General features: G+C 43.4%; 3 protein-coding genes across 4 annotated transcripts; all 3 read left to right on the top strand.

The window, feature by feature from the left end:
• The first annotated feature begins 695 nt into the window (after positions 1–695).
• On the top strand, positions 696–18,360 carry VPS4B (vacuolar protein sorting 4 homolog B). The gene is made up of 11 exons (XM_068670910.1): positions 696–861; positions 2,043–2,154; positions 3,562–3,712; positions 4,994–5,061; positions 7,875–7,994; positions 8,250–8,406; positions 9,717–9,865; positions 10,031–10,112; positions 11,613–11,832; positions 14,355–14,492; positions 16,177–18,360. The coding sequence occupies exons 1-11, from the start codon at positions 835–837 to the stop codon at positions 16,276–16,278; spliced, it is 1,326 nt and encodes a 441-aa protein (XP_068527011.1). The 5' UTR covers positions 696–834; the 3' UTR covers positions 16,279–18,360.
• Positions 18,361–27,312: 8,952 nt separating this feature from the next.
• On the top strand, positions 27,313–49,874 carry KDSR (3-ketodihydrosphingosine reductase). The gene is made up of 10 exons (XM_068670905.1): positions 27,313–27,569; positions 33,078–33,167; positions 34,319–34,375; positions 38,226–38,291; positions 38,435–38,530; positions 39,640–39,831; positions 41,274–41,357; positions 44,110–44,193; positions 46,034–46,135; positions 46,475–49,874. The coding sequence occupies exons 1-10, from the start codon at positions 27,462–27,464 to the stop codon at positions 46,592–46,594; spliced, it is 999 nt and encodes a 332-aa protein (XP_068527006.1). The 5' UTR covers positions 27,313–27,461; the 3' UTR covers positions 46,595–49,874.
• A 5,229-nt stretch (positions 49,875–55,103) lies between these two features.
• Positions 55,104–141,351, top strand: BCL2 (BCL2 apoptosis regulator). 2 transcript variants are annotated; one of them, XM_068670911.1, is made up of 3 exons: positions 55,113–56,097; positions 56,420–57,242; positions 140,075–141,351. In XM_068670911.1, exons 2-3 carry the CDS (start codon positions 56,658–56,660, stop codon positions 140,207–140,209), a joined length of 720 nt encoding a protein of 239 aa, XP_068527012.1. In that variant the 5' UTR covers positions 55,113–56,097; positions 56,420–56,657; the 3' UTR covers positions 140,210–141,351. The 2 variants fall into 2 exon arrangements, with proteins under 2 accessions (XP_068527013.1, XP_068527012.1); XM_068670912.1 differs by lacking the exon at positions 140,075–141,351 and adding an exon at positions 63,397–67,143 and having other exon boundaries at positions 55,104–57,242.
• The last annotated feature ends 1,566 nt before the right edge of the window (positions 141,352–142,917 follow it).

The raw sequence follows: 142,917 nt of genomic DNA, 5'->3' as shown, positions 1-142,917 counted from the left end.
GAAGCATGGCACTGACTTAGCAGAAATTCATCAATCTGAGGTCCATACAGCAAGAGAACTCTACAAAACTGGTTTATAACTTGCTGTGCATTGAGTCACTTCCTCCTTCATTCACCGCAGGCGTTGCACGTTACCCGGGTTTTATTGCTAAACCTCAGGTGACCAACACCGGTGACACCTGCCTGTGACGGGCTGGGCTCTGCGAATAAAAGCACTCGGCACTGATATGACAGGAAAGGGGGCACATGACTGATACGGGGGCAAGCGAGCCACGGGGAAGAGCAGGGCAAAGGTGTGGAGATTGTATTTCGGTCTGCAGTGTGAGGCACAGGGAAAAAACCTTTATCAAAATAAAATAATATATATATATATACAAACACCCATTTAATGTTTTACAGAAACGATGTGAGGATGAAGCCAGAAGCTGAAACTTTTATTTAGCGGTGACGCTTTGAGCAACACGGAGGAGTTTTTATGACACAAAACCCCTCAGAGCTGCCCAGCTGCGGGCGCTGCCCTCAGGGTGCCGCGGCCGCCATTTTGTTCCCCCCGCCCCCTCCCGCCAAAACGGGGGGGGGGGGGGGGGAGGGGGGGGCGGCCGCCATTACCCGCAGCCACCCCCTCTGAGGCGGCGGGGCGTGTGACGTCACGGGAGGGGGCGCTGACGTCACGGGGACGCGCTGACGTCACGCGAGGCGCTGCCGGAAGCGGAAGCGGTGCTGTAGTGCGGAAGCAGCCGGCGGAGGGGCCGCGGTTTCGGTTGGTGCTCGGGGCGGCTGCGGCCGGCGGCACCCCCCACACGTCCCCCCCCCACGCTCCCCTCAGCGCCCCGCCATGGCGGGCAACATCGGCAACCTGCAGGTAGGGCCCCGGAGTAAAGGCCCGGCCCGGGCACGGTGGCGGCCTGGGGAGGCCTGGGCCGCTCGGGCGGTGCCGGGCTGGGCCGCGGGGGGGAGGCGGTTTCGGTGTGACTGGGGGCTGGTGAGTGTACGGGCACGGAAATGGCTGTGGAAGGGGCTTCTGGATATCTCCGCCGTGCTGCCTGAGGTTAGCTGGCATGCTCACAGGGGTTGTGTTATGCTTGGGATAAGAAATTGACTGTACGTGGAAAAATGCGTACGGGGCTAGAGGAGATTTAGGTGGTGTTAGCGACCTCCGGCTTTTTTTAACTGGGCCTTTTTAGGCTTCCGTGAGCTAGGCGTTCAGACTCATTTATAGCTGCCCTGAAGTGGGATAGGCCACGGCCAAGGAGCCAGGCGTGATAGAAAGTAATAAACACTCAAGAGCACAGGAATAAAAGTGGTGTCAATAAATCCACAGGTCAGTGTTTGCAGTATGGTGGCTTGGATTACAGCCAGTTCTGTTTGAAACTAGTTCAGCAAACAAGTTAAAAATTCAGCCCTAAATTCGCCTTAATAGAACTCTTCCAGTGCTCATAACTTAGCTGATTTCTTCCTAGTGGGCTCCTTTCCCCCTGCTCCCTCCCAGAGCAGTGATTAGAATTTCTTAATTGGATATCAAGAACCTAAATCCTTCAAGAGCAGCTAACCAAATAATCAGTCTTTTGAGCTTTGGGTTAGAGCAGTGATAGTGCTAGTTTCAGATCTCTGTAATCATGTACTTCCTATACGGACTCTGCTGTCAGTAGGTTTTCTGATGTCATGACTCATGGATGAAATCGTCTGCAACGAAAAGCATGAAATGTATTTCTAAACTTTTCCATAATAAATGCAAGAGATTGGTGATTAAAACTGCATAGACAAATCAGTAATAGTTGCTACACAGAAAATTAATCTTGTCACTTACTGCTTGTTTGTGTGCTGGTAAGTTGTGCTTATCAGTGTTCATGAAGGGATGGGGGTGTCCTGTACATAATGTGCCATCAAAGGCTTGCAATCAATTGCCTTCAGCCTTTTGGGGTAAACATTAAAGAGCAGAAAAGCTACACATCAAAAATAAGTCAGAGCAACAGTTTAAAATCTCTCTGATTATGCAAAATGCTGCCAGACAGCACTTACTTTAATTATTTGTTTCTGTTACAGAAAGCAATAGACCTTGCTAGCAAGGCAGCACAGGAAGACAAAGCAGGCAACTACGAGGAAGCCTTCCGCTTGTACCAGCATGCTGTCCAGTATTTTCTTCACGTTATTAAATGTAAGTGCAATGTGTTAGGTCATGAAGTAGAGTTTTATAGCCAAATTGCTCAGAGTAATCTCTTACGGTGACATCAGTATTGAAAATCTGACTTTCATTACCAGTTGATACTTATTATCTGTAGTTTGACTGACGTCATGCATTATTCAGCTTTTGCTTTCGCTACATTCTGCTCCTTTCTTGTAAGAAAGCAGATTTTTTTTTCCTTGAGTGTTTATTAGTTTGTTGTTGTTTTTTTTTTTTTTTTTTTAAGAGAGGGACAGAGGGTTTTACTGTCTGCCCTCAGGGTTTCTGTTGTAGTGTCTCAGGCTGGCCACTGCAAATGAGGAAACGTGACAGAAGTACGGGGATTCCTGTACTTCTCTTGTGCAGATAACCATATCATACGCAAGAACTGTTTGTGGTATCTACGGAGCACTTCTTCCTTATTTACTCATGCCACTTGCTTTCCTACATTTCTGCTGGCATCTTTGCTCCTTGCTGTCTATTTTACTCATCGCCTTGACCAACAAAATTTATGCGATGGATTTTTACATTCTCATTTTCCTTCGGTTTCCATACCCTCATAATTATTTTATGCTTTCTCTTTCACAGTTCTTTGTACCTCTGCCTTGTGTCCAGTGTTTGTATGCAAAGAGTGGATTCTCTTAATGTACAGTCATAAACTGAGCAGGTTAGGGTTGCTAGCCAGAGATAAGTGCACTCACATATCTCTGTAATTTGGGGGAAGAAACAACTGAGCCAAGCGAAAAAGTCACTAAGGAATTGATAAAAACAGAGATTGACTTAACTTAAATCTTACGGACTTTGACAGAGTATGACTTTGTGCTTTTCCAAAATTACATTGGCATTGTTAAACCTAGCATCTAAACCTAATATTTAAATTTTGATTGCTGATTTAAACTACGATAATAATGCCTATGAGAACAGTGTGGCTGTTGAAACGCACCTATCTTTTTCTTTATGCCATTTTTCTTTGATGCGAATGACTTCTAAAATTAGCAGGCTATGGAAAAGCAAAGCATTTCCAGACTAAAAAAAAATCGCTCAGCACAAGCATCTTCTTGATGAGCTAATTTAGAAAATGAATTATTAAAATAATGGACAATAGCTTGATAGGCTGACAGAAAAAACTTCCAGTGCCATTGTCCTTAATCCTGTTCAGTTGGGTTTTAAGCCAAAGCAATACTCAGGTGTGTGTTTGATCTTTGGTAGACAATTACTCCTTCCTGTCACTCCTTCTTTCCATGGTATAGGGGGAAAAATAAGTAGTTGAAGAACTTGGTTATGTGGTGAGCACTGAGAGAGGTGTATGTATAAGGCATAAAGATGACAGATCTAGTCTTGTTTTCTGATTGATGCACGTGTTTGCTGTTAACAAAACTTTGTTTCTCTTCAAACTCTTAGATGAAGCGCAGGGCGATAAAGCAAAACAGAGCATTAGATTGAGATGTGCGGAATACTTGGACAGAGCAGAAAAACTGAAAGAATATCTGAAAAAGAAAGAAAATTCTTCACCAAAACCAGTTAAAGAGTCTGGTCCTGCTGATGGAAAAGGGTATGTTTTGGGAGAAGGTAAAGCAAAATACTTCCTGAATTCAACTTACTCTAAAATTCAGCTTTTCACAGATCATTTTCACTGTTGTTTTGAAATGCTTCAGGTGACTTCTAATGTTGAAGTACAGTGGGCTAATAAAAGAAAAATAGCGTGAATTAGTGTCACAGGCTTTTCTGTGCTTGCTTACTAAGATGATTGAATATTTGCATGGGAAATTCACTGAAGAATGAAAGCTGGTTCAGACTAACACATTCTAATCAGATTTAAAACATCAGTGAGCCCAATGACGCAATTCTTCTGCATGTGAATGCTTGCCAAGTAGAAAATAAATTCAAATTGATGATTACTGTGGCCTAAGTTTTATCTGTCTCACATGGTGAGAAGTGCAAAAGGCCTTGTTGTAGGGTGATGTTGCATAAGATGGCCTGAATCACTCCAGTGCCTTGCTGCTGCCTAACCTCTCCACTGCTTTCCTTTTATTAGATCTGTGTTTCATTTTACATATCAGAGAGCTGAATCAGACCACCTGAACAAGCTGAGCCTCTTGTTTCAGCATTTGCTGATGGCTTTATGGGGACAGGGGAGAGGAAGGGTTCAGGAAGGTATCTCCAGGTGAGATTGCCCTTTTTTGCAGCGCTGAACAGCAAGCATTGCTCACTTGTCTCTTGAAACTTCACCTGCCTTTCAGTCTCCTTCATTGTCTACTCATCTCATTAGTTTTATTTTTTGCAGCTGCGCTGCGTTCTGCTGGTTTATAACAGAAGGGATCGTTAGTGTCACAGAGGCTACATGGCTCCGTGACCTCCCCTCCCGTTGTTCTCTACCTAGTCTACTTTTTTCCTTCTGTAACTTCCTGTTCCCTTTATTCTGACAAGACGTGGGTGTAGAGTTTTTATAGTACCAGACGGAATTGACCAAGCCCAACTGCAGTTCCAGGTAGGGGATAAGTGCCAACATCCACAGCTGAACCATTTTCGTGCTTCCATGTTGCTCAATGCAAGGGGTTTTGTTTCCTAGAGGATGGCTCAAAGCATGTAAAGTGTGTTAAGTGGAGGAGGGATCAGACCTGTATGAGGAAGTTGAAATGGTTAGGAGAGGGGATTAGAAAGAGTGTGGTGTGGAAAAACAGAACTACAATGATCTAAGCTTGTAGAGATCTGAAAGAGCCTAAAATCTTAAGGTTTTTTTTTCTCCTCAGAGTGCTGTCTTTCTGCTTTTTGCCTTTTAATCTAAGACAGCAGTGTCTCAATGTATTTCAATATTTTATTTCTTGTTTCCAAGGAACGAAAGTGATGGGGAAGGAGAGTCAGAGAATCCGGAGAAAAAGAAGCTACAGAATCAACTTCAAGGTAATTTTGAAGCCTCCCTTTCTTTAAATAGAGATGACTTCAGTCAAGTGAATTTCTAGATTACTGGCACATACATGTTATGGATTAGTTTGTTGTCTTTAAGTGGCTCAATTAGCGTATACTGTTCATATACAAAAGTGTAGTCTTTGTGGAGCTATGTGTTTGTGTGCCGTGAATATGTTGAAGTTCATCTCCTGTCCTTTGTGTTTCCTGCTTGAATTCTTTCATTTTTCAAGAAAGCTTTTTCCAAAGGCAACAGTTGAAAGACTTCAGATAGTTTCTTGCTAAACTGTATCACTATTTTACTCTTGCACATTGGGGTATTATTGCGTTAGGTAACAGACATCATACAAATACAAAAAGCTTGCACTGGAGTTTAGAAGTCAAGAAGATGGATTCTTGTTCTTGTAGCATTTCCTCACATTGCAGTGAGGAGTGATACTCAGCTGAGTAACAGAATTGGGTTTTTGAACTCAAATGCTTGGTGTGTTCAGTGATGCAACATATGGCAGCTAGCGCGAGTTTTTTATACAGTAAAAAAGTGGCTTTGCTCGGTGCTAACTACTTCTTAATTGTAAAGAGTTGTTCAGAGCTTTCCTGACAGCTGCTGTTTACAAATCTGAAGAAACTTCATTGTAAAAAAGATCAAATGCATTTAACAGATTTCTCAGCTTGTATAATTTCAGGAGCTATTGTATGATGTTTGGAAACTGCAATGCTTTTTCTACTTCTTCACACCTTTATTTAACTCCGTGTGTAGTTCTAAGGGACAATTTCCTGTATTTAACAACAACAGAAAAATGACGAGCGTTGGACTTTCACCCCTATCTCTCACTATAAACACGTATTCTTCCCACATGAATCTGACCTTCAGTCTTCAAGAAACAGTGTCTTGCACCTAGCACTTCTTTAAGACTTTTCTATAAAATTGCAAGGTTCTTGCTGATTTGTTTTCATGCTTTGGAAGTCTGAGATGTGAGATCCTTGGTGTCTTTAACCTTAACATAAGAGTCTCTTACTCCAATAGTGTATAAACTCTGGGCAGTCTTCACATTACTCATCTTAATTTGCTTCCCACAACAGCCACAGATATTTCCTGTATTTAATTTTACTGCCTTTTTATCCTTAGCTGTCTTTGCCTTATGGAACTTTCCCAAATCTGTGTCTGTTTTCAAGGTTTTAATTATAGCAGCAACTTGACTTACTGTGGGAGAAGTGGCCACTGCCATTCGGACTGGATAGTAATTGTGGGTTTATTGTCGTGTACTCATGTTTAGAATTTTAAAGGCCTTTTGCACTCTATTGCTTAATCTTCCAGCTATTCATTTACACCTACAAAATTAGGAAGCCTACAATGTCCAGTTCCATTTGTGTCCTGGTGTGGGTATCTCTTATAGTGTGGTAATTTCAGTTACCATGGTATGTCTGGGGCAGATAACTGATACTTCAGCTCGGAAATAATTTGCTCTTCCTATCATTTCTACTAATTATTTTAGTTATGGAGCCCTTAGTCCTGTGTACTTTAAGAAAAACTGAGATATAATGAACCTCGCAGAAGGATTTATTGTATTGAAAATGAGTGGTTGAATTTCAGTAAGTTGATTGTAAACTTGTACTCTAGTGCTTTTAACGCACTGAACAACATGATGATGTGTTTTGGACTCCAGATTTCATATTTGTTAACTACTGGAATTATTAACAAAAATGTTCCTTTCAATCTCATGAAAAAGACGTGGGAAAAGAAAAATCTTAACAGAAATGCTGAAAAACTGAGCAAGTGTTATTTGCTTTATCTGTTAGCGATGAGTAGCAGTAAATTTTCAATCCTCTAAAAGAAAAAAAAAAAAAGCCTTAACAAAATCAATTTACAGAGTTCTGAAGGCATAAGGTTAAGGTGTCAAGAAAACAACTGGTGAAAGCTAATTGTGAATTTACAGAAAATTCCTGGTATAGAAATGGGGCAGCTGAAACTTCAGTGTGTTTGAAAGTATTGGGCTGGTTAGCATTCGTTCAACTGGGAAGATTTTTCTTACCCTTTGGATTTGCCTTGACTAGGATTTCAAAATCTATTATTACTAGTTCACATTCAAGCTGTTCCATCTAGCAGTAGTGGAGACAAAACATTTTTGAGATCAGACTAATTAATTCGAAGCCTGAAGAGGAGGCTAAATCACATGTCAGTTGGCTAAAATCAAATTACAACTTGTTGATTGAGATAAGACTTGTTGATAAAACTTAGAGAACGTGGCTAGACGTGGAAGGAACGTGGAGCCTGCTAAGCTGTAGAAAAAGTAAACTTTCTGATGCTTTCAGCCCCTAGCTTTTAAAAGGCTTATGCAGTGGATGTTCAGACTATGTATTGCACATCTAAGTAACCAACAAGTTACTTTATCTGCCAGAGGATCTTACAAGTGCTGGGCTCATGCAACTACATGATTTCTCTCCTTGTTTACAATGAAACTTCAAATTTTTTGGAAAGTACAATGCTGGGCTTCAGTGAGAGATGCTGTCTCAGTCCCCTTAGTGAAGATACTGCTCTGTGAATACTAAATGCCTTTTTTCTGGTCAGTCACAGACTAGCTTTGGGCATTGCAGAACTTCTCACTCTCAAGTATTCTAGTTATCGATGGTTTATTGGGGTAAAACAATGTGACAAACCTCTGTGGAATAGCGTCCATTTGACTAACACTATTTACTCTCTAAATCTACTTAGAAATGGTTTGATTTTGTTCGTTACGAACAAAATGGGCATTTTTTTCAAATGGAAGCGGTGAACAATGTGCATTGCTAATTTATATAATCTTTTCTGACAGGTGCTATTGTCATGGAGCGACCAAATGTAAAATGGAGTGACGTTGCAGGCCTTGAAGGTGCCAAAGAAGCTCTTAAAGAAGCAGTGATCTTGCCCATTAAATTTCCACACTTGTTTACAGGTCAGGATTACAGCATTTATTTCTTATTCTAATGCTACTGTTGAAGTTGGGAGTGGCAGCAGTGTGAGAAGAACGTTATGTTGATGTATCAATAACTCCAGCTGAGCTCTTAGTGGTGTGACTGACAGGAGTTTCTTAGGTAGATACAGAAAACCTAACAAATTAGGGAGGGTTCGTCAGAAAAATAGGTTTGTTTTTGATACAAACCTATTTTTTGTTTTTTGTTTTTGATAAATTATGGTTTCTTTCTTGCAGGAAAGAGAACACCCTGGAGAGGGATTCTTCTGTTTGGACCACCAGGAACAGGGAAGTCTTATTTAGCAAAGGCTGTTGCAACAGAAGCCAACAACTCAACTTTCTTCTCGGTATCTTCCTCTGACTTGGTCTCAAAGTGGTTAGGAGAGAGCGAAAAGTAAGTTGCCAGAGGTCCAGAGAAATACTGGCAAGAAGAAATTAGTATTACAGAGCTAGATAAGACACTCTAAAGAAATTAAATTCAAGGGAAGGGTCATGTGTCTTGTTAAAACAAACTTCTGGTGTTTCTATGCTTCCTGCTGCAGTGTCAGTTAAATATATCATCATGTGCTGCGTTCTGTGCCGCTGCAGCTGGACTGCTCCTCAGTGCTCAAGAGGGTTTTTAAAACTATTTCAGAAAGATGTCAGGAGCACTATGGAGATCTCAACCTCTCCTGAACTCAGCTGTGATAGTGCACTGCATCAGTCTGAAATTTTGGGGTACTTTTGTCACCTCCCCACTCATCTGTCTCAACGGCTTTGTGGCTAACACATGGTATTGCTTTGTCTGTATGGAGGTGATTTTCCTTCATTCTGATTTTAAACAAAACGTGGAAGACAAATTAATTTAGCATGAAGGAAGAAAACTTCACGGCTGCTCCTCACCTCCAAACCATTTTTGCAAGTGAGGAGCAGCCATCATATTTTCTTTCCTCATGCTGACTTCGTTTGTTACTATGTGGCCTGAAGTGATAATCTGTTGCAATGTAGAAGTGCAGGAATTTGTCCATCTAGGGTTCTCATGAGGCTTCCATGAATTGAGATAGGGTTAAAAAAAAAAATGGAGTCCAACTTGACATTTTTTCTGTTTGATGTTGAAGTCAAAGTCAAAAGAAAGACTTCTGGTTTCTCTTCAGGCTGGGACTGTTTACCAAACTTATTAGTGTCAGTGATATGAAGAATTGTCCAGCATGTTGCTATTTATTTTCCTTTTTAACTTAGTATAATATGTTGGTAAGATTCATCTCGGATTTTTTAGGCAAACTGACTTCTTCTGTAATATTATTTTAAAAAAAAAAAACTATAAGACTGTACATATTTCTTCAAAAATCTCTAGAGGAAATCAGATTCGGTTGCAAATCTTAAATAAGACAAAGCCATCTTGCTTTGATTCTTTCTAAATTGGTGGTTTTACATAGTTAAATCTGTCTTGTAGAAGGGTAAAACTTAGCAGGGTTTGCCTGCAAAATCACGCATGGAGTACCCTAAGATGCTTCATTTCCCTATGTATTGTGGTATTTTCCTCCACATAATGCAGAGTTCTTGGAGCTGGAAGAATGTTGTGTCTTTGAGTAGCTTTATCAATGCATTTCGGGGGTCTACTTTTTTTTTTTAGCTTTTTCTAAACAAAGTAACTGTCATAATGCTAAGTTGTGTGGCTTTGATGGTGTTTACATTAAGATAACTGCGGCTGTTTCCTTTTTTAAGATTAGTGAAAAACTTGTTCCAGCTTGCCAGAGAAAACAAACCTTCCATTATCTTCATTGATGAGATAGATTCATTATGTGGGTCAAGAAGTGAAAATGAAAGCGAGGCTGCCAGACGGATTAAAACAGAGTTTCTAGTCCAGATGCAAGGTAAGGTTGCTGGTTTTCAGAATCAAAGGAGTGTGTGTGTTTTAAGTACAGCTGGCATGAGAATGCTAAAGAAATCTGCACTTGCACCCCATTAAATCTTGACAATGTTTTAAAACAGTCTTTGTTTATCTTCTAAATGGTGAAATGGTTTCTGCCCTCATATAGGGGTTGGTGTCGACAATGAAGGAATATTGGTCTTAGGAGCAACAAACATACCCTGGGTTTTGGATTCTGCTATCAGGAGAAGGTACGATGGCGCTCTGTTATGGTGTGAAATTTGCAACTGTTGTGAAGGTTCAGCGCAAGGCTATTTGAGGCAGTAATCTTGTTAATGCTTGCAGGCATGGCTAATGTTCTCAGACACGACTGGACTGAGTCAATAGCCCCTTGCCATTTAAGAGGTGGATTGTTCACCCTTGTATTTACCCTGTAGGTTATTTCATGTCTCGGTCAGCTAATTCTGCTTGGGCAAGCAGAAGGCTATTCTATTTCACTGCTGTTTGATTTCGTGGTTGGCAAGGGGGACAAGATACAAAACATGCTGCTCAGAAGGGATACAGGGGGCAAAACTGCCCGTTTCAGTTGTAGTAAGCTATTGAATAGCTTGAGTAATTTCAGAGAAATGTAATTTTATGTTATGCAGAACTACCAAGCTTTAGTACTGGTCACACACAATTTGTGTGATCTTTCAGAGTGTGTTTTCACTGCTTTTCTTGAGTTAAGAAGCTTTTGTACATGTATCTGATGCGCTGGATCTTTCAGCTGCAGAGCAGCAGAGGACAAATGCAATTACAAGTATGGTTATGTTGTGATGAGGACACAACTTGGATAATGGTCATTTTTGTAGGCTAAAGAAACATTGCTTTTTGTGACAGTGCCATTGACTCTTACCTATATACTGAATTCAAGCTGACTGTGCTTTGGGAATTTAGACCAGGTGGCCTCCAGAGGTCGCTTCCATCCTATATGGCTATAGTTGTATAGACAGATACAGAAATGGATGTGTTACCTGAAATTTCAGGTTGTACTTTGCAGTGTGAAGGAGTATCTAAGTTTTGTCTGTAAAACTCAAAGGAACTTGTACAACGTGGCAGTAACAACTAATTTGTCATGGTCTTGGCCCAGTTTGTCATGCGTAGCAAGTTAATTCTGTTCTCCAGAATTGAGATTCTCATTTTGTTGGTGGGAGGTAATCTCTACTGTGAGAACAGATGCTGCTACAAAGGAAGAACTGCAGATACCAACAGTTTCTACTGATGGCCCTGTTGAGAGCAGGACTTCAAATTTGTTTCCAACTACAAAGTTCTCTTCAAAGAAGTTAGAAAAGATAGAAAGTGGTTTTGTCAACGTGTTATGAGGCAGTTCTTTCTGCAATGGTGAAAACTGCTCAAATGCACTTCACAGAAGGAAAAAAAAAAGTCTTCAGTGTTGTTTTTTCTTTTAAAACACAAAATTGGCTGAAGAGAACCTGGAGAAAATACAATCTGAAGTGGTGATCTTTGTCCTGAAAATGAAATACTTGTTATATTTTAGATGTTGGCTTATGATGGCTACAGTATTATTTATGAGACTAGCTTGTTGAATATTTGCCTTTGATTGTTTTTTTTAATGGTGTATAATACAATATTAGAAAGAAGCAGTTTCACTTAGGAACAAACTACATGCTGATTTGCATAAGCTTCTTTCCATTGTGCACCTGCATGAGCCAGCGTCTGTGGAGTGTTCTGTTTTTTCTTTTTGAAACCAGGTTTGAGAAGCGTATTTATATTCCTTTACCTGAACAGCATGCCAGGGCTTCAATGTTCAAACTTCACCTTGGGTCAACTCCAAATCGCCTAACAGAAGCAGATTATCGAGAGCTTGGAAAAAGAACGGAGGGCTATTCTGGTGCAGATATAAGCATCATTGTACGCGATGCACTGATGCAGCCTGTTCGAATAGTGCAATCAGCTACTCACTTTAAAAAAGTAAGTAAGAATCAACAAACTTTCATGCTATTTTGACTTAAAATTATCTTGATCTGAAAATTTCTTGCACGCAAACCGAGTTTGGTTTGGGTAATACTGAATGCTTATGAATGTTTATACACTGTCCTTTTATTTTTTTAAGAGTGTGCATGGATATCACCTCCTTTCATTTTTACACAAGTTCTGCTGTAAGTCTGATGCAGCTGGTTTCTAGGTGCTTGTTCTGTGCAATCCAAGCTCTGACTCTTCACATCTCTAGCTAGTGTTAAAAGGTTAAAAGCGTTCAGTTTGAAGTTAACTTCAAATGGAGCGTTACAGAGGTGCTTTTTCTTTTGTATCAAATTACATGGTTCTTCATGTTTTTGTAGTGTTTGTGTTGATAAATGTATTCCTTGTCAATATGGAAACATGAATTATAGTTACGCACATTCTGCTTGCTTGGAATGTCCTTCAGACTGAAAAACTAAGGTGACTGTTTTTACTGGAGTCTTAACCTATTGTTACTTGGGACAGTAGTAAAGATGCAGGACAGCTGAGCAAGGTTATGTGCTGCCCAAACAATGGAACACCTTCGGGATGCTGGTGTAATGTGAAAGTTAGCTTACGCTTATTTAGCTGCTCTCTAACAAGGATGTTGAAACCATACATATGTTTGGCTTATCTTGCAGTGATGTCTACATATTACATGCTAACGTAAACATTTCTTCTAAATGTTTGGATCCCAGAAATTTCATCTGACTAAGAACCCTCTAGAGTTCTTAAGACAAATTTAAATCCATTGAATCTGTGCAATGTTTTCTTCTCCCCGGAGAATTTGCATGAGTGTTGCTTAAATTGTTTCTAAACTATTATGCTTTCAATGGAGGCAAAAAAAATGTGTTAAGGTTATCAATGGTTATAAACAGAATTCCAAAAACAAAAATGTATTAAATGTTTTTTTTGAGCTTCTTGGTTTTTAAGAGACCCAAACTAAAAGTATTTTTGTTTATACTTTTACTGCAAAGTTTAATTTAACAGAAATTTGTGTATTGCAGGTGAAGGTGGGTTAAGGTATTCTGCAGAGGTTTTTGATTCAATAAAGGGAAGTCATCATTTTGTTGCCCCTTAAAATGCCCCCCAGAATGTACCCTTTAAGGTACAACTTTAAGGTTGAGAGTCTTTTCCTAGTTTTAAATACAAAGAACATTTTGAAACATTATTTTGAAGCAGTAGCGCTGCCATAAATGGTATTTGTTTAAAAATAAAGGCAAATATTTTGATGTATCAGGGATTTTCTGGCTGATTCCTTCCTTTCAGTAGAGATGCCTGAAGTATTTATCCATTATTTATTGACTTTAAATGACAATGACATTTCTGACCAATGGGTTGTTACCTTTTTAGCCTTTTCAAAGCGAAATTTGCAAGTATCCGAGGCATATCTCAGACTACTGCAGCACAATGAAATAACCTCAATTGTCACAGTTTCAGAGCAACCAAAGGCAATCCTTACCTCTTACCTCTTTTGCTAGAAAAAGAACTGCAGTACTTTGAGTGTTCTGACAAAAGTCAAGTTTATTCCACTTGTTTTGTTAGTACTTCAGTTGGGTACAGTTTCTTGTAAGAAAAAAATCTTGGCTTTATTAACTAGTTGCATAGTACAGAGAACTTGTCCCAGCTAAACAGCACTTTGCTCAGTTTTCAGTCATTCATTGTAAACCATTGCTTGCTCCAAGTGATGATAACTCAAAGGTTTGTCAGTGTTTTGGGTGTTACAACCTGTGTTTAAAGCACTGTGCTTTAAAAGCAGGTTGGAATGGCAAATCCAGTTCTTTGCGGTTAAAACCAGCTGGTTAGTGTGTTGTCTTTCACTCTTTGCATGTGTTCTGAGTTCCTGTGGATGTGTGATGCTTCAGATAATGATGAAAGGAAATAGAACTGTGGGTCCTAGATACGCTCTGCAGAAAGGAAAAAGAAACCTGGTGCAGCTTCTGGGAGTCCGGAAAAGAGGCTGGTTTCACTTCTCCCACTAGATGGCCCTATTTTCTATCGAGTGCTGTCAGAAAAGGTGCACAGAGCTTTGTAGTGCGCCACGTAAAAGTTTAAAAAGGCATCTCTGGCTGCCTGACCTGAGGGGCACTGGGGGACAGCTTCTGGAGAAATATTTAGAAAGCTGTTAACCAGTGATGAGTGGACTCCCAAAGTGGCCAGGGACTGAGAAGAGTCGTCTTTTCCAAATGGGATTGCTTGCGTGTTAGCTTTCTACAGACATTCCTGCCTTAAGAGAAGGAGGTTCATAGGATTTGACATGATGGGAATTTAAGTATCTGGCTGCAGCTGCGTGTTTTCAAAGTGAATGATGCCAGTACTTTTATGCAATTCCTATTCTGCTGGACATGATATCCCCATGGGTAGGGCATCTACATAAAATCAGAGAATGCTTTTGCTCTAAATATGAAGTTCAGCTTCAATCTCTTGACTTAAAAAAACAAACTCCTATAAAGCTGAGTGGTAAAGGGTTTTTATATTTTGTTTTTCTTTTTTAGGTAAAAGGACCATCAGTGTCTAATCCAAATATCATGGTAGATTTGTTCACCCCTTGCTCTCCAGGTGATCCTGACGCTGAAGAAATGACATGGATGGATGTTCCAGGTGATAAATTACTGGAGCCACAGGTTTCCATGGTAGGTATTTGTTGTGGCATTTCTTTCTTGATTTGCAAAACTCAAAAAAGACTTTAAAGTGAAGGCACTTTCAAAGAGGTATGCAAGGCAATTGGATGAGCTGTTTGTTTTCAGACATGCTGGACATACCAGATAATACTTGAATCCTGATGTACAGCATTGCTATGAACAAGCCAGTTCTTCATCCCAGATAAGCATTTTTTTTCTTACTGTTCTTGTTTGGTGCCACGCAGCTGCAGTCCCTTCATCCACAGGCAGCATCTGAATCTTCCACTATTCTTTCATTTCTCTTATTCATTTAAAACCTTCAAAATCCCTGCCCTGTGATATGTTACCTTCCCGTTGTCCTATAGCATTAAGGAGAGAGAGAGGAGTGGGAAATTTTATTCAGTGTAAATTGGGAATGATGTGCTGTAAGTAAATGTTGTCCACAACATATAGGCACATATATCCAATAAAATGTAAAAAGCTGATGGATGTAACAGTAGTTCTGGTTAAAATTCGTCAGAGGTGATGCAGCTAGCTTTCAGTACCTTTCAACTGTTTTTCTGTATATGTTAAAATACTTGGTTTAGTCTAAGGAATAAAATAGCTTATTCAAGACAAATTGGAATTTTAGTTCACTGTGAATAAATACGTGAATAAAATTCCTGGGCACTTGTTCTATATTTCATCCCGAAGATTCAGAATTTAAGAGCACTGAGGAAAGGACTTGATATCAAATTTGTGCTGATATCTAATGTACAACAGTTCTTGTAATTAATGAAGGAAAAGTGTGTTGCATGAGCATCACAAACCTCTAAAACAGTGTGTACTGCTTTGTAAATATAAATAATATATGAGTTATCTGTGTATATTTACATACTAAGGAAGCACAAAAAGATGTGTGCAAGTGCAGGCCTGCCGTAAAACTTCTGCCTGTGTAGTCTAAGTGGATTTTTCATCTGTCTTTCCTGGAATTAAATACATTAATTCCTTGAGTGCTACTAATGGAACTTAAGCTCTAATGTGCTACAGTTGCATAGGAGCTTGTCTCAGTGTCCAAATGCAGTTATTGCCCTTAAAAATAAATAAATCAGGCGTTAATCTTTTCTGAGCAGGGTATCTGTAGTATGATGAGACAAACTTCAAGTCTGGAAAGTCATGACATTGACTTTCATCTTTACCCACAATTTTATAGTAATATGAGCATCTAGTCTTTTCAGTTGCCTTTGGCCAGGACTTGATTAGTTTTCTTGTACCTTTCATTCATGGTTTTTTAACCATGATGGACTATAAAGAATACATGGGAACATTTGATTATTTTCACCTTTAAACTGTTGTACTTTAAATGTAGATTTAAAAAAAAAATAAAATAAAAGAAAAAAAAGAAGTTCAGTTTGTTCCAGTAAGCAGTGATGAATAACACTTCAGTGGATGCTGAATGGATGAGAGGATAAACCTAACCTGGGATTGTGGTTTTATTCTTGAAAAACTCACTGCTAATTGTCTGTCTTCATAGAATAAAAATTTGGCCTGTGTGCAGAAATGTTTGGGGTTACTTGAAGGTTTGCTTAAATAAGAGTTCCTATGGTCATCTTGTTTTAAAAGGTTTTCTAAAGCATATTTTTTTGGCAACAATACTGTTAGCAGTGGTACTATGCTTGTTTCTGAATACACTTGTTTTCTTTTTTTTTTCTGACAGAACGATATGCTTAGGTCGCTAGCTAGCACAAAACCAACAGTTAATGAACAGGACCTGGAGAAGTTAAAGAAGTTTACAGAAGATTTTGGTCAGGAAGGCTAAACCAAAGATGTATGTGGAACATTAGAACTATTTTTGCTTTCTTAAGTATTCTTGTCTTTATTGATGGCACTACAAATAAATGCCAATAAAATCACTCCTTTCTTACTTCGCAGAAGGAATAGAAGATCTCTTTGCAAAGACCCTTAAGCTTTTGTATTGTTTTGTCTTCCTCAGATGTCTATTAAATGTATTCTATTGAAAAATAATACTGGAAAGACAACTTTAGGGTGAGACAGCAAAGTGATGTGGTAACTCGTATTAGAAAATTTTAAATGATTAGTTCAGTTTTAGGTATTATTCGCCCTGGGTACAAGTGAGTTTTAAACTCCCAGGAGGCTCAAAAAGCCCTTTTTTGAGGGGTAGAAAATCTATTTGTCATGTGTTTTCAGTATCAGTCAATCAGCCTACATGTTAATTGCTCTCATTTCATTTAGAAAAATGCAACAATTTGCTAATCAAGCATACTGCAAGTGTGGGTTTGCTATTAATGTAAGAAAGAAAACATTGTGAAGATAAATCTCTATGGGCCAGTACTCTGTTTAAATACTGATGGACCTGGTATTTGGCTTTTTCTGCAATGCTGTGTTAAAATTTTGCCTTAAATAGCTTGTGCTTTTAACCCTTTACTAGCTGATACACACCTCACTATGCAATTTAGCAAAGATTTGTTAAATGCAAGTATCTTGACAGGTTTTGAGTTTTTTGCTGGCTCTTTTTTAAAACTAGTTTTTCTTTCTGCAAGAGTGTGACTGAAGTTACAGAAAAAAGTGTGAGTAAGATTCCATATGCCAAGGCTGGCAAGGTGTAAGTCATCTCTGAAGAATGTAAAGGAGGTATTTTGGGCAATAGCATACATTCACATGATTTAGCCACGGACTTTGCAGTGATAAATTACTCAGAACCCTATTGATCATTATTGCATGTAGGTTACATCAATCTAGTTCTTAAACTTTGAGAAAAGGCTGGCACTTTAGTATAGAAGTAGCACTTCCATTGTAGTTCTTCAAAAAAAATCAAAAATCAAGATGAGATGTGCCTGAATGTAACTTCCAGCACTACAGTGTCAGCATTGAGTTTGTGCCTTGTAAGTTTGCACTGGCTGTAGATACGAAATGCCATTAGGATATCTAGAATATTCTGTCCCACTAACGTTGTACAACTCTATCCTGCATAAGCTTTGTTGAACTTGCATTAAAAGAAATTTGCACATTTTGGGTGCGTATGTTGTATCTACATACACACATGTGATTGTCTTTGGGTTTTGGTTTCCTTTATGTCCATATTTTGTGTACTTTATAAATCATAGGACTGGTGAAATTTGCTGTAATTCATTTAAGTAAAATGTACAACATCAACTGTGTTCTGTGAGTATTTCTTCAATGTTATTTCCAAGAATTTACAGCTTTTTTTTTTTTTTTAGACTTTGATTTCTGTTTAATGGCTAACCAAAATATTTAGTTACAAATTCTTTCAGCTTTGAGGTGCTGAGCTTTTGTTTACTAACATGATGAAACATCCTTTCCAAAATCATTCAGTTACACACAGCTTTACCGTTGTCTTACATTGGAATGTGTAAATGTCTATCAGTGGACTGTGAATCTTCTTGTGGACCTTTGAGTAAGATGGGGGGTAAATTCCAATGTAGATGCAAGCAACTGTGGTTAGTAAACATAATCCTGGTTGCAATAGGATTGCTTTTTTTCTTGGTTGCCTCTCGTGTACACTTTAGAAGTGAACCACAGGCTGGCAGGGCTCTTACCTAGAGGTTTGAAGCTACTATCCGGGGTACTTGTCTCTTGACCTTTTTAAAATGAGAGTCTTTACTGAAATCTTAAAATTCTCAGGAACTGTGTTTTGTTGTTGTAGGCTGATTTGTCCTATGGGTTTCTGTAAACCTAACTGTGTAATCCTTTATCTTCAATGTAGAAAAGTATACTGTATGTTTTAAACTCACATCTTGCTGCTTGCTCAGTTGTGGGACGACATCTGTAACAGAAGCATTAATGTTTGATGTTTAAAGTTGTTTTTAAAAAATATATTCTAAATAAACACTGCTGCTTAGAACTGCAGCTCCAAGGACAACTTTGCTTTTGCTGTTTTTGTGAAATGGGAATAAGTTAATCTAGCTAGGAATCTGTGATAATATATTATCCCAGAATACGTGATAGGAAGGTGGAAAGGAAGAACATCACTTTCAGTTTTCAGTGTTAATCTAAAACGCACTAAACAGTGTTCCTCAGTTTGTAGTTGATGAAAGGCTACGTTTGCTTTATGTAACCAAAACCTCTGTAAGTTCTGGATAAATCACTCATAAATTTTTCATAACATCTGCTGTGACTCATCTTTGACAAAGCTTACGTTTTTTTCCTAACTTTTGGTGCTACTGCTAACTCCAACCAATATGAAAAATTATTTTCCTGCGGGTAAAATAATTTTTTAAATCAGTTGTTTTGTTCTTCACAGATGTTTCTTCACATTGACATTAAACTCTGGATTTTCTGTCACTCCTGCTATACATATCATTACATGTGCTAGTGTGGCCTGACTGACCTCCAACTCCAGAGTCCTGTTTCTTTTAACCATTGGCTTTGTCTTAAAAAAAAATAAATAAATGATAATAAAAATACATATATATAAGGTTTCATTTCAAATTTTTGGTTTTGTTTGTTTTCTATTTTATCTGCTGGTCTTCTGACTTGCTTTGGTTGCCTTTGTTTTAATTAGTGGAGCAGAACGTGTAGTCCAGGCAGATACTCAAATCAGCTGTTGTTCGTACTCCTATCAGGTGAGTCTGATCATAGTTTGCACTTGTCAACTGAAGCAAAGAAGCTGTTAGAATATTGACTGCTCAGCCACTTTTGATCTATTTTTTCTGTTTTAGGCTTCTAATGATGATAGATTGGTGTTTTCATGTTTTTTGTAATGTTATTTCTGAGGATTATCTTAACAGGAAGCTTTCTAATGGTTCTGAATTATTAAAATATGCAGGAACGCCTTTATTTTGCTGCATACTCTCCTTCCTCCAGAATGACAAGCTTGTTTCATGTTTGGCTTCCATACATGTTTTTTGTCTTAACCAGATTCACCCTAGTAATCATGGTTGACTTAAAGCCATTCCCACAACTTACATAAACTGTTGCAAGAGCTGGATGCACTCTTTGCTTCCTAGTGCACTGCTTTTCCATCGGATACTTGATTATCAAAATGTTACTCCTTTTATTCTTGAGCAGGGAGCCTGTTGGAGCTCTCGTGGCCTAGTTCCTGTGCTTTCACCTTCTATATATTTTTTTTCAAAATATCATTTTAACAATATTTCAATCTAGTGATTTTATTACACAAATCCTCTGTCGTCATAATTAGCTGTGTAAAAACCTTTAATTGTTCCTGTTCATCCCCTGGCACTTACATACTGACAGCCCAGGTATTAGATTAGCTTGTCCTGTTATTTGTCTTTTGGGCCCTGCGACCTAATTACAATTCTGTATCCCAACCTACACACTGCTCACATGCACTCTTCTGATAGTAACTTTTTTTTTGGTTCGTTCCCATTTTTTCATTCTTTATCCTACCTAACAGGCTCTAGCTTGATGAATGGATGCTGAAGGACGCTTCTTCCCTTCCCCACAGGAACCCCACCACCTCTACTCAACATCTGAGGGAGCCAACATCCATCTGTTGGCACCAGCTGCGCACGGTACCTGCCACGTACACAACCTGCTACGTTCTTTTGCAGAAACGCTTGACGTTTCAAGGCTGATTTTTTGGATGTCTCAGGCACTGAGAAAACAAACTACGCCATCCTACCTGCATTAAAGCAGGAGCTCAGTTCTCTCGTAGGAGTCCAAATAAGTTTGGGTTGTGTTTTGAGCCGCCTGCAGGAAATAAGTCACCGGCACTTGAGCATTAGCCTGATGTTGATAATGAAGCCAGGGTTTTCTTTCCTGTTTGGTGACCTATTACCAGGCACCGTGCCATGAATTGGCGAGACTCGCTTTTGCTTGGCCCTCCCTCCTCCTCTGCTGCCTCAGCTAATTTAAATCTAAGCTATTCAAGGCAGGGACTTTGCTTTCAAACATGCTCGGTGTCACATGTGGTCTGTAAACTATAAACAGTAATTTCCTCTGACTCATACTGTTGTAGGCAGATGAGTGTCTACAGGTAATTTGCTACAAAAATCTGGGCTGGAGCAGTTGCCTTTTACTACTATTCTACCAAGGTGTCTGCAAGAACCGTAGCAATAACGAGTCAACTAGATCAACTAGACGAGGGACTGAGAAAGCTGCTATAAATATCACCATCTCGCAGAGGAACTAAGTGAACGTGGTTATAGCTGTGACTTAGGCTCTGGAAGAGTCAAGTGAATTGTTTGCCCGCTAGAAAAAAGTGACAAATCAAACTACAAATGATCATTTCCCTTCTCCCCAACACCCCCCCCTCTCCCCCCCCATTTAAAGGCTGGAGCATAGACTGTAGCCAGGAAATTCCTACCTGTCAAGGCCTTTTTTTTTTTTTTTTTTTGAGGTCAGAGGTTAGAGAAGCTGGAAAACAACCTGGCTGTGTTTTCCAAATGGGCCACTTATGATGCCAGATGCAGTGGCCTGGCTGAGCCTGCGCTCGCTTGGAATTCTGATGTTTTCATGAATTAATCACAGCCACGAATTGCTCTGTGTGCAGCCAAACTGCAAAGTGATGACTCTCTTCCCTTTCTACACCTGCTCTTGTTTTGGTATGGATTTTTTTTTGTTCAGATCCAGCCTTGCTCTGCCTCTGTAATTAAGAAATGTTTTGTTTCACCTGCCTGAAAGCCTCCTGCCAATGGTGCACGTGTCCATTGCCACAGTGGCCTGATGGCAAAACTTGTGTAGCTGCAGAACAGCTTCTGTGTGAGCCACAGGGCTCACACCACGTGTCCTGCAGATGAGGGGTAGGTGCTGCAAAGTTTTCTTCATCCTACACTGCTAGCACTGAGAGGTGCACGGTTGTTTAAGGTTTAGATGGGCTCAGTCCAGCCAGGAGCCACCTTCTTGGAGCTTTCACGCTGGTTTTGGATGTACTGACATGGTTCTTCCTGGACAGTCTTTAAGGGGGAAATGTGCCTGAGGAGAAGTGCACAGGGCGAGAGATGCTGGGCTGTGCTGCAGCTCTCCTATAGCCACAACAGAGGAGGGAAAATGACCAGCAAATGACCACCGTAGTGCTGATGTTCTGCACTACAATGGGGTTTCTGGTTCTTTTTGCCTGGGGTGTCAGCTGTGAAAAATGTTCTGCCAGCTTTACTGGTATCAGGCTCCTTCTCTTGGGTCTGCATCTAAAGCGTGCTCATTTCTTTGCAGCAGATACTAGAAATGGGTGATGCCTCCTAGAAGAAGAAAAACAGTTTTGAGCAGGATTTTCCTTTGATCTGAAATTAATTGGCAATCTGTGCCTGCCTCTTTCCTGTTGTTTTTGATTTTTCTCCACCCCTCCCTTCTTATTTGCCCAAGCAGTTCTCTCAGCTCCTTTTTTTTTGTCCAACTTATTCAGTCCTTCACACATTTTTCTCTCAAATGCAAGATAAAGAGCAGTTTCCTTTTAAAAATCCTATTTCAAAGCGTGTTCCTATAATTTCTTCAACTTTTCTACCAAAGCAAGCTTGTATGTAGCAGAACAAAAGCTGGTGTTCTCCCTGATTCTTCCCTTTTTCCCTTCAAAGCTACGGGGTATATCTGTACACGCTGGCCTTTTCCAGGCTGTCATCAGGATGGCAACGATCTGTGTCATTAGGGGAAAGAAACAGACTTGGAGAAGTGCAAGCAGCTCTGAAGTGCTTGATAGCAATGGTCAGAAGAGCTTGTAGGTGCTTTCCTTGCATTCGGTGAGCTGTTTTATACTTGTTTCTTGGGTTAGAGGAGAAGGGAGCAAAGCACAAGAGATCTTCTGAATTTCCATTGCATAACAGCAGCTTCTCTGCAGCAGATGCCAAAGATAATGGATCAGGGACTGATAACAAGGGCACGTGTTGTGTAATTTTATCCAAGAAACAAACACCAGTCTCGTGCCAGTGCTGTGTATGTCAAGTGCATTACCTGGAACTGGAAACAGACTTAATTCGTGTCAAAAGATTGAGCAAACCAAGTTCTCTGAATTGCTTTGAAGAGAACCTGGCATGAACCTGAAGGAAGTAACTTCAGTTCTTCCAGTATTTTCTTTTAAGAGTGCGGCTACACCGCAAAGGCAATGGGAGAGTACAAAGTTTTACCACAGGGTGCTATGGGGGCAGCCAAGCACCTCTAGAAATGGACAACGTCGTCAACCAGAGGTAGAAAGATCTCCAGAGCAGCGCAGGAGCTTTACAAGCATGGAAACTACCTGAGAACATCGCTTACAAAAGGTAAGTTTAAAAGAAACCAGAGGCTTGCCAGGACTGCAAATCATTAACTTGTTCTTTTGCAATAAGATTCGGTCATACGGCTGGAAACGCTGGACTGAACGGCTTGGAGTAGCATAACTGGTAGCTTAAGCCAGAACTAGATCAAACTTTTGGAGTTTGGGACCTGTCAGTCTTCAAAGATTACCTCTGAGGTACCTTTAGGAGAGATTTGGGTGGGAGTAACTTCAAAACCAAATTGCTGAGCAGGAATCAGGTAGGAAGAAAGTACCTGGCCATAAGCTGCTGGATGTATAGTTACAAAAAGGCTCCATCTGGCTAAAATGTGAGAGTATTCATGAGAATGTACATCCAGCCAGGTAATAATGATGCTAATGGGTGAAAGGCTGCTTCTGAAGAAAAGCAAAATATGATGCAGATAGCGCTGAAGCAACGTGATTAGCTTCAGTGGTAATTCCTGAATGACCTAACTGAAAGCAGGCAGGAAAGGCCTTCTCCTTCGGCTGTGTATCCAAGAGTAACAATCTGAAAACCTAAAAGCATAGTGACCAAGGATCTCGTTTCTCCAGATACTAAATTCTGTGTTAAAGCTCTGCCATGATACTACAAGAAGAGCTTACAGCTGGTATCTGCTGGTCACAGCAGTGGTGAACTTCCTGGAGAGGCAGGCAGGGAGTAAGGAGAGGAAACCCTGGTAATATTTTAATATTTACATTGCTGTTCTCATGGAAAAAAAAAATCTAAATTATTACCCATAGGCACCACAGTATTATAAAACAAGGGGATAAGGGGTTCCTGAGATCTGTAAGACTCTCTCCCTTTCCTCTTGTTACTCAGCTTCCCAGCTAACCTGATGCCAGACAGAAGGGAGGTAGGAGCCACCCCCCAGTAAGCTCAGCACTGGCAGCATCTCCTCTTCCCCCCTCCTGAAGCCCAGGGCTCCCTGTTAAAGCACTTCTCTGCTCCCTCGGGACAGCCTTGTGCACTCAGCAGCTCTTCTCTTCCCTGGTGCACCCATTTTAGGATGAAGACCTGCAAAACACAGAGTAAGCTTTCTGGAATTATTTTTTTTCCCAAAGAACTCAGGGAAGACAAAAATCAGATTTAAACAGCATTTTCAGCAATCTCCTAGTTTCCTGTGTGTTCATCCCACAATTATTGCAGAAGCTTTGGGAATCTCGTCTGGTAGCCGGCTCTGTAGACACACACCGCCTGCTTTTGCACCACGGAATCAGCTACCGCTGCCGCCTCTGCTCCAGCAAGCAGCCGTGGCTCAACCTGAGCCCAGGCTGCTACAAGCAGCACCTGCCTGTGCGCTGGCAACCTCAAGCCCCTGGGCCATCAGCCCTGCCTGAGTTCATCGCGATAAGGGCAGGCGGGATAGCTGGAGGCTGCAGAGAGCCCTGGAACCTGTCCCTGCTGCAAGCAAGCGCTTCCTGGATGATAGGCTGAGCACGAGAGCACAGGAAAGCTCCTTCTAGGAATGCCCACACCATCACCCCGCCGGCTCTCCGGCAGAAGGGGTAGGCAGGGTAAGTTGGCCTGGATAGTGCTGTGGGAGCTGCCTTACCCTGTGATGCGCAGACAACCCCAGCAGCTCGTGATCTCTGCCCGGCACAATGACCAGCACAGAAGCTGTTGTCCAGTGACAGGGGTCTTGCTTGTTTGCCTGGGGAAGCACAGCAAGGCAGGCAACGAGGTGTGATACATAATTCAGTCACCTACTTAAGTCACCACCACGTGCAGGTCATTATTTCTTTCCCGAGTCTTCTCTACTGACGATGTACATTATACAGATCCTCTTCCGATCAAGCATGGCAATTCCTACGTTCCTTTTAGCTCCTCTTCCTCAGGATACAAGGGGACAAGAAAGCTCGTTGACCTCTCACCTAGGTTGCGTGCTAAAACCTTCTTTGCAGGAATCCCAGAATTACCAGCATGAGCATTAACGCAACAGAGCTCTTAAGAAATGAGCATACCACACCTATGCACGTTACAGAAAAGGTAGAAGGCTGGAAAATAAAGTTGATTTGGAAAGAGAGAAGAAAAAAAAAAAGTTGTTTTCCTTGGCCGTGGAAGTTTTTCTTTTGCCGCTACTTTCTCTGAATGCAGGAGAACTGACTGGCTGGAAATCACATCAAGAAGTCACCAGCTGTATCGCTGTGCAGCCTACACATGCTGGTCTTTTTTCCCTGCTCTTCCTAATCTGAAGATGGCACAACCAGAAAATCCAGCAGATGAGTAGTCGGGCACAATACAAGCAACTCTGTGGGCTGCAACCTTGATACCTGATCTTCTAAAGCTTTATGTCTTATCTTAAAGCTATCTTAAAACAGGCTCTATTTCTTCTACACGTACCTTGTATGTTTTGGGAGCGTTTTTCTTTTAAGAAGATCAAAAGGATGCTTCTGATATCAGCCATTTGTGTTGTAATATTTACAAGTTCACATTTTTTTTTCCCCATGTTTAAAGGGCTATTTTAATTCTTTAGTTGCCGCACGTGTTCATACTGAATGACCTCAACCCAAAATATTGTTACTGCCAAAGTCCATTGAAAGATTTAAATCAACAAAATTGAGGAAGCACGGCAGCAACAGCTCCTATAGGTTGGGTGCTTTCATCTACCTGTATTTGCTTTCCCTCTCTAAACACATCGCTGCTGTATTGAAGTTTCTTCTAAAGATTAATTAGCAAAGCAATTAGCATGTTTTATCCATTCTTTTTTCCACCCCATCCCCAGGGTACATGCATACGTTGGTCAGCTTATGCTTCAAAATTACACTTTTTGATGCTACTTATGAAGGTCAGATTAATTAAATATTGCTTTATGCGCAACTGAAGTTTGGACTGGAGAGCACTGACGTTTATGTTAGTGTTCAGTTTGCAGTCCTACAGTCATTGAGAAAACAGTTTTATAGTAAACAATTCCCTTGTGGCAGGAATGCATTTCCTTGGCAAATGAGGTCATACAAGATGAACACAAACCAAATAACTCAGGAAGGGGAAAATTCAGTATCTGTTGTCATTCTTTGAAATCCCAAACCTCCTGCTATGCATATCCATTGTTGGATTATACGCAGTTCATAAGGTCTTCGCCTTTGTATACATTTCCCAGACATAAAATCATGGCACTCTTACTCTCCTCACAACAAAATGAGAGCAGACACTACCTGGATTGTCAACCACAAGGTTGTAAAAGGGGCCCCTTGAACAAAAGGATAAAACTGTACAGACTTCTTCATAAAATCTACTGAGGGCATTCCATGTTAAACTAGAAGGGCTTTTCAAGTGTGTTTAGTAATATGTGATCATAACCGTGACTGATCAGGACCATATCATGTGTTTGAGGCTTTTAAAGGCCTTGAACGAATATGTTTAATCTCCATTTTACTAGAAATTTACTGCAGAGGATTGCTTTCATCCATGCCCTCGTCTCACATTGATGCAGAGAGTGATATTGTGCTGTATTGTGAAAGATGGATTTATCTCCACCTGCTTTGCTTTATCTCCATACTGCTGACATTTGGGCTTTTAAAGTCTCGCCGTGTTCGGCAGTGGATGTCTATAAATAGCGTCTAGTTATTACCTTATCGATCTCTTGTTTTGTGTTTAATCAACATTATAGTACAGAAGACAGCACGCATAGGTTGTCCTGTACGTAAAGAAGGAAACGAACGTATTTGCTGCATTTTTTGGCCTGCATCCTACTTTGACTTCTGCTAACAATGTGATTAATGCCCTGTCTTTTCTTAGACGGACCACTAATCGATTCTCCCCCTTCCGTTGTTGTCATTGTGGTGGCTCTCATCTTATTAGGCACGGTTTCTTCCTCTCATTTCCTCATGCCCCTGCAGCACCCTGACGAAGACGTGCCGCAGGTCAGCCCCATTTCAGGACCAGCTCTGAGTTTCTCCCCCTTTTGCTGCACCACATCCAGCGCCTTCGTCCTCCCCTTGCGAGCCGCCTGCTCCCTGCCCACAGCCCTGTTCCCATGGCCGCCTACTCGCTGCTTCTAATTTCATCCCCGCTGTTATTTTCACACCCTCCTGCACACCTAGTGTTGCCTTGTCCGATCGGTATCTCTCTCTGTGTACCCTGCAAGCTGCTTTTTGAGAGCCAGAACCTGCACATTTAGGGAAACATTACTTGAGGGGGGTCTTTCCAGTCACCTCAGAAGCTGAAAGGTGAAGGAATTCGAGGGGGGCTGTTCTTTTCAGTTAGAAACGGCGAGAGAATGTCGAATGCGGGTGATTATACTAGATGAATATCTAAGACGTGTGTGTGGCGTTATTTTATTTGGAATAGTGAGGAGGGCAGGGCTTGAGCGCTTCAGCACAGCGGGGGACTTCCCTCAGCGCTCCCCCCCCCCCGAGCGTTGGCCGTTAACGGTCGCCAGGCGCCGCGCGCGGGCCTCCCCTCCCGCGGCCCCGCGCGCCCAGCCCCGCCCCCTCCTTTCGGCGGGAAGCCCACGTGACCCCGGAGGGGGCGTGGCCAGAGGCCCGTTTACGGAGGGGAGGGGGCGCCCTCCGCCCTTTGCCTCCCCGCCGTGACCCTGCCAACGGCCCGCGGCCAATCAGCGGGCTCCGCTCGGTGGCCGCTGACCAATCGCAGCGCGAGGGCCGGAGCCAGCCAATCAGCGGCGGCAGAGGGCTCTTTTCTCCCCCCCTCCCGTCCTCCATCCTCCAGCTCCGGCCCCGCGGCGCCGCGGCGCAGGCGGGCACCGGGCACCCGCCGCCCTCCCTGGGCCTCAGGGGCTGCGCTGCCTCCACAGCCTCCTCCTCCTCCTCCTCCTCCTCCTCCGCGGCCAGCCCCAGCCATGCTGCTCCTGGCGGCCGCCTTCGTCGTGGGCTTCGTCCTGCTCCTCTACATGGTGTCGCCGCTCATCAGCCCCAAGCCCCTCAAGCTGCCCGGCGCCCACGTCGTGGTGAGTGAGGCGTCGTTAACCGCCGCCGCTGGCCGTTTCGACCGTTGGGACGCGGTTTTTAAATATTTTTATTTTCCGACTGAGCTCTTTCCCTTGGGTCGCGTTCAAAATGATTAAAAAATAAACAAATATTCCCGTGAATAAAATATCCCTTCCGCCTTAGCGATTTCGGCTGGGTTTGGTGCAAGTGGGAGTCCCGAAAGCAGTGTTCCTGCGAGTCTTGTTAAAGTTAAAAGTCCAAATGGAGAGCTTGTTGTATTAAAATGCTGCTAAAGGTAAAGGCTGTCGGTATGCTTCGCCCTCGTGATATGAAGCTGCAGGTAATCAGCTTCATCGGCACTGCTGCTGGTGGAGCTGTTGTTTGGCTTGGATTTGAGCTATACTCTTAAAGTATCCTTCCAAACCAGTGAAACGTGGAGTGTCTGTTTCAGTCTTCATCACCAGTGGAGGACTGGTGAGTGTCAGGTCAGAGGTTGGACTAGGTGATCTTGGAGGTCTCCACCAACCTAGATGATCCTGTGATACCCAGACTTACAGATGCTTTTAATAACCCTGGACACTTGCACGTTTTGGATTTCAAGTTTTCTAGCTAACTTTATAAAGAAAAATACCATATGATAGTACTGTAAATCAGAAACTTTGTTCAGGGAGGCTCCCCACATTGTCTGTGTGTGTAAAGGGAATTCCCACATCATCTGATGGGAGTGAGTTTTCTGCTCCTGAAGTTATTAAAGCGTGAAAATATTTACGACCATCACGCTCTTTAAAGACTTCTTTGATGGCTTCTGACAGAAGAATGTCAAAATCTGTTTGCACTCTGCGTATATAATTTCTTGTAAACATATGGCTTAATTCAGATAACACCAAAGCTTAATGATTGGTGATCTCTGTCAGGCTTCAGTTAAACCCAGTCTTCAAGCTTACTACTTGGGAAAATACTTTGCTGTTTCAACACACCTTTAGTTCAGTTGGCTAAATAATGTAGTGAGGTTCAGGCAGGTTTGATTTTACATATTTAACAAAAGGAAGGATGTAAGTTGTTTATTTAGCTGGATAAGTCCTCCTAGCGGGGCAAATGATTTCCACTTGGCAGTAAATACAGCTTTTCAAGATATACTCAATAAACTCCTTTCTCTGAAGCATAAAAAGGAAGGCCTATCTATAGCCTCTTCTTTCTGGGAGCTTGTTGAAACTGTTATGAAAATCTGTTGTATTTCTTAACAAAGGTCCTCATATGACTTCAGACACTGTTCCGGACAGCATTTCATACCAATTACTTGTTGGGTTTTCAATTTAAATCAGCGTTTTTCCCCTCTCTACTTAGTTGTTCATAAAACTTATTTCTTTCTGCTCCAAACTGTTATGGTTAATATTGTTAGATGTTTGAGTAGTGGCTAAGTAACTAAATGGGCAGAGATTTGAAGCAGAAAACATATGACTCTTCTTCCTCTGTCCTCTAGCAGCGTCACTTGCATGATGGAAATGCTCCCTGTGTCACCCAAGGCATGCTTTCTGGAGTGATCACGATTATAGGAGTCTCCTTTACTTAGAAAAGGCTAGGACTGCTGGTCACAGTGAAAGTCCACAGAGCTCCAGATTAGTGATGGTGTAATCTTGTGGGGTGTTTTCCTGTTCTCTGTGTATTTTGGTGACCCCAGAGTGCACCATTAAATAAAAACGACTTCTCTGCTCTCACATTAGCTCAAGCATCAGGCATAGCTTAGTCAGTAAAAAGAAATGCTGTTTATACATTTAATACTTCCTTTGCTTTGTTTCCACCGTGATTAGGAAGGTATTCTAGAATCAAGGGTCTAAAAGTTATTTCTCTGCTGTAGAGCTGCTGCTTTTCATGCTGAATTTCTCCTCTCTTTGAAGTCTAGAAGAGCATTTTATACCTTGTTTGTTTGTTTTTGCCTTTGGCTTCAACTTTCTCCTTGGGTCTCAAGCTACAGACTAGCAAACATCACCTGTTCTGTGAGGGTAAGCTATTGTTTTGGTAGCTGGCTATAACAGTAGACAGGAAAATGAGGATATGATAGGGCAGTTGTCACTGTGCTGCGTACCTCATGCTCACGTGCATCACATTTAACTGCCCTTTGCCAGGGATGTTACATCCCTGCCCTGCACACGCGCTCTCTTCCACCTGCCAAAGCCACAGGTATGAGTCTAGAAATAACACTTCTGTGCAGGGCCCACCAGATAACTGTGGTGGACTTTGGCTGTCCTTAAAGCTGACCCATCTTGGTGTCTCAGCGTTGCGGCCCATGTGTGGGGAGTGATGTGACCTGTGGTTTGGAGGCATCGGAGTGGTTCAGCCAGAGGTCATTTTGAGGCTGGTCAGGAGCAGCAGCCACCCAGAGCTGGTTACAGGGATGTTCAGTGGAAAGCAGTGCAAATGCCTCCTGCTAGCATGCTATCTCAAAGCATGAAGCCAGCTTGCAGCCAGTGCTGTTAAGTGAGAGTTGATCAGTCCTGTTGGAAATACCGTATCAATAAGGTTGTGACTTTGATATTTTCTGATGTTAATGTTCTGTTAATTTGGGACTGGACTTTCTCATCGATTGAGGCAAGTTTCCTGCATCTCTAATCTGAAAGTCACACACAGCAGTTCTCTTTACTTTACCCCAACTTGTCTGTTTTTCAAAGGGAAATAAACCCTGACATCCTTAGAAGCTGAACTCTGTAACCAAGGATCATAGCTCGAGATGTTGGAGCCAAAGCCTTCTTTTGAATGCCTAAATTGGTACTAGTTCTTCTCAAACAGAGAAACAGCTTAATAACATTGTTTGAGGACTTCTAGTACTGTGCTCTGAACATCTGAATTAATACTGGTATTTAATTGTCCCGTCTTGCCAAGAAATTAGTCTGTGTTTGGTGTCACCATCGCAAGATTTTTTGATTTTTGCTAGCCCCTCTGAGGCTGGCTTACAGGGGAATTTAAGGATTGGCTCGGTGGTACTTCAGACACCCAGAACTACTGAAATGCAATATCAATAGAGCAATAAAAAGAATTACTGGGTGTAAGGGTGGTTGTAATAATGTTTTATTTAATGGCGTGGATGCATTCCTTCAGAGCGTCTGTGTTAGAAACCTAACCTAGCAGATTTCACAGATTTGCTTAGGCTAATTTGATTTGTGGCACAAAGCTTTCAGCAGTGTCAGGGTTTGTATGTTGTTGTGATTTCTTCTACTGTTGTTTGCATTCATGGTAAATGTTGCTGAAAGATGTGTGTGTTAGTAACAGCCTCCCACGTATTAGTAACAGCCTTCCTCCCAAACACTCCAGTTCCCAGCTAATTGATTCTGCCTCCTGTCGCTGACCTAGCTGACACGAGCCCTGTCCTGTGCTCTCGGGTGTGACTGCAAATAAAAACTTCCTTTTCCCGTTTCTTGGATGACTTCAGACCCCGTCTTTCTGAAGGGAATGTTAGCGTCCTCTGACAAGCCAGAGGCTCGGTGCCAATACCTTTACCTTCAAAGAATTCCTCAAGCACTGGTGTAGTTGACCTGTTTGTGATACTCAGCAAGTTGTGCAGGTAGCAATCATCAGTCTCTCGGTGCAGTGCCAAAAATTGGAATTGGAGCAGTCTTCCACGCGCATTCGTTAGTTTCTGTGCTGGTGTACCTGCTGCTGTTGAAAACCTGTCAAAGCAGCCCAGGAGTCCTGTGGAACTGAGCTTTGCCTGATCATAGCAAGCGGAGTCTTTTAATCCTAGAGATGTACTGAAATGTTGCAATACACCATAAGAATAAACTAGAATTCTTAACCTCTTTCCATCAGGAAGCATTAAATGAATTCTGGGGTTCTTGTGAAGTCCCAAATAATTAACTAATGCTCTTGCTTAGTCTTAATTTACTCAGAAAGCAGCCATCCTTGGCTCAGAATACTACAGGCCAGGTTTAGCATCTGCAGAACAGGACATGCATCATGGAGTCATTCTCAAAGGTTAGTGTAGTGAAGCTAATCTTGCCCAGAGTCAATTAGAAGCTAATTTGAAGTAACTTTCTCTAATAATAGAGGAAGTGTAAGGAGTTTAAGCTAACATTAGTCTCTGTGAAAGTTACACCCATTTCTGACTGCAGACAAACCAGAAAAAAAAACTGTGGCTATGTTGTAAATCTTTGTTTGCTGGGATTACACAATTGCCATTAGTGTGCTAAGCTCTTTTCTGAAGGTTAGTGATAAAAACACTCATAGGAAAGAAGAATTTGGTGACTCATGAGAGTGCACTTCTGACTCTTCTGACTTTACTGCCTCCAGGAAAGGAAAGAATTTTCAGGATAATACGTCTATGAAAACAGAACTCTGAGGCACCTGCAGATGAGGATTTGTAGTTAGAGACTGGAGGTCTTTGCTCTTCCACTAATTAGCACAGCACAGTCATTTTCTCAGACTTTAAACGGGAGGTGATACCTGACTTTCTCTGAAGCCTTGCTGAAGAGCAAAAACGACAACTTCAGAGGAATCTCACTTCAACAAAGCTTTCCAATATTTTCTCAGTAATATGCTCTTAGGAGAAAATTCAAGAAATTTAGTCATGTAAGGAAAACACAGGTGTGGCCTTCTTTAAGGACTGGAGGTGTACACTGCCTGAGAGCGGGCTTAAATGAACAAATCACCTAAAAGGCACTGTCAGGGAGACTTTTCTGTTTTAGTCAAAAAGAGAGGTCAAGGTTGTCATCTGCATCTTGTTCTACATGAAGTTCCTACGCGGGTTTATGGAGAGTAGCGTGAGAGGTGTTAATGTGACATTCACCTGTATATGAGTGCTGTTTGGCAGTGTGCCCTCCAACAGGTGACAGGGGACAAATGCATCGCCTTGAATTTGTCTATTCACAAACTGCTGATTTCCTGCTTGGTGTAAGACTAGTGAGAGTTATGATATTGAGGAGGAAGAAAAGGTTATGGAGGCTTAGGACTGGGATCGCCACAAAACAGGAGATGTCTGAGGGACTGAGAGACATACTCTACACGTGGGCCAGCTGTCAAACTAAAGATTTATTTTTTTTAATAAAAAGAAAGGTAATTTCTTTAATCCTGTTCATGTTTACATGGTACTTCCAGTTTATAACTGTCCATTTTACAGATCATTCTGTCGTATCTATGTATGGAGGGACAGTAAGCAGTTGCATTCTTATAGCTAACATTAATAGTGATTTCCAAAAGTCTAACTAATTCCATCTTTTAGGAATAACATGCAAAATCTTGTCAAAAGCAAGTGAGAGAACACACATGGGAGTGGGTCTAAGTCAGCCTGACATAAGAGCAAAAAATATCACTTGGGTAAAGCTGTTTTTAGGGGAGGAAGAGAGAGAGGCCTGTCAATATATCAAGATTTTATTTTTCCATTCATGCAAAAGAAGTAAACTAATATATCTCGTTTATTCACACTTCATTGGGTAGTACTTTAATTTCAGTCTAGTTTTAGAATTTTGATGTGACTTTTCTTGTATAGGAGTAGGGGTGAGAACAATGGACTAACAGTGACTTTTACAAATAATTTTTAGGTGACCGGAGGCTCCAGTGGAATTGGAAAATGTATTGCTATTGAATGTTATAAGCAAGGCGCTTTCATAACACTGATTGCAAGAGATGAGGTAAGTGTATGTGTTTTTACTGGCTAAGCTATGTTCATGAAATTTTTTTGATCGAGGAATGATATTTTGGAATAATAATTACTTGTATATCTTTCACCGTATGCTTTAAGGCAGTCCTCATCATTTAAGATTAATGTATCTGCAGAGGAGAGGTGGCTGCCTTTTTAGGAAGCGTAGCCCAACATGGAACCTGTGATAAGCCTGCCTTAAAACTCTGCCATTGCTATCACTTCTGTTAATGTCATCACATATTTCACTGTTTAGATCTGTGAGAGGACCAAAGCAGAAAAAGCCATATATTCTTTAAAACTGTAGCATTTCCCTACAGTAAATGACAATATGGGAATTCAAGGCAGTACTTAAAATTCCAGAATAGTTTGGTTTCTGATTATCATTCCATTGTACTAGTGAAAAGTTGTTCATCAAGATAGCTTTGGAGGAAAAAGGGTTACTTTGTGCTTTTTTTCCTCTTTTTATTTTCTTAAATAAGAGATACTGAAAATTTAGTTGGAATGACAGATTTCACTGTTAGCGTTAGGTCAGAGGTTGGACTCGATGATCTTGAGGTCTCTTCCAACCTAGAAATTCTGTGATTCAAAGAGAAAACTATTTCTTCAAGAAAATAAGAACACCTAAATCGTGTTGTTTTCTTTTCTCAGTTCCTCTCAGTGTCCTTTTTTTTTTTTGCATAACCTTGAATGCAGCCAAAATTAGCACAATTTTTCTTGATAGGACCATGGCAATTTGCATTTGCTGGATTTCCATTGAACTTTCATGGTAATTCCATGATAGTTTCCAGAATAGTTATGTAATATCATATAAAAATAAGTCTTTTCTTTTGTATCTTGGTTCTCCCTACTGTTTTAAGCACTTTGTGCAGTTACATGAAGAACCACTAAATCTGTTACAGAAGCTGTTGCTGATTTTAGTAGGTGAAGTGAAAAATACCTGAGTTCCAGTAGGTTCCTGGACTTGATGTTTTGATCATATATTCATAAATCTGTAAGATGACAATAGGAGAGTGCTATTGCTAGTTGAGGATAGTTTGTTTTTTTTTGATTTTAGAGAATATTTCTAAGCCTTCTTGAAATACTGAAGGCTAATGTGTTCTCATACCTGCAGTGCTTTAGCTGTTCTTATATCCGTTTCAGAACAAGCTGTTGCAGACAAAGAAGGAAATAGAAAAGTACTCCGTTAATGACAAGCAGGTAAGGTCACTGCTACCTACAGCTGTTGTTTGCTTCAAGGTAGTCACTACAGAGTAGTCTTTAGTCCTGTTCTTAAAACCATTTGACAAGAATAGGTAAAGCTTTCCTTGAATTCAAAAAATGCCAATCTACCTACATGCAATGTTCCAAACTCCACTAGATTTGATGTTGCCTAGTACCTTAACTGCTTTTTCTCAGAGGAAAAGATTGATGCCTTCACCTGTAGGTGTGGTATGCTTTTTTTGGATAGCTGCAATTTACTGTCACTTGATAAGCGTTTGTATTGCTCAAGATCAAGTGGAAAAACCCACTCTTTTCAAATCTCTCGTCCTTTGCAATATCTAAATACAGCAATTGTCTTGGCATACTTGTTTTCAGGTTTAGTTCACAATGTTTTGCTGTTTGTTCTGTTTCCTGGTAAAGCTCTGTAACAGGTGTGCAAATTTGTGAAGTTCTTGGACTTATAAAAACAGCGAAGGTGAATTAATAGTGTGCACATGCTTAAAGGCACTGTTCTAGAGCCTGCTAAGGTACTAGCTTTTAAAATAGGTCAGTTTGCTATGTTCAAAATACACAACCTCAAGGGTGATATGCTAATTTTGTTTACTGTTCCTAATAATCAAGGGTAGAGGGGTTATGGTATTAACCATCACGTCTTTGTCTTCCTCTTTCTCGTGTTTTAGAACTTGTTGGCTTGCATTTGTAATCACAAAAGTAACAGTTCAATAGCTTGTAATAAGGGATTTGGTGTCTATTGGCTGTAATACATTGCTTCTTTAGTCTGGTGAATTAATAAGTTGAATATTCTCTTGAAAAGAAGCAATGAAGATGAATATTTGGATCCAATGTTTGGACTTCCGAGACTACATTTTCTCAATACTTTAATTTGTAAGATTGCCTTCACTTATTTTTGTCAAATGGCTCAACATGATCACTTTTTTTCTGTGCATGCTGCCTTACTCAGATCAACTTTATTTTGAAAAATTAAGCCATTTGAGGTGAGGAGGACCTATATTTTGTGTGTTTTAAAAACAAATAAATCCTGGTAACCATTCTCCTTTAGCTGCTCTTGTAGTTTCCCAAGCTTGGCAAAGAAAAAAAAGTTAATCCCTTGTCAAACACTGTCAGGATGTTCTCGTTAAAAATCTGTCCAAGCTTGACAGCTGTGGACTTTGTGTTTTTACAGAATAGTACGTGGTACGTGCCCATAAGAGTTTCAGTTAAAATTTCAGGAAGTATCTTCAAGACTGAGCAAGTTTAAGTGTGGGCTTAACAAGACCACTTTTGCAGTAGCAGCTTTAGACTTGTCTGTGCTTAATCTAGCTATGGTGGGAGTGACAGTGGTAGCTTGGCCCTCCTGTGAACCTATTGTTGGGTTGCAGACAATGTGACAGGGAAGCCTGCCTGTTCTAAATGCAAAGGACACAATTAGAAAAAGCAGGGAGTCTGGCGCAGAGCTCATACTGGAACAGCAGGTAAGAAAATGACAAGCAGGGGCAGCTGAACTGACAGAAGCTGAACTGACAAGCTGTACAAGGCGATTGCAGAAAGTACAGAGAAAAGGTGTTGTCTCGTATGGATTACATACACAGACTGTTATATTTGCTAGATGCCAAGCTAAGAGGGAAAGATCACTGTTTACATGATTATATGCAGTATACATTCAGCTCATGGATATATGCATGAAACCAGGTTGCACTGACAACCAGGGTTCTGGTATCTATGTACATTTTAGTGTTTGACTTGTCAAACAGCCTTTGAAAGGCATTTGTATGTCACTTACTTAGAATGCTGACAGTGCACTCCGTATCAGTAAAGGTGTGCAATGGGACAAAATCCTTTATTTTTTTTTTTAATTAAAAAAAATCCCTTTCCAAATACGGCGTATTCCTAGTTACTTCACTGGGAGATGAATTGAGCTTTTATTGAGAAATTAATGCTTTATGAATGATCAGACAGAAAGCACTATTTAGAACAAAAGGCGAGCGACTGGAATGAGGAGGATATTTAGCTTTCTGGCAGCATAATCTGTTTCCTAGGAGTGGATCCACAGTGCATGCGCTGGAGCAAAGGTAATCAGCATAGAGTAGCAGAAGAAAGAAAATGTGATAATAGAAACTAAGAGATGAATTGTATAATGTGGTGGTAGCAGCCAATAAAAAATTTGGTAGTTCCCAAGCATATTGTTCACAGTATGAATAACTGTTCTATGCAATTTTTGTATAGAATTGTGACTTTAACCTCCTTACTGATCTTGCAAAGACACGCAGATGGTATATGGACAGTAAGCCAATGGTGTCTCAGCTCAACTATTTTGTTCTCAAACTTATGTAAAAGACAAATATTTCCAAAATGTAAAAAATGCCTCAAGGGGAGATGCACGCAGACCCATCAATAACTTGCACCACAAGTTTACTCAGATGTCCAACTACACACAACGCTGGGAGGCAGGAATAGCCAACCTGCTGCACAGGAATGGCAAGCAGATTCTGTTTATGCAGCTACGAAGTGTTGCAGTCTGACCAGAGGCAAAACTGACAAATGACTAACTTCCAAAGCAGTTAGTTACACTGTGGTAAGCTCTTTTTTTTTTTTTTTTTTTTGTCCACGTTTCATGACAAGCAACTATGATGACACTTGTTGGAAACTAGTGATGGCTTTATTTCAACCCCAGTGGAGTTTAAATGAATTGACTGAAGTAAAAGAAGGTGTAGAAATCAGAACAAGAATACAGGAGTCCCTACTTTTATTCTGGCATGATTGCTTCTCCTTTGAAGATGATGAATTGCCCCAAAGCTCTGATGGTTTTCTGTTGTGTGTGTGCTTCTTTCTTTTGCTTTGTTTTTAGCAGAGGAGGTAGCTTGTTTGTATATCCCTTGCCAAGCTGGAGTTTGCAGTAATCTTTCAGTCTGTAAGTGATACCCCAAAGGCAGTGCTTCCTGTGGCCGGAAGTTGATCTGAAGGTGCTTCAAAACCGAGATTCTGAGATCATGTTGCTAGCAGTAATCAGTACTTTCCAAGAAAATATAATAAGTACTTAAAATAAGTACTTTCCAAGAAAACCAATACCAACTTCCAGCTGCAACAACACAGATAGCACTCTTTTTTTTTCCTCCTGCTGGGCCAATGTTTGTTTTCATTTACCTGTATCTTTCAAACTAAAATCCATGATCTCTTGTTCCAAGGCAAGGAGTAAACATATACAGTTATTTCACTGTTTTAATATGTATATGGCATTTCTGTTAATCAGTTTTCTTAGATTTTTTCAAAATTTTGTCCCTGATACATTCCAATTAAATTATATGCAGCTAAATTTAATAATAATAATAAAAGCACATTGCAAATGCTCACATTAGCAGCTTTTTTCATACATTTTGATTTTTATTGCAGTGCTGATGGAGTTTCAGAGCAAGACATGGCAACCATTCCCTTCTACGATGTGGAAAAAACATTTCAGCTTTTTTCTTAAAGATGAACTTAAGCCACACTGATAGTTTTTACTTGTGTTTCACACTAAAATATAGAACTGTGGAATTCTGTCTTAGCTAGAACAATTTTACTAAACTATATGTAATTAACTTGAGTCATGGAGTGTCTTAGAATGATAAATTAAAAATAGCTACTCATGTACAAAGTATCTCTTTGAGGATCCTGAAGTGTTTATTCTTAATATACGCCCATTAGGGGCAGGGATTACTTCTTGTGGTGTGGGAGAAGTACAAACTCTCCTGTCAAAAATAAAAAATTATTCTAGAAAAGGTGTATCACTGAGTTGTTTCATTTTGAAAGACTTGGAGCCAACTATTACTGGACTTAAATTACAAAATTTTCTTTCACTTTCCCTTTTTAGGTTGTACTATGTATTTCCGTTGATGTATCTAAAGATTATGAACAGGTGGAGAATGTTCTAAAACAGGTGAGGAAGTAACTGATTCACTTCCATTTATTAATAAACTTATCTATGATGTGTTTCTAATGGAAATAATTTCTTATAGTGATACTGTGCTAGAGGAGTATTTTTTCATGCTAAAGAACATCTTGACATCTATCCTCTTTCAGGCTCAGGAGAAGCTGGGGCCAGTAGACCTGCTTGTAAACTGTGCAGGAACATCAGTTACAGGAAAATTTGAAGCCATTGAAGTGAATTCTTTTGAAGTGAGTGAGCGTTCATTTTTATTTCATCGTATGAATGAGTTGGTATTCAGCCATTCTAAGAAATAGATTGCATTGCTGTGTCTTTGCAGACTGTATGAGTAGTGATACACTTGATTAGTGGTAGCTTTCAGAATTAGAATGTATCTTTAAATTTGCAAGGATTGCAACTTATTCCCTAATTGTTGATCCATTGATAGGTCAGGACAGCGAGTTCTCCATCTAGGATAGGGAAAGCCTGACATGCATTTTTATAGTTTAATGCACTGTGAAAGAATTTCGCATGGTCTCTCTTTCCTGATGAAGGTGTTTATTTCATATTTTTAACCTGCTTAATAAAAATCAGTCTTGTCAATGTTCAGCTCTGAGATGCACAGACTGTTTGCAGCTTGGGGCTGCTTTAATGAAAAGACCTTCAAAAAGCCAACCAACCAAAACAAAACAAACACCCCTACATTTTGGTTACTTTAATGATTCCCACCTTCCCATTCTACAAGTCATCACTGAAACATCCGAAAATGCTAAATAGGCATTTTTTGTTATAGATGTAAATCATCCATCCGTGCTATTGTTCATATAGGCTGCCACTTGTATTATAGGCCTTCTGGAGAGTAAAAATAAAGGCTTCCTCTTATCCTGCCAAAGATGGAAACTTCTGAAATGCATGAATACATAGAATTTTTCCTGTTTTAGGAAGGTCTTTAAACTTTCATTTCAGTATGCTTTCATACATCATTCATAAAAGTATAGTTACCTTGACACTGTTCCAGTTGTTTTTTTTTGTCACATACTCTTTTTTTTCTGTGAAGGCCATTATGGCTTACAATATTAGTATCTTGAAGCATTAGTATCACAGTATTCAGTATCCTGAATGCCATTAAGATGTATGTACAGTGGATTTGTTTCCTCTTGAGGTGAGGTTCTTAGCTATAGAACAACTTACGAGGCTGTGGAATAGAAAACAGTTATGTCTTTTGACAGCTGGTTGAAATACAAATCAAGTGAACTTTGTTGTTAAAGCAAACTGAAATAGGGTTTTTGAGAAATAATACTAAACAGCTGAATAAGTCTAAATCTGTGGCTCAAATACCATCTTAATATCATTTCTACAGAGATTAATGGCAGTCAATTACCTGGGTAGTGTTTACCCGAGTCGAGCAGTGATCTCTACCATGAAGGAGCGACGGATGGGAAGGATTGTGTTTGTATCATCTCAGGCTGGGCAATTAGGCCTCTTTGGTTATACAGCTTATTCTCCAACAAAGTTTGCTCTTCGAGGATTGGCTGAAGCCCTGCAAATGGAGGTATGTGTGCAATGATTTAAGTATTTTTGCTTATTATTGCCAAGTTGGTTGTGAGGCCACAGTAAATGGTTTGTGAGCTATATGAGAGAGTAAAACTTGCAAGCTTTAATATGTTGATTGCCCACAAAAGTCTTGTGTTGACAGTGGTTTACTCTTCTCAACTTTGGTTTAGATGAGCTTTTAATATTGTAATGATCTAAATTTAAGTCAAGCCTAAAAAGCAAACATCCATTTCACGATTTAATGGAAGGAGACTTAAAAGTATATTATTGTAGAAAGACAGGTAAATTAGATTTGCAAGTGACATTCCTTACTTTCCTGTTAGGTGTGTAAATACACGGTTGTTAATGTTTGTAAGTTAAGTGTCTGTGTTTGGTTCTAGACCCTTGTATTGTTGCTGTTTTTACCCTGTTCTGGTCAGTGTAGTTGGATGCCTTGCTCAGGACAAGAGTGTGGGGTAAAACTGCATCTGATCACTTCTGGCCTGCAGAAGGATGTGACCGCAGGGCTTTTCTTCAAGCTGGTGGCAGACATTTTTGTGAGCACTGGCTTCCTCAAACCTAAAAATAGGGTATTATGGACCTGTGACATGGTATTTCAGTAAGTGTTTTCATACGGAGAGTTTTGTAATTTAAATAAAATTGCTTAGGGCTGTAAAACACTTCGCTTTATCTTAGCCCTCTGAATACATTCATTCACAACTTCTTCATTTGCATTGGAGTACAGACATGTATTGTAGCTATTTCTATTATAGTAGTGTAGTAAGTGATGTGCTGCTGTGGTAAATGATACAAATACAGCGAGGATCGCATTTAGGTATGCAAGACTTAAGTGTTTCTCACATATTCTATTTATTTTTGTCTCCTTAGATTTTGGCCCTATGCACGTTTAAACCATGGGTTGAAAAGCCTTGTGACTTGAGTCACATACCTAGAAGAGATAAAGATACTAAACTTGAGTTTTATGTTTTTTGTTTTTTTCTCGCATTTGTTCAGCAGTGAAAATATGACATAATAACAAAAAAGCATTCTAATAAGCCTCGGTTAAACTTTTTTTGGCCTTGTCTTTATGAATGTGGGGTACTGGTGTTTGGCAGCGTTTTGGTTGTCTTCAAAATTGAAATCAATAGAATAGTAGAGCTAAATTCCTTTTGTATTCCATCTAGGAATCTTGAAAAGTGCTTTATGTTCATCAAATGCAGAGTTTTTAAAGCTTTTTACTAAACAAAGCAACACAACCATCTCCTTAAAGTCTTTGTTTTGCTTCTTCATTTGACAAAGCTCCAAATCTTGCAAATGCTGGATATGAGGGTGATTTAACACTACATGCCTTTTAAACTTGTGTTTGCTGTATTTTTCCATACAAGAGAAATGAATGAAGTTCTGAGAGGCATGTGAAAAGCTGTCAATATTAAGGTAACACTTAACTTTTGTAAAATACAGGTCAAACCCTATAACATCTACGTAACAGTGGCCTATCCTCCAGATACTGACACACCTGGCTTTGCAGAAGAAAGTAAAACAAAGGTAAACCATTCTTCAGTGATACTGTAATGTTCTTAAAGGTTCACTTTGTAGTAGGCAATGGGTTTTCAGATTTCATTCACTTCTGTCCTGCCATTGAAAGTAGAGCATATTAGGATTTTAAGAAGTATGTAAACATTTTAACTTTATCAACTCTGCTACTGAGAGTTAAATAGCTTGTAGGATAATTTTGTGTAGTGTATTGTTCCCGTTTTAAATGAATGGGAAAACGTTGAAAAGTCTTTCTATGCACAGCCTAAATATTGCTGTGGAACAGTAAATTGTAAAACCAATATAACTTGTTTTGATATAAAAGCTTAATGAGCCAGAAATAATATACCTATTTTGCATATTTTGATGTTATGCTGTTCTGATAGTTCTGGCAGATGAAAATAAATCTCAGTTTCTTCAATGAAGTCTGCAAGTCAGCTACTGTGTGAATATATGTAATGACACAATTTAATCCTAGGTAACAGCCACTATTAAAGTATGAAGGAAACTCTGGCATTGTGTTTGTAGTGCAAATGATACCGCCTTTACAGAAGGGTGTGTCAGTGGTAGGCCTTTTTCATTTGGCTTAGCTTAAAATTAAGTTTTGACCTTCAAAAATGTAGTTGCCTCTCATCGTTTGATGCTTCCCTACACATGAAATATAACTTCAAATTAAAAAAAAAAAAAAGGTGCAGGTGGGGCTACATTCAGGCTCCTTGTTCAGATTGAAGTATCTGCTAACCAGAGAAAATGTCTATTTTCTATCTGCATGCTGTGAACTAGAAACCTGGTGTTTAAGTAGATCAGCCATTTTCAAGATGCTCCATCTAATGTCATGTGTAATAAGAAATTGGGGTTGAATTTCATTTTGTCTTTCACCCTTTATATAAGAATCAGCAGGGATTGTGTAACACAATTCTTCATAATTTCTTGATATAGATATTCTGTATTAAACATACTCCCACGCATCCGCATAAAGTGCCAGAATTAGACATCTGCAGATACTTGTGTAGCTTGCACATTCTTTGGGATTTTTTTCTACATAATAGCCTATTTCAGGGAAATATATTCACCAGCAAAATGTACTGTGAATCTCAGATTTCTCTTTAAAAGAGATCCAGTGAGATTTCGCTCGTTTGTCAAAAAGGCATTGTCTTTAAATGCAGATTTATGCTGTTTTAGCACACGAGGAGTCTTCAGGTTATTTGTGCCTACACTGATGATGCACCTTAAATATCTGCAATACTCAGTTGCTTTAACTGTTCAGATGTTCATTTGTTAGTGTTGCATTTATTTAGTGCTACTTAGTTTAGAACATCTGTCTCTGGTTTGCATCTCTTTGGGGCTAGGCTATTTTTTTTTCTGTAATCATTACTAATAGTTAGCTTAAGCGAAAAGTCAGTTGTGAGGATACGTTTTTCTTGTGTTTAAGCTCTTTCTGCTTGAGAAAACTGTTTGACGCAAGGCAACTGTGCTTTCACTGACTGATTAGCCAGGTAGAGTATTTAATGCTTGAGATCTGCCTGCCTTTTTCTCAACATGTCATTGACTTTAGTCTGGTACTCCCAATTTAGCTGATGATTTTTTCCAAATTTGTCATACTGTAGCTTAGTTTTGACACCCCTCTATCTCCTTTGGATTTGGTTGATATTGACCTGTGAGCTACAAAGGACATAGGGGTTATGAGCTGGAGATTTGGTGACAGAAACCACATCGCTGCAGGAAAGCATGTAAAAGGTGTTTGGATGTGATTTCCTCTGACAGAGACCTATTTATTTATTTATTTTACTTAGTATGTGTATTTTAAGAAAATTAACTGGTGAGCCTAGTCAGAGCATCATGATTCATAATTCTGCACATACTTGGAAATAGGCCTATTTCTGTGGAATTTAATTTCTGTAGTTCTTCAGATTGAACAATTACAGGTTTCTCTCATTGTCAGCTCTTCCCTAGAAGTGTATGCTTTGTTTTTTTTAAGGATTAATCTCAATGGTTTATGAATATTAAGCAAGTTCCAGTATTGACAAGGTTTGAATGCTTCAATTAAACTTTATATTGAACTGAATTTTCCTTTATAACAAGTTATGTGTAACTAAGTACTTCTCTCTTTGTAACTTAGTGCAATTTGTTCCTTATCAACAGAGCCATCTAAATATTTTTTTGCATTTAAATAGTGTGCTATGCATTTAGCCCCATTGTTCTCTTGTTAAAAGTACCTGAATGACAAATACGCTTCTAAATCCTTTTTAAACCTTTTGGCTGCTTGTTCTTGTAACAGATCAGATTTAAAAAAAAAAAAAATGTGGTTGTTAAAATAATTGCCATAACTATTTTCTTCTAGTGTTTTAGAGCATTTATGCCGTTTTACCTCACAAAGAAGTGAAATACATTGATGGATTTTAGTAGATACTACTGTAAGGGGTTTGAGAAACAAACAAAACATCTAAGTATAAATTTGTTTTGTAGGCTTGTAGGGAATGATTTGTAGGAAAGAACACTCTTTCTATCAGCATTCTAGTAGTATACTCTATCAGTATTAAACTAAGAATGTTATCAATTGGCATTTTTCTTTGTAAAACTAAGCTATTATTTTTGAAAGTGCTTTTCCCTTAATTTTAAGTGCACGTTTTAGGTAACAGTGTGATACCACTTGTTAACAATGACAGTGTCATCCATGATGAAAGCCCAAAACCAAAAGTTGACCATTGTGTTTTCTTTCCTGTGTGGTGTTAGTCAAACTTACCATGGTGTTTTTCTACTAAAGCCTTTAGAGACGAAGCTAATTTCTGAAACCTCATCTGTTTGCCAAGCAGAACAAGTCGCCAGAGTTATAGTCAAAGATGCCATAGTAAGTAAATTATCCTTTTAAAGTATGACCTTCATAGGAGAGACTTGGATGGCATGTAATGGGAGTATAAGATGAAGAAAATGGCTCAGCTAAATGAAAAAAAGTTTAGCTAAAATGGTACTCTTTGGTGGTTAGTTTGAACAGGAAGTTTTTCTCTATTCTTCTTTTGCCACCATGCCCACAAATGATTTTAAACGATCTCTTTGAACTAAAAGGTACCCGAAGCTGTTCCTTAGACAGAACAAAGTGATGCATCCGTATGATGCAACGTCTCAAAGACAGATCACAATTTTCTTTAAAGTACTAACTTCTATTGACATTTTGTGTATCAAATACCATTTGTCTAACCTCAAAAGCTTGTTTGACTATCTGATTTTTCTTGAACATGAGTTCATATCAAAATGATTTTGCAATAAATGGAGGCTCTCTAGACTATTTGGCTTTTAATGTCTTAAGTATCTGGTTTATGAGTGATTAAAATACATAAAAGGCTGCCATAGTTAAAAAGGATTATTGCATTTTTGAGGAATTTTTATAATTATTTGTGCTGTGGAATGCTTCCTTAATAAAATAAGAAGAAACGGGCACCAAGGATGTTCTGAGGTGCCTACAGCCAAATAAAAGTGAAAATAAACATGAAATTTCATGTCATTAAAGTACAGCTATTGAATCCTAAGATCTGTAATTATTTTACAGTTGTAAATACTGTAAATGTGATCTTCAACGTGTTTTGCATTTGCAGGTGTTTGTGAAGCTTTTATAATAGTTTCACAAATACAGCACATAAGTGCAAAATAACGTCTGGTTTTAGGGCGGTGAGTTTTAAAATCAAGTACCACGTCACATGGTGTTTTGTGTTGTTTCTTAAGGAAGACTAATCTCACCTCTATAAGCATCTGATACTTCTTTACCATGCTTTCCAGCACCTTCTATGATGTAGTAGTTCAGGTGGGGTATTTATGCACTCAAACCATCATCTGGGGGGGCTAAAAGCAAAATTAAAAAGTAGTTCTTTATTGTAGGAACTCAGTCCCCTCAGGTGTGTGTTGGGTAATAGCTCAGCCAAATTTTACACCCTCTACCTTGATTCAGGAACACCACCACCTTGTGCTTCTGCGTTCCATAGGTGTAGTCCTGCAGAGTTCCAAAAAGTCTGTTCTCCAGCACAATCTGCTAGAAAGAAAAGATAATGGGAGAAGGCTGGGAGCAAGAGCTATAGAGCTGCAATATTTGTGGTGAAAATAAATAAATGGTGCTTTATCTTGCTCTGTCTCCCCCTCTTTTGCCAACTGAATTGCTTAGTAGGCAATGTATTTTGCAGTTTTGAGTAGACAAATCAAGATCATTGACATAAATGAAGGAGTACTACTTACATAACATCTGAAGTACACCTCTCCCAGCAACCTAATTGTAAGAAAAGGCAAGCAGGATTTTATTTTTCAGTTATAGTGGTGACTGACGATCCGACAGAGGTAGGGTGCAATTCTCTCTGAAATATTTACAAACAGAGCATCGTGTGTTTTCTCCATTAGTAAGCACGACTCAAGAAGAAATTTAGATCCTTTCCAGCTTATCAAGCAATACTTAGCCATTTATCACATCTGTAGCTTTATAAAAGGTAGGGTCCTTGCCTGTTTTTACTGGAATGCGTCTTGGAATGCTGCTGTATAGTAAATTTTTTTTAATATTTTAACATAAATATTACTGCAGCTAACCAAAATATTAATTCATAGTGACATCACATTAATTATCATGAATAGCTGTAAAATTAAGACACGTCATGACTTGGCACAACTGGATAAATTACTTTGCCCTTAATTGCTGTTTTCCTTCCATCCAGCAAGGGAACTTTAACAGCTCAGTTGGTTCCGATGGTTACATGCTATCAATACTGACAAGTGGAATGTCACCAGTCACTTCTATTACTGAAGGTCTTCAGCAGGTAAGATTTGGGAAGAGTCCCATAGTCAAAACTTCTTAGTTTCAAATAGTATAAAATATGTAGAACGTTATGCAAATGTCAATTATTTTTTTTCCATCAAATGGTTCTCAACACTATGGAGACTTGAATTTAGGAAACTGGAGTAATTTTTTTGAGTTGGCAAGAAAGCTAAGATTCCTACCTGGTTCTTAGTCTCGAATTGTAACATAACTATGATGGTTTTCACGTGCCTTTTTTTTAAACTTGGTTATATCGCATGGAACTTTTATTTCATAAGTAAAAAATATGCTGCAGTCCGGGATTCTAAGTGAATTGAAAGATGTTTCTCTCTGTTTCCAGGTTGTTTGCATGGGCATTTTTCGCATCATTGGCCTCTTTTACCTAGGAAGTTTTGACAGCATAGTTCGTCGCTGCATGATGCAAAGGGAAAAATCTGAAAGCACAGATAAAACTGAATAACCTTAACTTTGAATTGAAAGAAGAATGTCAAGCAGTCCTGAACAGCTTACTGTTCAAGTGGGACTCGGCTTCTCTCTGGAAGGATTTAGGCTGAAAGTGCTTGGATATGTGACAGATGAGTCCCCTCAAAAGCAATGAAAGAAAACAGAAGTATAACTCCAGAAAATGCCAAACTATGCAAAAGTGTGAATGAGGATTAGCTTTTTTTGGTGATTTGAGTTGGAGAGACTTTGCGGAATTTGTACGTCATCTGTAGGGTAGAACCTGAGAATGGACTACATGCGGTGATTCTGGACAAATGCTTAAGTTTTCTTACGTTGGTGCTTATGGAAAAAATAAGTACCTGGCAGACTGGGCTGAAGTAGATTGAAGTCCCCTGAACAAGTTGGTACCTCTTGCTAATGTTTTTGGGACTGTTTTTTAATTTAGAACGTTGCATTTTCCTTTGATGGCCAATCTACAGATCCTTCTGTCAATGACAGCTTTCCTTATTCCGTTCAACATGCAATTGTGGAAACCTTAAGACAGCAGATACACATATGATCCAAGCTTTCTCGGTCTGGGAGTAATTTAAAAAGTATGGTGTAATACATGCATACTTTCTAAAGGGAGATGAAGAACCCATTCCCGCAGAGAAATGCTAGGAGATGTAACTGGGTCTGTAGCTCTTCTGGCCCTTGAAGTATGTTGTCAACAACAACAACAAATGAAACCAGTATCAAGTGTGACTATGACTTTCAGCATTTTAAGCCATTGGAATAGAGTACAACTCTTAAAATTACTTACTTTTTCTTATCTGCCAGTTCTTGCTTTGAAAAGGAAGGCAGCTTAATGCTGCTGTTATGCACATTATTTTTTTCAAAGCTGCAAATGATGAGCCAAACCAGTAGTTGATGGTAGAATCAGTTGTAATTAAAATACCAGGCTCTTAAAGGAGCAGGAATGTAGCTTTTGGGATGGGGGGGGGTGGAGAGGGGAATCAGGATGGCATTCCACGATGAGTTTTATCACTAAACAGAAAAACTTCTAACATGACGAGCATTGTTTTAAAATACTCTCCCCTTCCCCTCTTGTAATTTGTTTGATTTACATAATATGTGAATCAAGGCTGCTCCATAATTGCTTCAGAATACATAGGACCCAACGGTTGTTTCTAATAAATTTTGTTTAACACTGAAAAAGCTTGATGCATAACAATGATGTTTTAAGGGTGCACTATATACACCATTTATTTAATGGACCACTATAGCAAGTGCCTTGTGAGCTGCTTTTTTTCCCAAAAGCTGCATATTTTGTATTTGTTAGCACTGCTGTGTTTTAATGTCAATTCTTCCATTTTCAGTCAGTACTCTGAATCTAAAATTGCTGTTAAAACTCGGCGCTTTCACTTCCTTGAAAGTAGTTTTTAACAGCAAAGTAAGCAAAATTGATTGCTTTTAAGATACCTCTTCTTAAATAGGTATATAGAGTAATCAATTGAGCTGGGAAGAAAAATAGTAGGTGGTTAACCAGAAAAACGTTGAATTGTAACTTATTATGGCTATTTATCCTCCCTCTGGATTCTGTTGATCATTTTAAAAAGTTTTTGTTCACGTAGGCTAAACTTGCTGTAATATCTGGTTTCCGATCACATCGGGGGAGTCACCCTGGCACTCTTGTCTGAAGTGGTTGGACCCTCGTTAGATTGCAGATGTTGAGGCATTGTAGAATTCTTCCTGAAGCCTATGTTTTCAGTCCTGCCCCTTGATCAGATCTGTGAAGCTGTGCATGCCTATACTATGAAATTAATTTTGAGAATATATTCCTGCATTTTTCAACAGCTGGGCTTTAGTGCAGAGAAATCTGGTCTGCATATGTGTTTTCTGTGCTGTATAATGTGAATGACACATAATGGAGCATTTATCATACATCCATTGTCAACATTGTTATGTTTCTTAAAGCAACATAACAATATGATTTGGACCTGATTATCTACAATAATTCTTATTTTGATGCAGATGGTCAAAGGAGTATTTGATTTCTTAAGAAGATACCAAAGTGGGGTGAATCAGTTACGTGATTGTTTGAAAGAAATGCTTATGCAAATGACTTTACATCAACACAGGCTTGAAGGTCAGGTCTTGAAACCAGTAAGACTTTGGATACTTGAATTTTTGGATCGTCAACTTGGGATGTTAGTGTTTGCATTTCAGAACCAATCCAGAAGGTCAGAGCGCACACACTATGACAGCTGGGCCTCTTTGAAATATTTCAGGTTGGGCCTCTTAAACCACTAGTCACTTTTCAGGAAATCTTGACTGAAGACTCCTCCAAATAATGAATGGTGTAACTCAGTACAAGAGTTTGTAAAGGAGGAATAAGAAACTGGGTGAAAGTTAAGGCCCTGGTCTAGAAATGCTTCAGTTCACACCTGATTTTGCGTAGTGTAAGTAGTTGTATTGGCAGTAAAACTGTAGGTTGAACCCCTGCAGCAGTTCTGGAAATCTGAACTGGGCAGACTTTCAGAAGAAACAAAAGACAAATGATCTCTCCAAATGTTCTGGTTTCTGTTGTTGCACGTTAGGACAGTTCATTTCAACTGATAAACTTTTCAACCGTTTTATTGTCACGGTGTAGTAAATTGTCTACTGCAGCAGTCTTTGGTGTAAAACTTCTTTATGTACGCTCTACTCATTCTTCTCTTCCGCACCATCATACTCATTTTAAGGTCCAATGTTAAGTGAAGGAGATGCCATGTAATCTTGTGGAATAATGTTTAACAGTCAAAAAAGCTATCTTGCCAGTTTCAATGTTAAACAAGCCTCTGCATCGAAACATTTTAGCAGTGTATTAAATCCATGAAGAACGTCAAATAGCCACTACTACCTTTTGTCAAACTGTCAGTAATTTAATCACTTGTGCCATACCAGTCGGTGTCTTGTCTCTTGTTTTCTTGGTCAGTCTTCAAGATTCCATTTAGACCTCGATAGTCGCCTCCATTCCATGCAGTTTCTAATGACGGTCTGCTTTAAATACAGATTTATTGTAACTTCACGTATAGTTTACTTTACCGAGATGTTCATGTGCAATTTAAATAGATTTAATATTTTACTAAGACAAAAGATATAGGTAAATAAACTTTATTTGCTGTGAAAAACTCTAGGCACTTTTAAATGGTAAAAATATATAGTACTATTTGTAAAAAGAAACTTTGTGCTTACCGCTTCATCACTTTTGTGCCGGAACTGTAAACTAGTTTTCATATTTTATATTTCTCAAAATAAATGGAGGATCAACAATGCCTCTAACTCTGAAGTTCTTTGAAGGGATGAAGAGCAATGGTTAAATTCATTTGCAGGGCTTGGTGTTTTTTTTTAATCTGGGATTAGTTCAGCAGGATCCTCTTAATTTTCTAGGACGGCAGAGGGGGGCAATATGTTCCTCTGTTTTTGGCAGCCTAGGCAGAGGTGTACAGCAGATGGCAAAGGATGCAAAACTCCTTTGCTCAATGTTGTCATCAAACTGTAGTGGAACGTGGCACTGAACTGACAAAATCTGCCCTTACCGTAGGAGGTGCCGCCAGCATATAACTGGGGCTTGTGCTCTCTGGAATTGCTTGTGAATCCTGATGAGCCAAGTGATTCTCCTCCTTCCTAGTGGGTAAACAATAGAAATCATAGGTCCACAGTGGCTGTCTTTCTGTGCCACTGGTGGACATGCAGCTATATGTAAAATTGCTGTTCCAGCCCTGTGCTAGGAGTGCTTGAGTGAACAGCTAGCTCCAAGAAAATAAGTAAGGGAGAAATACCCCTAAGATGGTTACTGCCACATCCAGAATCACAGTAGTTCATTATAAAGTCATTCTTACTGAATTATCAGAGAGCCAAAGTCAAAAACGGATTGAGGAAAGCTTGTGCTATCTGAAATATTTTAAAGCCTGGGTGTTGGTGTTTTCAAGCCAAGGGGCCTGATGCTAATCCTGGAGCACTGGGCAGGTAACAGTTCTGCTCATAACTGCAGCTGCTGGCTTCTTCCCTTTCAATAAAAGTAGCAGGGCAAAATAGATTGCTCTTCATTCCTGTAGGCAATTTAAAAGTGTAGCTTTCATTTTTATTTAAAAAAAAAAAAGGTAGATTTCAGTTAAAAGGCCGTATTACTTGATAGTTCCACTTTTTTTTCCCCTCTACAGATAGTACCAGACACACTCAAGAGCAGGTGGGTGTTTGTCAAAGCTGATAATAAAACCTTGTCAAGTCACTTGCTTTCCTCTGTCACTTGGGGGAGACTCTCATGAGAGCCAGAAAACTAAATGAGGTCTCCTGCTACACCTCCCATCATCATTTCCTTGCTTTCCAACTTCTACAGGCACTAAATTGGTTAAAAAATAAATAAATAAAATACCACATGAATCTGTTGTCGGTGGGAAGGGGTGAGGGGAATAATACTGTTAAGGTTCTGAACAGAAACTTGCACTGAAGGAAGTAGAAAAGTGTGGTTTTATTTTTTTTAACCCCTGATGCTGCATATCAAACTTGGAGAAGCGGAAGCATTTTGAAAAACTGATTTGGGAAGGTTGGCTTTTGGTGAAACTTTGAAGGGAGGAATATGCTACTCGACTTGCTGTATGGTAGAGTGCCACTCAGGCAGACTGAAATTTTATTTTTCTAAGTTGAAAACAAGTTTGTTTTCAGCCTGGAGGGAAATCCCCATGTTAATTTTAAACCTTTCGAGTTCTAACTATGAAGTTAATTCTGTAGTAGTACTGCTAGAGAAATATAAATAAACCCAAGAGGGTAAAGCAACACATACATGCCTAATACTAGGCATGATACCAAACACTGAGAATTGATTTCCTTGGCCAAAGCAGAGTTAAATGTTGTAATGATACCAGCAGTAAATAATGTGTAAAACAATAAGTCTCAAAAGACTTTGAAAGGTTCTCAGCACAATTTACCTGGTAGTGAAATATCCTTTTTAAAGCTGGTTCGAAGAAAGCAGTGAAAATGAAGTGTGTTGGCCTTTATCTCAAGGTGTTTACTCAAAAATGCTTTCCCTTTTTTCTTCAAGGAGAAGGATTTCCAGCGGTGCCCATCGGGCCTGTTACACGGGGCTGGCTGCAGCCGTTTTGCCTCCCTCCACCCCTTACATCTTGGCAAGAAGTAAAGGTGGGTGAGGGATGAGCACTGTAAGGCTCTGAGAGGCAGGAGCTGTGTGGACCCTAAGCCTCTCAGGCCGCTGCCTTTCCTGGAAAGTGCAATTAAGGCCCCATGAAATAAACTGTAATTGTAGGTTAAGCGGGCTTTCAACTTTTTACAGTAGCTTTCTGTGCTCTGCAGACAAAAAGGATCCGCTCCGCACCTGTAACATTTGCAGCTCTGGGAGGATGAAAGGCAGTCTCCCCTTTCAGGAATGCGCTCTGCAGAAGTGCTCATTTGTTCCAGTTAACCTGCTGCGGTCCTGGTTAAAAACGAGAAAAACATTCATCCAAACTTCAGGGATGCTACTTTCTCCTTTTAATTTTGCACGCAGAAAGCCTTTTTAAGAAGTGCTGTGTACCACAGTGGATAGCAGTATTAGGCAGCACCGAGCAAAACAGAAGAGGTGCTCGTGGCAATAACCGGTGCTACGCAGTCAATAGCAAGGAATTAAATGCATGCGGGCAGGTCTCTAAAAGAGCATTCTTTCCAAGGCATTTTTTGTGGCTTGGCAAAGACACCGCAGGGCTGTGGGTGTCATGGTCTCATGGCCAGAAACAAACGCGCAAGGTCACGCAGTCAATAGCTACTTTTAGGCAGGGCAAGTTGCAGCGGTAGAACAGGCAGCTCCGGTGGGCACAAGGGTGTGCAGGGCAAACACAGGATGGTGTGGAAAGGAGAAGCACCCAATGCCATGAACAGAGAAACCCAGCTGAAGCGTAGCTGTGGCTGAAGCCCCACTGGACACGCCACCAGTTGGCATTTATGGTGTCACGGGCTGTACGGGGAGCAGCCCAGGGATTGAGTCCTGTCACACAGAGCAAACACACACCCCACTTATTTGTGCCTGCTCAGGCAGCCCTTTAAGCAATTGCTTTTATGCAACCTGCCTGCTCGTGAGCATAGGAAACAAAAAAAGGCAGAAAATAGGAAATAAAGGCCCAAGTACAGGCAAGGAAGCTGGCTCACCAAAATTATCTGTCCTTTATGCTGCTGGGCCTGGCTGATACCCCTTGTCAATGCTCCTGCCCCACTTAATGCTCAGGTGAGCTGCTTTCATCTGAGCTGCTACTCATCTTCCTAATTTACTTCTGATCTTTTCTGCAGCTGATTCTTTTTATTCGTCTGATGAACTTCAGTGGTCCCACTCACGTGAAGATAGATGTGTGCACAGAAGGCTCTGCAGGATCAGATGTTTGGTAGCCGACCTGTTATGCTGCTACCTGACAGCACAGCAGTGATTTCTTAGCTGGCTCTGTGCGTTCGTTTCATGTTCCTCGTTACATCCTGAGCCTCCCTCGCTGCTTTGTTCTATACACCCCCAAAAAACATGTTGCCTGCGTTTTGGATGCCTTTTTAGCTGCTGTTTTATCCCGCTGAGCTCAAACAAACAAGGCAAAAACCGGTACTGTAATGCAAACTTGTGAAACTTGAATACACGCTCATCACCCACTCAGGTGGCGTTATAATTGGGTTTAAGATGCCGCTCCCTTCAATTGCAGGCATAAATGCAGGTCAGCTGCAATGCATTGGACACAATAAGAAAAAAAAAAAAAAAAAGACTTTAAATGCACCTTTTTTTTTTTTTTTTAAACCAGAGCCCGGTTTGTCCTTCCTCAAGGCACAGTTTTGTTTCCCAGTGACTCACCCTTAATGCCCTAGTTTAAAGCGAGCAGTTCCTAGGATTTTTCTCGTGTGGTTTCCATCTCTTGGTCGCAGCCGTGTTTGGTGTTAGCAAGCTTTCCTGTCAGTCATGACTGCTGTTGTCATATTAGCCTTTCAGAAAGGCTGGGATCTCTCATTGCTATAGCAAAGTGCTGAATGTTGTAGGGGGAAAAAAAAGCATCCTTACCAAACCCCCTCCAAACAGAGCATCTCCTGAAGTTTTGCTGTACCTGTTGCTACCAGAAACAGGTTACAAATTCTATAACTATTTTCCTGTTCACATGTTCTCTGCTTGTTTCGATGGTTTTACACGTCTCCCCACACGAAATGCCCTGAGCAAATCCCGTGGCATTTTCCACGCCTCCTTATCAGGAGCGACGCATCCCCAAAGCCTTCCTTTCGGGGGGCTGCCACCCAGCATCCAGGCACCTGGCCACGCCGGGAGGGGACCCAGGGGATACAGGGGACTTCTCCTTCCCTCTCCCGGCAGGAGGGAGGAAAAAAAAATAGTGCTGGGGGGCCAGCGGCGGCCGCTGGGTGGCAACAGCACCCCGCCGGGGCTGTGCCGTAGGGTGCCGGCTCCGGGATGTAGGGGGGCTCCCTGAAGCGAAAGGGGGCGTCCCTGCTGGGGGTGGGGGGCTTCTCATTGGCAGCCCCCTCCCCAAGAGCTTTGTCCTGCTGCCGGGCAGCTCTCGGAGTGGGGACTGGAAGGAAAAGGAGGGTGAAGGGGCAGCATCCCTGCCCTAGGGACCCCCTCGTCGGAGCAAATGCCCGGTCCAGGCTTAATTCATGTGTTGTTTTTTTTTTGTTTTTTTTTTTTCCTGGGGGGGTCGTACAATGGGATCGTCATCCCCATCACCCTTGGGTGGGCTTGTAGACAAAACCAGGCAGGGTGATTCAATCGGGCTTCTGGCGCATCTCCCTCCTCAGCAGAGGGAGGCGCTGAGCAGCTCCTCGCCCCCCTTCCCCTGGGATTTCTCCCCACCTCCCGGCCCGGCACCGCTCGTCCCTGCCCTTCGGCCCCTTGCCCTCCTGTCCCCCCTGAAGCCCCCCGGGCCGGGTTTAGGGGGGCACGGGGCGCCCCCTCCTGCAAAAAGCCCTAAAATTCCCCTTACCCACGGGCAGCGGCAGCAGGTGCGCGCCGGGGCTGCAGCGGGGGCAGCCCCCGGGGGCTTTTACCGAAGGGGGCGCCTCGGTTTATTCCTCACCACCCTTAGCTTTTCTATTTTGTATATTTTGTATTTTTGTATTTTTGTATTATTTTTAATTCTTTATTTTTAATTTTAATTTCTTCTTTGGAAACAAATCCGTGCAGCCGCAGCGACCTCGGGGGGGCGGCGCGGAGCCACCCGCGGCGCTGCCGGCCCCCGCCGCCCGCTTCCTCGGGGGAGGAGGAGGAGGAGGAGGAAGAAGAGGAGGAGGAGGAGGTGGAGGAGGAGGAGAAGGAGGAGGAAGAGGAGGAGGAGGAGGAGGAGGAGGCCACCGCCCCGCCCCGCCGCCGGCCCCAGCCCCGCGCCCGCCGCGATGGAGGGCGGGCCCGGGCGGCGCGGGGCTGCTCGCCCTCTCCCCCTTTCCCTTTTTTTTTTTTTTATTTTTTTCCTTTTCACCCTTTTTCCCTTTCCCTATTTTTTTCCCCTCCCACCTTCCCCCCTTTTCTTGAATGAACCGTGAGGCGGAGCTCTAGCAACCCACGGCGGCCGGAGCCTCCCCCCTTCCACCCCCTCCCTCCCCAACGGGGCTCCGCTCCTCCCCGCCTCTCCCCGCCCCCGCTGCGCTCCGCTCCCCCTTCACCCCCCTCCTTTACCCCCCCCTCAGCCTCCCGGAGCCTCCCGGAGCCGCCGCCGGCAGCAGCAGCAGCGCGGGGAGCCCGGAGGAGCCGCCCGGAGCCTTGCGCGGCCGGGCAGCGGTGCCCAGCGGTGCCCAGCGGCGGTGGTGGCGGTGGCGGTGGCGGCCCGTCCGCGCCCCTCGTCGCCTTCTCCTTCCTCCTCGGGTACAAAAGCGGCTGGGGAAATGGCATTATTGCTGCCCGGGGCCACGCTCGCCAGCCGCTCGCCTCCTTTTTTAAAAAAGCAGCAAAACCGCCCGACGCTCCTGCTGGTGAAAAAGAATTGATTCCTTTCCTTTTATTTTTTTTTTATTTTAATACATATTTTTATTATTTTTTTTCATTATTATTTTTTTTTTTCATTATTATTTTTTTCTATATGTGTGTGTGTGGAAGCGCCGGGCTCCTGCGATCGGTGTCTGAATGAAACTACGTAAATGCATCTGCCCCTACGGCGCACTGGAGGGAAAAAACGGAGCGCTTCGGCCACAGCCTGCCCTCAGATGTGCTTCAGCTGCTCTCCAGGATTTGCCGTCTCTCCGGAGCTGTTCGCCTCCCCGGGCTCCGAGGCGGGATCTTCTGAGCTTTGACAGATCTCCGGAGATGCCTCTTAAACGGGAGTCTGGGAAAAAACATTGGAAATCGTAGGGAGCTTGGTTTTGTGATTTTTATTTTTATTTTTATTTTTTTTTTTTGCCCCTTTCCCACCCCCTCGGGGACTTGAAGCATCAAAGCGGCCGGAGCTTAACGTTTCTGAAGACTTGGCGATGTTTGGGTCGCGCCGTTGCTGGTGTTTTGTTTAGAGGAAACTTGACAGAGGAACATATTTATAGTCCCAAGTAAGTACTTTACAGAGGAAATTTAGTTGGTGTCACTTAAAAGAGCGGTGTCGAGGTTTCTAGCTTGCAGGGCGTCGGATTAGCGCTCGTCCAAGGCTGCCTTGCGGGTCGCGTTGAGTTGCAGCCCTGGCGGTGTGCGTTCGCCCGCTCCTCCGTGTCCCCGGTGGCTCGGCACCGAGGGGAAAATGCACCTGGTTCTGAATAAGTGGGATACTTTTGAAAATGTGTCTCCGCACCGAGGAGGAAGTGTTTTCTAAAGCAGGTTTATAATAAGTAATAAATGTGCGTCTGGAAGTAGAGTATTTACAGCGTTTTTTTTTAGCCCGTATTTATACCGTGCATCTCAAAGCGAGGAGGCAACACTGAGAAGACAACCGTACCTCCGAGACCCTGGGAACTCCCCCACGTCACCATGAATGAAACCGTGCCCGCTACCGTAACTGGATTATAATTTTTTGGGTGTTATTAAATTTATTATCATTGGCTGCTTTACTTTTTTGGGTTCATCCTGCCCCTCTTCTTCCTCTCTCCCTTCCTCTTGCTGCTCCCTCTCGGAAATCATGGCTCATCCCGGGAGAAGAGGCTACGATAACCGGGAGATAGTGCTGAAGTACATCCACTATAAACTCTCGCAGAGGGGATACGACTGGGCTGCCGGCGAGGACAGGGCGCCCGCGCCTACGGCTCTCGCTCCTGCTGCTGCTGCGGTTGCTGCTGCTGGGACTCCCTCCCGCCACCGCCCCGCCGGGCTGCTGTCCCCGCACCCCGAGCCCCCCGGCTCGGCTGCTGCTAGCGAGGCGCCCCCGGGCGAGGGGCTGCGCCCCGCGCCCCCCGTGGTCCACCTCGCCCTGCGCCAGGCCGGGGACGAGTTCTCCCGTCGCTACCAGCGGGACTTCGCCCAGATGTCCGGCCAGCTGCACCTGACGCCCTTCACGGCCAGAGGCCGCTTCGTGGCCGTGGTGGAGGAGCTCTTCCGAGACGGGGTGAACTGGGGCCGCATCGTGGCCTTCTTCGAGTTCGGCGGCGTCATGTGCGTGGAGAGCGTCAACCGGGAGATGTCTCCCCTGGTGGACAGCATCGCCGCCTGGATGACCGAGTACCTGAACCGGCACCTGCACAACTGGATCCAGGACAACGGAGGCTGGGTACGTGCCCCGTGCTTTGCTTTCCTGCTCCGATGGCCCGTGGCTGGGGTGGCTCTGGGGCTCACGGGTGTCCACCTGTGCTCACCTCGGTGCGAGCCTCGGGATGTGAGGTTTGCCTGCTGCATCTTTGCACCGGTGTGGGCCTTCTGCTGGCTCCTCTGCTGTCGGGTGTCACCTCGTGGTGGGGCTGCAGTGAAACAATGTTGGTTTTTAAGTGGGGGGGAGCAGCTGCAGCTCCCTCCTCAGGTGCTGAAAGGCCAAGCAAGGTGCCCTCTCCATCGGAGGGCTCCGCTTTCCCATCCCCTTCGCCCACCGGTGGCATCAGCCCTGGCCAAGGCTTGTTCCAGCACAGCATGGGAAGGGGTTACAGAGGCTGGGGATGGGTACAGGGGGTGGCAGGTCCTGGATGTGGACATCCCTGCATGTTGGGGTGACGCGTGTGTGGGGACACGGTGCTAGAGGCAACCAAATGGGCAGGTGACTGCTGGTGCCACGGTGGCAGCTGGAACAGGGCTCCGTGGCAGAGGATGTTTCTGGGGTGAGAAGTCTGTCTTTGTCTCACCACGAAACAAAGGTGCCGGGAGACAGGTCCATGGGATTGTTCCGGAAAATTTAGTGTTTGTTGTGAAGTCAAATGCGGATACGTTTCCAGGGTAGAAGGCACCTCTGGCTGAGGTTGATTTTTAGCATCATCCAGAGAGGGAAGATTTCCACTTGTGGAAAATGGACAGGTTTTACGCTCGTAGTCAATCAAGCACCCTCCCTTTTTCTCTCTCTCTTTCCAAAATAAATAACCGCATTTGGAAGTGGAAGGGTATTTCTTTCCTTTTTCCGGTATTAATTGACATGCTGTGACAAAATGTGGTCCCAGCCACTCTCCCGCAAACCAAACCTGCTGAACGTATACAAAGCTTGCGAAATTCATGTGTTGGGGTGAGACCAGGCAACAGCTGTACCAAAGAAGAAACTTTACGTACGGTCTGAGAGCGAGCATCAGTCACCTGGAAATGGAGGTGTGCTGACCAGGAGATCGGTAATTCCAGGCTCGGTCTCCCGTGAAACACAGGCAGCAAGAGGACTTGGTTGCATGGCATGCCTTTGGGGGAGGTGTGTGTGAAGGAATGGAAAATACAGCATGTGTTTCCCAGTTTGTAAGCCCGGCGTTTGCAAAGCGTTACATTTTCAGCGTTTGGTCCCTCTCTGGCTTAGCGTTACGCTCGGTGGCGTGCCGCCCACGTTGACCATCTATTAAAACGTGAAGGCATTGCCTTCCCTCTGCCGAGCCCACCTGAGCCGAGGGCATGAGTGTCTGGGGATGTGGGGGACATGAGCATGCTGCCCCAGCGAAGGGAGGAAGACTTCGGGGCCTTCTTCTCAGCCGAAATCTCCCAGAGGGTGCTGCAGGTCCCTGGCTGCAAGCCGCGCTCCAGGCGGGACCTGGAGCTTCCACCCAGAAAGAAAAAACTCACGGCTCGTGGGGCCAGGAGGGGGAGCAAAAAATGTGTGCGCGCACGTGCGTGTCTGTCTGTCTGTATATACACAAGCAGGCGTGTGTGGGTGTGTACGTGTGTGTGTATACATGTGCACGTATGTATAGGCAGTGATTCCAGCACCTAGTGGTTGGGACCACGCTTGGGAAGAGGGAGACCTGTGCTCTGATCCCCTGTGTCACAGATCACTGCCCGGGGGTTGCTTCTGTTGTTTTTCTCCCAAAGCAGATGCTGAGGTGGAACTGGGGGGGGAAGATGAAAAAAAAAAAAAAAATCAGTAAAGAGTTCAGGCTGCCAGAGAGCTTCCCTGGTTAAAACACGAGCAGCGAAAGGGTTAGGGATTTCCAGCTTGCTCTTCTGGGCTGGGATGCCTAACTTGTGCGTAAGTCCCACTTCAGGCTGGAAGCCCGTTTGTGGAGCTGGGGCCCACGTCTTGTTGCAGAGCCAGTGAAGTCATCCTGTTGACTCCAGCGAGCTTTGGATCAGATCTGTAAGCACGCTGGAGATGCGTTGTCCTGTGGGCGTAGTGTATGAGGAGAAACGTAAATACTGAATAAAAATGCGAATGTGAACGGGCAGGTGTTACCAGGAATGATTGGCCAGATAAGGCGAAAGCTGCAGCGCTTTCTTGATGGTTAGAAATAGACGTAACTTAAACTAGAATCACTAAATGCCTTTAAAAGGCAAAGATGCTTCTTATCGCCAGCCATTTAGCTGTTTATTGAGGTTTCCTATAAGCAAAAGCTCCTGATGCTGGGTACGTGTGATGCCACGTACTGCTGCGTGTGATTTGCAACATGCGTATGGAAGATGTGCAAAGTACTACGCCACGGTGGCTTTTGCCTGATGGTTGGTACCTCTGAGTCATTTGGTTAGTATTAAGCTCAGGCAGAACCTTCTAGCTCGTTACAAGGAGTTAAAGACTAAATGAAGTTTCAAGTGCAGCTCTTGGGATCCTCTCTTCAGCCAGAAGAAATCAAGGGTGACATGGGGCAGTGGATCTCTGGATCCTTTTTTTTTCCCTCCTAGTTTTCAGGACACATCAGTGGAAAAGCATGCTTTAACACATCTCTGTGAAGTACTCAGTCTTCAGCTTGGCACTTGTACCATGCCCTGCATGCAAAGCTCATGACAGTGTCGTCAGTGGCTCTTCCTAAGCAGCCGATCACCTTGTAGGTGGCCGTGCTTTGGAGGACCTCAGTGTAACCTTATACATCTCCATATCACCCAGGCTCCCTGGTGCCTGCTTTTGTAGCCCCATCTCCCGCTTCATGTCTAGCTTCCTGGCATGCTGGGGATTTGTGGGCTAATGAGAGGCCGTGCAGCATCAGGACATGGTTTAGGAAGAGAGCGTTGCAGTTAGTCATGAGTGTGTGTTACGCAGCAAGCACGCTGGACAGCGCGTGTGTGCTTTTAGGCTATTGTATGGGCCTGGGGCTTACACCCAGGTCTGAAGCTAGGCTGAAGTGTCTTCATTATTAACCTTCCTATTCTGAATCCATTCTGGCAACATGTTGGCCATGTGTTTTCGGAAGGATGTGAATTAACAGCATGGCAATATGAAGCATGATATTTTGCTCAAAACTTAGAGAAAGCAACAGATGGATACTGCCTGTTCGAAGGCTCTAGTATTAGCTTGTGGTTCTGGTGGCAAGTAAATGCAGCTTTCAAAGATTTTCACATAGGTCAGGATACCGCAATATTGTACTTTGGCCTGATAACATCTTTACTGTGTGACAAAAGAAATAAGAGGAGGACCAGCTCACCTCGACAATTTTGTGATTCTTAGTGTAGTGCATGCTTTCTGATTGGCACCTGTATGACTTCATTTTATTTTCTGGTGCCTGATGTTTTAGTGGCAGAAAGGCTGGCTTTGCAGTGGACTAGCATGCGTTACAGCTTTAAACTTTGATGTAGGGAATATGAAATGTGGTGCAGCTGGTGTGATACGGGCAATAACTGCGTTTGTCTTGCAGCTACAGGTTCTACAGGTTCCCCCTTGGGGCACTCAACATCAGGTGTGTAGGTCTGTTAGCTGTGCTCCGCTTCGGGGTCTGGTAGTCCTACACACGGCTTTTCTCGTGAGCTTTGCAAGAAAAAGCAAGACTTAGCACAAGAACATGAGAACTACGGAAGGAGATGCAGGTGCCATCATGTACATGTAGACAGATAGATCTTTGATGTCAATGTGAAGAGGCCCAGGTGAGAGAAGCCTCATTGTGTTGAAAATTTAGAAAACATCATTTTAAATGATAACATTGGTGGTTAAACCAGGGATGTGATAGCTGTACACTTCCGTCCAATGCTGTTCTGTTATCACGGTTCTTTATTCTGTCCCACGGTTGAGGGCAGATACAGAGAAGGCTTTAAGCACCTGAGGTGGGCCTCAGGTGGAAGATTAGGGTTTGCCCCCTCTATATACCCACAGCCACCTTGGAGGCAGAAGTCCCCAGGTTCATGCAAGTCCTCACCCAAGCCATTTGGGAGCAGCCCTGCCTTGCACAGGGACGCTGTTCCTGAGGCCCACCATGTCCCAGGCCTAGCAGGCGTCTTCTGGGCCTGGCCATCGTCACTTGTACACCATTGTCACTTGCAAATGTAGCCATGGATAAGCCCCTGCTTGGCCTAGCAGCTTCATGGTTAAAGTCTGCTCCCAAGGTTTTACTCGGAGTCTGTCTCCAGCCTGGGGGATTCGACTCCTGTGCTTCCGACATCTCGGGAGGCTTTGTTTGCTGGATGGCAGCTGTTTTTGCTGAGCTGTCCTCTATTTTGTCAACGGGGCTCCTCTTTCTGCAGTGGTAAGGTTTCATTTGGTGGAGGAGGAGGAAGCCGAGTGTCCAATTCCTACTCTCTGACGTGCTTTCTGAGATGACCATCTAAAGCCAAACGTGTTGATGCTTCTTGCACCAGCAGCTAGACCCCATGTTTCCCATTTCCTGGGTTGACTGCACCGATCATTGAGCTTCCTCCTTTCTTTTATTTTTATTTTTTAATTTTTTTTCCCCCTCTATTCTGCTTGGTTTGTTGGCACACCTGGAGAAGGAAGCACAGAGAGAGAAATCACCCTGTGGCAATCCACAGACCAATCGTTCCAGCAAGGGGTGGTGGATGCCTACAGCAGGACAGCGCTATCCCTTATGGATGCCAGTGGGATGGAGGGGCCTACCCGTGTATGAGGACTGACACTGTGTCCCTTCCCAAAACTGCCCACACTTTTCCTGCGTGTCGACTTGTCCTGTGCATGGCAGGGCCATGCTGGCAGTCAGGTGCCCCCGCAGAAGCGCAGGCGCCGCGGGTTTTGTCAGTGAGAGGCGGCCTTGCCACGGCTGAATCCCCTGTGGGGCTAACCCCAAGTCACTGTTTGACTGTCGAAAGGAAGCGATCTGAAATCCACCGAGTGAAATAAATGAATTGGCAGTTTCAAGTGTTGCACCTTCTAGGTCCTTTTGCCAGTTTTTGTGGCTTTGTGGGTTTATAATCGAATTTGCAAAATATTATCAAAATATTTTTCTTTTTGCTGTTGCCGAAGAGAGAGAAATTCATTCTGCGGGGAAGTTGTGTGGCAGCGGGGAGGGAAGAACGAGGAGAGAAAGAAAACAACTCTCGCTCCCCAGTCCCTTTCAAATGTGACAGCTTTCCGCGTAACCTGCAACAATGTTAGGTTGCATATTTTCTCAGAAGTCTTTTTCTTTTCTTTCTTTTTTCTTTTTTTTTTTTTTTAATACATGTATTAACCGTGACCTTTAAAATTTCAGAACCACTGGTCTTGGTTATGGAGGTGATGTCATTTGCCTTGATCTTGCAAAGAACCGTGAAGTTCAAACAGCAATCCTATTAAAAAGTTCTGCTTCACTTTCAGTATTGAGAAAGAAGGCAGCTCTGTGTCTGCGTCAGTGCAGGCCCCCTCGAGCTGCTGCTCTGCTGAAAAATAAGTGGCTTCGTTTTGCCCGTACGTCACTTCAAATTAGGAGTGGGCAGAGTCCCGAGACTGGAGCAGTGATGTGTGAGCCTGCGTGTGGAGCAGGAGCGTTTTCTCAGGGGCCAGGTACCAAGGCCTGGGCTCCTTAATGCAGCACAGGGGCTGTATATCACGTCTCAAACAAAATTAAGCCCTGTGGTTCATCCTTGCGTACTGCTCTAAGGTCTGTTGGGCCTGTGATGGTGGAGAAAAGTGGGTGGGGAGACAGGAGCGATGCTTGAGTGTCGCTTTGAAACCTCTGGTTTGGTTTTTGGCATGCAGGTGAGCCAGCCTTTCTGTGTCCTTATTCTCCCTGTGGCTTCACAGCCGCCAGGCCAGGCTGGCCTGCAGGTCTCAGCGGCACCTGGCCACACTGCACAGGACCCTGCTGCTCCTGCCACCGCTGCAGCTCCTGGCATGGGGCACGGGTGGCCACGGCGTGGATTGGCAGCCTTGGCAGTAGGGCAGTTGTAACCAACACACAGCGTGATAGATGGGGTTAAGTAACAAATCTCTGACCATAAAATGAGTTTGTCACAGAATGGTTGAAGTGTGAAGGGACCGCGTGAGGCCATCTGGTCCAACCCCATGCTCAGGCAGGGCCACCCAGGGCAGTTCGCCCAGGACCACATCCAGATGCTTTCTGAAGATCTCCGAGGGTGGAGATATTCCAGCCTTTTGACTATTGCATTTTTGTCCTTTTTAGTAACCCAGGTGAAGGTGAAGCACGTGACTGCGCTGATGAAAGCACAGCTGCCTGCCTGATCACGAGCAACCAGGACGAGCTCCCCACACCCCTCACATGCATTTTCATTCGACTGCTTTTTTTTCTTTTCTCTTTTTTTTTTTTTTTTGGCTGTTTGCCCATTCCGTTGTTCTGCCCCATCTGCAGCTGGTGGTCCCAAGCTTTCCTCACCCTCCCTTCCCGTAAGCGCTGCTTGTGCGGCGATGCAAAGCCGCAGCCTTGCTCACCCCATCTCCCCCAGCGCCGTGTCCCCATGGGGTGGGCAGGTCGTGCCCCATGATGGAAAGCAGAGCCTGGCACGTGGTCCTAGGCAAGGCCACCCAAGCAATACCCACAAAAGCATCCCACTGCACCCTCCGGGATGGCTGCTAATGATCTCCCACCGAACTGTGTGGGGCCAGACCCTGCCCACCTCCCCTCCCTCATGAGGCTCATCACCTCCATGGCCCTGCTCTTCTGGGTTTTGTTTTAATGCATTTACCAGTGGGCTCGTACCTGGTCATTTAGCAATGATGATAACGCGTGTTCCTCCGTGGCGGCAAAATACTGATTATTTCTGAGGGCAGTTCTGGCCTGCTCTATTTTCCATTTCATGTATAATAATAGGATGGATGAAGGTGTGCGGTGCCATAAATCTTCTCTTCCGCAGCCGGATAGCATCCAGGCCTTCTTGGCAAACATGAATGCCGATGACAGATTTGAGGGATTTTTATTTTACTCTGGCTTTCAGTTTCATTAACAATCTGATGGCTTTTATTTTTCCTTTTTTTTTTTTCTAATTTTTTCTTTTTCTTTTTTTTTTTTGGCTCACGAAAGACTATGAAACCAAATAACTTTTCCAAACACATCTAAAAGTCTGGAATTTATTTTGTGTTATTTTATACTAATTCTGGTTTGCTGTCGTAATGATTGCATATTGGTAGACTTTGCTAAATTCCCCTCACTGGAAAGTTCCTTGCAGGTTTCTGGATCTTACAGCTAATGAGTAAGAAAACAAATCTGATTTTAGAAAGTGTTGCCATTGACTTCAATAGGAACAGGAAGAGGCACTTAATTGGACAATTGTAGTTGTGTTTACTTTGTATATGCGGCAAGAAAAATAAGATCAAATGAAAAAGCCACAGGTTTTCAACTAATAGAAAAAAAAATAGTCTTTTCTGCAACGCACGATTAACCTTTTGTAGCTGTTTCCATGGAAGAGCTCTGGGAGGAAGTACTAAGCTGGGTTCAGGGAAGGTTTAGGTATTTATAAGGGTAAGGAGAACATCTGTACTTATGTTCAAATAAAACTGCTTTGAAGGGCAATCATACACCTTGATGAAACAGAGGATATATTTAATGTTAGCTGCTGAAATTAGAACACTAAGTGCTGCGGGCAGACCTTTCTCTGGGGCATGTTATTTCATAGTTTTCTATTTTTTAAGAGTCCCCACACCACTGAATTTACTCCCGCACAGAGTAACTGAGGATCTGTTATGCAATTCTCACATTTAGAGTCGGTTAAAAGGACAAAAAAAAAAAGTCAACATCTTTCAGTGCATGTATCATTTTATTGCTATTTTATTTTACCGGAGGAAGAAAGAGGATGTTTCCATTTTGCTGTCTGCGAAGCCAGCTTGGTGGTGGGCTTCAGGGTACTTCAGTGAGTCATTTAAGTATATGTGCCAGCTACAATCAAAATGAAAAGGCCCTGTTTTCCCCACATAGTGATTCAGAGGCTGTCACGTAGTTGTTACAGAAGGCAGCTGAGAGTCAAAACTCAACTGCCTCTCCTTGGCGCTAGCACTGAATACCCTTACATGATTTGGGGCAGATCATTAACAGCTCTCTTTTTCAGTCAGCCCCCTATGAGATGGGTAATCTTGCTAGCTATGCATCATTACAGGTCTGGGAACTGTGTTGACCCCCATGATATCAAGAGATGGGCTGATGGTTTTTAATTGGGGAAAAAAAAATGTCATGCAAGATACAGTATTGAACAAAAAGAGGTGAGGTAGAAGAAAGAAGAAAAAAAATAAATTGAAGTTAGACTTAAACTATTTCCAATATGCTGTTTGGATGTGTTTAGCAATACTTGCGAAGCAAACGTTAGAAAGATTTGTTTCAGCTGTTGATTTGTAGTTTCTATTTGGGAAAAGGGCGAACAGCATGAGGAATGGCAACTTGCCACTTTATTTTTTTCCTTTATGTATCAGCACAGTTCATCAGGCATTTGTTTAATGGGGGAGATTTTCCTTCCTTTTCCATTCCCACAAAATGCACATGTAACAGCTGATGTGGTGCTTCAGGGGAAGGAGTAATAAGCTATGTTATATGCACAGATGCAAAGTGTCTTTGTGCACGCTTACTCCTTTGCTTCCATTCAGATGTAGGCAGAAAAAGCAATTTTAAAACAAAAATATTTTTTTAAAAGTGTCTAGTAATCAAACCTTTGGGCTTGACCATGAGGTAAACATTAGCTTAAGCTATCTTTCTGAATTGAGGCTTATGAGACAAAATTCCGACTGCTTGCTCTGCAGAGACTTGGGTGACTCAGTGGAAAGTCAGGACAGGTCCTTGGACTGGAGGCCAATGAAACGCCTCCTCCTGCGGTCCCAGAAAGTCCTGTGTTGTGTCTTCAGGAGGGATTAACTACTGTCAACTTCATCTTTAAAGGGAAGGTCTTGTTTCTGAAGAAAACTCATCATATATTCAGAGTGTGTAATATGAAATGTAGGAGGGGGACCCTATTTCTATCTTTTTCTTTCCTAGTAAAAAAGAATTAAAAATGATTCAAAGGAGAATTCATATGCAGTAGTAAATGAGTGGGCATTTCAATTAGCAAAATAAGATGATCGGTGTTACATATCGGTTAGATTTTCTTAATCAAGGATGTATGCACAGCTCAAGTAAGAAATGGCACTGAAAAAAACTGAAGGAAAAAGCTCCCTCGTTCATAATAAAAGTAAACGCTACGTTGTGCTCCAAGTGTCTGCGAATTTAAGTTCAGTTAGACGCATCCAAAGACCCTTGACTGAAGTCATCTGGCAAATCACACTAAATTATGCTGTCTAAATATCTAATCCCCCGTCTGCTGATTGATGCGAAAGGTCCCGACTATAACCCAGAAGGAGGCCTAATGCGCGTATTATTTTCAAGTTCTTGCTTGGCCCGTTCCCTTCTTCCTTGCCCAGAGCCACTAATGCGCGGCAATAAATAGCGCCGCTGCTCTGAAGCCTGCAGAGGGAAATGCTTTCCTCCTTCCCGCGCTGGAATGCGGCAGCAGGGCACACCGGGAAGGGAGGAAATAAAATCCCTCATTTGAAATGTCAGGTGGCAATCAGGCCGCAAATAAATGACCCAGCCTGGAGTTCGCTCAGGCTTCTGCGGTAGCTCACGGCTGTCTGCAAAAAAGGCTGCAGGAGAAAAATCGCCTGCCTGGCTCTGGACTGGATGCATGGCATCCTGGCCCGATTGCAGTCGATAGCTTTTTTTTTTCCAGTGCAGCAGAGCTTCCCCCAGGACACAGCGGTGTCTGGCATCATGTAGCAGGCAGCGCGCGGGCAGAGCCCCGGCACAGCTCCACAAAGTGCCATACAAAGGCTTGGCTGGGGTGGGTGCTCGGGCACATCTGTGCAGCGCTGGAAAACTACAGAAAGGCTTCCTCGGGTTTGCCTGGCCCTGCTCAGCCAGTAAAGTGTTTCTCAAAGCCAGGGATGAGCTGACGAGGAGCAGGGCTCTCTGGTCTGGGTGGCACAAGGGGTGGGGAAACTTTTTGAGGCATCTCTCTGTACTTTTCTTCCCATCTGCTAAGGGTGGTTGTTTCCCTAGGAAATAGTGTATTTATTTTGCAAGAAATAAAAAACTTGTTTTCCTGTGTTTGTTGTTTTTTTTTTTTTTCTTTAATTATTATTTTTCCAACCCAGGGAGAAGGATGTTTTGGGGTATGGTAACGCATTCTGCAGGCTGGGGCTGTTGTGACAGCTTAATGGGCTGAGTGAAGACACAGCGTTGGCACGACGTAGCGCTGTGTAAATGGGCTTAGGGTTTGTTTTAGAAAGCTTGCTCGCTTTTTCCCCTCTCTGCTCCCTTCTGTCCCTCCTGCAGACACAAATACATCATTCCCACAAATGAAACTGTTTAATTTTAATAACTGGCCTAGAGCTAAAACTGACAGTGGGAGCGGAGCTGGTTTGCCGTCACTGACAGCTGGAATAAACTACCTGCTTCCTCGCAAGGGATGGACAGCCAGCTTGTTTGTTTTTGAGGACATTTTGATCCCTAAAGAAACACCTCTCAGCTAGAAACATCAGAAACCAGGGCGATGTGATGCTGTTTTCCTGCTGTTTAGAAGCAGGGCTCCAAGGGTGGTGGAGAAACGCGGTGGGCAGAGGTCCCTTTTCTCTCTCCCTGTTTTCAGAGCAACTCCTTATCACGAGGTGTCGGCCCCACCAGTGCCTCGGGAGAGGCTCGGGGTCTCTCTGGAATAAGCTTCCTGTGGTCAAGGTCCCTGCCAGATCGGTTGGACAAAAGCTCTTCTGTACAGCTGAGAGGTTTTGAAAACCCTGCGTTGTGGCAATGAAGGGTGGGTGATTCGTTAGGCATTAAATAATTTTGCAATGACTGGTTTTACCTCTGGCTCCGTAAGAAAGTCAGCCTTCTTATTTTGCCAGTTCTCAGAAGAAAATGGCAGCACTCCCATTTCTTCTCCTCCTCCCTCAAGGCCTGCCACCCTTTTTACTTTTATTTTTTCCTCCCAGGGCCATTAGACAAGATGCAAATTATTCTTAATAGGGCCAGAACAATGCCGTGTTCCCAGCGGAATAGTTAAGGGTCAAAGCCATCGCGTGCCAGCCCTCGGCGTGATACTAATTTTGGCAGTGTCCCCTTCTTGTGCCCCAGACCTGGGAGTGTCCCGAGGCGTGACAGGGTGGCAATGGGCATTGGCCTTAGCCCCTGGCCTTGGATTAGTCTCCGGAGCTGCCCTGCTGCAGCCCAGGGACCTGGCATCCTGCTGGTGCTTTTGCTCTGGCAGGTCCATGGAGCCGTATCTTCACCCCAAGTTTTGGTGGATGAATAAAGTGAAAAAGGAACACTTGATTTTATAAAGTACTTAAAGTATTGCTGTGGGTCTTTTTTTTTTCCCTTCTTCTTTTTTTTTTTTTTCTTCTCTCCTTTTTTTTGACCTTGCCAGGAATTGTGCTGGATCCCCAGTGCTGCAAACACGGCCGTCCTTACCTTTAAAACGTAGCAGGAACCTCACTGAAGTCATTGACTTCCAGGGGAACGGGATCAGAGGGCTGAAGGGGAAAGTGAAACTCTCTAAAAACAAAAATGCAACAGAGGAGCCTCCTTTTATTTTCAAATTGAGCCTCATGCAAAAAGTAAACACCTGGCACAAATGACTAATGCAGGTTTGTCAAGGGGGTGATCAAACACATGCTGAATTCAGCAGCATGTTTTGCACCAAGTTCGATGGGGTTTGCCTCGGACCCGTAGCAAGACAGGCAAGAACATTTTTCTACAAAAAAATGTCATTTAAAAAAATGTGGAAAATTCTCCTGTTCTACCTCCTACATGTTTCTATTGTCAAACAGTCACTGATCTTATTTTAGACTTGACCTTAATGTTCTTTCCACAGCACGCAGGCTGAATGACATGTTATTCAAGTTCTCAGACAATATTATGATATATCTGCTTTTATATTTAGCTGTAACTTTTATTCTCCTTATAAACAAACCCACCTAATACAACCACCACCTATCCAGGGAAAGTATTTCCATTCCCCTCGGTTTAATTTGGACAAATTTGGCATGAAAACATTCAATAGTTCCATAATAACCTTTGCAACAGGATGCCTGCTGTGCTGACATGCAGGTCTACAGCGAGCTGTACCATGTGCCAGGAAATTGCATTCTTAAGAAAAATCTAGACATAAATTTTGAACAATCAACACTTAAATTTTGAGAACTCTGGCGTGAGCTGTTATCTGCCTCATGGGTTTTTGCTTTAATAGCTTTTTGCTCTCTGAGCTGTGCCTCTCTGGGTAGGCTGTACCTCTCAGGTCCAACTGTGCTGAGCCCTTTCATGTGGAAAGGGGGACAGCTTGGTTGTTTCTCTGTTGTTGTTTTGTGTCCTCCAGCATCCCACCTTGGTGCAGCTGGGGGCTGGTTTCTTTCCAGAAGAGAGTAGAGCATAGCTGGGAGTTTTGCAGGCTGGTGCTTAGCTCTCAGCAGGCACTCTTGCAGTAAGAGGTTGCTGGATTTCGCTCCAGTTCAGCCTTTCCTCCCCAGCCCAGAGAGCCAGAAAGGGGTTGGGAAGAGATGAAATACCAGCAGACCCCACTGTCTTAGGTCAGTCAGGGGCAGCCTTCACCCTGGGGCAAGCCCATTTGCTGAAATATGGAGGGACTAAAAGGCAGGCTAGCTCCAGGGTGAGAAAAAGTTTTCCCTGCCTTGAGGGATCTGAGCTCATCTCACCGAAAGTGGAGCAAGAAAAAGTTCAGTGCAGTGTGGATGCCCACCAAGGCTCAGTGGCTCGCAAATGTTTTTGAAACCTGCATAGCTCCTACTCAAGGGAGTGACAGCATGCCTGGAAGGGCTTTACGTGACTCTGCTGAGACCCTCTTGACGCGTGTCGAAGGTTATATCAGCAAAACAGGGGTGGCTGCCCAAGGCTGCGACTGTATCCGTGAGTTTTGCCGCTAGGAGATGGTAAGAAAGAGTGAGAAAACACACACAGCTCCTTGGGAGAGAAAAACCCCTCTGTTTTTTCCTGATAAGTTCAGTAAAGCGAGCAGCCGGTGTAATCGGCAGAGCGGGATTGTCGGAGGAGGCGGGGATCGGGAGGGGATGTTCCACGAATGTGAACTCGCAGCAAAATGACGGGCCGTGAAACCGTGTGAACCGAACCCCATCAGGGGAAGCTCACTCAAACTCGAGCCAGGAAAAATTATAGAGCTCTATAAATAGCTAAATTGAATGCATTTGTGTGTGTGTGTGTGGATGCACACATGTATCTATGAGGTCATGTGCATGAAAGAAATACAGTAGTACTTCATGTGTTGTTGTTTTTTAAGTAGTGGAAAATGTTTTAATGATTTTTTTTTTCCTAGAGACAGTACATTATGTTCTGTCCTTAGGGCCAAAAACACAAAGTGCCTATTTTCATGAGGAATCCTACAGAAGGAGGAAGGGAAAGTATTATGCAGCGTAGCAAGGGTATAGTAGCCATTCCACAGTGATTACACATCCCAGCAAAGACTGCAGCAGAAAACTCAGAAATACATTAGAAGCGGAAAACAAGATGTGTGAAGTGTTTCCTATTCCCTCCCCACACTTATGACAACCAAGCAAACAGAGAGGCTGCCACGGAGCTTACATTTAACCCCTTGCATTTGATAATAGGGCAGTACTTCTGTGTGCACACACACAACAGGTTGAGGACTTCCTGTGCTTATTAATTTTGCTCCCTCACAACTTTCAGTTGATTTTCAGTATGTTAAAATAGTCCAGTCAGACACAAAACAAGTGACTGGAAGTGCTAAACCATAGATGTTTAGGAATTAACGTAGCTGAAGCAAATCGCAGCCCGAATAGCTCCTAAATTAAAGGACAAAACAGTTTTTAGTTTTATACCAGTAGTCTGTGATTCAAAGTCTGATCCCCCCCATATGGTATAGTACCTTTCATTCATCTTGTGATAGCCAAATGATGAATGAAGTCAGTCTTCTGAAACAAAAAGGTTCTTTTCCATACAGAATTCAAGTGGATGAAAGAATCGGTGCAGTCATTCAGTTTAATTTAAGAGCAAGGTGCAGTCTGGGCTGTAATGCCCTCATACCACAAGGAAATCAAATTTGTATTTGAGTCTCCTTCGCCAGCTTGTTTGAGCATTTGTGATAACATCAGTAGCTTGGTAAATGATGTAATGGGAGCTAAATCAGGATGACCAACATAAACATCTGTCAGTGCATGTGAACATTTGATGTATGACCCAAGGGCCCAGCGCAGCATTCAGCCTCTTGGCAAACAGTCCTTGGATGTCGGCGTCACTGGAGGTTGCAAGATCACACTCTGGAGGGGATACGTGCTGTCTCCTCTGTGATGTTAGCAAGCAACAGGGTGCATGATTTGCGTGGTTCCTATCTGGTGAATCACTTGGGAACATGTCCCCTCCAGTGCACGTGCTGGGCAGCACTCACCCAGTGCTGACTTTCAGGGCGAGGCGTCAGCATCACTGTGGTTCCTCTCTAAGAAGTCTCAGCTGGTCTTCATGTGATACATGGGCTTGTGCTGGTCCTCTGAAGAGCAGGAGAAGTTTCCAGGGGTAACTGGTATCGTTCTGGGTAGCCAGAGATTCACAGTTCGATTCATACCCGAAATGTCAGCTTTGGTGTTTTGTGCCCTTAATGTCAGGGGAGTCATTCCTTACGCTCAGACTGTTCTGGTTATATTTTGATTCAAAATCATCTTGTTGTCATGTTCTTGCTTGGATTTGTAATTTTCTGAAAGTAATCTGCCTTACTTTCATGTTCCTAATTATGAACCTAATTAGGTTCATGTTCCTGATTATTATTATTATTATTATTTTAAATGAGATTCGTGTGGGAGGCTAATAGTATCATAGTGTAGACAAGCGTCCAAGTTATTGAATATGCATGCTGTCCACAGAAATGGACAGAGAGGATCTGAAAAAAAAAATCTGCCAGGCTCAAGAGCTGCCTGCTGGATTCAGTTTTTGTTGATGGGTGAAGCCTTTGGCAGAGGAGCAGCAGGAGTGAGAAGCACCCCAAGGAGCAGCGCAGGGAAGTGTCGAGCTCTGCTCTGGGCATGGCCTTCAGCTGAGCACAAAATCTGTGGCCAGACTCAGGTTTTGCTCAAGGCTGTGGGAAAGGGGGATCCCGTCATCCTTCCCAGTGCAACAGCAGCCAAATTCATGTCCTCCTCCCTCTCACCTCTTCTCCCACAGGTGTTTCAGGCTCGCAGCCGCCTGTCCCCATCCACCCTGAGAAAGGTTTTGCTTTAATGTGTTGAGCTATGGGAAAACTGTTTCCACTCCCACTACGTCCTAGCTGTTACAAGAGAGATTGTTCTGGACAAAAAATAAGCATATTTGAGTATTTTACTCCTTTTTAATCACTTCAAGGTGCTACGTGCTTATAATTTATTTCAAAAGAAGTCTTTTGTCAGTCGCGAGTAAGTACATGAAGTAGCAAAGCATACACGTCTTATTCCCATGGCTTTTCAGAAGAGAGCTGGCAGCATCCCCTGCTTTTTATGATGAATATAATCGAGACTCTGTTTGCAACAAGAAGAAAGAAGTTAGGTATTCCAGAGTTATCAGGATTTTTTAGAGATGAAATGCAAGCCTTTCAAGTATGCAAGGTAAAGTTCATTCATTTAAAATACGTTTATAAAAATAAATTTAAATACAAGCTAAAATATTTTCTCTCTTTAAAGAAATGCTACCGACTTCAAATCACAAGTAGCCCGACGTTTTCAAACTAAAAGTGCCAGAACAGCACATGGATATTGTAAATGAGAAGACTGCAGAAAAAAGCCACCCCTCCTCACCCAGGCAGATGTGCGCACATGCACCACACATGCACCATTGGTTTTTACAAAGTACGCTGTCAAGTGAATACTGCCATGTTCCCCGTTTAATCAGTTTCCTCTTTTATTTGTGTGCTGTTTTATATAAAAGGAAAACTGCTTGTAAAGTCAAGCTTTTTAATAATTCATTCAAAAGTGATTAGAGTTCAAGAGGAATTTTTTTCCTTTAAACGGCTGAGCCAAATGGGAAAAAAAGCATGGGTAGCAGAGGGTGAAATTAATTTCTGCTTACAGTATGCATTGTATATTTAAATTCTGTATTCAAGACTTAAAAATTAAATTTAAATAGAGCGTCAGTGGTTATCATCTGTATTCAGGTCCTCCTCCCATTGGTAAATTTAGATCATTCTGCATCTGCGAAGATGCTTTCTTATGCAAGAAGGTAAAAAAGATGATTTTTGTCATTGCCCGCGCTGTTTCTTCCCAGAACAGGGTGAAAAATTCCATTCGGGAGTCACGACTGTTTTTTCTTGTCAGTAGTGCATCCTGTCATTGCCTGCAGCTCCATGCTGGATGCGCAGCGCGGTGCTGGCAGGGGTGGGACCAGGTGGAGCAGGGCGGGCAGCGACACTGCACAGCTCCCACGCAACTGTGGTTTAAATGAGTGAAATGGCACTGACCCTTTTGGTGGTGTTGACATTTTGGGGGGGTGGTGTGCAGGAGCTGGTGTGTGAGCATGGTGCGGTGCCAGCAGCTCCTGGTGCTCAGTGCGGGGCTGGGCTTCAGCTGCCTGCGTGATTGCACCTGTGCCCTGGGAAAGTGGCTGCAGTGGGCTGCTTTCTTCGTGTTTTCCCCCCTTTCTCTTGTGCAACAAAGCAACTGCCAAGGGCCTGGACTCGACAATGCGTTTAGACTCGAAACTTCCCTTTGAAACCCCTGTCAACACTTTCCCAACATTCATCTGAAACAGTGAAGTCAATAGGCCCTGAAGACGCAGAAGCAGGGATGGGAGGCCAGGCGTTGTACTGGCTTCGGTCTCCAGATCTGTCCATGTGGCCCCAGAAAGCCTCTTTCTATTAATGAGGACACATCCTTCAGCTCCTTTGCTTTCCAGAAGCAGCCTAACCAGCTATGAGCTGCATTTCCAGTATTTGCTGAGTGCTGGTTTTGCGAGTGCTACCCAGAGCTCGCGTGGTGGGAAGCAAACACCTTTCCGGCTCCAGGGAGGCTCAGCTGGGACTTTCTGTATTGTCCCTGTGCTAAGCTCACCTATTTGTGTGTGCAGTCCATCCTTTGGGAAGCTGCTGGGCTGTGGTTAGTCTCTTGTCCTCTTGAATGAGTGGAGTGTCGTCAAGTGGGGATGCCGCTTGGACACCACAGAGCCCTAAAGGTGCTAGAGGCATGAAGAGGGGCAAAGCTAGCACTCATCAAATAGCACTCTCGTGCTCGGCAGATCTGAGGGTCATAGGTCAAAAATTGCAGGTATGGTCAGTAATACCTTGATTGTGGGAATACATCATTTCATTTCTTGAGCAGGAACATCCTTAACATAGGCCCCTGGTATCATACAAGCTGGTTCAAGTCTAAGCTGTAGGCATAGCAGCTTGGAAAGGAGTTTGGTAAGCATCAGAAGTGTCATTGAGGCATATCCACCATGAGGGAAAGGCTGCTGTTAGTGAGAAAGAGATCCTGGGCCTCGTGAGGAACCTGGTTTTCTCACCGGCATGGGCATTGGGCCTCTGGCTATGGCCTGCAGGCAAACAAATAGTTTGGTGCTAGGTACGGTACCAGTAGATGGTGCTGAAGAATGGATAGCACAGTTCCTGGGTTTTGCGAGCACCCATTAAGACTTCTTGTCTTCGTGTTTCAAAATTGTTAGCGTTGCTAGTATAATATTCCCTGTCCTAAGCAAGCTCTGAAGCTGCTTACTCACTGGCAGTAAACAGTATTATTGTAACGGCTTATCATAACACCCAACAGCTGCTGATTTTCAGAGAAAGGCTAATGTTTATTGGCCTGCTGCTATTGCCTCTGTGCTCTTCTGTCATGTACCGCCTTTGTCTCAGAAGGCCCGCGGTTCTTGCAGTCACGATCCCAGTCCCAGCAGACTCTCACTTGACCTTGCGACACTTTGAATCAGATCTGAAGCCATCCTTTTTCACCTTGTGTTGTGTCCTACTTGCTACAGGTCAAAAGTGCGGGATTTCATAATGGAGTAGGTCATCAGTGTAGTGTTTTCCATTTGAGGTAGGAAACCGTCTATACGAGAAAACATAAAATTTGAAATTGTTTCATGAAAAATAGATTCTACATTTTGCAAGTTCAACTATGAGTGATTTTCCATTTTTAGCTTTATAGGCTTTTAATGTTCAGTCTAAATTAGGCCACAGGAAAAGGATGGTCTATCTTCAAAGAAACAATTAGGCTGATTGCGTTCTTCAGATTCGTGGAAAACAGCTGTGGGTGTAGCAGTAGCTCTCAAGCTTTCTTCCATGCTAACATACAAGATTTGGGTGCAAGCTGGATAATTCTCCTGTGTGGGAGTTAAAGGAGAGGGCTGGTAAAACTGGTTGGTGAAATTACCAACACAGCTCTAGAAACACATTGGTAGTTTTAGAGGTGCGCTAACCAAGGAGGAGCAGACAGGAAGAAAGGCATCCCATACCTTCCCCATGTGACTACTGAGCCTGACTGGATTTTCGAGGACAGAGACCTCCTTGCACAAATGAACGAATACATTCTTTTTCACTGCTACTTGCCCAGGAAGAAGGATTTCTTTAGGTTATAATTATCATTCCTTTGATGGAGATGCAGCCCTACCCTTACTAATGCAACTTATGGGAGGTGCATCTTGTGCATTTATTACACGTTCACAGACCTTTGTGGGATGTTTTGAAGGCAAGTGGGTACATGGTTAACTCCACTAAAGTAGGGTAGATTAGGATAGATCACTGGAGAGGCAGGAGTACGAAAATAAAGTAGTGTCCTAAAATGTATGAATTGTACTTAGTTGTTCAGTCTGTCTTCTTGCTCTTCCTTGTGCAATGTACTTTTAGAAGTGAATTTAGAAAACACGAAACTAATTTTCATGGGCTTGTTCATATGTCAAATTCTGTACATGAAGACTGAATTTATCTGCAGAAAGAAATGGCTTGGTTTTGATGTGAGAATAGCACTTTATGTGTCAAAAGGCATGTTCATGATGGCTTATGTGTACCCAGAGAGAGAGGCCATGAAATCCACCAATTATGAGGTTGTATCCAAGCTGGTATGTGGTACCCCAGGGAGAGCTCAGTGGAAACCCTTGGGAAAATCTTCCAGCAAAGACTCCACTTTTTGACCTTTAAGGTTTGTAGTGACTATTCTGCTGATTTGCCAACAGTTTTTCATATAGTCCATCCAAGACAGTTAGCTTAACATCTACTGTTCATATTTGGTACCCAAAAACCTGCACGTAGGTGGCTAACGTCTCGCACAAGTTCATAATTTCACATTTTTGGTGACACAGATTTTTGTCTACTTGCGTGTTGTTCAGAAACAGGTGTGGAGGAGAGCGTCCTTGATCTCTTAGTCTTTCTTTTTTGGAAAGGGGTCACGTTGCTCCTGAGCGGTCTTTAGTGTATTGCAGAGTTGGTTCTGGCTAAAGAGGAACAAAGCACACTTATTGTAGAGCAAGAGTGTCAACTCATGGAGGATTTCAGAAATAGCTGCTCCTCAGCAATCCCACATAAAGACAAGCTCTATTCTTTCAGTTAGCTCTGTGGTTGTGCTGCAGGGCTTGGTTTTGGGCTAAATGGTATTTTATTTGGATTGATAGTCAGCTGATGCTTTGATTATTTTTTCTGAAGACCTGTCTTCACAGTTTATGTTACCTAGTGGTTGTCTGAATGGGGACTTCAAAAACATTTAGTTTGGCAAGCAAACTGAACAAGCTTTGTTTAAATAACCAAACAGGTACAGAAGGCTATTTGATGTTTGATATTGTCAACAAATTATGTTGAATATATATTTTCAGCAAAAACTTTTTTAAGTTCCCCACTGCTTCAAAGTACAAATTCAGAGATGAGGGTTAGTTTGAGGATATTAAATGTACCGGGGTACAAGTGCTTGTGTGTGAGGTGCTGCAGTTTGGTTTGGGCAGGCAGCTATTCGCTGACTATCCATGACACCTAATTCTCATTATGCCTTCTCATTATGGCCAGGCTGTGATACCTTGGCAGATGCTAAGGAGGCAGTAGTTTCATGGGACTGCTCAGGCTGGCAGAGAACAGCTGCTGAGCCTACCCAATGCTGCTCACACCAACCCCATGCTGCAGCAGATCCTGCAGGATGCTTTTGTGCCCCAAAGACCAAGTGTATTTGTAGGACTTTCTGCAGCAAATGCAGATATTTCGGTACAGTTACTTTGCATTGCTCTTTGACTCCTTGGGTCTGCGAGTTACTGAGGCTTAGGGAGCCTTCTTGTTTATTGTTCCCTCTCTCACTTTCACATGACTTTTTATTGAAGGCCCGAGCACTTAGGCAGAGTGTTAGATTCAACATTCTTTTTAAATTAAATGTACTGGGGTGACCTAATCAGATGTTAGCTGGTTGACCACAGGAATGGGAACCACGATATTCTGTAATCTAGTTTAACATTAATTCACTCTTTGACCTTAGGCAAGCAGCTTATTTTCTGCAAAATGGGGATGATAATTCCTTTGAAATGTTGACAGTAAACTGAACAAATAAGCAAGTTTTACTCTCTGTGGGTCGGGCATTCTCATTTTTTCAGGAACGCCAGAGCTTTTATTCGAGTGACTTAGGAGTCAAGGGATGTAGTACGGCCTTCTTGGTCATCAAGGAATTCACGTGCTTTTAAATATTGACCCCTGTGTCTCAGCTTGCTGTTGTGTGAGGGTTTTTTGGGGAGGCTGGGGTGAGGAATTCATTTCTTGCCTCCAGTGGTGTTCACCATCGTAGCCCATGTGGCATTTAAACACTAGAGGGATGGAAATCTTACTTCCATATTGGACAGAAATGTGACACTTAATTCCATGATGGTTTTAGTTTTCAAATAGTATGTCTTTATGCTAAATAGTGATGATATTAATGAACTCAGCTCCATAGGGTTAAGTGCTGCAGCAGTTTCATTTACTGCCGGTGAGCTTGCCTCTTGTGCTTTGCCTGAAATTATCCGTGAAGTCCAGAGCGGTCAACTTGCTGTTTAACATCACAGCAACTAAACACTTCGTGACAGCAGAGCAACCTCTCAAGATTTGCAGTTTTCAATTGTGTTTTTTAAACTTTGAAGTGCCATTTATTTTGACACCTGGTATTTTTCAAGCCACGTTTTTATTTGGTGGGAATAGCATTAACATGTATTAAAGGCAGAAAAGCCTGAGGAAATGGTTAGAAGTTATTCCCAGAATGTAAATAATTTCCTAAATTTTGAGCTCTACAAGTCTGATATGTTTTAAATGGCCTTCCAGAGTGCAAAATGAAACTTGCTGTGGCATTTAACCAACAGTTTACAGAGGTGCTAGTTATTCCGCTTGGCTATATTTAGGAGTCCAGGAAACAACAAAGACAAAAAAAATAGCTAAACTTTCTTGCAAAAAAAAATTAAAGGAACAGTTTCAGCTATAAAACTGATGTCTACAGCAAAAAACCACAGCTGCTAAATGTTACCAAATCATAATAACTGTGACAGAGTTACATCCCAATCTTTCTTTAAGACGTCTTCACCCATGTGAAGGCCTCTTGATTTAAACAGGACTCTGCAGCAGCACGGGAGTTTATTTTAGAGGATCCTGGTAAAACAGGATGGCTAGTGTAAATCAAGGCCTGTTGCTGCATACCAAAGAGCAAAAACGTCACACGCGGGGACACAAGTGGCTGTCACAAGTCTTGTGGCAGCCACAGAGCCAGAAGGGGGTAAGACAAGAGCAGGAGTGTCAAAAATGACGTAGGCACCGTTGTTGGACCACCTGTAGTGTAACAAAGCTTGTGCAGATGCTTAGCAAGAAGGAGGCAGTGCAATTAATGTAGGTAAATAGACACGGCTAGTCTCTCCTTTGCAGCAAACAAAGTAGGTAAAGTAACTGGAGCTGATATTTTGCACTCCGCCTTATGAAGTGATGTAACTTTCACCAACCTTTAAAATACTGATGGTGAATGAGTCAGTGTTTCTCAAGGGCTTTGGTCAGCTGTTCCAGTTTACTGGTCTGGAATCTCACTTTTATCATCCAGTCTCCCTGAACTTCCCCTCATTTGTTTAAAAGCCGCGTTCACCATCGTTATACTGAGATGCTGTCATAGCATCAGGGCTGGAAATCCACGATAATAGATGCTACTTAAATACAGGAGGAGGCAGAGCACCTGCTTTTGCAGGTCTGTGGTTGAACTGTTTTCCTGCTGCTGTGCGGTTCATTAGGGCTGTGATTTCTTGTCACGGCCCTTTTATAATTGCAGGCGCCCCATGCAAAGGGTGTTTTTGCTGCGAGAAAGTGCTCGGGAGCGTATTGATGCAAGCTTCCTTCCTTTGTCCCCACCCTCCCCCAGGATCTCCCGAGTTTGTCCTGCGTGAGCCTTCTGGTGCTCGTATATCACCACAGGTGCTCTGCTCGTGCCGACGACGGGGCTGCTGTGAAGGAGAGAGGGCTGGCATGTGGGAGAGCACCCCGGGGGCACCCACGCCCAGCACTGAGGCCACGATGCAGGACAGGCCTCGGTGCCCTGTGGGGTGGGAAGGGTCTCCTCAGGGGCTGGGCTGGCACTTTGATCTCGGGCCTCTCCTCCGAGAGCGGCCCCTCACCGCCAGCGGGCCGGTGGCGGTGGTAGGAGGCACCCCTAATGAGGTCCCTAGCTGCTCGCTGGACCGATGTGGTTGTAGGTTTTAATAACGCGAGGCTATTTTGTTAGCAGCTTTACTTTCCAAGTCTTTTCCCCTTCCAGCACCCCTAGGTATGGCTCTACTGGATCAGTTACCATCTGCTCCAGTGTTTGCATTTAGCCTGCAGGGCCCGTGATCTCAGAAATATTTCCTGTAAATGGAATCTCTCATGCCAGGCCTGTCACACAATAGATATATAATTGGATAAAACCTAAACTGAAAACAACAAACAAGAAGAAGAAAACTGCGTGTTGTGCCATACGCAGCGCGTGAGGCCGTCCAAAATGGGATACGCTCCTTGTTTATGTCTGAAGCTGCTCTTGTATGTCTCTTTTTATCCCCCTTTTCCATTCAACAAAATCAAATTAATGCCATAACTCAATTCCACGGTGCTTTTTTTCCCACTTAATATCCGACTGGAGCAGCTTGCGGTGCGTTAGCAGAGCAGCGCGATCGCCGCAACAAATGCATTCATTCACTGCCTTTGTGGGCTCGATCCCAGCCTTAGATACCAGGTGGAGCCTGCCTGGAGGTGGCAAGTCTTTCCCCTTCTCCATGGGCTGGTCTGATGGCAGGCAGGGCAACGTATGGCCTTGAGCGAGGCTGGGCCTGGGGAAAACAGCAGGCAAGCCAGAAGCTGTTGGTCAGCAGGAGCCAGGGCCGACACGGCAAGTGATGTGGCACCGAGCCTTGCAATAGGAAGGCAAATTCAGGCTTCTGTAGGATGCTGCCCGCTGGTCATGCCAGGTGGTGCCCTCCAGGACCTGCCAGCAAGAAGGTGCAAGTGGTGGAAAACACCCGATACGATGAATCTACACCTAAATGTTTAAAAAAAATAAATAAATGGTTAAATTAATCACAAGTCAATGGCTGCGATTTTCCCCTTGCTCATACTAGGAATTTTCTTCACCGTTAATGCAAGAACAAACTGAGTTGTGTCCGTGCTGGTAGTAATGAGCTTACAAATATATTCTCTGTTTTGTTGGAGGGACTGCAAATGCTGTACGCTAGTCATAGCTTCCAAAAGCTGCTCAAAAGTGCACTGCAGAACATCAAAAAAGGAATTGAATTCAGCTTCAGTCAAGACCAGTAATTGGTTTTTATACTTTAAAAAAATAAATAAAAAGAAATCCCCAACCAAATGCTGTTCATCTGTCCCTGAAAGATAAAAAAAAAAAAAGCCCTGAGTTCAGATTTGAGTGCCTTTCCTTAAAGTAGTAACAGTAATCCTAATAAAGGGGCTGATTTGTAAATTTTTCCCAACAGACTGTGCTACGTTATACTAACTTAGGCTTATTTATGATAAATGTAGTCTAAAGCACTGGATACATAAACCTTGAATCCTTTTTAATTCCAACATAAAAGGATTACATTTTATCAGAGTAGCTTATCTCCTACCACTCTGCTTTTTTTCTTGCATCATTTTTTGAACCTTCAGCGCAGGTTTTTTCTTTTTTTCTTAGAAAAAAGCCAGCAATTTCTAAATCAAGAATAAAATCCTAGTACCGTTGTTGTCCATGGGATATTTTACTGATTCCATGATGGCAGCATTTTGCCAGTGACAGTTAAATGTATAAGCCTATAAATTCACCCTGCCTAGAAATCAGTGGCCTAATGTTTCCTAGCAGCTTCCACTTGCCTTTGACTTGAGCTTGGTTTAGTTGTTTGGAAAAAGACCGGGTTGGATGTGCCTTAACGAAACAAACAAAGTGAGCCAGAAACCATCAGAAATACATGCCAGTTCACAAAGAGTGAGCCTTCGTTTCTTTGTCTAGAAGATTAACACTTCCTCAGGAGGGCTGTAATAGGATTGATCCTTCCCGGTGGTACTTCAAAGACGCGCTCCTGAAGATTTTTGCTGCGTAACTATCGCTGGAAGCTCTGCTTTTGCTGTCCTCCACAGCTTCTTTCTGAACTGAGGATCGTGGTGCTCCTCCTCCTGGTTATCATCCTCCAAACATTTTCTCTCTCTTGTATACAATTTTTTATCCTTATGTAAGTTGCACAACAGTCAGAGATTTTTAAACATAAATTTTGATTTCCCGAGCACTTTGTACATAGTAGAGAATTCGGCTCTTAGTGCCGACGTGCAGTCATCATGTGCTCTCTCCACTTTCCCATACTCTCCTTCTGGAAGCTGGTCCCCCCTGTGCTGTGCTGGCAGCAGAGCAAGGATGGGTGCTCAAGGAGGGCTGCGTATCCCCAGCCACCAAACTGTTTCTTACAGGGGCATGTCCACAAACTGAGATGGCTGCTGCCACAAAATTGCCCAATGATATGGGTACCATCCCACGGATTTAGGGGCCAACTCATTTGTCTGGAACCCAATCCCTGCCAACAGAACCCTGTGTGCTTTTGCACCTCCAATTGATCATGGATGAAAACCCAAAGCAATATGATGCTGGCATGGAGACCTGGGCACCCTGTCCTGCCTAACCCCCAAATCCCATTCCCTTCTGGTCTTCCTGGTACCTGTGGTGCTTTCTGCTCGCTACTGGGGCAGTTCCAGCATGAAGAATGGGGAGCTCTGTCCCCCACCAAGGAGGACAGCCCGTGTTCAGATGGTTAGGATGCTTTCCATGTCAGGCAGTGGGAACCTTGAAACCCTTCAGGCTTAGAAAGCCACTCCTGGGTAAGAGCTCGCTGCTGGCAACTGCTGTGCATTTAGAGGGAAGAAAGCAGCTGCATTAAGTGGACCTGCATTAAGCTGGACCTCCGCATGGGTTAGGCATGTTCTGCTGGTTTGGCTCCATGGGTAATAGGTTCCTACCTGGGTTGGGCAGTTTTGAAAAGTGAAACTGGTGTCCAAGCAAGTTCCTCCAGCTCCAGGGTGACACGGCACCGAGATGGGCGCGTGGGGTCTCACTGTGGGTGTCGCAGAGACCTGTCGTGCCTCTGTCCTGCCTAAAAGCTGCAATTGCCTTTTCTCAGTCTAACCAGAAGTTGGCATGCCCAGAGTCACACTGGGAGCCCATAGCAGAGCTGAGAGTCCAAGCCAGCCATCCTCTTTATGTAGTGAGGATGTATCAAGCTGTAGCCCAATATGCAGTACTGAACTTATATGTGCAGTCTTTGGCCAGTTGGCTGAATCATAGGACGAAAACCCCTCTACGTGCCCTCAACAGACATCAAGGAAAGAACCAGAAAGTCCCCAGGCATCTTGTTCATTTAGTTCTTGTTCTTCCGATGACAAGTTTTGCTCTCACACTGATTGAAATGAATGGGATTAGACAGGACATACCAGTTATGATTTAATTTTTCACTTCAAATTTGCTGTCAACCTCTGTAATTCTATTACCAGGATTTCTCATAAAGCATCTTGGTATGTTAGTTAATACATTTAAATCTACTTAAAAAGACTCTCTCTTGGGAGCAAATGGAGCCCTGCTTAACATTCCTTATTAGCTTGCTTAGGGGGGAAAAAAAAAACGTCTGTCCTTGCCATGTTGGCTTACAAAGGGAGTTGCATTCTTACTCCGTGTACTTTAGTAATTTGTAATCTTTCACTCTAACTAGCTTATTTCCATGTTCTAGCGATTCGGTCGTTTTAGTATCTGCTTTGACTAATAATGCGGTGTAGCAGTGCAATTTCGATGACCACAAATGAGCAAGCAAAAGTTGCAGACTAATTCTGGTAGTTGGACGTACCCAAACAGAAATTTCCCGCCTGCGCCGCGCCGCTCTCCAAGCCCCCGGGTAACCAGGCAGCTCCGCAGAGCCTCCGGGCCCCTCCATCCCCTCCTGCATGGCGAAGGATTACCAGTAAACATTAAACAAGCAATGGAAAGTACCCTTTGCTGGTACTTCTCACATTACTAAGCAGCACGCAAGCCTTCCAGCCCCGGGGTGAATAATCCCAACATTTCCTAGCATCGCTGTGGGGTGGAAGAACTTGGCGCTGGGAGAGGGTCGAGGGCTTTTTGCTGGGGCAGGGTGGGACAGGGCTCTCTTTTTTGGATGGTAGCCCAAAAGGAAGGGGCTGCTGGGTTCCTGGAGCACCCCAAGGTCAATGCCCAAGGCTGTGGCCGATGACATTGCCCAGGTATGACCATGTGTGCAGCTATTGCCCGTGTGATGGAGGGGGAACGGATGGCGTGTCGTTGACTTCTTCCGTACCGGGGTTGTGCTCCTGGCTTATTGCAATCCTGTAAATTAAGCCTTTGCTTGCTATAAATTAACCACCATATTAAGTGCAAAGTCCAGAAATAAAAGGACATAAATACTTGCATTTGAAAGCTGTATCGTCGTCTGTAGATGTTTAAGTGGGGATTTTATCCTTTAGATTAGAAATACCACTTATCTCATCCTTCTGGTTATTTTCACTACCCTTCTAACTTGGAGATAAATATTCCTTAATGGTTTTTTTATGTGTTTTATTTCTTTTTCCATGATGATCAGATCAGTTCTGACTGAAAATGAAGCCAATTATCAAGAACAATAAATAAAAAAAGCAGTGCACATTGCTCCTCCCGCGCTGGAAGAAAGAACAGTGAGTTGAGACAAAACAAATTTAGTTGCCAAGTCTAAGTACCAAAGGCAGCAAGGAGAACTCAGGCCCCATCCTAATTAAAGAGATCTAAACACAATGAAAACATATTGTACTGATGTCATATGTTAAAATATTTATAATTGCACAAAAGGAATTGCAGCCTATTGAAACCATTTACAGAGCTCACCATCTCTGTGAGCTAGAGCGGGGAGTGACTGGAAAGGGCTGGTTTAGAGCAGACCTAAGTGAAAAGTGAAAAGTTTTGCTCTTCGAGTTTCTCCTGCGAGGCCTGTTCCCACCTTTCTGCTTCACCTTATCACCTGCTAGATATCATCTGAGGAAAGGAGGTGGTATCTGCCCAGAAAGGCTCCTTCCCCTGAGCACCGTGCTGCGACCAGCTCCACCGGAGTCATTTCAGCTGTTGGGAACATGAGGGCCCTTCATCATGTCCATTTCCATGCCAATGGAGCTGGGGCTTCCAAAATACCAGGAGGTGACTTCAGCTAGGCTTTCTAGGTTGAAGTTGCAGCTAGGCAGCAAGAAATGCTCTCGCCTGCCTGCTGTGGTGAAATACTGGGAAAACGGGTGTGTCGGAAATTGCAGTCCAGCAAAAGCAGAGAGGAAATAGGAGGATCCACGGCCATATGGATGGAGGTGTTGAAAATGCTGGCAATTCAGCCTGAAATGATTTTCCAAAGCTGTGTGTCACAGGGGAGGTGGACAGCAGGCAGGAGTGTCTCGTAATGCTCAGTTGGCTGCCTGAGCCTGACTTCACCTGCATGTGCATTGTAAACAGGATCCCCAGTATATGTTCCCACAGAAACCTATTGCTGATGTGCTCACTTAAATACTTGTTGTAGTATATAAATAGGCTTTTGGCTGGACATCATGTACTCATTGGAGTAGGAAACTTCTCAAATGGGGCTTAATTTAATATCTTCCTTGTTTCTGTTTATATTTCTTGATATTGATTTTCATGTTTTTCTTTCTCAAACGCTGGTGAGATCCTTTTGTAAGTAAATAAAACTAATGCAACCAACTTTCAAAGTTTATCTAATATTAAGGAGCTCTGGCAACCTGTGAACGTACCGAGCTTTCTTATTAGCATCTATAGAAGAGCATTTATTAGTTACTGCTTTTATTAGGGATTTAATTGCTGGAGAGGTGATTGGAATATTTAATTGAATATTTAATAAAAATGAATATCTAACTAAATATCTAGTGTGTTGTTTTAGGGAAATACAGTTGGTTAATTAATGCCTGTGTACCATATTTAATGTGAAATGACGAACCAATTTGTATATTATACAGCAGAGGAAAAATGGGGCTGCATCTCTGAAATTATTGATGAGCCAAGAAATGCTATTCTGTGTCTGCATAGCTTTTCTATAAGTGGAAAAATTGACATGTTTTGCCAGAAGGAGATTGATAGCTCTTCAGGGGTTCAGGAGAGAACAAAAATGTTAGTTGAGGCAAGCTAGAAAGGTGTTTATGGTGAAACATGCACGCTGCTTTTCTGTTTGTTGGTCAAGGTGGAGGGGTACAGACAACCCACCACTCGCCCCATTTACCCACCAATAGCAGCTTGGAGGTTGAGCCAGTTCCCATCCAAAAAAAAAAAACACATAAATGTGAGTGAGAAGTCGCCCCAAGGTTGCTGAGAGCCTGGAAGCAGTGGCTGGTGGCTGATGCCACGCTCAAGGCCAGGCTGAATGGGGCTTTGGGCAACCTGGTCTGGTGGGAGGTGTCCCTGCCCATGGCAGGGGGTTGGAACCAGGTGGTCTTTAAGGTCCCTTCCAACCCAAACCATTCAGTGGTTCTGTGATTCTACACTGTTCTCCAACAGTGTGGATGCAGTTCAGCTCATGGGTAGCCGTGCTTCTGACAGGGTCATGCTGGCATTTGCTTTCCGCGAGCAACACGTGGGCAATGGGCACCCCTGTGCTGCACCTCCTCCACGTGCCTAGTGAAGCCCTTTCGCCGCTAACATCTCCCACTCTGCTCTGTGTTTACTCCTACAACAACTCAATTACTTGGATGGAAATGAGATGTCAAAATGCCCCAGGCTTCAGTGACTTGCCCAACTTTGCTCAAAAAGCTTTGGCAGGGTACTGCCTCCTGAAACCTGCATGCCCTCCAGCAACTGGCTATGTCGTCTCTACCTCCAGAGACAGTTAGGGGGAGTGAAAGTCAGAGGAATTCAAAGGACAGTTAAAAAAAAATCACTTGTTTATTTAACTTTCTAACAATTTAATCAACATCCTATTATTCTTGGGAAGTTTAGATATGGCTCTATTTTTTTTTTCTTTTTCTTAATTCCGCTTGACATGTGCACTCCTGGGGTCAGTCCTTTTACACAAAGCTTCAGCCTTGGCAAAATAAGTGTAGTCTAACAGAGAAGAAACATATTTATGTGATTTGTTTAATATAGTATGGACATATTCCTACAATTCAATGCTTAGCAATTGAAGCTTATTATGATCATGATTTGACTACGGGGAAAAAAATCCCTCACTTCTCTTCAAATGCTGCGCATGAGGCCTGCCTAGCTGACAGATTACAGAACAGGTTTTAAAGTGGACATGAAAAGAATGCCAAATTCAGCTTTCCTGGCAATAATTGCTGTAGAAAGAAGCTGGATTAGAGCAGCTGGAATAAAAAGTCAAGCACTAAAAGAAAAATGCTAATTACCAGTTTCTCTAATCATGCAAAATGAATGTTTTATGACATTTTAATATGATGCTTTTAGCCTTTCCCACTTTGTCAGTGCCAGCATCCTCTCAGCAGCTCAGGGATGCTGTAATTATGTGCTCCAGCCGATCAGCAGCATTGTGCCTTACCTGACTGGTTCAAGCCGAGCTGGAGCCGTGATATTCCAGCTCGGTGTTGTGCAAACCACCGCTCTCTGGGAGGCAGAAATGAGAATGCCAAAGCAGGGACCCCTAGCACTTACTGTCAGCGTTTGGAAAGGACTGCAATCTGGAGAAGAGCTCTGTGTCTGGAGTATCTCAGCGTGGAAAGGTATCTGAGTGCAGGTTCTTGATAAAGCTTGTTAAAAATACATGGGCTACTCATAATGCCTGGACACGAATTTAGACCTATGCAAAATTTAGGAGCACCGGGGTCTCAGCTTTGGGTCCCCACTTGCCCTTTAGTTGAGATGAAAACCCTTTACATATTTCTTAAATCTAATTTGCCTACCATGAGGTCCTAACAGTTTTCATTTCTGAGAGGGTTGATGGTAGATTTCATATTCGAAAGGGGACACTCGTCTACCCTTTCCTTTTTTTAAGGCATAAAATTTCCTTGGAGTTCAACGTTAATTCTCTATTGATGCCTAATTTAGATGGCCAGATTGGCTTATTTGCAGGCTCACTAGGGTGCACGACTATTGACATTAAATCTGCAGTTCAATTTCCCTTTTAATCTGGTTCTTCATCAGAGAGAGTCATTATTTCTTGGTAATGCTCTGTAAGAGGAAAAGACTGCTGTTGCCCTTTCAGCATGTCACCCAGAAGCGTGCTGCATTTCCACGAAGCTGCTTTTTTTTTCCTATATTTGTTCAGGTTCACAATTAGTAAATAGTGTGGGAAAGTCAGGGGAAAATGCTCTCCTTTCAGACGGGTGGTGCAGGCCGTACGCAGCCCTGTTTTCCACCCTACCCCCATCAGAGGGGCCGGGACGTGAAACAGCTGGTGCGTCTCTCCAGAGACTAATGTGCTGTCTCTAGCTCCATTTTGTGTTTGTAAGCCTCAGGCATTATTCTGTAAGTGCACTCCAGGAATTAAATTAATTTACAAGCTGGGGAGTAGGCTGTTTCTCCTCGCTCACAGGGCTCGGATAGGACTGCTACTGTATGGCCAGGGCAATGGGATGGCAGCGCACGCGGTGTCCTCCAGAGCGACTGGCACCTGCAAGCAGGGCAATATTCAGCCACAGGGCCTCTTCCCACGTCCTGGTGGGTCCCAGTGGTCCATGCTGAGGTTATCAGGAGGTGGTTCAGATAAGTTTTGCCTCCTCTTCGCTTTGGCTACATGTTTCTTGATATGCCAGTCTGCTTCTTCATGTCCATCCGTACCTAAAGTCATTTTAAACTGCCCCTCGTGAAGATGACTGCTGCTGGGACCTGGGTCATGCTCTTCCTGCACAGAAAACATGGCCAGTGCCGGTCTCCAGATCAGTTCGAGCTGCAACCCCAAATATGCACTAGCTGGCCTTAACTGGCTTATGTGAGCAATCAAGAACAGGCCATGCTTTTCATGCTTCGTGCCCCTGTCAGTAACAGCCGTGCCTGTTGTCATCACTGCAGTAGCTCCGTGGTTCATCCTTTTGCCACGAGCATTTCCAGCTGGGCATTTTTAAGAACCCCCCGCTCTGTCCTGGTCGCCTCTCCCAGGGGATGTGCCGTGCGTGCTGCTGCGGTGCCTCAGCCCTGACAGCCCTGGCATCCTCCTCATCCTTCCCCTGTGGGGATCCTCAGTGCCCACCCTTGTTAGCACTGACACAAACCAGAGCTTCCCTCCTACCTTCAGCCAGAGCGGGATTGATCTGCACTGGCCATGAAAGCCTCGCGGAAGGGCTGCATGCAGGCATCACTTAAAGCAGGGACAGATCTCGCATCACACTCGAGCGAAATACATTGAAATATGGTTTTGGCACCGCTGGGACCTGGCATTTCTCTGTGCCAGCTACCTGTAAGCCCATGGACATCAGGCAGCGGGCTCAGCCCCAGCCGGGGCTGTGCTCCTATTGCTTGTGATGGGGCAGCCCGTGGAGCAGCTCGTGTCATAAATTGAGGCCGGCGCGTCCAAAGTTTACCGCAGTGTTTCTGCATTTGTTGCTAGGGCACTGCACCATACCTCGTCCTACGCCTGCTGGAGTGAGACGGGGCTCTGGTTGTGTGGTATAAACAAAAGCCGGGCACCTACACGGGCAGAAAGGGAGAGCCTTTCTGCAGCACCAGCCTGCTGTTTGTACAGGTTTTGGAAAGCCGCTGAGCAAACGGTGGCAGCCCAGCTAGAGGAGCAGGAGTCGGGGGCAATGTTTAAACAACATCAAAGCATAATTCACGCCGAATGTCACGGCGCAGGAATGCCGAAGGCTGTTTGATCTTCATCATCGTGTACCTAAAGGTGAAGGGCTTTTTTTTTTTTTTTTTTTTGTACTTTCTTAAAATCCCCTGAGAAAAGGTAAGTGTAACAATGAGCGAGCAGATGTGCAGGAGTGAATGCAGCTGTAACTGAATCCAGACGCTCCTCTGTATGGAGGGACATGAAGGGAATGTTCCAATAAAATTCACGTAATAAAAATCTGAGCCCCCCCTCTCCCCTCCCCTTTTTTTTTTTTCTTGGTTAAACTTGGATTCACATGTGTAGCATTCCTGCGGACTTTGATGTGGATTGACGTTTGCACCATACACAACCGGACCGGGAGAAGGATTTTTAACAGGCTTGGGGTACTGGAAGGTAAATCTACGGAGACCTGCAAATTTAAATGGAAAAACACTGGCCCAATTAAAACTTCGAGGAAACCAGATATTTCAGTGATGCAATCACCCTCGTCGTATGAGCTAGCAAAGAGTTTCTCAGACTCTCTGAAGACCGCGTCTGTGCCACCCTCAGGGCCAGCAGCGTGGGAGCGCGGGCTGTGATCTGCCCCAAATCCAGAGAGCTGAGCTGCTACTGATGGCTAAGGGAGGTGGCAGTGCCCTGCTGAATTTGGGTAGATGCTCCTCGCTCCTCGCTTTCCCCTGCTCTCTCTCCTCTGCTCTGAAAAAGAAGCTCTGCGATGATGCCGCTGCCCTCGCCTTCCTTTGAGCTCCCACCCTTCCTGACCAGCCAGGTGAGCAGCTCCCTTCTAGGAGAGAAGGGGACAGCAGCGTAAGCCACCCACTTCTCTTTGTTTTCCTGTAGTTCAGTCGGCCCTGCACTGATTTAATTTTTTTACCAAATGGCACAGCAGTGCATTTTGTTCTTGCCCCGTGCAGGCTTCCGAGTGCAGGCAGCACCAGGCACTTCAGCGCGGCCAAAAGCGCCTTCCATCTGCCTCGCGGCAGCTGAACTCCTCTTTGTGTACGAAAACCATTTCAGTGAATGCACACCAACTGCCCCGCGTCCCTGGCTGCCAGGACACGGGGGGAGCATTGTGCCGGCGGGACATCTGCAGGGCTCTGCTCGTCCCTCTGCAGTGTGTCCAGCCCCGTTCCCCCCCGCCACGCTGTGCAGGATGGCAGCCTGCCCCCTCAAACCCTCGCTGGCTGTTTCTAATCAGCCTGGTTGTTCATTAGTTGGGAGGTGCTGGGGGGGTGCGGGCTCATTAGGGTGGTGGTGGTCACAAGTCGCCCGTGAGGGGCAGCGCGGGCTGGGAAGGCAGAGGTCTGTGTGCTTGCCGAGATGCTCGGTACCCATATAAGGCCCTCCTGTGAGCCTGCCTCTGACATAAGACTGTTTAATTAGCCCAAACCCCATCGAGAGAGCGTTGGAGCGTTGGTTTGCATAACAATTTACTGCAGAAGCATTTGGTGATTTGTACGTGACAAAGCGGGAAGCTGTCTGAAACACCAGCCCTGTCTTTCTGCGGGTTCTCCAAGGGAGGTGTGCGTATTTCCACTCCGTGGAGTTGTCTATTAATTGTTACATGGGGGAGGAAACAAGGAGATGAGAGAAATACGTTTGGTTTTGACTTGTTTGCAGTTCTTTGGCCTTGTAACCATTTAAGCATCAAAGTATTATGCTGCTTGCACTGCCTGCCTGGCACGTCCCCCTTGAGCACCCCTGGGTGCTGCTGCTGAGGATGCTCCCAAACTTGGCACTGAGGGACGCTCTGGAAGTTTTGCCCTCTCTGCTCTTTGCCCAGACTTGGATATCCAGGTCTTTCTCTTGTGCATTTTGACTGCGGGCTTTTAGGAAACTCGGGCGGCCTGAATATGCCATTGAAAACTTGCTCGGTGTGTTTGGTAGTGACGCGGACGCTTCGCTGGGCAGACAATGCCGGGTCTCATCCGGCTGGGGCTGGCACGCGTCCACCGATGGGCTGCGTTTCCCACACAGAGGCACCGATTCAGCGGCCTCCTGAGGTGCCTACGCAGGGACAGAAGCTGGGAACAGCCCAAATCTCGTGGTTAGGTGCCCAGCCAACACGGGGTTAAGTTGTTTTACATGCAGTTTGCACAGATGGAAATGAGGATGGACGTGGTACCAGCGTGCCAGGGAGGAATCAGTAGACCAAGTCTGTTTATGCCTTGCTTCTTTTATCTTGCCAACATTAGTGTGGCTTTGCACAGGTGGCAAGTGGAGAGGAGATGTTAGGACTTGCTTTTTCAAGCCTAGGATTGAGTTTCAAAAGCCTCCCCACCACCCACAGTTCGCCCTAAGGTCTGGGTTATCTAGGTCTGGGTTATTGCCAAATATCCCAGGGAAACAAGGCAGCTCTGTCACCGTCAACATCCTGGGACAGAGACGTCACCTCTGTTGAGTGCTGGCAGCAAAGCTGTGGTTCCTGCTCCTCTCATGGGTATAGGGTGGCAGAGGGACACGGGAGGTCTTCTAAAGGACCTTCAGGAGGCAGCTGCTCACCTTGCTGGCCCATGTCCTGCGAGAGGGGATGGTGCTGATGGGGCACAGGAGGGTGAGCCACCCTGCTGGTGCACCCCATGGCACCGGGGTGGCCCCACGGGCTGCCACCACCACAGCCTGGTGGGTGCAGAAAAAGCAGAGGACGTCCAAAAATCAGCTGTAGATGTTCTTGTGCTCTCTGCGTGTCATACCGAGAAAAGGAAGTGTTTTTTTAAAAGTGAAACAAAAGGGGGAGATTGGGCTACTGAAATCTAATCGGAGCAAAAATTATTTAGTAATCATGATATCGTTCATGATGGTTTTATAGCTGTCGTCAATAAAGAAGGGTGACAGGAAAGCATCACGATTGCACCAGGATGCCCTTGCTAACTGACCTTTCTTTACCTGAGACAGAAAGAAGCAAAACACTGAGGGGGAGTGGAGGAGGAGGGGGAGGAAAAGGAAAAAGGGGAAAAAGCAGAAAGTATAATGGAAGATTAGGCATGAGATAAAGAAACTGCAAAAGAGACAAGGTCAGTACGAAGGTCTGTACCAACAAAAGTTTAGCAGTGTTTCCACAGCTCTGCATTTTAGCAATACAAAGCCAGACAGTTTAGTTTTTTTGGTTTAGTGTTTGTAGCCACAAAAATGTGTATTATTTCCTCCTAACCCACAGTGTACTCAGAGTCATCCATCCAATACAGAAGTTAATCCCAAATAATCTTGTCACCCAGAACAGAGAAAGTGCCTCCAATTTTACCAGTCTTTATTTGCTTTTTGCTTCCATACATTTTGGAATTTCATTCCATATTTTGGATTTTTTTTACCCTATTCTCACTACCTTCTTAGATAAATAACTTCTTTAGCAGTAAATTGTGTTCTGTATCCCTATTCTTTTTTTCTAACTGTTGGGGTGCAGTTCGTAAGCCTGTTCCTGGCATGGACGTGTGAGGAATTAGTTCATTATATGGTAAAACAGTTCCTTTCTATGTTATATCCTCTCTTGCCTTGATTTCAGTGCTTAAGTAGGGGAAGATACAAGAGCCTCAGTATTTTTGTTGGTTGTTTATATAGAGAAGACATTATAAGGTTAGAGGTCAGCTGGAAAAAGTACAGCTATATTCAAGCTTACCCACAAACACTGCTCTGCCCTTACACATGTGCAGGTGGTTATCCCATTAATATTATCATCAATGCAATAATTTGCTGCTGTTATCATTCAAGTTGTCCATCTGGCTTAACAGAAGCAGTTCACAATACTTTTGATCTTTTTTTTTTCTGCCAGTATGCTGGCAGGCTCGAGAGTAGTATTGTCACATCAGTTCAGATTTGTCAGGTTTTCTTTGCAAGCGAGCCATCTAAGAGCTGATTGCCCAAAGCAGAGAAACTACACTTTGGGACTGGACGAGAAGTCCTTCTGCGATCTCTGCACATCCACTAAATCCATTTCTGCTCAGAGGTTTTTAAAAAAAAAAAGAAGAGAGACTGAAGAAAAAAAGACACCTTTGTTCTTTCTGCTTATGAAATCAAAGAATGAATGGTGCAGTAGTGGGAGTGTGCTAAATGCTTACAACTTCATGGGAAGAAGGTTGTCATTTACCAGCTGTGAACCCTAAGACCCTGAAATTTTCTATGGCAAAGCAATCGCATATGGTGCAGAATGCCCAGGCTTTCTGTTTTAGTCACTGCGTCTTTTCATCATGTAGGCTTTAAAATACTTGAAGAAAAATCCCCAAGCTACACAGAACCTCCCTAAAACCTGTTGGTAGCAGTTTGGCATTAAACAGGGAGAAGTTTTTACCCTGGGGATTACCCATAAGAGTGAAATCAGTCATGAAATGGGGACTCATCAGTTTGAATTTGATGCAGTCTATCTGTTGACTTGCTGTTGTAAGTGTCATTGGTATCTCCAAGGCACTCGTCACTGCGGGATCAGAGGTGCATTCTGTCTGTAATCCTGCTCAGATAGGCCTCTTGGGTTTCAGAGCCTTTTCTGTCTGCCATTTACACTGGCAGTATTGCCGTGTCTTACGGGACTGAGTTGTCTCACTCTGACTGATTTTCTTAAGGTCTCTGCTCCTGGAGCTGGTTGCAGAGAAGTTTCTTGGTTGCAGAGAAGTTCTCTGAAAGCTCCTCTTCCCATGCAAACTCAAAGGGTCAAAAACAGAGGCAACATAAACCCCCCAGAATTACATTTTTTCTGAAGCCCAACTTGTTATTTTTAAGCTGGTGGCTTGGAATGGGTTTGGCTCTCACATGGGAATTCACTAGGGAGTTTTCCAGAGAGGGGAAACTCTGTGTCATCTCTGTCATCCTAAAACAGTGAATTCCTACAGCTAGATCTGTACTGAGCTCTGCTGTCTTCTTTGGACACCACGAGTAAGTGAGCAACAGGCACAATTTTATATGGACAGCAGAATTTTGTGTCCAGCTGTCGCATCAAGGTGTAGCTGACCCACTCTGCTGCATTGTTTCAGGCAAAACTAGGTCTCTTGGCAGTGCATATTCAAGGAAGAATCCATCTAGCAAATGTCTGCAGGGAAAATGCAAACATAATTTCAGCCCCTCATTAAAAAAAAAAAAGAAAGAAACATGGTTAAAAAACTAGAAGTACAGAAGACGGCAAGTTTGCTGTGAAGTCTGGTTATGTGTTTCTTTTCCCTTCCTCGCCATCTTGACTACGAGTTTTCATTTCAATTGTGTCGTGTGCCGGACAAAGTAATATTTTCTGCAGGGTATTCTGTTGAAATTTAGCGGCTTTTTTTTTTTGTTTTCTATCAGGAGAGATTTTTGAGATTCTGAAAATTAAGAGCTTGGTATTTTGTAATGACATTCAAATTAAAAAAGGTAAGACGCTATGTTCCTAGCCCTAACTAGATTCATGTTAACGTTTATTAACTATTTAGTAGCTAGAGATGATTGTGCTTCTTTGCAGAGGATGGATTTAAGGTATCTAAAAATTAGGCATCCAGCAGACAGACACTTTCAGAAGGTGATTCATCTTGTCCTAAAATAGGTAGGGTGAAGCTAGATGATTCATCCAGGGAAGAAATCTACGTGATTAGCTCAGTCTAGACTTGTAGTTTTAAGACAATTCAGGCTAGGTAAAATGAATCCCACCCTACATTTCTTGACTTTTTTGAGTGGACTAATAGTCAGGGCAGGGAGCCGGCACTGGCAACGCAGCCAGCGATCACGCTTTGTGACTAATGCAGTGGTGTTTATTCCCACCTGCAAAATGGGCCCAATGCTATTTATATTCCCAGCAGATGACAGATGAGTGACAGAATTCACAAGCATTTAAAAAAAATATATCCTCAGGCAAAATAAAAGTTATATGAAACCAAGAAGGATTACCATGACCCAGAAGACTACCCATCTATCTAAAGGCAATAAAAATTATAATGATGGCACTTTTTCATCTCTTTCTCCATTGTGGGAGAGAAGGGCTGTAAGATTTTCCTATTTCTCATTCCGCTGCTATATTTAAGAATAATTAAAGCTGTTCTGGCTAAGGGTGATATAATACATATATTCAGAAGTAGGCTTTCAGTTTAATTTTTCCAGCTGGTGGGCCTGTTAGCCCATTTATTTGACTAATCTTCACACGTTGACTGAAATAGGTAATTGCTCTGTTCCTCCTGAGACTTCGCTTCCATTTTTTTCAGGCATGAAAGATATTAGACTGTGTGTATTTTAAATTCAAATACACTGTAGGATAGATTTATGTCCTTAAATACTATGCAGATCTAGCCATAATTCATTTCACATAGAACTGGAAAATGGATTAAAACGAGAGTGCTAGACACGAAAATCCAGAGTCTTATCTGATGAGACAGGAGTCCTTTAATCCTCACTTCTGGAAGTGACAGCAATATCTCCCTTCATTTCATGGTGATTTCATGTTTTTATCTTAATGGGAATTCGGGGTTGATTGTTTCTCCTTAAAATGTTAAAGGAGTACCAAGATTTAATATGGGATTGTGGCGTAGAAACTCAAGGGGTCTAAATCAGTACAGTGATGTTGAACGTGGTGGAGTTGTATTCGCACACACATGTCCAGAAGCCGGCCTTGCGGAGTTACTTGTGCAGGCTTTCCTAGTTCATTACCTCAAAATGAGCAGGCACGGAGTATGTTTAACAGTCAAAGGCTGCGGACTTGCTATATTCAGAGCTGGACCTGTGCCAGCGAAATGTTGCTAGAGGAAAGAAGCAGTGAGAGTTTTAAGGTCCAATAGCTCATAAATCACCCGGGATAGAAACACATGCCGTATCCCACGGGAACGCCAAGATTATACTGTTGCAACAGTATCCAAACAATGTTCTAGCTCTATAATATCTAAGGGTACTAAACTTATATAAATTAAGGTCTTTATCTATGTACATACAGATAATATTTGTCATCTTAATTCAGATTTCAACATGCTTTTGCCATCCATTGTGTCAGGAACTATTAGATCTAACAGCCCGTTCTTCATACAGTCCAAAACATAGTATACGGATGGTACAAGGCAATGATTGCTTAGTCCAATGAACTACTGAGATGCTAAAATCATTTTGGCTCTTACAGCAGACAGGAGATGGAAGGATAGGACTCAGGGTGTTATTTAGTATCAAACATGACTGCAGGACACTGCTTTTTGAGAATGACATTTTCAGGTAAGAGGAAATCTTTATGCCCAACTACTGATCAGTGTGTCTGTGTATATAACATATAAATAAAGGCGTGTGTGTGTATGCGTATGTGTGTATGTAGGTGTATTTCCCCTAAGACAACTTTAATGTCTTCTCAGTTTTTGACAAACTGTAAAACCCATGAATTCTTTCTCAGTTTATTTTAGTAGGGCATAGTTTTCTGAATAATAAAATAGGGTTGCACTTACATTAAGTCCTTTGTTACAGAATATTTATCTTGAACTCTGGAAATGACTGAACTAAACTCAAGTCTTTGTTGTACCTTTACATATGTGGGTGTTGCTCAGAAACCTATTTCTTGCTATTGCTACTTAGGTATTTTGCTCTATTATTACCAAAAATACAATCCAAAAGGATGGTGTGTCAACAACTGTTACAGTTTTCTTTCAAACAGTTCTCTAAAATGTATTTTAAAATTGCTTTTGTATTTTGTAGATTTTTGAGGCATTTGGTTACAGTTTTCTTACATATTTGCAGCTGCAGAAACCCCATTTTGTCGTCTTGTTGTTTGGGAGAACATTCCAATATGTCAGCATCTGTGAAAAGCATGAAATACTTGGCTGTGGCCTGGAACCCATTGATTTCATAGATATCTTGTCCTCTGAATATTTTTCCCATAAACATTGTTGCATCACACTTTCTGTGTTTTTTTTTTTCCTCCTTCTACCTCCCCCTCCTCTCCCACCCAAACACTTGCAAATGAGGAAAGGACAGCATAAACATACTCTTTGTTTTGGTTATAGAGTTTGATAGGAGTATTTTCTTAAAAGATTAAGGCCACTATTAACATTGATAATGAGCGGATAGAACTGAGCTGAGAAATCATGAACTACATCTTTTCCAATGCACTTAATAGTATAGGTTGTCTTAATCCTGTACCCCCCTGAGGTAAGACTTTAGAACTTAATACCAAGAGAAATAATAATCTACAATTTAATATGGCTATTATCTGGTTTTATCTGTCTGTGAAGAAGATTAAATTCCAGATGGTAGAAGTTATAATCCAAGCCTGTTACGACCACCAAAATGAACCAAATGACCAAATGGAACATAGTCTCACCAGAATTCTTTGTTCAGGAGCTTATCTGCTGTAGCCATAACAAGAAATGTAAAATATCAGAATTATATTGGAAATATTCTGAACCACAGTGCTCCCAGCGAACTAAGGAGAGTTGCTGTCAATGACTATGTCTCCCCAGCAAACTGAGGAGGGTTGTTCTCAGACAACATACTGCAATGTGATCATAGGATCATCGAATCATAGCATATCCCATACAGACTGGGGGACGAGATGCTGGAAAGTAGCCCTGTACGGGTTGCCCTTTCCCAGGTGCAGAATCTGGCACTCGCTCTTGTTAAACTTCATGCAGTTTGTGATCACCCAGCCCTCTGATCTGCCAAGATCTCTCTGCAAGGCCCTTTTCCTAGCTCATCTCTTCAGGCCAGCTTTGCAGTCACCTTGTGTCCAGCAGCCTTTGGAGAAGAAGAAGGAAAGAGAGCAGGGTGAAGAAGTGCTCTGCTGGGTAGCTCACTTGGGTGCACTCCATTGGGCATGGTCAGGCCCTGCAGAAGGTGCCAACACCAGAAGTACCATGAGGTCTGCAGTGGGGACCGCCAGCCCTGCCCTGGTGAGATGCACTGCTCTTCCACCTGCGTCACCCCAAGGCTGGAGCAGGGAGCATCAGGATGCCATCGAAGCCCATAGGTAATCTTGGTCTCTGTCCCAAGGACCTTGCTAATGGAGATTTAGCAGATGTGCTTTCAACTTTTGCTAAGATTTAAGGCTTAAGGAAAGCTGCCATCTAATCAGTGGTTCATGCACTGCTTCCCGAGTAAATTAGGCTGTGACATCCTGAAATCACATAGGCCAATCGTGAAAAATATGTAATGAGAGCAGAGCGTATTTTAATGGACACGAACAGCAGAATTTGTACTGATTTTATTCATTCCACAGTGGTATATGAAATAGGCATTGCAATAAGCTACTTTGGAGCCATTCAGGAGGTGATTTCCTGTGCTACAGCTCAGCAGAGCCATTAAAAACAACGCAACATGAAAACTTATGTATGTGTCAAAAGTGTGATAACTCCTCCTGTTGACAGTGGCTTCCCTGCGTAGAGAAAAGAAACAACAACCAAAAAAAAAAGCATCACAAGTCTGCCTGTAGATAAGCAGTCCTATTTCCATTTTTGTAGAGGAAGAAATCGAGTCTCACGGTGGCCGAGTGACTTATCTATGGTCACATTTGATGGGAACTGGACGGAGCGTAAAAACAGGTTCCCTGTTCCCAGCTTATCTCCTGTATGTCCCAGTTTCTCCAGTCATTCCAAAACATTGACTCCCAGTCAGCTGCAGAGATTCACCAGTAAACAAAGTTACTTCATGTAGTCACATGCAGGATCCCCAAAGGATTTATTTTTCAAAGGGTATGATTTATAACCGTCCCTTTTCAAGGACTAGCAGTGCTTAGGTGAGGTTAAACCAGTGATTATTCTGAAGTCCTGTTTTCAGTGCAGCCTCTCTGGATGGTTGCTGATTTTGTTCCATTTAAAGCATTTTGTGGCATGAACTCACTTTGTTTCTGCCCACATCACTGCATTCCTGGGATGTTTTTCACAGGCCTTAGCAAGATCATCTGACAGCAACTAGTGAGGTCAATGAACTTTATACACAATTAAACACTTGAAGCTAGGAGAATTAATTGTTATTTTTTTCCCTGCAAAGTTAGGGAAGGATACACGGTATGTTATAGTCTGTAACAGACTTGATGTTATGTGTGGTAATCAAGCTAGTTTCACATGATTTAATGCTGAACAGAGTAAGAAAATGATTGCATCCTTTACATGGGCCTCACAGAGCAGTCACCACCCACACTGTTTATTCAGACTCGGAGCTCTGCCATTCACTGTGTAAGCCAGAGGAGGAAAAAAATCCCTTCGTGAACACTCTTGAAGCCATGTATTCTCAGCGCAAAGTGGAGTTGGGGGGAGGAATACAAATACAGCGCTTTTGATTGCCTCGGTTCACAGAGATGCATTTTTCATCAAACATCCAGCAGCGAGGTTAAGGAAGGAATATTCAGAGCCTGGGTTATTGCGTGGGATCAAACCAAGTGTTTGTTGATGCCACGAAAATTTCCAGAGACATCTTTGTAGCTCTTCTCCTCCCAGTACTCCCTTCTGTCAGTACCTTAACCGAGAGGTAATATCACCTCCTCTGCTCTGTGCAGAACCAGGACTGTTCACTGAAAAGGCACACAGTGTGGTGGATTTTGTTAAACGTGCCTCCTTCAAGAGCGAAATAAAACTCTCCTGCTGTGTTATGCCTTACCTTTTGGTAGTAGGAGTGTTTGGAAACCAGTCCTTTGCTCCCTCGTGCCATCTCTTGCAGAGAAAGCTTTAATGAGAAATGGCTGCAAGCGAGGGTGCAGGACATCTATGACAGCCTAACGAGATTGTACATGCACCCAGTGGTAGAGGTTTTGCTCCTTCTGCAGCCAACTTCATCTCATCAGCTGGGTTTTCGTTATAGTTCCATTGGTATTTTCCCTTTCACACTTCTTCATGTTTCTTCTGCCTAAGCCCCTTCTTAAAAAGGGATTCATCACTTCCCCAGGCACTTGCATTTTGACACTTTTGTAGATCTAAGTCACTATTAAATTTATATCTGGGAGTTTCTGAGATTATAGAAATGCCAAGAGTATATCATCAGCTAGTCTAGAGGCATAAACTAACACCCCCACCCTATTTTTATGCAGCAATTAAACTTTTCATCCTAGGTGCCAGCTCATCAGAGTGGCAAGCACTAAGTGGTTACTCCATCATCTGAGGCTGCTGTCAGCAGCCAAGCCTGCTCCCATGGCCTGCTCTGTGCAGCACACAATGCTGGGGCCATGAGCGAGAGATCTTCTTCTCCCCACCTCTTAATTGCTGGTCTCTTTGGTGTTTTCTTTTTTTCTTCTGATTTATTTTGAATAAATGGAATCTGTGGGTTCCCTTGTACCATAACCTCTCAAAAAAAGACAGTTATTTTCCTTTTTATAAGAATAATTGTCTAATATATAGTGATGGGGTGTTAGAGAAGTTCCTTTGTGTTAAGTAATGCCTTAAAACACTTCAACCCTGTTTGTGTAAACCCTTGACTGGAATAGTATTATTCCAAGCGTGGGTATCTTTCATCTGTTTTTCCATTTAAAAACTAATCATGAGATGTGCAATAGGTAAATCCACGTGCTTTTGTTCTTCTTGCCAGACTCTTGCTTCATAAATTAGAGCTGAGCCACCGTAAACCCAGAGATTTGAAGCGTCCTCCAAACTACCTTCTAAAAATACTTAGTGCATTTTTCCAGTCACCAGGTTTCTAAAAGTATGGATTTGTTTCACGCTCATTGCAGTTTGATTATGGGAGAAATTCTTCTTTGGGAAGTGTAAGTGGGGCTCTCACTGACTTCAGTGGGAGCTGCATGTACAAATTGGGAAATAAAACTTGTCCAAAATGTCTCATAGTAGGAGGTTACAGGGCACGTGAGCTTACAGAGCACAATGGCTGTTTCACTCATTGTTTTCCGTGTTATTGAAAGCACTTACATAAGCCAGTGCCTAGGGGGAAAGTCAGTTAATTAGCCCAAACAGAAACCCCTTTAAGTGTAGCAAGGGTTATTTAAGCAGCATTTGTATTTCCAGTATAGTGCTGCTTTCCCACTTTCCATAGATATGTGACGGAAATGTTCCTCTCCTCCTCACAGTTAATGCATTATTAACACAGAAGTCATCAGTACCAGAATTTTAGTTTTTTATTTCCACACTGGGTCATTTGAATACTTTTAACTCATGTTTATCTCTCTCCTCAGCAGTCTGGAAATTGCAGTACGTAGCATTTTGCCTTGTTCAACCTTGGTCAAACAACCACTTCTACCTTCAGCCCAGACCCACATGTTTTGACTTCCCTTGATAACAGGTGCCTCATTAAATCATCTGGGCTAAGAGGAGGAAAATCATTATTTGCTTTGTGAACTGAGTGAACTTGATGCAGGAGTCACTGTGAGCTTAAATATCTTTACAGATATAAAATAATCACATTGGATATGGAAAAGTGAGTCACCCAGTGGCTTGTTTTTTTTTCCTAGGCAGCACTGTAGTCTTTCCACTTTCCCCCCAGGCTGTCAGTCTAATGGGGTTGGAGGATCAAATCTTTGTCCAGCTGAAGCCAAGGAGGACAGTAATGAGCAACTCAGTTCAGTGGTGCCAAGAGTCTATCTAGATCATGATACAAACGACCTGGAGAGTCTGAATAACTCCGTACCAATATGGTTCTGGCAGTTGTTGTTTTACAGCAGATGTTGCCCAAAACTGCAAATACATTCAGGGAAAACATCAGCAGTCATTCCGAGGCTTTGGTATCACCCGTGGCCACCTTACCTTGTGAAGAGCATCATGGCTTTTATTGGTGAAGTATTGAGACAGCTTGCAATTCTCCTGGGTTAATTACTGAATCCTGATATTCATCTAATGGCAAAGGCAACAGTCTATCTGACTGTCATCACCTGGAGCCTCTTCCTCCACATGGGGCTCCTCAGACTTTCCTTTGGCAGCTGCAGGACAAAGTCCTTGCAGCCTCGGATACATGGTGGAGCTTGCTCAGTGAAACACACTGCCTCTTGAATCCCAAGAAGCCCTGCCAATAAAAGCTTCACTGAAAGGTGCTATTTGCCTTCATCTAGCTTTCCTACATTGCAGCAGGGTTAAACCCAGACTGACTAAGAGGGTTTTGAGGCACCAATAAAGCTCTGCATTGCTCTTAAAATATGATCATATGCTAGCAGGCTCTCAATGGTGTCTGAAGGCCTTGCTGGGGCAACATGTGTGCCCTTTTCCTCCTATCACAGGTTTCCATGGGAAGGGGACAGAAATTGATGAGCCCAGAGGAGCGCAGGATGTGCCTCACAGGTGTCTTTCTCCTGATGACTGTCTGTGTTTCCTGAGCTTGGATTTGGTTCACACTGTGCAGGTGCAGTGCTGTTAAGCCCTGTTTCTTCTTGCCTACCTGAAACACAGAAAACAGCCCATGAAGGCAACCTTACTGGCAGTTTGTTGCATTAAAGCACAGGAAAACATCTCCACGGGCTGTTTTGCCCTCCGGTTCCATGAGCCTTACCCTCCTACTGCAACAGAAGCTGCTTTGTCAAATGCTTTTTGTAACCACTCAGTTCACATGGACCTGGCTTTGGAAGCCAGCACACCGTACAGGCTGTTCACTGGAAAAAACAAATGAGCCCAAGGTGAGCCCTGCCAGCCCAGCAGCAGCACAGCACATGGCTCAAGCAAGCAAAGCCTCGTGGAGTTCACCAGTTCCACCTGTATCTGATAAGGGCCAAAAGTGAACATTTCAAATACATGTTTCTGCACTGGGATGCTTTCTTGTTTCTGTGAATGATTTATTTCCCATGTATGTGTTTGGGGTCACAGCACTTGCTTCCCCTGGCTGAGTCCTGGTGTCTCTGTGGTCGTGCTGGGCTGCTGTCCTACCAGACAGGGACTCTGCTACGATGCTGGCACAGCAGGGCCTCTTGGCACAGCTGTAATCCAGAAGATCAGTAATAATACTTTATGGAGATGTTTCAGATGCCTTAGGTTAAACAGGCATATGGAAAAAGGTCTCGTATCCCACATGGCTGGAAGGTGGATGGCTGATAGGGTGGGTCAGGAGGCTGTGTTGGGAGTCAAAATGCTAGATGTGCATCTGGAAATCCTTGCTTTTGGATGGCAGAAGCTGGGGGGCAGGGTTGGAGGTGGGATTTAAGACCCTTAATTCTATATGAATGTAGCTTTGTGGTTTAATGTGCACAGCAGTAGCTCTGTGGTTTATCATTTACTGAGAACTATGCTTTTCTAAGAAAATGCTCTCTTCCTGGTGCATATCTAAGCCAAGGCCTCTGCTGTCATTTCGTTAACTGTAAGGATTACTATTTAAAATAACTCTTTGGTAGTAATAAGACCAAACAATTGCCCAATTCACGCAGCAGGTGAGTCTAACAGAAATCGTGTTGACTAAAACTACCCTGAGCAAGGCATCAGTGTTGCATTTGAGCATTTGCCAAGAAAAACCTGAAAGTTCCTAAAACTGGCTACAAGGCTAAGGGATTAGCTTGTGCTTCTGAGTCAGTAAATAAGGTCCTCAGACACATCTTCCACTTGGGAACACGAATGTAGACTGTTTATGGTGTTGTATGCTTTTTTTTTTCAGAGAAAAAACAATCCCATGATTTTGTAGATTGCAAAGAGACAGCTTTTCATTTGCTTAGCTACCAGCATGAGGGTCAGTTGATGTTCTTTTCCAATCAGGAATGCATTGTGAAACTGCTGTTCCTTGCAGTGAAAGGTCACCAATTTTTAATTTCTAGCACCGTTTGTGTTTTTGTAATAAATCACACCCTCTGATAAACTGAAACCACAGAGCAAATGAAACTTCAAAACCTTTCCTTTGACCCACGTATGGAATGTACGCTTTTCCAGAAGGACAGTCACGTTGAATTTCCAAACAAGACACCTTTTTACTGAAACAGATGGTTACTAGGAGGCGGGCTAGATTAAGAAAATAAAGGGTGTACACTCCGTGTAGCTGCGTGAGTTTGAGTTGCCAGAATATTTTGGTTTGTTTGTAAGCACGGATATTTAGTTTCAGAATTAGTACTGGGGCCGAGCAGTTGACAACGCAAGCTATTATGACTGCATTCACAATGCAGAAATATGTAAGTGCAAGTTCTAAGTAATATAGCTTGATATGTCTGGTGTTAATAAAAAGCATCTTCTGCTGCATCTGTTCGGTGAAGACCCAAACATTGCCTCAGTGTTGTTTTATGCAATGTGACTCCTGTGAAATGCCTCCACATAACAGATTATCAGTAGAGAGTAGTTTGTTTTCTTCTCTTTCCTCTTTCCTTTCTCTAAAAAGGGAAAAAAAAGGGGGGGGGGGGGGGGGAAGGAGGACCCTGAGAATCCAGTCCTCTGTCAGTGGGGCACAAGAGTCCATCTTTCACTTGTATTGCCCACTTCCTCTGGAGTTTGAATGGGCAATCTCAGTTCTGGCACCTCCTATCTTTGGAGTACTGACCTTTGCAATTTTTGCTGTTCTTTTGATCGGAGAGGTTATCTTTGGATGCCCTATTGCCACAGCTGACGGATACTTTTCTCCTCTTAAGCAAAAAAAGAAGACGTGCTCTTTGTTTTGAAGTTTCAAATGAGACGCACAAAGGGTGTGTTGTTCCCCCTGGCATGCAGGTTGGTTTCTGGTGTTGGCACAAGGGACCTGGCCGCTTGTGGCAGCGTAAGGCTTCTGGCCTGAGCCCTTGCATGGCCAGGGAAGCCTGTGGGCATCAGTTCCCCACTGGGCTGGGCACTTGTGGTAGAGGGCTCCCTGCAGCTCTGTGTGGCCTGCTTGGGTGGCAGGGGCCGAGCACCTTTGCAATGCTTATGTGCACTTTCCCTGTGGCTCAGACACCATTCAGCCATCTCACCTTCCCCTGCCTGCTTTCCCATCTGTGAAATGGGGACAGCGAGGCTGGCAGAAGCGAGCACACAAACGCGTTGTTTCAGTTCAAAGGGAGCCTGTTCTATCTGATGGGCAGCAAAGATGGTAACCCCGATTCCCTCGTGCAAAGGAAGAGCACAGGCCTCATTCTGCTGGTCTGTGTCTTCGCTGTGGAGCAGTAGCTTTAAGTAACTCCTGCCACCTTTTTCACGTATTCTTCAAGGTTTTGGTGTGAAGAGGACCCTTCCCTGGGGGATGTACAGCAGGGCTCACTAGCATTTCACATTGTGGGTAAAGCCGGCATCGCAAGAGAAGAGAGCAAAGGATATGCTTCCTCTGACAAGATACACAGTGTTTTTGTGTATATGGTGTGCTCATTCTGAGGAACGATGTGCTTTTTAGTTTTCCGTGGAAACAGCCCTCTTACCCTGAAGCACTTCCTCCCTCCCTCCCGTGCTAATGCATACCCGAGAAGAAGACATGAAATCAGTGGAGAGGACACCTGGACCTCTCCTCTCTGCAGGTGCCTCCTTGAGGACATCCTTGCTCTGCCTCCCATGTGAGATACCTGAGGTGGCACCTCTCTCCCATGGGATGCAGAGAGGAGCTGGGGGGCCCCACACCTCTCCCTGCCCCAGGGATCTGCAGTTCCCAGCCCCAGGATGGAGCAGGCTTCACTGCATCGCCCCTCTGATCTGCCTCAGCCCCGCAGCACGAGCACGTGGCGTGGGAGGTAACCGTAGATGGCTCTGATTCATTCGGCTTCCTGCCTCTCTCTAAGAAAAGGCTGTAAATAGCCAAAAGCCGGGGATTCCAGTGAAAAGAAGGGGCGGGTGCCCGCCGGCGGGGCCACGGCGCCCAGCCTCGCAGAAGGCCGGTAGTGGTGAGAGCTGGGCTTCTGAGAAGCGGGGGCGGGCGCCGCATCCCCGTCACATCCGAGAGGCTTCCTGCGGTGGGCGGAGGGGAGCGCGAGGGGAGAAACCTCCACCACCACCGCTGCCTCGCGCCCTGTCCCCTGCCATCTTCCTCGCGGGGATGCAGCCGCTCGGCACCGGCATGTTCCCTCTTCCCATCGCGATGGCGAGTCGCGAGGCTCGCCTCCACCTTGCTGCCTCTTGCAGCCTCCTCGCCCTCCGAGGAGACACACCGAGCAAAAGCAGCGTGGAAGCGGCCGCATGGTTGTGGCAGGGGCAATGGCGTGTGGATAATGGGGATGGCCTCGACGAGGGTGTCGTGTATGAAGCATCTGGAGCCAGAGCGTAAAAGTGCTCTTGTGGATCGGGCTTGTTGGAGGCCGGCACCACACTGCTGACTTCGAGGTAGCTGCGTGGCCAAGTGGAGCTCAGAGGACTCGCTGGTTTTGTGCTTTCTCCGCCATCGGCCTAAAAATTCGCTGCGCTGATGGCGAAGTTGCAGGCAGCAGGTGGGAAACATAATGCTTTTTACAAGGAGCAGTAACCTAATACAAAATTCGTTCGAGGCTCAGAAAAAAAACAGGTGGTGCTGAGGATTAGCTAGCTCTGTCTTGTAAGTGAGGGCTGTTGGGATGCTTGCAGGTTACAGATTGACCCATAAAGAAACTCTCAATGCAACAGATACTGGCAAAAAAGAAAAAAGAAAAGAAAAACAAAACCAAACGAACACATTTCACATGCAGGTTTAATATTTAAATATATTTTTGGTAGTAGAAGACAAAGTTAATCTACTGCATATTGCTCTGGAAGGGGCTAGAACCACTGTTACTGACTTTAAATGGAAAAGTGATCTGCCTTCATCCATGTTCTCCATGCTTCCCCACTAATGCACCCTTGTCTCCTTCAGGCTGCTCAAAATGGTTTCCACTCTTTTCCTGTTAAGAAATTCAAGCTCCACCTGTGTTTAATTAGATACTGGATAACCTGGGTTGTTGTATTACAAACATCTAGGGCAGCAGTCTAGAAAAACCAATCAGTCCCAGGTCAAAGTGCAATGGCTCCAATTTCGAGCCAAGTGAAGCAATAGGAAGTGGGGAGCATGAGACCCAACAGATCCAGAACATTTGTTTAAAAAAAAAAAAAAAAGAGTGAACCCTGTTGCTCAGATCTACTGTCTCGTAACACATTTGTCATTCCACAAACACATAAAATGCTCTTGCTCAAAGACGTATGAAAATTGTTAATTTTTGCAAGAGGTTTCCATACCCCCTCGGTTCCTTTACCTCCGTCTCTTGTTTCATGGCTTTAGGAATCAGGCCTTGTGTTTGTTCTACAGGAAGTTTTAGATACACAAGTTAATTCCTATTTGCAAAAGCAAAGGATAAAGGAATTATTGTCCTTTAAATGTTTGTGCTGGCTTTCGAAGAAAGGAAGGAAAGCACAGCACGTACACCTCTAAAGGAACCGCTCCAGTGGTAATGTGGCATTTCTACGGCCTTAGGTGCCACGCAGGGAGTGCGGAGATCTGGTGCTTTCCGCCTACCCTGTTGAACACTAATGTTAGAGGAAGGCAGGGTTTGTAAGGAGAGGCAGCACCTAACACTACTAACTGTAGTACTACTAACTACTAACTACTGCTGTAGTGCTCTACGTGCTGGATCTCCCAATTCTTTCTGGGTGAGGACACGTGCTGCTGGATCACAGGGCTGGATTAGCTGTGTGCTATGGAAACCCTACAGCAGGAGGGGCTTGCTGCATCTTCACCTCGGGATAACCCATGATGCTGTTGGAAGCAAAGTGAAACAGCGGGCTGCTGTCCCTTCAGGCTGAGGGAGGAATGATCCCAGGTCTGCCCATATCCCAGCAGAGCGGGGTGAGTCCCTTTGGTTAGATCAGAGGGGTAATTTTGGAAGGAAGAGGAATGTGCAGGTTTCTCTGTTTGTTGTGTTTTTTTTTTTCTGAGGAAAGCAATCCCTTCCAAAATGCAAGAGTCTCAGCATCCCCTCCTTAACCTGCACAGGCTTTGTGAGGCAGCAAAGCTTGTTGGAGTGCTCACGTGCACTTCGCAGATACTGGACTTTGTTTTTGCAAAACAGCCAAGTAAAACTTATCTGTTTATGATGTGATACCTGCAGCTGTATCTACATACCTTCCAGCCATCATTCCTTAGGGTTTTACTAAGGCTGATGCGGTTCCTCTGCCACGGGACAGACCACAGTGCAGCCTTGCATGCCTCCTGCCATGAGAAGAAGAGCAGGTCTTGCACTGCCACCTGCTAACTGTCCGTGAGAGGGCTAGCTTGAGGGCAGTTACATGTGTTTCTGATCTGTGGCTTCTCCTTAGGTTTGCAGAGGCTAGGGGCATAGCCACTATTAACTCATCGAGCCTACTTGCCTGGCTGAGCTGGAGCCTCACCACTCCCATCCTGGAGCAAGGTGCCCTCACAGGCATTAGGCTTTCCATAATAGGCCCTGATTTTACATCCTTTTTCCAAATGAATTTATGCTTTTTTTTTTTTTTCCCTCACATTCTTTTACACTTGTGTTTTTTATCACTGCTTCTGTATTTCTTTTTTTTTTTTTTTTAAGTAGAAATGTCCTTCTGTCTAGACTAATAGTTTTAGGGTTTGATTTGGTTTGGTTTGAACTTGCCTAATTGTGGGTGCCTTATTGTAAATCCATATTTTTGTTAATTCTTTCTATTGCTAATGCATGTTGCCAGTTGGCTTTGCTAATACTTCAAGCTTTGAGATACAGGCCCACTGAAGTTTCTGTCATACATTTCCTCGGTTGATGCTTCATTCTGTTTGATCCTAATATGGTCATCTTTGTGCACAGCCACCTGCTAATTCTTAAATCTGTAAACTCTTTTTTTTTGGGCCATCTGAATGAGGTCAGTACTCATCTCAAGCATGCTGGGTGCATAGCCGTCTAAGGTATTTTTGAATGACCACATGAGATATCCAGCAAATATCTCTGAGGCTGAAGTCACCAGCGATGGTAATTCCTCTTTCTATGCATTACAAACAGATGGTTAAGGAGATGTTCCATTCACTGGTAAAATTTGTTCTGTAACAGATGCCTGCCAGCTGCCATTCCCTGCCCTGCTGCGTGATTTTATAGAGATAACAAGATTAAGAAACTGTTGAAATCGATTTTTGCTTCTAAATACAGCAGATCTGATTCTGAAAGTGCTCAGAGGGCTCCATCTCAGGTGGTGCGAGCTGGCACATCTCCAGCCAAAAGCCAGCGGAGCTGAACCTCTTCACCTCAGCCATGGCCCTGCCTCGAAGAGCAGCTCTCGTACATGAGAGCATCGTCATGAAGAAATCATCAGCAACAGAAGTTTCCAGAGTAGAACAGCGATGCAGAAGTGGGAAGAGGGGAGAGTTCAGGACAGTTTAAAAACTACCCTTCATTCTTACCAGCCGTTCAAAACTGCTGATACTTCTTGAAACGTGTTGTGCATTGGAAACTCCAGTACACCAGCTAGCTTACTGCTCAGCCCTGGAGCCTCAGCAGAAGGTTTTTTTTGCTGCCCTCGAACTTGCTCAGGGCTGAATCAAAACTTCCCACCTGTAGCCACCGGCTCGAGTGCTGCAAAACCTCCCAGGCTGAAATCCTTCAGCTGATAAAAATCTAGAGTGAACTCAGCACAAAAATGTGGAAAAACAGAGATGTGTATTTTGAGAATCCATGGCTGGGCTTTGAACAATCAGATGAGTATTAACAGAGAAAAAAAAAATGCAGTAGTTTAAAAATAACAGATCTACTGCATGGCAGCCATAAAAGGAAATTTGAAGGAAAGGAACAGAAAATCATGCCAGACTAATGCATTAGGAGCAGCAGTTGATACGGCGTGTACAAATGACAGCATCTGTATCCCCTTTCTCTCCCAAATGCATAGAGAAAGCCTACGGAAGCATCCAGAGCATGTTGTTGAAACTCCGTCAGCACAGGGTTCACCACATCTTTTTGTCACTGTAAGCTTCTGCTGAGCGCTGCTGCTGTCATCTGTGTCTCCAGCCAGGATTTAAACACAGGTCAAAGCTTTAGCAGCGCGTAATCGAACAAGCCAAAGGGTGCATTTGTGACCCGACAGATTTGAATAGTGAAAAACGTGACATTCAGCGTGACCTTTCCTTCCCCGCTGCTCTCACGGCTCCTTTACTGTAAGCGGGTGTTTGAACCTCTGCCATCTTGGTAGAGGCCTTGGTGCCTACGACGCTTGGTTCAATGCGTCTGTCCCACCAGGACCCCATCAGCATCATTTATTCCTTCTCCTCTGCTTTGTAAAGTGATGAGGTGGCAGAGCTGGCTGTTGGCAGCGTCCCCCAGCTAGCTGGACGTGGTTTCCCAAACACCCTCTTCCCTGGGGAGCCCTGCGGAGAGGTCTGCGGTGGTTTGAGCTAATTGGCAAAGAGTTCAGGCCTGCCACAAATGTCCCCTGCCACCACCACCCTGCAGCCTCAGCCCATCTTAAATCACTGCTTGCCTGGTGCCTACATCAAAAGTCCTTTGTGAGGAGCACAGTTACTCCTCTGTAACTGATCCGCACCCATCAGGTCATCAGCTGCTTACGAATTTTCTTTCTTTGTTTTTCACTTTTTTTCTTAAAAAAAAAAAAAAGAAAAAAAGGAAAGAAAGAAACAAAACACTGTTTTTTTTCTTTTTTCTGTAAGTCCAAGGGATGATCTTAGAATTACGTAGTCTTTCCTGAAGGTGACTTTGAAGGCCACCTCCCTCACCCCGGCCACGAGGTCCCGGTGCGTGGCACACAGCTGTGCTGGTCCCTGGGGAGCTTTGTTCCAGCCCAGACACGAAGAACCCCATCTAATGGGGTCACTGGCTGCTAATGAAGTTGCACGTTCATAAACTACAGCTACAGCCCTCAAGGGAAACTCCCCCCACCACCCCTGCTTCGGGAGGCATGCTTTGTCTGTCACAGCAGCTCGTAGGACGTGTGAGAGCTGCCAGAGGCAATCTGCTGTGGGGGCTTTCTTTTTTTTTCTTTTTTTTTTTTCTACCCCCAATCAGGTTCTCCCTTCGTTGCCAAATTAAATTGAGCAGAATTTTAATTTTGGTGCCTATGTCAATTTGTCAGCTGGAGCTAAATGAGAGGGGAGTTACTCAGCTTTCTTCCTCCCGTGGAGGATCAAACAACAAATCTGTATAAGGAATTCCTTATGGAGAAGCCTAAAAGGAAGATTATGAATTTTCAAAGCAGTGGCCTTGTAAACCAAGCGTCTCTGCTGAATTTATGGAGCAGGAGCTCGTTAGGAATAATCATCTAAAACCTGACTGAAATCTCTGCAGCTTTTCTGACTTACACCAGATGAAGATCTGATCCGTCCACCTAGTTTTATGTCCAGACACACACTCTTGTGGTGTAGACATAATTTCCTGTGCGTGCTGTTACCATTGCTTTGGCCTGTGACAAGCAAACGTTTATTGGGCTTTGTATGGCTCAGCATGAGCTTATAACACTTTTCTCTATGGCATTTATTTTGCTGTAAATGATGTATATTTTAGTATTTTTGCTGGTACTTTATCTGACGCTCCAGATCGCTCATTTCTGAAGCACAAGCGTGGCATCTTGGGAAAAATAACTTCCACTTGCTCAGTACTAATCTATCATGTTGACTGTATTTCCATCAAAGCATACTGAGAGCAAACAATTTCCTACTGCTCCGTGCTTTTCAGCTGAACACCTTTTCCAAAAGCCTGGTGAAACGCTTGTGTCATGGAAAAAGCAGAATCTGGCTACACAGAAAATAAAAGCAAGGTGTGCAGAGGGTCGGGCATAATTGAGCACTTAACAGGTTCAGACTAGCCTGAGCTTACGTGAACTGAACCACTGAACCCATCCAAGCTGAACAAATGCAGAGCATTTGGGATATGCAGGTAAAACACACTTCAGCGTGGTGTTCCCTGTCTGCAAGCACTGACACACAGCTACCTGGGCGACCCTACCAAAAGCCTGGGCAGAAGAGAGGGGCTCCAGAGGCAAGATTGCTTGAACACTTAGGTTCTCTGAACATGAGTTGCCCATTTGTCTCTGCAGATGCAGATAAGTTGGGCTCTTCTCCTTTTATTTTTAGTTTTTTCTCAAGTGTTGGTGCTGGGATGGAGGTGTTAGGAGATGCCCTTGGGGTTTCAGGTGAGGGAAAGGGACAGCAGATGACTTGGCCCTCTCTTCGCTCTTGCGTATTTCCGACATCTCACTAGCATGATGCCACTTTTTCCTTTCTCATGAGCCAATGTTTCAAAGTCAGCATGGGGATTGCCCCAGAAATCTCCACCTCACTGGAAATAATGCTTCTAAAGCTGGTAGGCTTTGCTCACCAGAGTGTTGCCACCACCCCACCGCAGCTGCTGGTCACTCCTCAGGACTTTGTGCTAGAAAGTGTTTTTTCCTCTTGACCCGGAGAAAAAAAAATGCAGAGTGTTACATTCTGACAGCTGATATATGCCTGTCCTAAGTGATCACAAGCCTGGTTGTATGATTATTATGTCTAGAGTTAATTTAGGATTCTTTAAAGCAAATGTGAGGGGGAAGAAAGTGCACGATTGCCATTTAAGATCGTGGTTATTACATTATCCCTGGCTCTGGCAGACAAAGCAGGGACGTTGTAGCTCAGCATTTTCTGGATTGTAGGGATCTAACAGTTGACTTAGGCTTTGCTAAAATGTAAGCACATTTACAACTGGGCTTGGCCATCAGCTGCTGCTTTTTGCTACAAGTCCGAATGTCAGACTTGGGAATTACTGCAAGTATTGCAACCTGCGAGCAGCATCTCCAGGTGCTTTGGGCCGGTCCTCGCAGAGAGCTGGCTGGGGGCTGCACTGGCTGCCTCTGAGACATCTCCCCATGGACACTGAGCCCTCAGCAAGTTCATCTCCTCTTGAAGCTGTTTGGTTTCACCTGCAGTAGCTGTATTGGGCACTGCTGCACGCTGACTGCAGCCTGCTATTGGCCTAGCAGGAAGATGTGGGATTCAGCCTCATCCAGCGACTAATTTTAAATGTTTTGAAGAAAATGGGAAAGCTTCAACAGGAGAGGGACCCACTTATACAGGGCTGCTCTCTTACAGAGCAGTCACGTAGGTCAGAGAGCGAGGGGGAGAATGAACCTTGCTTCTTCCCAAAAGGGGAGCGGTAGCACGAAGATAATTAACACCCTCTTCTTGTAAGGCCTGATCCTTACAGCGACCCGTGTGAGTGCATGGGTCTTTTTGTGGGTCCACACACCTGCTCTGGCTCTTCAGGCGCTCAGCATTACCTGCATGAGGCAACTGGAAAGCCCTCCGAAGAGATGGATGGGTGCCATGCCTCAGGCCAAAACACTGCCTGAGATCTGGGGGGCTCAGTGGATGGAAACCGAAGTCAAAACCACAGCTGAACATTTGGCCCAGGCTATAAATAAGGTACTGAGGAGATTTTTTTTTATTTTTTTTAAAGGAACTGAGTAGACAGAGGCACCTGTCAGCGTGCCTCATCCGTCAGTGTTTGGACGCGGGCTGGTTGATGTTTCTGTAGTGGATAATAACGCGGCGTGCGCTTCCAACAGATACGCTTGGACAAATGCAAATGCTGCGGGATGTTGGCGGTTCCTTTTCCCCATAAGCAATTCGATAAGATTTTCTGTAAAATTCAATTAGCGACAGCCTTTTTATAAGGCATAATTGGTGAATTTCCAACGCTAAATGCGTTGTCTTACAAGCACATGGTGAAAGAGGGATAATAGCTTGTTACATCAGATGCAGGTAAGTTCACAGGGTGAATTTCTTCGTGTTTATCTATAAGAAAAAAAATTCCCCTGAAAACTAAACGAGTCTCAAAATACTCTTCTCTAGATTTGTTTTTTTGCACTGTGCTCTGAATTTGACACAGCAGAAAAATTTTCTGCTAAAGATAGAGGGGATTTTAAATAGACCGAGTCGCTCTTTTTGTCTTCTGTGTGTCCGTGTACGTGTTTATATATGCATAGTTGAGAGAAGACAAAGATGAAACATGCCCTTTTTAGCTTCGTAATAAACTCAAGCACAAGTGTAGCCAGAGGAGCCTTTGGCTGCGTATTCTGCATATGCAGGTAGAGTCTCATTTCCAGTTTGTTCTGTAAACAAACCCTTTTCTTCCATTATTTAAAACTGCTCAGCTGCTTCCCTGAAAGAAAACAGCAGAGGCAATTGAATACAGCCTTGGTCATGGAAGTGGCTCTTCTCTCAAAAGCTGCTTCGTAGTTGATGCTGTCCTAGGTTTTTTCTTCTCACCCCCATAAAGGAAATTCCAGTTAATTAGTGCTGGCATCAGTGTGTGGGCAAAAAAAAAAAAGTACAGCATATAGCAGGCTATTATAAAATTACATATAAATATTTACATACCATTTAATTTAACCTCATGTTCAGTAGAGATGCTGGGGTTTTTTTGCTGCTTTGCTCTAATCTTCATTTCAAGCGTGACTAACACGTTGCGAATTATTTTTAAACTTCCAACATCTTCTCTGTAAGAACAGCCTATGTGGCAGGGCAGGTGGCTGAGCTGGGCTCAAAGGATTAATTTGCTGAGGAGGCCGAGGACTTTCCGGCTGTATCTCTGTGTTTGAGTTTCCCAATAATGCCACCGCCACCGCGTTATCCTGACCGTACGCCGGCTCCATGGTTACAGCGGTGTCGATTAACAGCGGTGCGGAAGAGAAGGTCTCAGCCTGAGGCAGCTAACACGGGGGTTTTTATTTTCCCCTCCTCCTGCACTCTTCACTCCCCCGGGCGCTGACAAAGACAGGGGTTGCCACGTATTCTCGTCACACCTTATCTAAATATATCGACCGGTTCCTCCAAACCCTTATCTGTTTGCTCAGCGGGGACTCTTTCATTCACACCAGGGCTGCAGGGGGGATGAATGGACGAAGCGGACCCAGGGGCTATTTAAAGCCGAGTGACACTGCCACCAGCATCTCCTTTGTGTTTCGGAGAGGCCGGCGGGATGCTTGGTTGACATCCACCAACCTTGCTGGCCATTAGGTGGGCACTGCGGCGCAGAGCAGGCAGCAAGTGCTGCGCGGGCAGTCGGGGCCACCTGGTCTGCAGATATAGCAAAAAACATCCCCTGCTGCACCTCGTTCGGCGCTGTGTGCGTCAATGAAGTGCAAACTGGAAAATGTGTGACAGAGAGTGGAAATCTTAACTCGACGTGAAGATACTGCCAGTTTCCAGAGTCACACTTGCTCCTCTTGCCCCCGACCTTTTTAAGACCAATAAAAGAACATTTTCAAAGGTAATCCTGAGCAACGGAGGGATGATGCTCATGTCGTATTATTTTTCATGCAGAATGCATGGGGATCTGCTAGTCTTTGCGCTGGTCTAGCTTTATTGGAGTGGACCTGCTCTGCATTATGGTCCCAGGGGCAGGTACAGTCAGCCACGTGGGATCAGGCTGGTGCATCCACATATGCCTGTGTAGCACCAGCACTGTGCTGGGGCAAGATAGGATAAGGGGTCTCTTGCATCACCTGTGGCCTTCGTGCAGTCCAAACACCGTTTCTGCACCTAACATGTCCAGGCAGTGCCATTGCCTCAGCTGAGCTCTTGCTCCTGACCTCAGCGGTGCTGCCCTAGGCAGGACAGCCTCTGTTAGGGATGCACAATTTGTCTGCATGGCTTGATAATAATTACTTATAGATGCAACCCTGGACTAAATGCTGATCAGCAAATGCAACGCTTATGGTGTACAGGAGCAGCCTCACTTGGGCCAAGGAGTGTAACGTCTTTAGCAGACTTTGCATCGTGAAGTGGTTAACAAATTCTTTTGTATGGAAGGGCTGGATTCAATAAAGCATTTCTGGGGCAAGTTACCATTGCCTGCCATACTGCAGTATGTCAGGCAGACTCTTTTTTTTTCTTTTAGTTTCTTTCTTCTTCCCCTTTTAATTTTAAATTGAGTGCAGCTGACTGCTTGTAATGCTGTTAACAATGGCACTTCTCTGCCTGTGACAATGAAACATTTAAAACAGATAAAGCCCATGTGGGGCTAATAAAAGTTTGCCCCCATCCTCATTCCTGTAGGGCAAGTTTCCCCATTGTTAACATTTGAAGTAGCAGGCGCCTATGAATCCGAGTGTAATTGACTTTTACATGCTATTACTCATCAGTGGGTAACTCCGAGCCGGCGTCACCGGAGGGATGTGCTGGGTCTCAAACGCGCTTTGCATGGCCCAGCAGCAGGGGAGCGAGGGGGAGCTGCGGTCACTGCAGCCTGGGTGGAGACAAGGGGACCCAGCCTGCGGGGCAGGACAGCCAGCCACGCTGGCTTGGTCTTGGAGTAGCCCCAACCCAACAAAACCAGCGAAATGGGAACGCCATGGATGGCATTCGGCATCTTGCCACAGCCTACTGTGCTCTCCTGGGGGGCGAGCAGAGCAGAGCGAAGGAACAAGCCAGCAGGTTTCTTTTCCAAATTTCCCTTCTGAATCACTCAAGCAGCTTGGGTTAGGGGTCTAAATGAAGTTCTCTGAGCACTGGTCTTGCTGTCCCTATCGAGAAGAAGGCATACGACGTGTACAGAGATCATTCATGTAATCCTTGCAAACAACATTATGGTTTCCAAGGTGCTAGAAAAACCGTGCATTTTACAGAAACAAATGCACTTAGAGGTGATTTCTCTCCTGAACAGTTTGTTCATGGTGCACGTGCTTTTCCATAATTCAGGCCAAATTCTTCTTCAAACCGATGACTTTAAGACAGTGAGCATGGGGAGGTTGACCAACCTGCACCCAGGGCTCAATCCAGAACGCACACAACAGGGACCTCCCTTTGGCATCAGTGGTCCTGGGCTCCGTGTTGCTTTGCGTTTACGTGCGTCTGTGTGGGGTCTTTTATTTTTCTTTTCATTCAAAATGGCTTCAGAGTTACTTCCAGCAGTAAAGCGACTGCTGAGTCGGTGGCAGCCAGGACTGTTTTTATTTACAAATCTAGAAATATGATTGCTTGCCAGCAGTGTTTACCAACTATACATTCCAGCTGAAGCACAAATGAGTCATTTTCACGTTGCTCATAGAAAATAAAAAAAGGCTTAAACACCCACAAAATTTGCTTACTCTTCAGGTGTAGCCCCCGGAAGGGTGAGGGCAGCTTCCTCCATATTCTGGTTGGAAATATCACTCACATGATGATTGGGAAGTTGAGCAGTCCCTAGCTGTGGTGATACGCAAAAGTTAGGAAAAGGGCACGAGGTGAAATCCTGAGGACAGTTTTAGAAAAATGCTGGAATGCGAAAAGTGTGTTTGAATTCAGTGAGGCCTTTTCTCGAAACACAGCCCAACGAGGCTGTGTGGTGTTTGTAGAATTACGCAGAAGGTCTTTATCCACACGAGTACTAAGTTAGGTTAACACCTTGTCGTGCACTAGGGGCTGTCTACAAGCCGACATAGACGGTCACTTGGTTCGGAGTAACATGCACAGAAGTATCCCAGAGGTGGATCCCAAAAGATCCACATTGCTTTAGTGTGCCGCTCCCTCTGTCTCCATTAATGCAAAATGAACCACATGCTGTAAATGACAAAAATTTATCAGAAGAGCACAGAGCAATTTATTGGTGTGGGATGGGACGAGATGTTGTTTTAGAGCAACAAACAGTAACTACGTTTAGATGTAAGTATTGCCAAGGGAGCCCAAGGCGGTGCTTGCTTACTAAATTGGGTAAAATGCAGGGATTTCACCAAATGCAAATGACAATGAACAATATGTGTGACTCAATATATCCGCTATGCTTTCAATGTGCAGTCAGAGGGTGGTATAGCTGACCTTTTAAAGTGATGCTTTTCAAACCACATTGTTATGATTATCAAAGTGTTCATTTTAGACTACAATATTTGGACCCACTCCCGTTAATATTCTCTCGTAGCGTTTGAAGGCTGTTTTCTCCCCTGTTTATAATAAAGCACTTCCAGCCAGCCCCTAGAGTGCCATACTTCTATTTCTATGTCTAACCGGGGAACGAAATTTGCCACCAGTTCTCTGAAGCTTGACGCACGCCTCTGGAATAGTTCGAGTCACGTATGGACTTAACTAAAATAAGTATGACAGTGATTTTGTGAGTCCTTCCTGTGCGCCAGAAATAGTCTCCCAGAACAATGCAAGGCGAGGAATATTCTTTGCTCTCTAGCCTTGGTTTCCTTCTATCTGAAAGCCGTCGGCAGCATCAGTGGCAGTTCGGAGTAGATCCCAACGCTGCAGCTGGGAATAACTCCAGTTTTGCAGCACTCAGAGAAAGAAAAATGGGGAATCAAACTGTGAAATCCGAGTGTAGAAAAAAGCACAGATACTAAATAGAAAAAAAGACTTGAAGAACACAGTGTTGATGGGCCTGTGCAGTGCTTCGTACCCAGCTGAACGTGGCACCTTCGTGCGGTGTCTCCCATGTGGCCAGCCCCCGGCCAGCTGGGCCGCCAAGAGGCAGTTTTGCTGGGACGCACTTCCTCCACCAGCAAAGCCAAAAACCTAACAGGAAGATCACAAGGAAGATCACAAGGAAGGCGTACGGAGCAATCTGGCCGCACGGCTGTTCTCCTGACAAATAAATAGCCAGTGCTGGGGGCAGGCAAAGAGCTGCTGCTACGACTCTGTCCCCGAGCTGGGCACTGCTGGTGTCACCCCTGGTGGGCCACGGGTCTGACCACAATTCAGGTTCAGCATTGGCAAAGCACGAGCTGCAGTGGTCAGATACTGCATCTCGGGGTAGGAGTTAAGGATGAGAAAATAGCAAAATCTTTTATCGCGTTGAGGATGCCTTGTTGTGATCGTGGAGGTCAGGCACAGACTTGGGAATTCCCCAAGCTGGTTTATTTGCAGATTTGTTCAGACAGTTTCTTTCTTTCTTTTTCTTTTTCTTTTTTTTTTTTTTGTTTTGTTTTTGACAAATCAGCCTTTTTTTAATAATAATCTCATCTTGAAACTTGAGAGGAAGGGAATGTATGGGTGAGCAGCTAATACCAGTGAGTTCTGGAAACTCCCTTTTTATGATCTCTCTCATCTAGCAGCTGTACTTTCTTGATGCTTTCATTGCATTAAAAAGTTATTTGACAACACTGCCAATAAAGTAACTGAATCCATTCCAGTAAAATTTGCTTCAGCTCACAGTAAGTTTGAGAAAAACACAACTAAATAATACTGATATTTGTGACTTACTGGTACAGAAAACGGGGCTCTGATCTAATATCTCATAAAGAAGAAAAGTATCAGAGGTGTTAGGATCAGAAAAGGCGATGCTATTTTCTTCTTTACTGATCATGTTGCTGGCTGAAATTTAATTTTAAGACAAATATGTAGTGTTTAGTGACCAGTAGATGTAAACAACTTACTGTAAACATTGGTTTAAAATTAATTTTAAAAATCTCTCTTTATACAAAGCAATATATTTACTGATTTAAATCATACCCATCTGGACATGTTTATCAAAATCAATCCTTGTCTACTATAAGCCATTTGCTGCCATTGCCACCCACTGGTCAGGGACAAATAACCATCTTGTTACTGACCCAGATCGACAAATATCCTGATTAAACAGACATATCTTCCTACATATCCAATTGCTTCCTATGCAGCATCTTGCCTTCAACACAAAATCTGGCAAGCTTTCTACAAAATTTATTTACTGATTTTATCTTAAAAACAAAAGTCATCGTTCAGGAGAGGGGCAAGGGGAAGGGATCATGTTTGACAGACCATGAACTCTAGTTTCATTCTTCTATCGTCTCTTTAAATGCACTATTTAAAAAACAAAAGATCCCTTCCCTTTATGTTTCTGTAATACAAGGCACGGTTTTGGCAATATATAATTAATGAAACTGAATTACAGTCTGCAGGGAGCCATTTTTCTCACATAGGGGTCAAGCATAGATGGGAATACTTTGGATTAAATATGAAATTACTACAGGACCATAACAGCTAACCTTATTAATCTCTCCTCATTTTCTTAAGAGTATCACAAAAAGAAATATTACAGCAATTGCAGCTTAACTTTGGAATCCATCTCTACTTTAATCACAACCCTTTATGTACGGTGATTCCGTGTGCTATTTCGTACTAGCCATATTAACACTTAATTTTAATGATTGCATCTGTCACTGTTGCTGGTTTACCGCTTTCCTTCACAAACAAAAAGATATAAAATTGGTATAAAATCCTTCTGCCTAGGGGAGTTGCTCTTCACTTAGAGCCCCATGAACAAAAGGCACATCGGGTCCTTGCGTTTCTTTTTCCTGTGTCCTTTGGTGCCACCAGGTGCAAACCATAAATGCTGAGATGATAGCCTTCTCTACAAATGGTTAATCAGAGCCAAAGGAAGGCAATAATGTTTTGTTCTTTCCATCATTAGTAAGGGGGAAGGAGGAGAAGGGCTTAGGAGAACAAACGCATCTTTTGTTTTTAAGGTCTTTGGAACAATTCTGCCAGGCAGTTCCTTTTCCCTCTGTTTCATTTTTCTCTGTTATTTTCCTATCTAATTAAAATTCTGAAATGCTGTCATGAAATTGTTGTCCGTTTAAGGTCACAAACAGCTTCTGTCCTAATGAAATATGAATTGCATTAGTTAATTGAATTGTACTCTTATTGTGTGTCGTGAATGGACTGAGAGCACTTACATTCCTAATATATACTGAGCGTTTTATCAGTCTAGAGAATGTGTGGACATACAAAATGCTGCTAACATTCTTTGCTTCACACTGGGGAAATCTAATTGACAATAGTTTTAAGAAGTATTTGTGAAGGTCAAGAACTGGAAGGTCTCACACAGGCAATTGCTAGCTGGATGAGATTGGCTCTTCAGTGGTCTGGGGTCAGGTCACGGTCCCAAGCGGAAGCTCGAATAAACCAGTATTATGCGTGAGGGTTCTGATGTTTGCAAAGATAGGAAGAATCAAGGAATCATAACAAAACCTCTCCAGCACCTGCAGCAGCAAGTTTTTTGGTTAAGCAAACCTCGTAATGGAAACCCTCAGTGCACTTTCCAGACGATTCCCTCCCAGGATCTGCCTGGTCTCTGCTGATTTTTGTTTTAGTGTTTTTTGTGTTTTGTGTTTGCTCACACCCCTGCTAACAGAAGGAGCTTGGCTCTAGGGTCCTCTATACAGGTGAGGGAGTTTTCTCTGCACTCTGGAAAAGTTCAGCTTAGCATGTTGAGCACCTGAACAAAGCCACATGGAAACAGGGGAGCTCGTTCTCTTGACCTCAAAGCTGTGGATGAAACACGTGCTTTAGGAAAGTGCTGGCTGCAGCACTCACATCTCAGCCTTTGCAATGTCTAAGATGGATATATTGCATCTATAACCACTCAATGGTGAACACTACTAATCAACCAGAACATTTCAGAGCATGGTCATTAGCTGGGAAAAGAGTAATGGAATTACTTCTTTACACGAGTCTTGAGTTTTCACTTCATTGTTCAATCTATTCAGGAATAAACATACAAATGCACGTATTTAAGCATATATGTGCATATATATCAATACATGCACATATACATATATCTCCAATATTTAGTCTTGAGATTTATTTGCAGAGAAAAGTATGTTTGGAATCTGCATAGTACTTATGTAATATAATAGATCAGAATATAGTACCTTCCAGTTACTCTTTAACTTGACAGGTGTTAAGAGATATCTATTGTTCTGTCAAATAATGCCTCCCTCAGCTTGAAGCGATATTTCATTCAACAGTAGGCTGAAAGAAAAGATAAGCAGTGTTCGGGTTGAAGAGTAGCTGAGAAATTTATTCTCATTATTATTTTACACACAAAAATGAGGAGATATGCAAATGCAAATGGAAGTCTTTATTTTACTAGAGCAAACTAGTTCAGGAGTATAAATCCACCCAAGATAAACTCAGCTAAAACTGATTTACTGTAATATAGAACTCACAAAGGGAAAAATGATGACCCTTTTTACCAGCAAAGCAGAGAAACGAGTACATATCGTCGATCTAAGCAGGCATGGGCAGCCTTTTTGCATGGGACTTCCCAGCTCTGTGCATACGCAGAGAAACTAGTAATTTCCTACTGTGGGAGATGGTCCACAGCTGCAGTAACACTCACCTTCCAGGAACACTCCTCCACATGCCCCAGTCAAGCCTTTTATGACCACCATCCCCAGATGATGAACCGAGATAGAGAGATTTCGTGAGGCGTTCTCACTTAGGTATGTAGGCAAGGACTTTCCCTGTACAGTCAACAGAGGGAGAGGCTTCTCCAGAAGGCAACTGGGGATATTCTCGTAGGCTCCTTCTTCTCTAATCACCTTCTGGAGGAGTTTCTCGCTCTCTGTCCTTGTATTTACTGAACCTGAGGGGGACCCGCCTGTGGGTGTAGTTGTTGCATTGCAGAAGTGCTTGGAGCAGGCGAATCTCCTGCCCTCTGCTCTGAGACCTTTACACCTGCCAAAACTTCTGGCTGAGGAATTTCCCACCTCGCACCCCTACCACTCATGTCTCTTCTCATGCGTGCTTCAGATTTTCTGGATGCACCACAGTGCCCACAGCTCTCACCGAGCTGCTGCTTAGCGCCGCTGCCCGCATGAAAGGCTTTGAGGGGTGAGTAAGAAGGGGTGGGCGTCTGCTAGTGTTCGGCGAGGTGCACCCTGCCCGAGTGACAGCAGTGGGCAAGTGACTGAGAGCGAAAGTGGTGGGACGGGGCGTGAAAGGGGATCGGCAGTGGTTGCTTAGTGGTCTGAAAAGGGGTGAGTGAAAGTACTTGCACGGGGAGGAGGGGAGCTGGCGAGGCACGGCTGACTGTGAGAAAGGCACCAGGACATTCGTTACCTGGGGCACGCTGAAAATCTTCTAAGAGAAGATTTGCGAGGATTTTCTCTTCTCTTAAAACACTTCGTGTCGTTCAAAACATGCACGTAAATCTATCTAAAAATACATCATATGGTGATGTAGGATTGAGGAGGGGAGGAAATGAAAGAGATTCAAGGAAGGCTGAAAAACAAAAATAAACCAAGGAGTTCTCTTGGGAGAGTAGAGAACAAGCAAAAGCCTGATGCAGCCCTGCAGGCTTTAACATGGATTTGTTATTTTCTGTAGCACCATCACACGCAGGGAGACAGTCTGGGGCCCTGATCCTACGGGTGGCCTCCACGAGGACACCCACACTTGGCAGGTAGTCATGCTCAGGCCTCCCCTCTGCCCTTGGGTCCAGCTACAGGGCCTGGTTACCCTCCTGAAGCTTGGTGGATCCTAATCTGCACCGGTGTCCTCAGTTGGTGCCACCAACCAGGCTGCCCAGGGGGCACTGGTGGCCCTGGGGCCCTCTGCCCACCTGGATCTCTGCAGCCTGGTGGCCCCTGGTGGCCCCATGTGGTGCAGGGAGGCCTCTCAGGATGGGAAATGATGGGTTTCAGAGCAGCCTGCTCCTCCACTGTACTGAATACAATAAAAAATAAAAAACAAATAAATAAATAGAAGAAAAAAAAAAAGAACTATCACAGTCACCTATAGCTGGACAAAAAAAGTGAAGGCAGCCATGTGTGAACAGTAGCATTTTATGCCCTGGTGCAGGTTTAAATTCATTAGCAGGTTGTTCTGCTTCATTTTAAATTAAATAAGGAACATACTTATCTTTTTTCTTAATACAGACTCTTTCTCTTACCTTTCTTTCATCATATGTTTATTTACAGTTTTCCCATTTGGATAAACAACACGGACAAAACCAAATTGTTTCAGTTTACTTTTTAGTTTTCATTATATATTTTAGGAGAGTGTTCCTTTTAAGATTAAATAACTTGTCCCTTTTAAAAGTCTCTCCTGAATTTCCTTTTTTTAACCTTTTATGATGACTTGCATTTAACTTCCAGCATTTTTTTTGGAATATGAAATAGTAACATGGGTTTTCTGGAAAGAAAGACAATTTTTTTTTAAGTTAAGGTTACCATGTTGCCTATTTTTTTTTAATTTCTATATTAATCTAAATTTAGAGATGCGTGGGTTTTGTCTCAATTGAAGCCATTTTTAGGTGAATAAAGACTAAAAAATTTAGAAAATCTTAAAAATCGAAGGACACAAGCATCCCCTGCCTAGCTAATACACAAGTATTAAAAATTGCTCTTCACCAAAATTGTGATCCATCCAACAGAGACTGTACCCCTGCTCAGCACCACCAGCTTCAGACAAAAGCAAAAAAATCCACAAGAAGCAGATGTAGGATAATCTCTTCTCTCTCCTAGCTCCCCCCTAGTCCTAGTGAAGACCTCACACTAATCCCAAGAATTCAGAGACTGATTTAATCCTTCAAGCAGAAGGCTTCCATTTTTTATCATCATCATCATCACCATTATTTTGGATTACTGTTGACAGGTTTTGTTTGCTGTAGAAACATTTTAAATTCTCCGAAGCTTGCTAAACTCACTGTCTCCTTGTCCTGTAGCAGTGAAACCGAAGGTCTAGTTGTGGATCCTGCACAAAAACACTTCGTCTTACCAACTTTGCATTTCTGTCTTTCCTTGTGCAATTGAAATCTCTCTTCTTCTTACATGAGGGGCAGGACTGCAGTTTCCATACCTACGTTCTCTCTCCCTGTCACTCATTATTTGATGGAATCCTCACTCAGTTATTTGGTTACTTACTAATATGACTAGTTCCAGTTCCCTCTCCCTACTGAAAAGTGTTTCTCTTCTTAAAGTCTCATCGCTCCACTCTGATCTCACTTAAGTGAGTAGTTCGGAAATTTCAAACACAGAAGAGGTTTATAAAACTCTGACAGTTTTTACTGAAATGATTATCAGTGTAATGATCATTAAGGCACAATATTAAAATTTTAGAATTGGGATCATGTCCCCATTTATACTGTAGCTTCGAACTTGGCCTTAGAGTTTCAAAGCCTGGAACCAAACTTTCCTCAGACAACCAAAAGAAGAAAATCAGTCTGTTATTTAAGTGCATATTCATGTATTTAGGAATCTAGCATGAAAGCATGCTTTCTGAAGATCTAGGGAAATGGGTTGCATTATAGTGAGAATGAGAAAGGAATCTCTTGGCCAGTACAACACCGGTGGCCACCAACAGTTTTTTGCCCAACCAAAAGCTCACCTTTTAATTAAAACTAAAGGCAGGCAGACAAAATGATAACAACTCTTATTTTGACTACAGAACTGCTGAACGTATCTCACCTTCTGTTAAGAAGAACATTCAAGTGTTCTGAAATCCCAGAAATGTCTGTGAGAAATTGAGGAAGCTCAGAGGCTGAAAGGTCAGGTGGGAGGGGAAGGTTGGCTTTTAGGTAGAGCCCAGACAAGCCTTTGTTTTAAGAAGCCAGTCTCCTGGTAAAAAAGAAGTTTGGCTACAGAGGCGAGGGACAGATCACCCTTCTGAAGGTGCCATCACTGAAGATGGCATCGCTGAAGATGGTTTGCCACTAAGCAGAATGAGACTGGCAAGGCAAACGCCCCCAGTCATCCCAGGGAATGCAGTCCAAAGGAAAAGAAACTCGGCAAGCTTTTTAATTTCAGCACAACATATGGATATCATGAGACACTGGATGAGCTTTCCCTATCAGTAAGTAAAAGAGACTGTCTGGGAACTAGCTTCATTTGGCAAGATAGAAAACTCTGGGTCTGAGACAAGGCTCTGACTAAGTCGTTCCCAGTTTCATACACAAGCCTGGCGTGGCAGCGAGAACAGTCCTGAGTGTGGCCAAGAAGATTGTGTGAGATGGCATTTTACTTTGATAGAGTGAGAAAACCCAGGGAAGGGAGAGCGTAGAAAATGGAGGGGGTCAGAACAGAAGTAGATGCTAGCAAAGAAGCCAGAAGTTATGAGGATCTGGGGAACGTATTAGTCAAATATGTCTATTAAAGACATGTGTATATATGGCAGCATCTTGTGAATTCAGAGAGCATCATGCCAATTACAACCATCAGAGAGCAATAATTTTGGTAAATGCATAAAAGGGAATTCAGTAAAACTGGGAAGGTATCAGATACAGGATTTGAGTGAGCATAAGTATTTAAACGAATTTAACAAGCTTAAAAGCAAAAGAACAATCAGAGTATTTTGCCATGGAGGATGATTTCAATTATAATGGGCAAGAGGGAAACATAGTGGAACATTTTATCTACCTACAACATGTTCAGGAAAGAAAGACTGGTCCACAGAGGCAGAGGAGATACTGCTGAATAGAAGGATAGCATAAGCACTATTTAGATGAACTTTAAGTGAGAAGCAGTACGCAACCGAATCTCCAAAGACAAATAAAGAAATGCAAAACTGGAAATTCCACAGCATTTTAACAACTTTCGGAAACTAAGGACATTAGCAGGTCTTAGTTGCTAAATAGCCAGTTTAAGAGAAGGAAACCGAGTGAGCAATGCTGAACTCAACTGCTAACAAAACTGTAGTGATAGGGACTTCGGCTGCAACCCTATGCTTGGCCAAATAGATCAGGAGGAACACAGAGAAATCTCAAGAGAGATTTCTTGACACCTGAGGCAACAGCGTCTTGGAAAAGTGACACTCAAAAGGAAGAAACTAGTCTGAACTCAGGTATTAATCACAAACAGATCATAGCTGACTCACTGAGTCTTAACGTCTAGGTGGAACACAAGGCTAGTCAGTGCAGCAGCTCCTATGTTCCTGGATCAAAACTTTAATCTCTCTGAGGTCGTATTACATTATTTTCTATAAAAACTCTTGACATTAGGACATATTTTACTATCTAAGCTGATCAAAGCGCAACTTCATCCTTCTCTTCCTAAGCCTACCCTTAACATAGGGCCAGAGGAGGACAAAACATGGCTTTATGAGCTGTTCCTCCCCTCAAGAGACTGACAGACGCCCCTCAGGAGACTTTCTCACCTACAGCTACACAGTGCCCAGGTGTTCCTGCTTTCCGAGCACATTTTTATTCTGGCTTCACAGCAAACCAGCCACAACTGGCGTTGACACCAAGCCATGTTTCAAATGCTCCTACTCACCTCTGCTTGCTTCTGTAGGAGCACCACTGCAGCTTAGCTCCATTCAAGACACAAAACGTGCATTGCAGCCTCACGGGGCGCTAAGCAGGGCTAGTCTTCACTGCAGGTTGCCATCTGTGTCACAACACAACCTTGAAGAGTCCCACTGGCACGATGCCCACAATGACTTTGCAGTTACATTCACCTAAGTTGCACTCAGCATTGTGGCAGCCAGCTGCAGTTAAAACCTGCTGGGACCACAGCCTAAGCACGAGTAGCTTGGCACAATGACAGTCTCGTGTTTGCACTAACTTCATCTCCAAAGGCAGGAGGAGTAAGCAATATACCAGGGAGAAAAGGTGTCATTTGTGTATGCATGCGTGCTTTGCGGAAACTGTGCAAGGCAGTATTGTATGCATAAAGGTGAAGAGTAAAAAGAAAGGTAATGAATGAAAGGAGGTTACATAACCATAGAAAGAATTAAAAAAAAAAAAACAAAAAAAAACCACCATCAACAACAAAACAAAAATGAAAACCAACCAAACACGAAGATACGAAAGAGGTGCAAGTTAAGAGGTACAATCTGGGAGTGGACAAAGATGACAAAGCTGGTAAAAACAATACACCAGGACAAGCAGGCATGACAGGAGGTCCATTGAGCATCCCATGGTTGTTACAGACATGTAGGATGTCCACTTGGATGGGGCAGAAGAAATTAGTCAAAAAGGATTCAGTGAAGCAGTACATCTTTTGAAACAAATGCCTCCTGTAGCCTATGCTGAAAATGTCTTTTTTTCTGCACTTCAGGCATATTAACAGTTTAATATATGATAGTATCATCAGTGTCACTGAGAACACTGGGCTTCAGTGGATCTGTAGATTTGTTTCATCTTTAACTAATTTGAACCTTTAATCCTCTTGCTTGTGCAAAATCTTCTTCGTTCAGGTCAAAGTATTAAATGGGCTCAAGAAGTAAATAAGGAAATAAATACCAGAAACCCCATGGGGAACATTTAAATTAAAGTTTTCTAATAGTCAAATCAACTTAATGCTGCAATCATAGGCTCAGCTTGGCTTTTTTCCCTCCCCCCTTCACTCCCCTCCATCTCTATGTGTAAAGCTGTGGGAGTAAATAGCCAAAAAATAAAAAATAAGGAAGGGACTTCAGGTTTCTTCTAGTTTCTTGATGCTTTTTTTATTTTAGCTGTTGTCATCACAGATATACAGGAACTTCAGAAACACAAATTTGTGAAAACAAACCCACAGCCCAAAACATTGGCACCCCCAATTTTCCCCATCTTTCACTCCTGGTTCACACTCTGCTGTATGCCAGTGTTGGTTAGGCATCTGACTTTTTCAGGGATATTTTTAGGGATATAAACTACGCTGGTGCAAATCCTTATGTAGACAAAAATCTTGCTGAGATAACTGTCTTCCACAAGCATAACATATTTCAGTTAATGAGTCAGAATACGCTTTGATATCAGTATAAATGGTTCCTCCTGGGGGGAGGATTGCTTCTTTACTGTTAAAATGTAGATAAGTTCTGAACTTTTCTCTTCCTTTACTTGGGCTTAAATCAGTCAAACCTATATCTAGTATTTCTCATCCAGAAATAACACAGCTTCTTTTCATCACCTTTTTGACTGTTGGTCCCTTTTCGGCGTTCCTGCTTTTGATTGTATGCTCACCAGAAAGGGGTGTATTTAAAACCCTCTTGAAAGCAGAAGTTCTGTTTCAAGCAACAGTAACCGCAGGATCAAATGCCTCCAATCTCAAAAGAAAGAAAACGGACTCAAAAGCTTGAAGCTAACGAATGGTTCGCAGTTGTCCGAGATGCTTGTCTTTAATATTGAGGAAGCAGTGACTTTCTGGCCTCCGGAGGTGCATCTCCTAGACAGGCAGGCACACAAGAAAATGAAGTCTTAATGCCGTGAGCTTCTTGAGACTGCTGCAATAACATTCTGGCAGACTGGGCTCCCTTGGCTCTTCATACTTGCAGCAATTTGAATGTCTCTTTCGGTTTAGCGTGATGCTTGGCAAATTTCCCAATCTTACATTATCTGGGAAAAGAAGACGAGAGGAGCTGGTACGTTGGGGGAGCCTTTGAAGAAGCTTCTTCTTTGCAGTTTGTTCATAGCAAAACAGTTTGCTGCGTGCAGGAGAGGCGTTCGGATGGCAGCTTAGGCTGCTAGCTTGAAACGAGTTTTAACTGAATTGCATCCAGGCACCAAGATGCTCAGATACCACAGCAATGTGTGTGGTATAAGAACCTAGATAGAGGAAGATTAGATAGCAAATCAGACAGAATTTTGCATGTGATTTCCTGGGTTTGTCTAAACTTATAGCAGCAACAGTTAATTATAGGAGTTTCTGAAGGCAACTCCTGGGTGGGTTATGTCACTTATACATTCAATTCCAGCCCGAAATTGCCAGCTGAGAATTACTGCTGTGGCGGGAAGCCCCTGCTCATGCAAAGCTGATGGAAACAGTCCTTGTGCCTTCCCTCGCAGGGGCAGGAGCAGCAGACATCAGTGATGGAGGACCTGGGGGAAAAGAAGCAGGGTGACCATAATGGTTAACGTGTGACACAAAGAGAGTCAAGATGGGCACAGGTCAGCAGTGAAGACAGACAGGCGCAGGAGGTGGTTGCACATGGGAGGTATTTGTGGTCATCCTCTAGGTGACTGCTTTACCTACTTCCAGATCTAGTCCCTTGCCTTCTACCACACACGAATCCCTCAGCTCCTGCAACCACTTCTTCTGGCTCTTAAGTAAGGGCAGCTCTTTAACAGCAGATTCATGCTTTAATGAAATTCTTGAGGCTACTTTGAAGTGACTGAGCAAGACAGACTGGCGTTTCAGCAGTGCTTATTGCTGTACAGAAAAGACAGCGCTTTAAGTCTGTGTGCACAACAGAAGTTATCCTTTTTTCTCTGGTAGCTGAGCTTCATCTAAACAGTAGTTGCACAAGTTTCACAGCAGGAATAATTAGCCTGCCACTATTCTTATGTGCCTATAGGACTTGCACCCAAATACCTGCCCCTGAACTGGCTTCCTCAACACAAGGCCAGCTCCCTCTTCCTCTCCGCAGAACTGCATTCTGCCATAGGGACCCACCTGCACGTAGAAGTATTTAGAAAAAGTAAAAGGCAAGGTTTTGGACCTTATAGCAGTTTTGATCTGCAGTTTCCAATCTGTGAAGTCTTATTTATTTTAGAAAGTGGGAAAGCTTTCAAGCGCTGATTTCATAGGTAATGCATTTATTTTTTCTTGGCTGATATTCTTGATTTTGTTTTGTAGTCTTTCCTTTGAGTATCTGAACTTTTGCATGAAATTTCTGCTCGCTTGGAAACACCAGCACATCAAGTAATTACCAGTCTTTCCTGCCTAAGTTAAGGGCCTTCTCCTTCCTCGTGGTGTTAGTTCAAGGTCACAACAACAGATTTAAACACTTCACGAATTTGCATCTGACTTGCTTTCCACAGAAATTGTTCATTAAAAGATCCAATTTCCATTGGCGTTCTCCCTTTCAAAGGATGTCAACAGGAAATATAAATGCTCAGCTCTTTGTGAAGGATCTGCAAGGACATGCAGGCTTTAAAAAAATAAAAAATATATAAAAAAAAGAAGCAGTTAACCAAATCCTTTAGTTTCTGTTTTGAATGACTGGCCATAGGAATGCAGGCTAAGCCATATCTCAGCTGTTCCCAAAGACGTGTATGTGTAACTTGTTGATAGTGGTGCTTCAGGCGGCCGTGATAGCAGTGTGACCACCCTCGTGTTCATCGTCCCACGGCAGAACCAGCCCCCGCCTCCTCTCAGGAGAAAACAGGCACAAGAGAAAACAAAGAGGGATCTGTTGTTTCAGAGAGCTGGCACCCATACCTCCTGCTCTGTACCAAAACGGAGAGATCCTAGGTCGCCTCGGCCCTCACCCTAAGGTTGTAAGGAGCAGCATGGCTTGCTCTGACAATTCATGTGAGCGTCTGATACACGGGAGAGCTGCGACTTGCCTTTCAGGATCCGCAGGGGATCTGACTGATAAGAGCAAAGCTTGACACCCAGGATAGCAGCTGACTTCACTGGGAACTGCACGTCTCCACCAAAAGGAAAGAAGAAGCCCACCAAACCCTAGAGTTTCAGTACTGTGTTGTTAAAATCTCACCGGTGCCCAAGGTATATATCTCTTTCACAGTAAAAACTACTTACAGCGTACTGTAAATGCACAGACACAGATCAATGTTGAACATCTGGTTAATATAAATTACACTCTTATTTTGCAAATAAAAGTTCCTAGGGTCTACACGACAAAATCTGGCCAGCATAACTATCTCATGGGGAAAAAATCACATCTCTAGCCTGCAAAGATAACTATTTTGGCATGATTCCTCTCCCCACTATGCAGACTTACATAGACTTAACACCAAACAGTGGAGTCCTTCTGCCAGTGCAGCCCACATTGTATGGGAGGTATCTCAACCATGCTGGTAGCCTCCTCCAACTGGTATCAGCTATGTCTCCACCAAGTGATTTGGCCAGAGAAGTGACACCAACGAAGACTCAAATTAGTACAAAATAACCCCTTTTCTCCCGCTACTCGTCTCTAGTATTTTTCAGTTTTAAAGCTTTCCACTAAAAGGAAACACACAACCTTTGCGCCCTTTCTTGTATCAGCAATGCATTATTTCCTTTTTCAGAGGAATTAAAACACGCATGTGGGTGGGAAGTGTGTCTCTTTCCAACACCCCGATGCTTTTTGGAGGGGAGGAAGGGCTAGGAAGGAGGAAAGAGCAGATGGGCCTGGCAAAGGGAATTAGCACTTCTGCAGTGGGATGCCTGTTGTTTGTTTTGGTGTTGGTTTTGGAGGTGCAGGGGCAGAGATTATTTGCATTTCATTAAGGCTTCATATTTTGTTTTTGCATGGTGGCATTTGAATAAATCTAACGGTCATAGCTAATGGGCTACAACTGTGCATGCAAATGAATTTAAGAGCTGCTTTGAATAGCAAAACAAAAGTCCTTCAATCTGTTTGTGAATCGTATCCCTACATCCTGATTTTCCTTGTTCTTTTCATACAGTCCCTGTTACCTGATAACATTTGCCAAAGGCCTTTCTGGATGAACAGAAAAATTGAAGATTTCGTAGCCAACCCTAACCTGTGAGCATTTGCCAGGCAAGGCAACTCATAAAGCTGGCACGGGCTCAGTAGGGTTCAGCCCATGGTGACAACAGGCAGCTTTCACATGTACTGTTTAGGCAGTTGACTTTGCTATTCCCATTTGTCTCAGCCTGCACAGACTCTCCTAACTCCTTCCCTGCTCAGTCACCCTTCATCAGCCTCCCGTGTCTTGTGGTTTCGTGCAAGTGGTGAGCAGAACAGAAGGGAGGAGGAGGAGTGGACAGGAGGCACCCGCACCAAAAACAATCTTTTCCGAGCCAATGCAGACCAGGAACTTCCCCTTATATTAAATTCCCATTACCACTTAGCTGTGAAATGAAGAAAAAACATGGACAAGCCACCGAGAGGCCTTCAGGAACAGCCCCACAAGGCAATTCAGAAGTGCATCTGCACACTGATGCCGGTGATCTTCATACCCGTGTGTGCTAAGTGCTGGAAGGGGGGCTTACAGTTTGCTCCACCAGGCTGCCTCACTGCCAGGGCACATCTGCCTGCCTTACAGCTGATGCTGGCACACAGCACCCATCAGGGTACAGCATGCAGGGTCTGGCTCAGGAAAAGGCAGGAGAAAGCAGTGAGCAAAAAAAAAATGCTACCTCGTCTCTTCCTCAAATAAGGCTTTTACAGGTGAGCAAAAATGGTTTGGGCCACTAACGAAGTGTAGCTTGCCAAAGAAAATACATGCACAAGCTCATATGTTCCAGGTGGCTGCTGGTAGAAGCGTAGCTGCCCATGTAAGTCTTCAGCATTTTTTATTTGGCTCAAGGTTGTTGTTTTTTTTGTGCTTATTCATTAAATTGCAGATTTATCGTAAGGTTACTTTATGTAACCCTCGCTGTTTCATTCCCCTGGTAAATCAGCTGATTGTCACAAGATTTAAAAAAAACAACCACCAAAGCCTGCTTCAAGCTGTGTGAGGAATGCATGGCATCTCTGAGGAAGGTGCCACTTCACCTGAACTTTTACCAGAGGCTGCTGCAGCAGCGCAGCGTTGGCCAGCACGGGGCTGGAGCTCTGCGGCTGCAGCAACGCTTCTGTGCTGCTGGAGCTCGAGGCTGAGTGCGAGGCAGGCGAGCCAAAGGTATCTGGATCAGAACTCCCTGTTTAGACAACAAACAGGGGATCAGGTATTTCCCTAAGAGATGTTAAAACAAGCAGCAGAAAAAAAAAAAAAAAAAAGCGTGACTGGTCCCTCGTGGCTCAGCTGATGGCACAGCCTGCTCAGACTAGTTCGGTTTCACCCTTTGCATTCACATGCGCTGCCTGTTCTGGCAGAGACCACTTCAAGCAAGCCCTTCCTTGGCAAACCCTTGGTCTTTCTGTCTTTCTTTTCCCTGTTTACCTCAGCTAATACCTGCGCCTGAAGCCCTTTCACGGCACAGCTGGATACATTTATTAAACAAAACCCTCCATTACTGAAGTGGTGGGCTGATGACAAAAGCTGTGCCAAAGCGCTTTGAACATTTCTACAAGCAGCTACTTTCAGTTCCCATTTCTCAGACTGTTACATGATTTAACTCTTTTGCAGCAGCCTGAGAGTAACAGACACTGGCAGCTGGAGCATGCAGGGAACATAATGGTGTATGTGTTCGTATTTCCCTCAGTCGCCAAATTGCAAGCTGGGTCCAAATTTCCAAATTCAGCTTTTTAATTTAGGTAGGCTATTTCCAGTGTAATGGCACTCAAATTGAAAGTAAATTGCTAGCAAGACAGAATTTAGACCACACTTTGAGAGAACAGGCCTGCGTTGCCATTCAGACCCATTTTGTCCTTATTTCTGAGTCATTCAGAAAGTTGTTAAGTGTTCCCAATACATTGCGCTTCTTTGCAAAGGATAAGGTTGTGTGATGGTACACTATGAGTTCCCTTAGCAACTCTGTGATGCTTACTCCATCCTCCAAAGTGACCCACAAATCACTGTGGGTGTTTGATAAGTTTGTATGTAAATATAAACTCATTAGAAGTGGTTTGATAAATTTGTCTAGAAGATGGCCTAAAACTGAATGGTTCTCAGTGCAACTAAGATTAGTGAAAATACATGGAATTTGTTTCTGTGTACAAATTATATACAGCTTCTAGCATTCAACCCAAGTAGTATGACTCCAGGACTGAGCAGAGCCTGAGTAGAGTTTGACTGTGTTGTTTGAATACGGAGGATTTTGTTCAGACTGCCTTCTTGCCTTCTTTCTCTCCTTAATGCTAATATTGCTCCCTCAGAAGTGGCACCCATTAAATACCACCAATGAGCCACTACAGTGACATTACAGCTGATGCCAGAAATACCTCATTTTAATGTGGGCCTTTCCAGGAATAAGAAAACCAGGCAGCCTCCCCTAGGTCTGGGCTTTTGCATATTGCAGAGCCACGTCTAACTGAATTAAGTAGAGATGCCAAGACGAAATTGCTGAAACATTTCTCATGCTGACTTGGTTTAAGAAGAATGCAGCCTTGTCTGAACACTGCATGGCTTTCAATGCAAGTTGAACGATCAACACCTTCCTAACCCCGTGTTTTAAGGGTTGACCATAGACTGGGTTGATCCTTCATCTCTCTCAACTATGGAGCAAATCTGTCTGCTGCCAGGTTCGTTCTCCAGAAGTATGAACAGGAACAGTCATCCCCTTTACTATAACCAGTTAGATTAATATATTTCAAAGTATATGCATCAGTTTTTATGAACAAACCTAACTACAATTAGTCTCTACTCCTTAGATGTCTCCATCTGAGTGCCATGTTTAGATAGCAAATAATCCAAATACTATTTCCATTTGTTTGAATTTACATGGCCTTCCATGAGAGCCTGGCATCAGTAGGAGCTGCAAGATATGCCCCCAAGACCACAGGCTCACCAGTGCAAGCATTTAAACAAAAAGACAGCAAGAACAAAGAACAACAAAGAACTTAGGTGAGACCACTGTGAAGAGAACCAGTTTTGTCCAAAGACAGAAACCTCAGATATCACTGGAGAAACAAAAGGGTATGCAGGCAGCAACTAAACTAAGCTGCATATCTAAGGCTGTGTAGGGTCTAGTGAAAACAGAAGGCAGAATAGATTCATTTCTACCACTGACAAGGGTGAGGGGCAAAAAAAAATAAACAAAACAACAGAAAACAAAACCAAAAAATCCAACCAACCAAACTAAAAACACCCTGGATGGGGATTTGATGGGGCGTATACATGCTAAAGCCAGTCCCTGGGCAGGTTCCCTGCCAGTGGTCAGCAGAGTGGCGTGGTGACACCTTCTTTTCCAGCACATTATAATTTGATAAAGTGCACCTGGCTGGAGTGCCAGCATGTCAGCACTCCCAGGCGGAAAAAGATAGCGGCCTCTCTAAAGATACCGACCTCGTGAAACACCACACTCGGCACACCACCGTCTGTGGCTGAGCTGTCCTGATTTGCATGTCCTCACTACTCGGGCTTGCATAAAAGACCCATGGACGCTTCAGGAGAATAACAGCTACAGATCTATTTTTTTTTTTATGTTCCAAGAACTTTTCTCATTAGCTTCAAGATGACATTTTAATGAGGTTTCGCTGCATAGAAAACAGGGGACGATTTAAGCAGCTCTCTCGGCTCTCTCCCTCCCCAAGCTCTCTCTGAAACGAGTTACCATGCAGGATCGAAAGCTTTTACGAGAGTTTGTGTTGCTCATATTGAGGCAGTGGTGAGCGAAAAGTCATTCAGCTGCTACATCTTGGCATCGGAGTGGATGTCATTCCCTCTCCCACCGTGACAGATGGCAGAGCCGTGTCATTCAAACCTGGGCAGGTTTCTTCAAAAGCGTGGAGCTGGTGTGTGTTTGTTTGTTTGTTTTGGAGTCACGGAGAGGGCAGCACGAAGTAGCTGCGAGGCAATTCCCGTTCAGTAAAATGGAAGTCTCACCAGCTCTTCATTCAATACAATGTGGCTCAAGAGGATATCCTGTCAAACCAATGATAACGAGGGAAATAAAGTCACTTCCTCAACAGCTGTTTGATTCAGGTAGAAAAAGGAAGTCTTTACTTCCTCGTGTTTGCTCTCCCCACCACCCCCTCGGTCACAAACGCAGAATGCCATGCCGAGGCTGGCTTTTCCCTTTGCATAGTCAGGAGGGAGCAGTCGTGTCATTAATGCTTCGCCAGGCGCGGCATATGGGAAGCATTTACTCCTCTGCAGCCTGGAAGCTAGGGCCTGCCTCTCGGGCAGGGATGAAGGCCGAGCTGCAAGAGGACCGAGACTAAATAAACTCCAAGTGCAAGCAAAGAATGTTTGTGTAATTAAAGAGGACATTTGTTTCGTGGATCAAATATGGGCCAGCGGAAGAGGAGGGCAATGTGAGACAGAGCCTCTGCTTCGAGATGGCCCTGACACAGCGCACTCTCACACCTCCTCACCCTCACAGGCAAAATTCAGCAAAATCCATTTTGGCCCCAGGCTCCCTTGAAAGCCATTCAATGCCATCCAGGACCAGGGCCTGCCCTCCCCATGGGTGGTTCAGCGGGCAGGGCTCTCGGCATGCCCCTGGCCTGCCAGTCGGGCCCGAGAAGGTGAGGCCACCATCTCGGGTGCGTGGTACCAAGAGGTGCCTAGGCCGAGCATCTTTCCCTCCAACACTCCCATCTTTCCTGCTGGGTGGAAACAGGCAAGGTGAATTTGCACCGTAAACCAACGACGGACTGATCTGAGTTCATAAAAGCTTCCAGAGAAATGACTTTCAAAAAACTTACAGGGCTGAATGAAGAGTTCTTTTCCGTATAACTTTTAACTGCCCTGATATAATTTTACATGCAGGATATAACTTTCCATTAAATTTTAAATAGGCAGGTCTTAAAATAAAGGCCTACAAGCGTTTTCTTTCCAATTGTGTAACATTTCCAGAAAGGTTGACCAAGCCAGGACTTGCCTCGGTCTATTTGCCAAGGGGACCCTTGCTTTAGTTATAAAGAGTGCTTTTCAGAGTACATCAAGTGTTTCAAGCAATTTTGCTAATCTTATTTGTTTTAGAGCTGATTCTCTTATTTTAAACAGACCGGTTTAGGTGACAAAAATCCAGTGACAAAAACATGGGTTTATAGAAGGAGACAAACCTCATGAAACAGTCAGGATTCTGTTTAGGGTTCTCTTTGTGCTAAAATAGTTTCCAGTAAGGGGTCATACTTCCCTCCCCCCTCGCCTTGTTTTAGTACATAAAATGGACATGTGTTTATTTAAAACAGGTTTGAAACTTAAACAAATAGTGACAGGCTGTTCAAACAAGCTTCGGAAATAGGCCTAATCAGGATGTTTGAGAAGGGGAGGGGGAATGATCATAAAGAGCTACTTGTAATATATAGTGCAGACACCATTAGGTTGGGTTCATGTTATTGTTGTAATAATCTCTGATGAAAAAGCACTGCATGCTGCACAGTTTTTGTTAGCATTCCTCTTTTGAACCATCGGTTATGCCATACTTTGGCCAGGTCTTCAAATTTTACTGTAACCCTCTGTCCATCCTCATGGCAAGTACCGGGAGATCACTGAATCGTTGGAAATGGCTTTCCAACCAAACTGGGCTGAATGTTCCTAAACTGAGGTAGAAAGAAGGCACAAAACACGCTCATTTTGCAGTTGATAGTGTGTGTGCATCAGCTGTCATAACTATACAGAAGTGAGACCCAGCCCACTGAAAGAAACCATGGAAATGTAACGTTAAAATATTTTCACGACTTGCATTTCCATGTTTTGTTTTGTTTTTTTCATTTCCTCTCTTTTCCACCCATAATATCACCAAGTGTTGAACTTTACCCTTCTTGTATTTTTATAAGGCCCGATCTTGAACTCCGTATCCAGACAAAGCTCCCATGGAAGTCAGTGAGCCTGCACTGGCGGCAACAGGATTTAGCCCAGTCTGTAACATTTTAGGATATTGTGTTACTTCATAGCCTTAAGGAGAAATAAAGGAAGCTTTCCAAAGAGCTGCACAGCAAACTCTGTGCTTTTCAGCTCTGCAACAGCACAGATGAATATTAAGGCCAGAGTTTGCAAATGTCTATTTCAAAAACCAGGCAGCAACGAGAAAGTTGCCAAATTTTCTCAGGAATGAACAGTTTGCTTTAAGACATTCCCCCCAAAGGTTAAGCTGCTTTCACTTAAGAAAATACCCTTGGATACCCATGCTTGAAAATGATTGCCTGGAGTAACAAGCATGGAGAAATAACAGGAGGAGCATGATTCAGGTCAATCTGTGGGCCAAATCCTATAGCTATTCTGTTACTGACACGCTCATTCTTACATACTGTATGCACCAATATTATTTAATATAAAGACACGTTTTGAAATTACATATATTTTACTTATTTGAGTGTCACTCAGCATCTAGTGAACAGGCAAATGGCACAATATAAAAAAACCTTACACGCCCTCTCGTGGTATAACCACAAATGCTCACAATAACGAGAGAACGCTAATGATGAAGGCTAATTTAACTTACGTAATTCATGGAAAATACACGTGGCTGAAAGGTTTATATGAATGGTGGAGACCTTTCTGTCTTAATTCCTGCAGTAATCCATGACATATATGCAATTTTAGAAGGCAGGTTACCTCCTAGCGTAATAGTATTACAAAACAGCTAAAGGCATCATAACATAAAACATAAATAGAGAATGTTTACCAAAAAAAAATAAAAATAAAAATAAGGAAGCCTAGAGTAATAAAGAGGGATGGGAAACTCCACATCGGATAGCTATTTCATGGGTTTATATCAGTAATTTGAGTGCAGGCCTGGACTGGTGGCAAAATAAAAGAGTTGTTCTAAGCCCTGCTGTGAGTTGTGTCCCATTTTTAAAGTCATTCAGCTTTACTATTTATTGTTTTCATGCAACACGGTGTAGTTTACCACTCAGAATGCTCTGAAGTTTCATGTTTGCAAGTGTTTTAAACTCTGAATCACAGGCAGCTTGAAAGAAATACATTAACCGCAGGGTGTTACCGGTCTAATCACTAGCTTAGTAAAATCTGATTGCATTTATGGACCACAAAAACTTTAATACTTAAACAGGCTTTCCATTCGGTGCCTGCATGCATCTCCAGACACTCTTAGAGCAGCTCTCCTTAAATACAGGACTGCAGCTTGAAGGAGAAAACACAACATGTTTTGGGCTCAAGGCAAGGATTCCCTTTAGCCTCCATGCAATTCGACTTGGGGGCAGCTATGAGAAGTGGCCAACCCTCTGGTGTTATTTCCCCCTCCTCTTCTTCATGCTGAATGTAGTGGCAAGACAACCACATAAAGAAACAACTCTTTTTTTCAGGGCTGGGTTACTCTTGTGCCAGATCAGCTGGTTAGCCTGACTGACCCTGAAGCCAGACCAAAGTATGACTGTCAGGAGTTCAAGACCGAGACATCACCCCTTCTGGTGCCAGTCATGAAAGACCAGCAGAGGCATAACATTGTACTGCACCTAAACAGCTTTAATCCATACAGATGAAACATCTCGGTGGCTACTACGTGTAGTCTTCTGAACCCACCCCTAGGGAACCCAATAAATACTGGCTTGTTTTCAGCAACTCCAACCAGCAAAATAGATGCCCCATGTCCAATGGAAACAAAAAGTTTGGAGAATTAAATTCCATTTGCCTCCTTTGTGTATTTTTGTATATATACACTGAGGAGCCAAAAGGGAGGTACTCGTGTTTTAAAATGCTGTTCCTGTATTTTCTGTTAGACTGTGCATGCCTATAGCAGATGTCAGGCTGTAAGCAATTACAGCAATATTTGTAAAGAAATAGGCAAGAGAACTTTGCGCTAAGCACTGCACAAAAACATAGCTCCCAAACCACATTTTAAAAGGTTTGTGTGTTTTGCTTCTTTTTTTTTCCTGTTTTTCTGGATGACCACTGTGCATGAAGAAGCTCCCCTCCCTCTCTTAAAAAGTTACTGGGATTCTGATATTGCTTTATTTCCCTTTCTAGGATGCCTTCGTGGAGTTGTATGGCAACAGTATGAGGCCTTTGTTCGATTTCTCCTGGATCTCTCTGAAGACTATCCTGAGTTTGGTTCTGGTGGGAGCTTGCATCACTCTTGGCGCTTATCTCGGACATAAGTAGAGTCACCCAGTTTATCGTGGATTACAAAAGTCTTTCAAAACAGCAAAATAATATTTTTTTTCTGTAGCACAATGGTATTTTATGAGCAAAACAACTTCCTGGCTAAAGATTAAATCAGCTATTACTGCCAAAGGAAATATCATTTATTTTTACATTGCAGGAAAATTATTTATTGAAAGATATTTACATTTTAACCTGCTATTTTCAGAAACTCTGCAAGTTGTATCTGTCATCACATCATGTTGTTATTCTTAACTTTAATGAGCCCCATTGTCTTTTAGGTTCTTTTTTTTTTTTTTTTTTTTTTTTTTTAATTAATGCAGCTGGCTGGATTATTTTATCTCTGAAGAGCAAATATACTGACAAAGACCTACCTGCTTACACTTAGGAAGGCAGTTACTTGAGCTGCTAAAGGCTGCGTAATTGTGTTGATTTTCCTCGCATTTTTTTTGGATGGCTGGGAGGGATCTGAAAGAAAAGGTCAGTGTGAACGAAGTTCTAACCCTGTCCTGCCAGCAAGAACTGACGGAGTAAACAGTTCAACATGGTACAGACGTGCAGTCAAAATGGCAACTTCTTGAAGGACACTTGGCTATCCCTACAGTTTGAAATACGATTGCCTATGCCTTGTAAACATGCGTTTACAAGTTACCAGTCGTGCCATCACATCATAGTCATAATAGTCTCATCCAGTACCCTAATGTGTGTCAACTGAAATAATTTTTAATAGAAGTGTGAAGTTAAATCTTTGGGGCTTGCAGGAAATTACTGTTCCAATGATTTTCTCAGCAGTAAAACATTTTCACGGCTATTGACACAGAAACATCAGGAGACCTTAAGTGCCTGCTTCGACAGAGCAGAGCTGGAGTCTGAAGACCTGACCTGTGTCCCACTTCAGTGGGCTCGTATCTGCAACTAATCCTGTTTACTTACGGAGCTCCTCCAGGGGTTTGAAACCAATTAAATGTGGTTCTCTAAGTCCCTGAAAGTTGAAAAAGGTTTTAATTTTATTCGGCAAGAAACAGACCTCAGCTGAGTTACAAATTAGCTCTGACTATCCTTGTTTATCAAACTGGACACCAAAATCAAGCTCATTTTCGTAACAAAAAAAAAAAAAAAGGAAAAAAAAAAAGAAAAAGAAAGTGAGCTTTATCCTCCTGCCCCTCACCCCCAAAATTATTTCATGGTAACAAATTCCTAAGACTGTCTACAGAAGAAAAGATGACGAAGAAACTCCAACTCCTCTATCTGGACAGAGACTCTCTGACACCTCGGTCGCACAGGTGCCTACTGTCATTTCAAGCGAAAACAGGGTGGAGGAAGAGGGGAGGGTGAAGTCATCTGCCCCTATTTTAAAAGCAACTCAAGTACAATGAATGCAGACTACTTGATATACAGTTTTATAAACAGACCTGTGTTCTGAGAGCAGATGTGTCGATGTGTGTCAGAGCGGGGCTTTTCCATGTGCTCGGAGGGGTCCAGAGCTGCTGAGGAAGCAGAAGAATCTGGGTGTGTCGCACGGACTGCTCTGGGTAATGGAAATCTCCGTCTTCAATCAAGCGCTCCTATTTTTTCTATGAAACTTTTGAAGTCTGGGATTTGTGGGTAAATGGACATCCAGAGAGAGAAAGAAAAGGTTGCAAAGCTCTGAGTAAAACGTACCGTACAATACAGAAGTGCTATAAGGCTGAAAAAAAATGCAGTGAATAAACTGTAGATTCAACCTCAAGATTTCAGTTGGATAACTTTGTGGCATTATATGCAAAATAGCTCCATTAACTTGGGAATGTAATATGTTCAATGTTAAGGCTGTAGTTGATGTTGTGTCTTCAAAGCTGCTTTTTTGTTTGTTTGTTTGTTTTTAAGAGTTGTACATCTCAGCATTTTTACTGCTACTTAGTCATGGCACCTACACTTTGTATGAGCAAAGACAGAATGAGCTTACCTTTCAAATTTGAAATTACTTTTAATTTTATAGAAGCATGTAAAGGAAATGTTTCTAAGAACACAAAAATGTGACCTAAACTAGGCTTGATTTAAAAAAGAAAAAAAAAAAAAAAAACAGCATCAAAACAGAAACACCTGCAATGTTTTTAGAGTGCTTCTGTCAGCTGTGAGGATATACATGCAGGGTTCATATAAAAAACATTCTAAATGGGAGCAACCAAGTATTGCGGATTGAGTGTGGGCTTTGTATTTTTTCGGCTACAAAGCTGAATTTGTTTGAAGCCAATTTCAAAACTGGAATTGGCTGGTATCGAGCTAATGTTTCATTTCACAATCTAGTCTTCGTTTCAATTTGTGCCCATACGCCCATTAAAGTTCATGAACTATTAGACCTCGAATTGTTTCAATATTGTTTATTTTATTAAAGGTTTACATTGTCAAAAGTAATAAAAGAGTAACTATCAATTCCAGTGCTGCTATACTACAAGGATAATTTGAATGGGTTTTATTTTTAATACCTTCCAATGGCAAAAGTTTTTTAAAGCTGCTTTAGAAATAATATGAAGAAGACACATGATACACATTTAGATGAATATTGAGGATTTTGTGTTCTGTTGTGTCTACTCACTGGACTTCCCAGTGTACTAGTTAATACCAGGCAAAAAGAGGAGTCGTGATGACTGTTGATGATTTTATTTTATTAAAGAGCTAACGGAATTTTCCCATCCTGACTGCAGACTAGTACAGTATTGTGGCTGCAT

Source organism: Anas acuta, chromosome 2, assembly GCF_963932015.1.
Source record: "Anas acuta chromosome 2, bAnaAcu1.1, whole genome shotgun sequence".
NCBI classification, from domain to species: Eukaryota; Metazoa; Chordata; class Aves; order Anseriformes; family Anatidae; genus Anas; species Anas acuta.
This window is presented reverse-complemented; position numbering and strand designations above follow the sequence as displayed.

What these genes read in the sequence shown, in the direction of transcription:
- VPS4B (XM_068670910.1), top strand. Translation starts at nt 835, where the DNA reads ATGGCGGGCAACATCGGCAACCTGCAG. An exon ending in TTTTCTTCACGTTATTAAAT is followed by an intron (nt 2,155 to 3,561) that starts GTAAGTGCAATG and finishes TCAAACTCTTAG; the next exon opens with ATGAAGCGCAGGGCGATAAA. An exon ending in GATTCTGCTATCAGGAGAAG is followed by an intron (nt 10,113 to 11,612) that starts GTACGATGGCGC and finishes TTTTGAAACCAG; the next exon opens with GTTTGAGAAGCGTATTTATA.
- BCL2 (XM_068670911.1), top strand. Translation starts at nt 56,658, where the DNA reads ATGGCTCATCCCGGGAGAAGAGGCTACGATAACCGGGAGATAGTGCTG. An exon ending in TCCAGGACAACGGAGGCTGG is followed by an intron (nt 57,243 to 140,074) that starts GTACGTGCCCCG and finishes TTCCCTTTCTAG; the next exon opens with GATGCCTTCGTGGAGTTGTA.
- KDSR (XM_068670905.1), top strand. Translation starts at nt 27,462, where the DNA reads ATGCTGCTCCTGGCGGCCGCCTTCGTCGTGGGCTTCGTCCTGCTCCTC. An exon ending in TGCCCGGCGCCCACGTCGTG is followed by an intron (nt 27,570 to 33,077) that starts GTGAGTGAGGCG and finishes AATAATTTTTAG; the next exon opens with GTGACCGGAGGCTCCAGTGG. An exon ending in CTGAAGCCCTGCAAATGGAG is followed by an intron (nt 39,832 to 41,273) that starts GTATGTGTGCAA and finishes TGTAAAATACAG; the next exon opens with GTCAAACCCTATAACATCTA.